The sequence below is a fragment of the Acomys minous genome (assembly GCF_964271855.1).
Source record: "Acomys minous genome assembly, chromosome: 6".
Taxonomy (NCBI): domain Eukaryota; kingdom Metazoa; phylum Chordata; class Mammalia; order Rodentia; family Muridae; genus Acomys; species Acomys minous.
The window spans coordinates 116,389,278-116,532,415 of record NC_140487.1 but is presented as its reverse complement, the minus strand read 5'-3'; the positions used below and the strand labels follow the sequence as shown (position 1 = coordinate 116,532,415).

At 51.8% G+C, this 143,138-nt stretch overlaps 1 protein-coding gene across 3 annotated transcripts; it reads left to right on the top strand.

The window, feature by feature from the left end:
• Window positions 1-25,901: 25,901 nt before the first annotated feature.
• PAX7 (paired box 7) lies at window positions 25,902-123,748 on the top strand. Of its 3 annotated transcripts, none has more exons than XM_084787965.1 (9): window positions 25,902-26,121; window positions 28,599-28,834; window positions 29,357-29,483; window positions 30,219-30,347; window positions 76,186-76,385; window positions 79,854-80,019; window positions 81,026-81,228; window positions 111,878-112,124; window positions 120,111-123,748. In XM_084787965.1, the coding sequence occupies exons 1-9, from the start codon at window positions 26,037-26,039 to the stop codon at window positions 120,224-120,226; spliced, it is 1,509 nt and encodes a 502-aa protein (XP_084644091.1). In that variant the 5' UTR covers window positions 25,902-26,036; the 3' UTR covers window positions 120,227-123,748. The 3 variants fall into 3 exon arrangements, with proteins under 3 accessions (XP_084644091.1, XP_084644090.1, XP_084644089.1); XM_084787964.1 differs by having other exon boundaries at window positions 29,354-29,483; XM_084787963.1 differs by having other exon boundaries at window positions 29,354-29,483; window positions 30,213-30,347.
• The last annotated feature ends 19,390 nt before the right edge of the window (window positions 123,749-143,138 follow it).

Here is a 143,138-nt window from a genome sequence, read left to right as displayed (position 1 = left end):
GTGCTACTATTGCTTCTAGTAAGAAAATGAGAGTGCTGGGGCCTGTGAGATAGTTCTGCAGGTAAAGGCGCTTGCCATGAACCTTGGCAGCCTAAGTAGAACCAGCATGGGGGAGGGAGAGAATTAACTCCAGCAAGTTGGCCTCTGACCTTCACATGCACACCGCAGTACAACACACAAACACAATACATACATATGGACATACATACATACATACATACATACACACATACATGTACAAATAAAACACATTTTAAGGAAGAGAGTGCTGCCATGTCTGCCCCGCACCCTAGACCAGCTCATGCACCAGCAGACCTGCTCTTCAAGTGCTCAACAATCTCCTGGATTCTTAGAACCCCACGCTCTCCCCCACCTGGCCACCAGTGTCAAGAAGAGCCCATTCTGCTCAGTGCCATGTTCTCATCTTCCAGAATATGGCTAGGTAGACAGGGGTGTGTGTGCATACCAGTGAATACATGGATGGATGGATTGGTGGATGGATGGATGAATGGATGATGGATGGATGATGGATAGATGATAGATGGATGATGGATGGATGATGGATAGATGGACTGATAGATGATGGATGGATAGGTGATAGATGGATAGATGGATGGATGGACAGATGCATGATGGATAGATGGATGGATGGATGGATGGATGGATGGATGAGCAAGTGCTCTGACCAGTTCCCATGACCTCTGATTAATCCTCCTGCCTCAGCTCTGCCAAGCCTGGAAGTGGTAATGTAGGATGGTAATCACCTCCCCGGGAAGTGTCCCATCATCTCTGGTTCAGGCAGCCTCTGAAGGTTTTCAAGGGCTTCTCACTCCTGTCTGTGTTGGGTAATAGGATTTCTGCCACACACACACACAGGGACACTGAGGATGCCCAGGGGAGGTCACCTTGCTCTGGGCATCTTTTCTGTTTTCCCCAGTAAGCAAGCCTTGCCAGATAAGACACAGGACAAAGGTTGGGGCACACTTATGCTAAAAACGCATTTGCCATTCACCCAAAATTCACACCTCACTGGGCAATTTGATCTGCTCCATCTGTGATGTGGTTTGCTCGACCTGCATTCTTTTGGTTTATTTTGTTTGCTAAATCTGGCTGTCCTTCTTGAGACATGCCTGTTCTCCCTCCCTCCCTCTTGAGACAGGTCTGCTTCCCCTTCAGTCCCCCTCCCCGTTACCTCCTTCCTTAAGAATCAGAACAGGTGGGACAGGATGGCACACGCCCAGTATCTTTGTCTGTCTCTTCCCAACCTGAGTGGTACTGGCCTGGACCCCTCGGCTCTGCTGTGAACATCTGTGAACATGCAGCACACATTTGAAGAAAAAAGATCTGAGAAACAAGAGCAGGGAGCCCTTGCCCAGTGCAAGGCCCTGGTTTCCCAAGGCCAACACCACAGAAAGAAAAACAGAAGAAAACCTCTCTGAGAAATAATCACCTTTTCACAGAGCTTCCGTGAAGCCCTCTGCAGTGTGTTCCCACCACTCTGAGGCTTGCCAGGAGAGTCCCCGTGTTGGGGCGGTCAGTGGCTCCCAGAGTCCAGTACAGGCTTGGGGTGTGACTTTGAGTAAATCCTGTCATGTCTTTGGGCCTCAGTTTAAACACCTGGAGAGTAGGGACTGCCTTAGTCCGGAAGCAGAGCTGGGGAACACACCCCAAACATGCATGGTTCCCGGGTGGGTCTGTGTGACAGGCAGGTAGGCTCCACCTGGCTCTCTAATAAGCAGATAGGCCTTGATGGTCACTGAGGAAGGCCTTGCATGTCCCAGGCTCTCAGCATGGCATCAGCATGGTAAAATCCCTGCCTATGTGACTGAATTCTGACCCAGGCCAAGCTCTATCTCCCAGGGGATCACTGCAGACACCACACCACACACACACACACAGACACACACACACACACACACACACACACACACACATACATGCATGCACACCATGATTGGCATGTTGAAACCCCTTCTAGAAGTCACAGGACTCCCAAACAGTCAGGTCTTACTGATATGTCCCAAGGGCAGGACAAGGGCTAGTGCATAATAGGTGTTGGACACATTACTGTGCAATGAGTTTAGGGACAGCCCTGTCAGCTCAGACCTCTTACTGTGCCCCTTTCACATAGAGGAAGTTGAGACTCTGAGAAAGTTGTAAGAGGCCACCTGGTTCTCGGGGCTGACCCCAGACAGCCTCACCAGAGCCTACATTACACAATGAGCCAACCCCTACATGGTGGGCCTCAGTTTCTCCCACTTACTCAGAAACATGACCACAGTCAAGACAACCTGACGTCACACAGCATGCCAGAGGCAGGCCACACCTCCTGTCCCGGAAGACACACACACACACACACACACACACACACACACACACACATTGCTCCCCCACCCCACTGTGAGACACACACACACACACACATACACACACACACACACACACACACATTGCTCCCCCACCCCACTGTGAGACACACACACACACACACATACACACACACACACACATTGCTCCCCCACCCCACTGTGAGACACACACACACACACACACACACACACACACACACACACACACACACACACCCCGCATACTGGGAGTGGCACTGGGGTGACATTCATGACTTGCTCCTTCTGCCTGGGTGATTTCAGATGAGTCCCAGTCCTCTCTGAGACACCAGCCTAGGGAAACAAACCTCACCACAGGCACTCAACCTTCAAAAGTGTGTGCGAGCACCGGGCCCTGAAACCATGGCTGAGATCGACCAGGGCAGCCCCTCTCAACGCCTGGGACCTCCATCCGCATTCATCCAGGAGCACAGGGGGACCTGACAACGTGTGGAGCCCTCCTGGCCAGCCCTAGAAGCTAAATCAGAAGAAAAGAATAAGAAGGTTAATTCCTGGTCTGCACAGATACCTCCTGGCTCTCCTCCCAGCAGGCCTGAGGATTTATGAGTTGGTGGTGGCATTGTCATGAAAAGAGTTGGGGATCCTTAGAGAGAAGCTGAGAGGATGAAAAGAGGCTGCGGGTGGCATTCGGTTATACCCAGTCCCCCACCCACCCACACACACACACTCATGCACACACTCATGCAGACACTCACAGACATTCCATCCACCTCTCTACTGTACCCCAAGAGCCAGCCTGGGGCCAAGGGTTCTCTCTACTCAAGACTCAGTCCTTCCAAGTGCTGTGTGGCCTTAGGAGATTCACATGCCTCTCTGGGCATCTGGCCATCATGAGTTGTCAGCTTATTCAAGGGGCTGGACCTCCACCCCAACTTGACCCCACAGTTGTATGCCAAGTGACCAAGGAGAGGGTGAATTTGAATTGGGAGGGGCCAGAGTGCTCAGCCTGGCCAAGTTTCCTCCCCACCTCTCATCTTACCCTACAGGAGTAGGCTGATTGAAGTTCCAGAATTTTCCATAGTAATACATGTAATCCTGGCTAACAATCTATAAAGGCATTGCTGTCTATCTTCACCCTGACCCTGGAAATGAGGAAACTGAGGCAAGTGAAGGCGGCCTCATGGAAGTCCCTGTAAGCAGGAAGGCAGGGCTCAAAGCCAGAGGCCTCACTGCAGACCCTCCTCATCTTGGGAACCCTTCCCAGTGCAGACCCTTGCCAGCTTCTGAGTACCCTGGCTGACAGTAAAGGCTGAGAGGGGCCAGTGTGACCTTTGGCATAGAGTGGTTCCAAACCAAGAACCTCTCCCCTCGGGCGAACAACAATGGCACCCCATCCTGCAGAATAAGAATAGAGGTTGGGCTCTCATGAGGCGGAGGCAGGCAGACCTCTGTGAGTTCGAGGCCAGCCTCGACTACATAGTAAGCTCCAGGACAGGCAGGCCTCCATAGTGAAACCCTGTCTCAAAAAACAAATGAACAAAAAGAATGGAGTTGGGGGTTGAAATTAGCCAAATTCTCGCCGCTGAAACCCAGTCACTGGTTGCCTACTCCCTTTGAGAAAAAGCCCAGGCTGGCCTCGAACTCATGTTCCTCCTATCTTACCTTCTTCTCCCTCTAGTGCCTACCAGCATGCACCACCACAAATGGCAGTCTTCCCTGGAACATTCCTTGCTCTGTGTCCATCTGCTCCTGCCCTGGTGCCTGGGTTAATGAGTGGTTTGCCCTGCCCTGACTCTGCAGATGTATGACCCACCCTCTTCCAAGCTGGGCCCCCAGAGCTTGAAACTAGTGCACAGCTAGTGTGAGTGTGGGTTAGAAACAGTGCATGGCAGGCTTCTGCACAGGAGGCAATGAGGCCAAGATGGCAGGCGTAGAGACTCCAACTTGGGGAATAAACAGAGCCATCAAGCCAAGCCTCCAGGAGCCAGAGTCTTGGAGCCTTCTGCTTGGTGTAGTCAGGACCCAAAAGAACTCAGACACCCTCCTTTGGGCATCTCGGGGTCTCTGAGGTCTTCCCAGCCACTGTGCCCCCTTTTACACACACACACACACACACATACACAAAACACATATACAAAGCATGCACATACACAACACATACACACACCACACACATACATATACACACATCACATACACACACCACACACACATACACTAAACACACACTACACACACACATACACACGCAACACACATACGGCACACGCACACTGCACACATACACATGCAGCACACATACCACAACATACACAAAAAACACCTACACACCACAATACAACACACACATACAATACACACACATACACACCACATACACACACCACACACATACATATATACACATCACATACACACACCATACCACATACATATACACCATACACACACTACACATGCAATACACATATGGGACACACACACTGCACACATACGCATAACACACACTACACACACACGTGCAATACACATATGGCACACACACACTGCACACATACACATAACACACACACTACACACGCACATGCAATACACATATAACACACACACACACACACACACACACATTCGTCCCATCAGAGCTAGGCAGTTGCCAAGGCTCCACTTCTGTCCTCAGAGCCTGAAGATGCACCCCATTTACTCCTGCCCAGGCCCTCCTCCTGCTCCTCTTGCCTCACCCCCCCCCCGCTCCCCGCTCTCTTGCCATGCACCCCCATGCCACCCATCCAAAGTTAATTCCTGAGAAACTTTCCTCATGAGCGATTTCACTTCTTATTATGCCCGCTGCGCCAGCCCTACTCCGTGCTATCTGGCTCCTTCAGCAGGGAAGCTGGTGTGACACTTGCCTGGAACAGCAGAGGTGACTGATGGGGTGGGGGTGGGGGGGGGTGGCTGTCTCCTGGGATTATGATAAGGGCTGGCGGGCTCTTGGTATGCTGGCCAGGCCTCGCCCTCCCCTCCGAACTGGCTGATAGGGGTAATTTTCCATGCTGGCCCTATCTGCTATCGAGGGAGAACATTCAAACTCAGCCCTCTCCTTGCCGATGCCACACCACCCTGCAAGACGTCACCCCCCTCCCTCCCAAGGAAATAGAACCTCATGATTTGAAAGGGAAAAAAATTTAATTGAAGTAGCCGGGTCATTCCTTCCCTATCGACTCCCAGATTTAATGGAAAACTCCAGACGGGGTTTTTTTTTTTTTAAGCCACATGTGAATGTGGGGGTGCTGAAAGACAGGCTGGAGGATGGGGTGGATGGCAGCTCAGGTGGCTGCCGATCCTGGGACTGTTGTGACCTCACACAAACACGGGGAGGTGCCCTAGCCCAAGACTGAGGCTCTGGTGTGGACGTGAAGGTGGGCTGTGGGAAGTCCCGAAGAGCCCTGGGAGTCGGGAGCTGGCTTCATTTCCTATGTGCATAAAATTTTACCAAAGAAGAAAGAGGCGCCCGGGAAAGGTCCCCACTCTTGCATTATTGTCTTTATTGTTATTATTGGAGGGTTGGGGATTGTTTTCTAGGTTCAGCAGAATATTTACTGTATTGCATGGTGCGTTAGTAACTAAATTGTCTCCCGCTCCTCCTCTCACTCCAATCCCTGCCTCCGTTAGGCAGGAGGGGGGTTCCCTTTTTGCCAAAGTCAGCAGCTAGGGCAGAGACGCCTGGCTCCCGGAAACTCCTGGCTGGCTTCGGAGCCATAGCCCCAGGGGCCTCGAGTGGGGAGGGGAGGCTGCCTGGCTGCAAGTTCCATACCCCTGCTCAGCCTGGGGGCACCCCTCGTCTCAGAGGCTCTCTCAACACCCCTTTGGCAGGACACCACACCCAGGACAGCCTTCACTAGCCACAAATGACAGCCTAAACAGCCCTGGGGGGTGGGGGCAGGGGGGGGAATGGCTGGCCACAGGCTAGAACTGGGCCAGGATGGGAGGTGCCATCAACCCCCTCCCACAAGAGCTAGGGGACAAAGGGGCTAAGAGAGGCTGCAGCCAGTCATGGCCCGGCCCACTGCAGCTTCTCATACAGGTTTAGCAGGTCTGTCCCAAGGAAATGTGGCCACAAGCCTTTCATTACAGATTTGTTCAGGGGGGAGAGGGCTTCGGCAGACAAGGCTTCCCGCGCTAGCGCTTGCTTCCGTCTGCTCCTCCTGTGACTAGTGCTAAGTGTCAGCATCCGGCTCTGGGCCTCAGCTTTTACCATCCATCGCGAGGCGAGGCAGACTTGATTTGCCCATCTCTTGGGTCTCCTCACTCTGAATGTAAGAATTGAGCAGTGGGGCTGGGGTCTGGCTGAGCAGGTGGAATGTTTGCCTTAGCAGGCGCAAGACCCTGGGTTCAGTCCCGGATTCCACATGAACCAAGGATGTAATTAATGCCAACAGTCGGAGGCAGGAAGATCGAAAGTTCAAGGTCATCCTCCTGGACAAGTTGATTTAAGGCTAACCTGGGCTACACGAAACCCTGTCTCAAAAGGAAGAGTGACAGGGTCTGGCTCTGTAACACAGAGCATCTCACTGAGTCCTCCCCCACAGCATTCGGGGAGGGAGACACTGTTCCATCCTTACTGCAGACAAGAAGAAAGGTAGGGGATGAGGCAAAACTGCTTAGGGCTGGGAGGGAGGTGTGCCTTGTCCTTCTCTGGGTGCCTGCAGTGCCCGCTCCAAATCCCTCTTGGGGACCAGGCATCAGCACCCACGATGGTTCTGTGAGTCTAGAATTAAACTTTCATCATCCAACTTCCCATCAATCTAAAATAAATACAAATGTGTGCCTCGAATCTTTAAAGCTCCGTGCCGGTTCGCAGCCAGGCAATTGTAAGACTGAGACCTTCTTCAGCAGCAGGCGGTGTGTGCCAGGGCAGATATCCACGAGCTGTGCGGATGTTGCAGGCTGTGACTCTGAGAGCTGGACAGGGAGTGGATAGGGCGACCAAAGCCAGCGTGACACCAGAGACGCCATATCTTGGTCTGCTTTCTGTTGCCGGAACTAGATATCTAGTTTGCAGTGGTGTTTTGTGAAGAGAAGAGGGTTCTTTTTAATTGACATTCTAGAGACTGAAAAAACCAGGGTGCCAGCGCCTGGGGGTGGGGTGGGGCAGGGTTATGGTGGGAGCCAAGAGACAAGGAGAAGGAATCTGGCAAGAGAGGAGGCCTGAGAGATTCAAGGACAAGCTCACTGTTTTCCCAGCAGCCTCTCTGGCAGGAACTAACCAGGGTCCTGAGAAACCCTAGTTAACCTCTGCAGTGGGAGAAGCCCCCTGACCTAACTACCTCCCATTAGGCCCTGCCTCTTAAAGGGCCCACCGCCTCTCCACAGTTGAGGTAGAGAGCCACTTCCAACTGGGGACTCTGACGGACAGCCTTAAATCATACCCAAAGCATAGCTCATTGGTTTCCCAACATCCTCTCAGCTCTTCCACAGGTCTGGTGGTGTGGGGCGCTGCTCTGCTCTCTCTGGACCACTGCCCAGAGCATAGGCTTCCCACTTCTGCATCACTCCTGGGTCAAATGGGATATTTAGCCACCACCCAGAAGGCATCAGCTGAGCCTCGCCCCCCTGCCCCCCCCCTCCAGGTTATGACAGCAAATTAATTTACGTATTTCCTGCTCACCGGAAATTTTTGCTCACGGAGGAGGAAACTGGCCCACCAAGAAACACAGGCTCTAGCGGTTAAAGACACTGGAGTAGCTTTAGGCCCATGGCTTAACCTCTCTGACCCTTAGGCTTTCCCATCTGTGAAATGGGATCATCGGGATTCTAATACATGTTCTGGGGGCTCCTGTGACATTAATGCTTCAGAGACACATTAAAATATTTAGTCCAGCACCCAGGGAATGAGCTCACAAAGAAAATGGAATGGTGCAGGAAAGCTTATGACTGCCTGAATGGGACAGAGTGCCCTGGGGTCATGCTACCCTGCCCTTTATCCTCAGACTGCACATCAAGGGTTACTTCTTGGTCCCCAGTCTCCACTAGAGATGAGGAGAAAATGCGACCACATCATGTGACCACATCATAGCTGCCAAACCTGGCTACCCAAGCCTTATTGTCTAATGGACAATGGACAGATGCCAGGGAAGCTGCTGGCACTTTATTTTATTATTTTATGTGTATGAGTGTTTTGCCTGCGTGCCTCATGCCTGCAGAGGCCAGAAGATGGCATCAGGTCCTCTGGAACTGGAGTTATAGACAGCTGTGAGCCACTGTGTAGGTGCTGGGAATTGAACTTGGGTCCTCTGCAAGAGTTAAGAGTTACAAGCTGGGGGCTGGAGAGATGGCTCAGCAGGTAAGAGCACTGTCTGCTCTTCCAGAGGTCCCGAGTTCAGTTCCTAGCAACCACGTGGCGGCTCACAACCATCTATACTGGAATCGGATGCCCTTTTCTGGCCTGCAGGTGCACAAGAAGATAGAGCACTCATATAGAAAATAAATAAATAAAAATATTTTTTAAAGAAAAGAGTTACGGGTTGTCCAGACATAAGTTTCTAACTTTAACTCTTTGCCTCCAAACTCTCATGTTCAATTACTCTCTCTTTTTCTCCTTCTTTCAATAGAACTTCAGGACTTTTCTTTTTCTTGCACACATATGTATGTTCACATGGTATGTGGTTGTGAACCCAGGACTTGCTGATTCAGCCGGTCCCCTCCCCAGTACTGGGATTAGAGACCTACACACCACACCCAGCGTTTTAGGTGAGTCCTGGGGACAGAGTCCTTATGTGACAAGCACATTATTGACTGAGCCATGTCCCCAACTGAGCCATCCCCCAGCCTCATATCCACTTCCACTTGTGAATTATTTCATCATCTTAAAGGCTGAATCATTCAAGCAGGTGAGGAAACCGAGGCACTTCCAGGCGAGACTTACTGGAGAATTAAAGAGTACTGCGCAGACCAGGGCAGCCAGCCTCACACCAAGGCAATCAGCTTCACACCAAGGCAATCAGCTTCACACCAAGGCAATCCGCTTCACACCACACACCATGAAAAAGAGGTGCAGGGGTCAACAGGGTGAATCTGGAATGTGTGCTGAGTGGAAGAGGTGAGAGTCCCAAGGGCACACACTGCAACGCCACGCCACCCATAGGAAACCCAGACAGATGGATCTCCTGAGACAGGAAGTAAACCAAGGATGTGTTTAGGTGAGATAGCGGAAGGCCTGCACCTTTTAAGGTTTGTCATCCTCCAACCTCCACCCAAAAAGTAACAGCCTGAACAGAAAGCCATGGAAGGGAACTCTTCGAGGTAAGGATGCTGAGGATGTGGAAGTGTGGCTCTCCAGGATTGATGGTTTCTGGTGGGGCTGAGGAAGAACACAGTTCCTTTGAAGGGGCTATCACTGGGAGTTTGACTGTGCTCTAGTGATTATATAGGCAACACAATTTGGACTTGCTTTTTCTTTCTTCTTTTTTTCGGGGGGGGGGCGGTATGGAGGGGAAGTCACAAGGGTAGGGGGTGGACCTGGGAGGACTAGGAAGTAAGTATGCTAAGGGATGATAGGAAACGTCCAAATAATAGAAACATTACAGGAAAAAAAAAAGTTTATCATCATCACTTGATGCAGAGTTTCACTTTGTAGCCCAGGATGGTCTTGTGCGCCAATCCTCCTGCCTCAGCACCCTTAGCTGTTAGAGATGGCTTTAACAAGGGTTATATAGTATTTATGTTCCACCGTAAACACATATATGAACAACTGGCTCATGGCTGTGTTCCTGGGACTCAGGAGGAAGTCAAAGTCACTCTCTGCATAGCAAGTCCCAGATAAGACTTAAAACTATGAGACTCGAGCAGGGGGGAGGGGGTGCTCCAGAGGGGAGAGCACGGGAGGGGAGCATTGAGGTGGGGGAAGTAACCCTTACCTTTCCTTGGCTGTCTGTCTGTCTGAAAAAAGAAAGAAGCTGGGTATGGTGGCTCATGCCTTTAATCCCAGCACTCAGGAGGCAGAGGCAGGCGGATGACTGTGAGTTCGAGGCCAGCCTCGTCTACAAAGCAAGCTCAGGACAACCAGAGCTTCGCAGGGAAACCTTGTCTCGGAAAAAGAAAGAAAGAAAGAAAGAAAGAAAGAAAGAAAGAAAGAAAGAAAGAAAGAAAGAAGAAAGAGAGAAAGAAAGAGAAAAAGGGAGGGAAGGAGAGAGGGAGGGAGGGAGGGAAGGAGGAAAGAAGGAAGGAAGGAAGGAAGGAAGGAAGGAAGGAAGGAAGGAAAACAAATCCAGGATGAGCACCAGAAAGAAAGCCAGCCCGCCAGCCCAGGAGGAACACCAGCAATACAACTGCCAGTTCGGCAGATCCAGACTTGAATCTTCATGAAGCGGCTTCTTCTTGTCCTTTGGGTTCAGTTCATTTCCTTTTTCTAAACACCGTGCTCTAACGCGGCAGTGTTCTGCTAAGTGGATACAGCAGCTCCATTTGCTGCTCCCAGCTGGGACTGGGTGGCCCAGCTCTCCACCCCACCCCACCCCGGGGGTAAGCAGTGACCCAGCACACCTGTTAGGTACCCCTCCCAGGAGGAAAGGCTCCGGACCTCCCTGTTTCGTCATCTCTCCCAGGCTTGGAGTGAGACCAAAACTCACTTTGGCTCTGATTGCCCGCGGGCCAGCTCCTTCAAAGATCAGCCCGACCCCTCTCCTATTAACTGGCCAATTTGGATCCCTGGTCTTGAGTGAAAATATTATTTTTCCCCAGTCAATCTCAAATTGCTCCTTCATGAAGTTAAAGTGGCCAGTCCAAGCGAGGGAAAAGAAAACAAAAATCCGAGCTTTGAACCAGCTGTAGTGCTGTGTAGACAAAATATCCCTTTGACCGGCGTCCCAGGCAGCTGGGGGAACCACCTCATCCTCGCAGCTCCAATGCCTGGCTTCTCACAGGTCTCTGCTCTGGGTGGGCTTGTGATACAAGTGAGAGTCCAATATTCCAGAGATGGGATGAAAAGGAAGCGATGGTCCTCTTCTCGGGCTCCTGGCCCTGCCTGGCTTTGTCACTGAGAACGAATCTACAGCCTCGCAGATGCTAGCCAAGCTGTCCACACGTGCCCAGACCTTCTTTGTATTTTCTCATTCTCTTTTAGGAGATGTAGGCCAAGCTGGCTTTGAACTCGTGGTGAAAACAAGTCAGCATGTTGAGTTCTTGATCCTCATGTTTCCATGTCTCGAATGCTGGGACTGCAAGTATGCTCCGCCATGCATGATGGTTCATGGAGTTGAACACACACACACGCACACACACACATGCACACACACTCATACACACACACACCCGTGTATACACTCAAACGCATGCACGTGTATACACTCACACACATGCACGCACACATGCACGCACGCACACATGCATATCCCTGGGCCTCCAGGCACCTTCCTTCATCCTCTTGACTGCAAAGAATGAGCTTGCTTTACTCTTGAAGATATTTTTTTTCATGTGTATGGGTATTCTGCCTGCATGTATGTATATACGCCATGTGTGCATCATGCCTGAGGAGGCCAGAAGAGAACCTTGGACTCCTAAAACTTGAGATGGTTGTAAGCAGCTATGTAGGTGCTGGGAACACAAACAGGGCCTCTGGGAGAGCAGAGTGCCCTTAACTACTGAGCCATTGTTCCAGCCCAATATTGCATTTTTTATTTAAAAAGACTACCACCACCACCCCCAGAAAATCCCAGGACTACCAAGGAACAACCTCCTTTAGAAAGTGCTGTCAGCTTGCAAATGGCTCTGGCTCTTTCTCGCTGTCTTGTTGGAGCTGTATCCACAGTGGGAAGGGAGCAGCAGCAGGTGGCTTAGGCTTCCCAGCCCTGTGGTTGCTCTCTGCAGAGAAAAATCAAGTACGGCCCAAAGAGGACCAGAAGAGCTCTGGGGCATACACTACACACATCCACACAAACACGCTCACACACTCAGACACCCACTCACAGGAACTATCAAACACGTTCTCCCATATTCACACGCACATCTCCTACTCTCTCACACAACAGAACCCAAACACGTTCACACACACGCTTGCGTGCAAGCGCACGCACATGCATACACATGACACACAGACAGTACATTCAAACACACTCACACACACATTCTCTCTCTGTCTCTGTCTCTGTCTCTCTTTCTCTCTCTCTCTCTCTCTCTCTCTCTCTCTCACACACACACACACACACACACACACACACACACACACTAACCAGTCACTCACACACTCAAGACTCAACTTCCTGCCCCAGAATGAGCCAGCGCAGCAAGCACAGCTCCATAGTCCCTCGCACTCAACAGCACCCAGCTCTGGAAGTTCAAAGCCCAGTTGCAGGTCCAGACTTCAAATCAGGGATTCAAAATAAGCCCCCCCCCCCCCCGTCCACCCCCAACCCTGGAATTAAACCGAGGGAGCAAGGAACTAGGGAAAGAAGTAACCTACTGCTGCTGGGCATGATGGTGAGCACTGTTAGTCCCAGCACTCGGTAGGCAAAGGCACACAAATATCTGTGAGTTCGAGACCAGGCTGGTCTACATAGACTCTGGCAAAGGAGGAAGGGAGCTGGGGGTCAGGTAAAGGAAGGAAGGAAGGAAGGAAGGACGAGGGAGGAAAGAAGGCAAGCAGGCAAACCAGCCCAAGGTCATTTTAGTAATTTATGTTGGCTGAAGTGGGTGCCCAGGCAGTGACCCCAGAGTCAAGACTGTAGGGAGTGAAACAAAGCAATGGGGACATGGGCTGGGGAGATGGCTCAGTGGATAACATACTTGCATGAGGACCTGAGTTCAGATCCTAGAACCCTCTCAAAGGCAGATGAGACAGCAATCCCAGCATGCCTACGGTGAGATGGAGAAGCCTCACGAGCTCCAAGGCCTGCCAGCCAGAGATTGCACCAGAGATTGTCCTCTGACCTTTACACATGGGCCAGGTACACACACACACACACATACACATACACACACACACTCACATACTTACACTTATACAAACACAATTATGAGGAAGAAGAAGAGGAGGAGGAAGAGGAGGAGACTAGAGGGGGCTGGAGAGGTGTCTCAGTGGTTAAGAGCACTGGTTGCTCTTACAGAAGACCTGGAATCAATTGCCCAGCAACCACATTGGTGGATCACAACTGGCATTACAGAACTCCAGATCCAAGGGTCCAAATGCCCTCTTCTGGCCTCCAAGGGCACCAGGCACCCACATATACACAGGCAAAACACTCACACACATAAAATAAAAATAAATAATAACAAAAATGTAAAAAAAATTGAAAACGCTGTCTCAGTTTCAAACAGATGACGCTTCCTTCCCGGAGGAGAGCCACCGAGGGGACTTCAGCAGAGAGCACCGCAGAGAGCTCTCAAAGACTTTCTTGGTTTAATGTATGTTGGGAGATCTTTGGGGAGTTGCTCCCATTAATCAGCTGTCTGTGTGCTGAGAGGATGGCCTGGTGGAGAAACTAACTCATTTACCAGAGCCTGGCTTCCCAATCTCAGAAATGAGTTTAGCAGAGCCAGCCACTCTGGGAGAATGCAAGAAGAGAAAAGTCCATGTCCTCCTTGGACACTCTGGGTCCTGTGTCTACTCGGCTGTCAGCATCAGTGACTCTTACTAGTCACACACCTCAGAATCTTCTAGAAGGCCTGTAAAAGCAGAGATTGCTACCTCCACTGGCCTTGCCACTCTTCAGAACTCTGACTTAGGATCCTTTGGGAACTGGGGATAGGGTGGAGGAGGTGAAGGGGTGAGGGGCGGGGAGGTGGAGGTGTGGTGTGGGGGTCTGCTGGACATAGGGATGGGGTCTGTTGGAGGAAGAGGTGGGGTCTGGTGAGAATGAGGCCTGAGTGGGGGTGGGGTCTGATGGGGTGGATTGGGGTCTGGTGGAAGTAGGGGATGGGGTCTATTGAGGTGGAGGCAGGGTCTGTTGGAGTTATGGGGTGGGGTCTGAGAAGCTTTATTCCTCACAGGCTCCCAGGAGATGTTGAGAGGTTGCTGGTCTGTGGCCCCTCTTGACAAGGTTCCTCAGTAAATGCTGATGGTTCAGACAGAGTAAACCAGCGGCATTCTTCACCTGGAACAGAAGGGTGCGTCACTTTAGGCATGGGACTCGGAACCAAGCAGGCACTGAGGAGAGGGTTCAGCACCTTCCATGAAAGTGTGGGCACCTGAGTTCGGATCCCTAGCACCTAAGTGAAAAGTCAGGTGCATCACCATACGTCTGAAATTCCAGCAGTGGAGGAGTGGAAACAGCAAGCAGATCCCTTGGGGTTCACCAGCTGGCCAACCTAGCCTAATTAATGAGCCCCAAGGTCAGAGGGAGACCCTGTTTCCTCCTCTCCCCCCGCCAAAATAGGGTGAAGTGTGGTTGAGGATGACACCAGACATCAACCTCTGGCCTCCGCATGCACACACACACACACACACACACACACACACACACACACACACACACACACATGTACTTCCCTCTGTGTGTTCTCATGAACACATATGCATGCACAGAGTCATGCAGACACGATGGTCCTGGAGTTCTGCACAGACAGACTCAGGGAGTTCCAGGCCCTGTTGGCATGCGGCAGCAATGATCAAGGGTACCTCTGCCTGTTGCCTTTGTTGGTGAGAGGGACAAAGCACCAAAGGGCCTCTTGTCTCGTTCAGAGGAGAGGAACAGAGGGAAGGCATAGGGTCACAGGTAGGGTCCCGACAGTTGAGTGCTGAGAACAAAGGACTCTCTCCATCAGAGTGGTCTTCACACGCCTGGGTTAGACTTGGTGTTGGCTTTGCTTTGCTGTTTTTCCAGTGCTGGGGTTAGGATGAAGAAGAGGAGGAAGAGGAAAAGGAGGAAAGGAAGAGGGGATGAAGGAGACGTCCCATGAGCCCCCTTCTTCTCCACCACACCTAAGACGCTGTTATACTTACAAGCCTTGAGAACGACGTGAGCTACTTCATGCATAGAGGGTGGCTAGGCTGGAGTGGAGGAAACGCACACTATTGCACATCTTGTGGGTCTGCGAGATGCTTCCAGAACATTCCACGAGATGGCTGTTTCCTGCTGTGTCTGTCAGTATCCTATCATTAGGAATTTTGGTCCCATCCCGCGTCCTCATTGTGGGAACATTGGGATGCTCTTATGTCTCAGCACACATGCGTGACAAACCCCAGACACACGAACGATATGCCAAGGATGGCGCTAAACAAGGCCACAGCTTTTCAGACTTTCCAAAACTGCGCCACAGCAAGCTGGTATCAATTTACTGAAAGTTTCCAGGGCCTCAGCCCCAATAGCACCGTCCCCTCACAGCTGACACTTTTGATGCATGAGCATGGTATCTTGTTGCCTTCGTTCCCTCTTTCCTGGATATTTGGTGAGACTGACAATTTCTTCATACGCTTGAAGCCCTCAGGTATGTCTCTCATAAACTGCCTGTCTGTATCCTTGGCCCAGAACTTATTTATCATTGTTATTGATTTACAAAATCTCTTTATATGGCAAAGATATGAGCCTTCTAAGGTAGCTGGACTTTTATGGACCTGCCAGCTATATAAATAAGGACACGGAAGTTCTTGTGTTTTTTAAAAGCTTAGACTTTTAACTTGGGCTCCCTCCAAGCTCCTCTGACCCAAGTAATCTGCCTACATCCTGCCATGACTTGGTTTACCTCTCTGTGGGTGTTTACCTCTGTCCTATAACCTGAGTCTGATTGCTGAATCCTCCCCCCATTTCTCTTTCCCATTATCCCTTTTTTCTCTCTACCAGGAAGTCCCATCTTCCACTTCCTGCCCAGATATTGACCTTCAGCTTTTTATTAAAGCCAATCAGAGAATGCCTTTTGGTGAGGAAGGACAGAGACACACCTTCACAAATGGTGTGCCCCCAACACTCTAAGGAGGAGACCCTAAAGGAATCATTGCTTTGTTTTAATTTTATTTGGGTGGGAGTGGGTGTGCATGTGTGCACATGTGACATGCACCCAGAGCCATCTATGTGAATCGTTCAGAAGAAGATGCCAGTGATTTCTACCATTGCTTTGGCCTTATTGCTTCCATCCAAGCATCCGCCTGTCCCTGTCCTCCAAGTCTGGGGTTACACACACACACACACACACACACACACACACACACACACACAATTTTACACGAGTGCTAGGGATTCAAACCTGGGTCCTCATGACTGCATTGCTCCCTGGCCTCCCACTTTCTCTGCCTTATTTTCATTGGGTTTCCTTCTTTATGGATTACTACTCTGTTTCTGTGAGATCCACTTGGTCACCAGCCAGGGGCCCCCCTCACCCATCAGCCCTGCCCACCCCACCAGCCCTGGCCCTCTCCAGCTTGCAGCCTGGGGCAGTTTCTTTGATTTGCCACAAAATGAAAAGTCCCGGTTGGAAGTGGCTCCTCTGGTTCTTCCAGGATTCCAAAATGACCCCAACCCACTAGGCTCCTACCCCTGCTGGCTAGGATCACAGGTCACAGGTCATCACGCCCCAGTGACCCCCCAAAGAAGGATGACTCCAGCCCCCTGGTGAGAACAGCTGATGCCAGCCAAGGGGTTGGTTACTACATAGAACTCAAGACAGAGGAAAGAGATGCACAGTTGAGAGGGGAGCCCAACTAGCTGAGAGCTGCTATGGTTTGCCTGGCCAAAGGCTCCTACATGCTGAGGCTGCTGTGGTTGTTCCTTAGGAGAGATGACTTTCCTTGGGGAACTCAGGTCCCAAGACATGAAACCAAGATTACACTTAGCTCGTGAGCTGGGAAGCTCGCTCTGTTCAGTGAGCCGTTCTCTGTGCTTAGCTTGTTCTATGACACCAGAGAGCCACTCTGGCATCATCTCCAGCCTTCCTTCAGCCTTCACTCCACACAGTATGGAAGTGAGGGCTGTTAAGAGAGGAGCAGGATGGGGCCTGGAGATGTGGTGTTAGGAGCACTGGCTGCTCTCTCAAAAGACTCAAGTTCGGTTCCCAGCACCCACATTACACAGTTTGCAACCATCTGTTACACCAGCTCCAGGGGATGGAATGGGATGCCCTCTTCTGGCCTCTGAAGGCAACACACACACACACACACACACACACTTTTTTTTTCTGAGACAGAATTTCTCTGTGTTATCTTGGCCATCCTAGACTAGCTTTGTAGACCAGGCTGGCCTCGAACTCACAGCGATCCACCTGCTTCTGCCTCCAGAGGGCTGGGATTAAAAGTGTGTACCGCCATGCCTGGCTGACACACACACTTTTTAAAAGGAGAGAAGATAAACATAAAATTCAATAAACCATAATGAGTTTAATTAACATTGGCACCTACTTGGGTGAATTCCCAGAATTACCATCTATGATTCATTCAAACCACACACACCCAGGTGCTTACCTAGTAGAACAGGCCACCAGGCTCCACACACACACACACACACACACACACACACACACACACACACATCCATTCATTTAATAGACATCCATACATTGCACTCCAGGCCCAGGCCCTCAAGGGACTTATACTAATGCACACATGTGCATAAGTACCTGTGATCATGTGCCTGCATCAATGCATAACTATTAACATGCACACACATGTAGACAACATGCATCTATGTGTCCATGTAGCCACTGCAAATACAGGCCCACAATCATACACAGACACACACACAAAATATTCTATTTCATTTATTTTTCTTTATGTGGTTGTGTGCATGTCTATGTGTCTGCCACATGAGTGCAAGGCCTACAGAGGCCAGAAGAGATTCTCAAATCCCTGGAGCTGGAGTTACAGATGACTGTGAGCCTCCTGATATGGGTGTTGGGGACCCAACACAGGCCCTTTGCAAGAGCCACACATACCCTTACCTACTGAGCCAACTCTAACCCCCCTCAGCTATTAAAGATGAAAAGAATTAAGCCCAGCTGCCTCCAGCATCCATGCTGTGTGACCCCATGGAATTCACTTCACATCTCCAGGCCTCAGCCTCTTCATCTCCACGGTGAGGCGACTGTTGCCCAGCTCTTTATGAGGACCAGCAGTATAAAATAGGCCTTTCTGTAGGAGGGCCACTTTCTCCAGCACCCACAGCTGTGCCCCGGAAATCCAGCAGGGTCTTGAGCAAGAGAGGAGAGGTCCATTTTCAGGTTTCCAGGCCCTGGTTTCTGAACCTCAGCCTCAGTGGGGGCGGGGTGCTGGGAGCTGACAGCCACCACGCGGTGGAAGGAGAGCCTCTGCCAGGGCACTTTTTGATCTGCTCTAACTGCCACTATAGAAAATTAGATAGAATTCATTTCTGTGATGAAGGAATTAATGGTTATGGAGAGAATCGAGTTCAGGTGGAAGGCTTGAATCCAAGGAAGGGAATAAAGCCTTGAAATTCAAATGAAAAATTACGATATAAGCATAAAGGAACCCTATTTTACACCTGTAAGACCAAATGTATAAATATGAACCAACGGCTCCCTCTGGGAGACAGGGATTGTGCTTCTAATTCACCTAGACAAATAAGCCATGCATCCCTTCCACCCACACATTCCAATGAAGGCCAGGCACCAGGCAGCCCCACAACCCATGCTGGCCACCTCCTTCCTCTCCTGTGCTCCTGCCAATCAGGCCAAAGCCGTTCTGGCATCCCTGGAAGCCTGGAAGCCGGCGCCTCCAGACACCGCAAATGTCTTGGACAAGGTCATTCTTCATCAAGCTTCCTCCTAGTTCTAATGCCTTGGTCTTCAAGTCCCCCTCCCCCACTCCCCCCCCCCACAATCCCCCCAAACCTCCAGGGTATAAAACGTCATCATCATCAAGATGATTCAACTTCATTCATTCACTCACTCACTCATTCATTCACTCACTTCGTGCCTAATATTGGGTATCAACATGAAGGGGAAACTGAGGCCACGGGTTCTGGGAATCAGGGAAGTCAAAGTTAAATTCCTTTCCTACCATTTTCCTACCACTTAGCTTCCTCAGTGTAGAATGCCCAAGGCAGAAGAGGCACACGCAAAGGTCCGGGGCAACTCGCAATCATTGTGCTTGGCTCTCGACTGAGCATCCTTTGTTCTCTACTTCACATAGCCCAAGCATAGAGGTACAGATGGGCCCAACTGCCAGGGGAAGCAGCTAGCAGGAACCAGCATGCACTGAGTTCCAACTGTAGGCAGGGGCATCCGGCTCCATGTTCTAACCCAACCCAGGCACCAGACTCAGGACTGGCAGCCTGTGTCCAGGTTTCACCACACACAGATGGCCACATATCTTTCTGGTGCTCCACCAGGGACCCTGGCCACAGACAAAGACTCAGAGCAAATCACTGATTCCCCAAGATTGGACTCCCCAGCTTTTTCTTGGGCCCAGATAGCCTGCTTATGTGAGAATCATTCATTCATTCATTCATTCACCCAGTGAGAATATGCTGAGCATCTATAAAGACAGCTGGAAGACAGAAATCCATAGAATAATGCTTTCCCTCTGACGGAAGCTTCCAGGAGCTTCCAAGACCTTTGTTTCAGCTGACAGGAGTGGAGAGACACCTCCCTCTCCAGTGAACCTCCTGGAAACAGGAGGAAGCAGGAGCCCCAGAGGCCTAGGGAGCCCAATTCCATCAGCTTTCCCTTGGCAACTGGCCAGTCTAAGGTAAAGAACAGGAAGTGTTTGATCTTTCCATGCCCGTTCTTGCCCTTCCTGATGTTCCCCCAAAAGCCTGGGGGTGCTGAGAGAAAGTTTTCCTGGGCTTGAGGCCTTCTCTGGCACTGACACACAGCCTCTGGCTGCAGGTTGACCTCTGAGCTACAGGCCAGACTGCACTGAGGCTCACTGTCCCCCTCCTCCTTTGACTTGTTTAATGAAAATACTTTGCGGGCGCCATAGATGCTCGGCTGTGATAAGGTAATTGTCCAAGGGCAAGGTCTACAACCCATTAACGCCCAGACTTGGTGCAAATTGAACTTGGAGGAGAGATCTGAAGGGACCAGAGCCAGCAATCCAGTGCTATCTGACTTTTAGTCTTTTGTTCTGGCTGCTGGGAGTCCAGAGGAGGCAGGTGTGCACCAACTCAAGCTGCGCTCACAGACATTTGCACACACGTGCACACACATGCTCCCAGTCCCACACAGTGAACAGGTACATGTCCATAACACATAGTCACCCCCATCCTCACTCAGCTGCATGGGAGCACCCCAGTCTCCCACTTCTGGCAAGGCACCTTCCCACGGCAGGAGTCAAAAGAAAAGAGAAATGAGAAGGCAGAAGAAGAAGAAAAGGCTGTTATAGATTCTAGCACCCACTCTGTGAAGGCAGCCATGGCTGTGTCTCCCGAGGGCAATGGGGAAGCAGAGGGCAGGGTTTCACCTGAACAAGGAGGAAGAAGAGGGAGCCAGCCATCTTCAACATCAAAGACAGCTGGTACCATCCTGGCACCTCCTCGTCTTTGTCTGCCCTGTTCTTTTTTTCTAGAACCTTATGAGGCTCATGCTCCAAGGACCAGCTCAACAAGAAGGCAGAAGAAATACAAGGGATGGGATAACCATTGAGATGTAACAAGAATAAATTAATAAAAAAAAAAAAAAAGAAGAAGACAGAAGAAACAGAGAAGAAAGGACAGAGGATGGGGAGGAGGGAGAGAGGATAGGGAGGAGGGAGAAGAAAGAGGAGGAAGTGATGAGGGAAAAGAAGAGAAGGAAGGGAAGAGATCTAAGCACAGGTGAGGGAGACAGTGGAGAGGAAGAAAGCCGAGGAAGGGTGAGGGTAGAGAGAGGGGGAAGAAGAGGAAGAGGGGGAAAGAAAAAGGAAGTCAGATGAGAGGCCCTCAGATACTACTACCCTGAGGCTCCTGGCTCTCCACCTTGAGAGCAGCCATCTCTATGCAAATTGATTTTATTTTGCTGGGGGAAATTAAAATGTGAGATACGAAAACAATTGGGCTTCTTTCTCCTTCCAGTTCCTTCCTAGGCTGGCACTTCAGTGTCACCCCGTGCCCCCCCAACCCTCCCCCACTCCCACCAAAGGGCATAATCCCAAAAGAGAAGGCAAAGCTGTGACCCCACGGAGGAGCCTTTCTGTCACTCCAGAGTTCCCACCTGGGAGCCTCAGGAGCTTAGGGGGTCCTCTGTTCCAGGCTACTCTGTACCTGTCCCCTCCACACACCGACCTCAAGAAATGTCTAAGGCTCCAAATCAAAAGCTCCATTTTTCAAGGTGTCTTTAGCACCCTCTAAAAAAAGAGGCATTGGGTAATCACTTTCCCAAAAAATATTCACGGCGTCCAAGCTGAAATAAGCAGTATCTACTCCTGGGAGTTGGCTAGGGGCACAGGCCTGGGTTGCCTTAAGTCTCATATTTTTCGAGCTGTCTTGTGCAGACCTGAGCAGCCAGGGCTACCAGCCCCACCCCCACCCCCACCCCAGTTGTCCTCCAGCTCTTTGAATGGTCCAGAGTGCCCCCCTCCTCCTTTAGGGGAGCCTCCTGCTTAGTGCAGTTTGGAGGGCTCCACTAGAAACTTGAAAGAAGACTGTTGGTGCTGCTGCCGCCCCCTTAAAAGAGAGAAAGAGCTTGTATTCAGAGATTCCAGACTAGCCCGGGACTGGTAGACTTAGGAAGCAACTGCCCAAAGGGTGACAGCTCTGGAACGGAAGTGGTTGGGGGAGGGGATGGGGGGGCATGCACTACACCATGAGACCAAAGAGGAGGAGGGATGAAGGAAGGAAGGGGAAGGAAAGACAAGGAGGAGGAAAAGAAGAGGAGGAGAGAAGGAAGAATAAAGGGGAAGGGAAGAGGGAGGTGGAGAGGAGGGAAAAGGAAAAGAATGGAGGAAGAGAGGAAGGGAAAGAGGAGATGAAGAAAGAAGAGAGGAAAAGAGAGGGGAGGTAGAAAGGAGGAGAAAGAAGAGTAAGAAAGGGAAAGAGGAAGAGGACGGGAGAAGGAAAGGGAAGGTAGGAAGGAGCAGAAGAGAAGAGTCCCTTCCCCAAGGTCCAGCCCCACCTGAACCAAAGGATTCTGGTCTGAGTTCCAGTCCACAGAGCAGTGGAGGCCAGTCATACTTCTGGAAACCATGGAGATGCAAGGTGGGAGGACCAGACTACAAAGTCCAGTAGAGGGAATCCGCTGGGGAGGAGTCAGAAAGGCAAGGAGGAAAAGACAGGGGGATCCTACACACAGAGGAGAGAGGAGACAGATGGTGGGGTGCAAAGGGAGACAGGGGCAGAAAAAGTGTGCATTGCCGAGAACTAACGCTGAGGGAGGGAAGGAGAGAGGGTGGAAAGCTGGAGAGAGAGAGAGCTGAGCAGGGCAAGTGCAGGCTGGAGCACACAGCTGGGGCAGGAGTCCTGGGAACCTCTGAGGTGCTGGAAGCTTTGAGAGTTGATTAATGACTTGGGAGGGGGCACATTGGGACAAGGGGCAAGCCAGGGGGGACCGGCCAAGCAGGAGAGTTTCCCCCCCCACCCCAGCTGCAGCCACCCATCCCCAGGTGAACCCCCCTTTCCCCTGCTGGATGTGAAATCGCCATTTCACCCCGCCACACTTCTTAATTGTTGCAAAAATCATTTGTGAAATTGGTCTCCAACAGGCGAGAACGGCCACGCTCATTCTGACAGACAACCCCGCTTCCTCCCCCCTGGTGCTCGCCCTGCCTGGGCTCAAGGGATCCCCAGCTGCAGGAAGGCAGTGTGGCCAGTGCAGGGTAGTGAGCCACTGCCTCTGTGTGTTTTCCTCCCTGGAGGCTAGAGAGTGGAAGATCACCTCAAGGGCAAAGTAGCACCCAACCACAGGTCTGAGGGTTGGGGGGGGCCCCTCCCTGCATGAAAGTGGCCAGCTGGATTTCTGTCTCACTGCAACTGGGCTCTACTTGTTGGGTTGGTACTGAGAGACTGGACCTGACAGCCAGGTGCCAGGCACTCCAAGGAGGAGAGCCAATCAAAATATAGATGACACCTCTTCTACGATGCTAGGACATACGTGGGATCTACAATATAACAGCCCCATTGAGGAACCCACCTTCAATTTACCTAGATTTACCCAAGAGAGGCCTACAAAGACCCCACTTATGAAAAACTCAAAGATGCCAGTGAAAGTCAGTCACACTCACCCATAAGTACACTAAGGCCACACCACCACACAAAGGAGAGTACCTCAAAACTTGCCGTGTCAGAGGGTGGATGGATGGCCAGGCCAATGGAAGATTGAATAAGAATGCATTAAATGTGTGTGCTGTGTGTTTTTTTTTTAATAGGAGGACATATGGATGCTGTGTGCTGTGCGGTGGTGCACTCTGGGTGGAAGAGGCAGGCGGATCTCTGTAAGTTTGAGGCCAGCCTGGTCTACAAAGTGAATCCAGGACAACCAAGGGTACACAGAGAAACTCTGTCTCAAAAAAAAAAAAAAAGAAAAAGAAAAAAAAGAAAAAGAAAAAAGAAAAGAAAAAGAAAAGAAAAAGAAAGAAAGACACATGGACACACAAATGTTTGTATAAAAACAAATATCCACCTCAGGAGGTGAGGCAGGCTAGGCTCCCTGACAAGTTACCCCCCTTTTCCTCTTGGACAAACTACAGGCCAAAGACTCTTTCTCCTGACCTGGCTGGTGAGGGCACCTATGACTCTAAAACTACTTGGCTTCTCTCTTCTCCCCATTTAATCCTGAAAGCATGTATTTAACAAGCTATTCCACAGGGCTTCCATCCCCAGAAAGGCTCACCCCCCCCCCAAAAAAAATCTGATGAGCCCCTCATGCTAGGAGAAAAGGTCAGTAGCATGCTGAGAGGGGCAAAGGTCACAGGTGTGGAGGAGGGGAAGGGAGAGGACACACTGGGGCCAGGCTGCAGAGAGCACCCCCAGGCCAAGACCAGACTGACCCCCCCCCCCCCCCCCCGCCACCAGGAGAGGTGAGGGGGGGGGGTATGGCGGGGGAGGGTGTGTGTGACAAGCTTGAGGGTTGGATTTATTTTATTGTATTTTACCTCCAGGGCTGGGCAAGTGAGGCCTTTTCCCGGATTGGGGCTGGGGACACACAAAAGGTCTGTAGTGGTGGCGTCCTACCCTGCTGGGAGGGCGTTTTCCCCCCTAGGAATCTAAGTCCTGATACTGAGACCACTGGTTACTCTGGCTTCAGAGAGCAGAAATTTTTGGGATCTCTGACCAACCTCCGCCCCTGGCCCCACACACACTCAAGACCATCAAATTGGAACACCAGCCCACAGCTGGAGGAGTTGAGTTTGTACCAAGCTCGGCCCCTAGGGTCTCCCACTCATCTTCCACCTGATAGAAAAGGGTCCTAGGGATGGCCTGGGAGCCGGAAAGAAAGGGAGGTTGTTCCCAAGGGTTTGGCAGACCAGATTGTCAGTTTCAGGCGCCATAGGTCATCCTGGGCTTCTCTGAGCTGCAGGAGGCCAGGGGCGAGCTGAGCAGTAAAACTCTTGAGTTCTTCTCAGAGAAGAAGTAAAAATCCTTCCGTGGACGTCACACAAGTCTCTTCCCCCCAGGGAGGAAAGTTCAGAGCTCAGGAGATAAGTGTGGGGAGCTCTAGTCCAGGTAGCTGGTGACAGCAGGAGAGGACAGAAGCGCCAGCCCATGGCCAGCTCTCCTACACAGGAAAGAGACAGCTGAGACCAGTCCTGGGGACCTAGGCTGGGGAAGCATGGACCCGCCCGCCCGTTCATCTCTGGATCACACTTAGAAGTTGTCCCCGCCCTCTCTCCGTGCACCTCTAGCCCACCCCCACCTCCGTACTCGGGCCCCCTCTATTTTCATCAGAGTTTTAAATTATTACCCTCCCACACCATACCCCCTGGAAGAAAGAAAGAAAGAAAGAAAGAAAAAGAAAAAAAAGAGGTCGAGTTGGAGATTAGAAAGGAAGGAAAAAAATATTCGTTGGCGACTTCTTTTCGTTAGGTCCCCTCTGCCTCCCGAACTGGCCCCCTTCCCTCCTCATGAATAAAAGAAAAGTCCGAACCTATCAGATCTCTCTGGCAGCCTCCAGCTCCCCCGCCCTCCCCTGCGGTTGAGCACTTTTGCACAACTTACCCAGCTGATCGCTCGCGCCCCCTCGCTTTGCCTCTTCTCTTCCCCCAACCCTGTCACTCCGGTCGCCTCCCCTCCAGTCCAAAACTCGAGCAAGCGCTCGTCCGGGCTTCAGTCAGTCCTCGGGGGGACAGGGTGTGAGGGCGAGGAGAAAGAGGCGTGGAGAGGAGGGATCAAGGGGAGGAGGGAGTCCGAGGCAGAGCCAGAGAATAAATATATAAATAAAGACCCAAAGAAATCCACTCCGCAGCCTCTCGGCTCAGGAACTTCGGCCGGGAGCGCCGGAGCAAGTGGCCCCCGCAAGGCGCAGTTGAGGACTAGGAGCCCGGCCTGCTCGACCTACGGCTGCTGGTGTCCTTCGGCTTAACTTCTGGCCCGGCCTGGCCGGTGGAGGCGGACTTGGGGTTGGAGTGTTTGTTTGTTTGAACTTCCTTGTCGCCACCTTCCATTCCCCCCGCCCCCACCTCACCCCGCCACCCCCGCCCCTACCTCAACCCCCCCACCCGCCCTGCTTCTAGAAGGGGCGCGTCGGCAACCGGGTGGGGGGGGAGGGTAGTGTGCAGAAGGGAGGGGGAAGAGACGGGGGGGGGGGGAGAAGAAGACAAGAAGAGGATCGCAGCAGGGGTGAAAGGAAGAGGCGCCGAGGTTTATCCAGCCAACTCGAGATTCCACTCCGGAGTGCGCAGGAATGGCGGCGCTGCCCGGCGCGGTCCCCAGGATGATGAGACCTGGCCCGGGGCAGAACTACCCGCGCACCGGCTTCCCCTTGGAAGGTAAGAGCGTGCAGTAGGCCTTCGCGGGGCACCGCGAGGGCCTTTCGAGGTGGCACTCTTCAGGCGAGCGAGCACCGGGTCTTCCCAAGCTCTGCTGGGTCCAAGTCTCCGCATGCGACTCGGGAAGTTTCTAGAGCCGACACTTGTCGGTTTCTGCATGGGCTCCGTTGACCCGCGGCTCGCGCTCCACGGGTCACTGGCGGCCCGCCTTTCCCCACAGGGTGCGACTCCCCAGAGAGTTCGCATCTGGTCCGTTTTGCGTCCCCGCACTATTCTTTGACACTGTGGAGTTCCTGGGTCTCTGCGCAGCCCCACCGGCTTTCTTCTTCAGTTTTGAATCGGGCCCCTCAACCCTCGGGATTGGAGTCCCAACCCCTTTGATTTCGAAATACTAACAAGCGATACTCTAGTCCTACTTTACAAAACTGTCCGCTTCCTCCAAAGCAACTTACTACCTGGCTTGTTTTTTTCCGTCCCGGAAACAAACTAATTGTAAATAACACATAGTACCATATTTTCCCGCAAAAACAAAAACCTCAAAACACAACTTTTCACTCGGTCTTTCTAAAGTCTGCAAATGTCCCAGGGAGAAAGGGTACAGCAACGTCCAATCCAAGGGACTGTTTTGGTGTTGAACCGTATTCAGGTTCTCGGGGCACTGGGGATAAGGGGATTGTAGAGGAGACCCGCCGGGCGGCTACGCGGCCCGGCCGGGAGAGGAGAAATGGCCCCTTTGCGCCACCAACCCCCCTTCCTATTTAAACTGATGGAAGGCTTTCAGCCAGTCACGGACGGGTCATCTGGCTTCCTCGGGTCAGGCAGCCCAGGGTGTCACAGGAACAGTTACAATGGTGTGCCAATTTTATTTTTTTTAGTTTCCCCTCTTGTCATTGTGTGGGCCCCACTTGCGGATGCGGGAGGATGGGGAGAGAAGGCGAGAAAGGCGGCCTGGCAGCCTGCGATCTGGGGAGGGAGACCCCCCTCGGGCAGCGAGAAGCCGCCGGGTCCCCGAATTAGACAGAGGCGAAGAGAGCGGGCTGCGTGATCAAGTGTGCGCGAGCGGCCACGCAGGCGGCAGAGCGCGGCAGCCGGGGATTTGCCGGAGTCCTCTCCTGGAACGAATGCAAGCAAAACAGGCGGCTGAGGACGCGCGAAGGATTAGGACAATATTTGCCCAACATGACGCAGAATACTGAGGAGAGCCGAGTGCCGGTCGCTAAAGAGCCTCTTGAATATAAAGTTGGGCGTTCGAGAGCTCTCCAGTGCTAATGGCGTATCCCGCCACGGAGACCGAGTGACTCTGGCTTGGCGACGCACGATTTCTGATTAAATCCGAGGGTGGCTTCAGATACCTACTTTTACAAAGAAAAATTGGTGGTGGAAGGGGGGAGCGAGAAAGTAAGGAGGGGGGACGGTAGGAACAGCTCAGCCGCCCGAGCCTCTTCTAGCCTCCTCCTTTCCAATTATTCTGTCTGCTTCCTCCGCTTGTGCCGCTGTGAAATCGTTGTAATCTTCCAGATCTCTGCAGCCGCGAGTCCCCAAATTGGGGGGATCGGGCCGGATTAGAGCACCGGGTGCCCCCCCCAACCTTCTGTGAGAAAATTGTGTAGACTTTGCATTAAGGCTTGCCTAAGTTCTCTTTTTCCCAGAACTCACCAAGTATGCCTACCTTCCTGGTGTACACACACACACACACACACACACACACACACACACACACACAGAGAGAGAGAGAGAGAGAGAAAGAGAGAGGGGGGGGATCTTCATTGCAGCAAAGACTGCTTCCATGGTTATTGCATTTCTGAGACCAAGTTGCGGTATATTGGAGCTTGTGGTCATTGTGGAGTGTGCCCCCAATTTGTCCCCAAACGAAATGATAACTTTAAGAGTGCTTGGAAAGCAAAGGGAACTCACTAAGGGATGGCTTTCTATCACCAATCCTTAAGCTATGCAGACTCAGCTGGCACAATCCTGGCCGCTCAAGCCAACGCTGTAAATGTCGAGAGTTAAGTAGCATCTTAACTAAACTGGTCAAAGAGTCCTGACCCACAAAGGTGTGGGACTGACCTAGTGGGCTACACCTCTCTAACTGTCACTCTTCCAGAGGAGGCAGGCCTGTGTGACCCCAACCTAGGGCCCCAGAACCATTTGCAGCTGGATCTCTATTTTCCGCTAGCCTCCACTCTCTGTCTTTGCAGGCATTCAGAGCACCCAAAAGTGTATCTTCATTTCTTCCAACGAACAGTGACTTTAGGGGGCAATCAAGCCAAGGCTCTGGAGCCACGACTCTTCTCTTTCCACTCTGTAAAAAGCTCCTATGGCTTCATGAAGATTATGGAGATCAGCTGTTAGGAGTCTCGGGTCAGGGGGTGCTGTACTACTCACACACACACACACACACACACACACACACACACACACACACACTAACCATATTCTGTATTGTTCTCATTCACTGCCTTCCCTTCTTCCTCCAGTGTCCACACCTCTTGGCCAAGGCCGGGTCAATCAACTTGGTGGGGTCTTCATCAACGGGCGACCCCTGCCGAACCATATCCGCCACAAGATAGTGGAAATGGCCCACCACGGCATCCGGCCCTGCGTCATCTCCCGTCAGCTCCGTGTTTCCCATGGTTGTGTCTCCAAGATTCTGTGCCGGTACCAGGAGACTGGGTCTATCCGGCCCGGGGCTATCGGTGGCAGTAAGCCCAGAGTGAGTGTCTTTGCCACTGAGGCTGGTAGCAGGCCTTCCCTAGTGTGGAAACCTTGGTTGTTGTCACCTCTCTCGCTACCCCGTGTTACCTAGCAGCCCTGGGTGTCTGGAAGCGTCCCATAGAAATGGTAGTAAGAGCAGTGCCCTTAGCTCTCTGATACTATCCCATTATTTGAACACTTGAAGGATGGGTTAGCTGAGCCCTAGGTAGTCCAAGACTTTGAAGCTGATAATCCCTCACTGGAATGTCCCCACATCTGCCCCCAATCCTGGTGTTGCCTGAGGTGGTGGTGGTGGTGGTGAACAACAGGGTTACGAATTATATTTTATTTCATTACTTGTCCCTGCCCCCCCCAATGCCATTCTGGGAAGGTTGAAACCCTACAAGCCCATCTTAGGAGGAAGGGCAGTGGCCAGCCAGGCTGGGAGCTTTTGGAAGGTTGATACTAAAACTATTTCCCATCCCCGCCCCCTCCACCCCGTCTCTCCGTTCCCACTCTCCCACCTCCACCTATGAAGCAGGTGGCGACTCCAGATGTGGAGAAAAAGATTGAGGAGTACAAGAGGGAAAACCCTGGAATGTTCAGCTGGGAGATCCGGGACCGGCTGCTGAAGGACGGCCACTGTGACCGAAGCACAGTGCCCTCAGGTGAGAAGGCAGCTGAGCCAGGGGCAGAGCTGGCCAGGAGTCCGTCTGGGGAAAGCCATCACGTAGGGCTGAGGGTGGACAGAGGAAAGGGGAGAGGTGAGTGACAGACACCGGGAGAAAAATAGTCAGGTGTAGAAGTGAGGAAAGGCAGGAGTGATGCAAAGAAGTGGAGGGGGGAGGGTCGGGGGGGGGAGAAAGTTAGAAAAAGGAGAGGTTTGAAGAAGGAAGGGAAATAAATGGGAAGGGGAGTGGAAGAGAGATGGGGGTGCTGAAAGGAATTTAAACATGAAGGTGGAAAGCCCTTGAGCTTTGGGGAAAGTGACCTGGAGAAAAAGAGACTTGTCCCTAAAGGGTTGCCCAGAATATGCTGTGACAACGGGGGAAAGCTACCCAATTTGTGTGTCAGACTGTACAACGGTGTGCAGGCATGCAAGACCAGGGCACACTTGCATGGCTGCAGCAAGCATGCGGGGGGGGGGGGGGTACTCTGGGTAGCACTAAGACAGGTAGGGTCAGGTGTCTGATGAGTGTACCCAGGATGTGTAATATGAAGAAGCAGTAGTAAGTGGCTGTCCCTGCAAGCCTACCTGGCCATATTTGCCCCAGGAATGCCGCTGCTGAAGTAATCCAAGCCTTGAAGTGTTTGGGTGCCAGGGAGCTGAGAATGGGGGCTCCAGCTTCTCTGCCCCAACAACTTATACTCTCTCTCTCTTGCCTTTAATTTCTGAGGTTTAGTGAGTTCGATTAGCAGAGTGCTCAGAATCAAGTTCGGGAAGAAAGAGGACGATGAAGAAGGGGACAAGAAGGAGGACGATGGCGAGAAGAAAGCCAAGCACAGCATCGACGGCATCCTGGGCGACAAAGGTAAGACCCTACGGTGGCCCTCGAGACCACGTATTCCCATGCTTGTGCGGATTAACCTCTGCCACCGCTGGGACGGTCTGGAAAAGTCGCTGGTCGCCGGTAGCCAGGGTTTTTGAAGGCTTTATGGTGCGCGAATCTATCCCTCCCCACCACGCCAGCCCTGGGAAGCGCCGCTGCCCGGTAGCACATCCACGCGCCTCAGCTGTCACCACCACCACCACCCCGTCTCCCCCCCCCCCCCTCCGCGCGCATGGTTCCACACAGCCTGTGCATCCTCTAGAGCTGGCGTTTTGGCGTCGATCAATTTATTTATAGAAGACTTGGGCAAGCGTGTAGGGGACAGGGAGGAGGGCGAGGAAGAAGCAGCCCGCCCGGGGCTCCCTAAATGAATTTGTTAACCAGACCCGCACACGCTTTCTAAACGGTCCCTTGAAACCCCGCCTGACAGCTGACTGACCGCTGCAATCAATAAAAATTAGCGAGAGCCGCGCGGGCCTCCTCTCATGCTCGCATGGCCGGGGAAAAGTGGGGGGCACCGGGTGCTTTTCTCTTGGCATGCACTGTTGTGGCGGGGGCTGGAGGCCAAGTTCCCCAGATGCTAAGGGTCGGGGGATTCAAAGAGTCAGGCTCTCCACACCCTCAGTCCAACCTTAGCTAGCCTTCCCAGCACGGACTCCAGAGCTCTGCTTCCTCTCCGGGGCAGCTAAGGCTGAAGTTTATCTTTCAAGCGCCTGCGCCCCCGGCTTGGAGAACCCAGATGTATTTCTGTTTCTGCGTGGGGAAGTCTTCCTTCGTTACCCCTCCCGTGGAAATTCTGTCTCTGTGAAAGTGGGGTCCTAACGGGGAGGGGGCAGGGAATGAAGACTTCAGAGTCACAAAGACTGACCCGGGAAAAGAAGGCGCCAGAAACAGACACGCTAGGGAGGCAGAATGAATCCGAAAGGCCTTTGGGGAGAGTATAGGCCGTTCATTAAGAACCCCTTGTTGTCCAACAATCCTTCCAGAGGTTTCAGCAGATACCCTGCCCAACACCTCCAGCCCAGGTCTCTCTTTGATTCTCAGGAAAGTCTTCCAACCTTGAAGATGAACTTCACAAACAAAAGCCCACTTCTAAAGACAACACCAAGAGCCAGACTCTGCAGCTCAGTCCAAGTGGGGGTGGGGGGAGGATTGGGGAAAAGGCAGCCCCCTTCTCCAGCAGCCTCTTTCAAGGGAGGAGGCAGGTTGTTGACATGGGGGCGGAAGGGGGGGAGTGCTAGAGGAGCTGCTGTCCCTCTAGGGACAAAAGGGTCAGGGAAGAAAGGGAGAGTGCAGTGCTTGGTACCCCCCGCTGTGCCCAGCCTGCCTAAGGGGCCTTGACTGTACTGCAGGAGGCAGTCTCTGCCTTGCCCAGTAAGCCGCTGCCTGGGTCATTCTGCCCGGAGCCCTGGGACTCCTTCCTGGGGACCCAAGGTTTATCTCAGTTTATCAGAAAGACAAATTGGACTCTTAAAAACAAAACAAAACAAAGTACTACTGGAGGATCCTCAATTTGAATAATCTAAGGTACACACCACACACTAAAAACCTCTAAGAGTTACCGCGCGCGCCCCCATCCTGCCGCCACCTCCCCGCCCCCAAGCCGTCGGGATATCTTGAGTTTGTTTAGCGATCTCTTGCGCAGAGTGTATGAAGGGGGAATCTGTCTAGTTCAGTGTGTGGTGAAATGCAAGAGGTCGGTGGCCACCGAGAAAAGGAAGAGAATGAGGAAAGAGAAAGAAAAAGGCTTGTGTCTTGAGGGGTTTCTCTGACTTAGAGAATTCATAGGCAAAAAAAAAAAAAAAAAAAAGGAAAAAAAAAGAAAAAGAAAAGAAAGAAAGAAAGAAAGAAAGAAAGAGAAAACCAGTGAACCAAAGGCTTCGCTGGAGAGAGGTTTTCCCTGCCAGAGACCCAGGATGCTCCCTGTCTCCAGGGGTTTAGAAACCAGGTCTGGCTGTCCAGATGGGGACAGCTGAGGGCACAGGTGCTGACTGTGCAAAGCTGCTATAAGATTGAAATGGCTGGTGTCCTGACAGATTCCCCGGGGTTTGAGTTGCCTAGGGGGTGTGAGTGGCACTCTGGGTCACTGAATGGCCTTGCAAGTGCCTGCATCTTTCAGGTGGCTGTGCGCCTACCAAGGCGCCTTTGGATGAGGGATGCCTCAGGTCTTAGCAGGCATGGGGTCTGCAGCTTGATCATAGGCAATTGTGGAGAGGCACTGGAGGTTCAAATGAGGCAGAATTTTCTTTGAGGGCAGATCTGGTGTCCGGCGTGAACCCTGGCCTGTGGGATGGCAGCCATGTGGAGACCCCCATCTGTCTCTCAGACTCTAGACATCAGTTTCACAGTCAAATTAATGCTGAGAAGCTCCTCCAATCGGCACTCCGAGTCCGTCCGGAGCTGGGGCCCCAGATGCCAACCCCCCCCATGGGGAGAGCAAGGGGAGGGGTACACACTCACAACTTTGTTTTGGCTTCTTGCTTTTTTGACAAACGCTTTCTCCCAGGGTCGCCCCTCTCGTGGCGGGGAGCCACCAAAGAGGGGTTTAAGAGCGCTCCTCTTTAAGCACTAAAGAGAGATCCCTCCCTGAGTCCGTTTCTTCCTATCGTCCGCTTGGCATTTAATAATGTTAAGACTTATTAGAGCTGGTAATGAAAACTGAGGCCGCTGAATAGGAAGCTGTGTAGGAGAGGGGTGTAATAGCTTCCAGGCATGGTAAGAAACTATTTATCCGCAATCAGTCTTCACTCTCAGAGTTTGAAGCACAAACGTTAAGTTGAAGGGTTTTAAAGCAGATTAAATTGAGCTTTTATTTCTCCGCACTTTCATCTCTGAACGGCTCACTCCTGCTTCCCTTGGGCTGATATTCATGAGACTGTGGGCTTTTTTTTCCCTCCCCTTCCTCTTTCCCTCTTATCCTAGTTAAGACTGAGTTATTAGGATGTTGCTTGTGAGAAGTCTCGGGACTGCTGCCGTATAGGGGCTGCAGCCAAGCTCAGCTTACCTGGGGGAAGGAAGGGGACAGTTTGCACCTTCGGTGGGTTGGACCCTCTCCTCTTCACCCCTGTCCTCAAGATTCAGGGGATGGGGTGGAGACGACCTGCAGGAGATGTGAGCAGAAAAGACAGAGGAAGAGATTTCTCCCCAAAGAAATTGATAAGGGCATGCAGAGAAGGGTTGGGCCGTTCTTCTGTAGTCAGCGAAGTAGGTAGGATGGAGAAATATAAGTAACAATAGCTACAGTAACACAATCCGCAGCCAAAGCCTCTGGCATCTGCCTATGCTCAGGGTGACGCCTTGGCTGAACACATCAGACATAGGATTGCTCTCTAGGGTACAAAGCCCAGTGGGGTTATAATTAATATAAAACACACAAAAAGGTTACCAGGAGATGGAAAAGTTGTTTTCGTGTGTGGCCAGGAATACCTATAGGTGTCCAAGTCCAACGGGAGGAGAGTGTTCATGGGTGTGAAGGCCATGGAAGGCTAGGGAGAAGAAAAGAGGTCGACTAAGATTTAATTTTTCTTAGAGAGGAGAGAGCTAGAGTCTCGCACACGCCAGGCAAGCACTGTCTCCCACTGAGCTCCACACAGCTCAGGCCCTAGGTTTGTTTTCTTTGCATTTTCCCCTTAATTTATTTGAAGAAAGGTAAACTTACAGGTGTGGAGTGGGATATGACTGAGGAGGGATCGGAGAGGAGGGGAGAGCCTGAAGTGTCGGTTTTAGACACTTGTAAAAGGAGGTGGGAAACAATTTAATTTGGCAGCGGCGATGGCTGCTAATGCGGTTTTCGGTCGTTTGCCGCACCGGAGGAAGCTGTTTTGATTGTGTGTACAAGGACCTGCCAAATTTAATTAGGCTCCGGGGGAGCGAGTGAATAGAGAAAGGGGGGAGGTAGAGCTCCTCACAGCCCACACTTTTTCTTAGTGTTGCCCCCGCTCCAGAGACTTCACACCTGGAAGGGTAGATGTTTGGGGGGGGGGAATAAGTGAGAAGGGTGGGGCCTTGGAGAAGAAGGCTGGGCTGAGAGAGGACCAAGACGGTCGTTTTATCAGGAGGCGATCTGCATTGATTTAAACCTACAACTTCCCTCCTCTGTAAATGTGTGTTTAGAGAAAGGTAATTGACACTCCACCAAATCAAAGGATTACCCCGGGTTGGCAATCTAATCAAACACAGTCCAGGCGGGATTTGAGTCTGTTCAGAGGAGGATCAGCTTCGCATAATGGGGGCTCCAAGGAAGATAGGGGGTGTCAGGCAATTCCTCGGCTTTAGGCAGCGCTCCGCTATAGATGTGGCGGGGTGGGGGGACAGCGAACGTGGGAGGGGGCCCTGGAAGCATCACAGTCCGGTGGGGGATGGGACGCGGGGGAGAGCTCCTAGCGAGGGGGCGAGCCCACACTGAGCTGACAAGACTCCCTCCCCCCCAATCCCCCAGAACCCGAGAAAGAATGAGGAGGAGGGAGCTGAGACTAAGCGACACTACAATGAGGCGATAACTGTTACAAAGGCGAACACGCGCTCGCACGCTCGCATCCCCCGCATCCCGCGGTAAATAAAGTCTGCAAACTGCGCTTCAGATAAACGGGTGCCTAAATCTAGTGTGACCAGCCAGGAGAGAAGAGACAGAAGCAGATAAGGTTGGGGAGGGGCGATGAAGGAGCCTAATCTAATAGAAGACGTTCAGAAAACAAACTTCATAAACAAGAGAAACAGCGAGTGCTGAGCGCAGGAGCCGCGCGGGGCCGCAGCGGACCGCGGGGCCTGGATAATGGGGCTGCCGAGAGGGCACTGAGAATGCAAGAGTCGGACCCCGGGGGCGTGCAGGGGAGAAGCCCCGGCCTAGAGAAGTTGGAGAGTCTAGCAAGTGGGGTCCCCCGCTGAGCAGACGCGCTCTTTCAGTGTTCACCTCCGGGCACGCACCCGCCGCGCAGTGGCGGTTTCAAGGAGTCTGTACCTAAAAGATTCGCGTGCACCGAGCGGCAGTTAAAGGAATTAGATATTTACCAGTTTGAAATAAGCCTAGCTAAGAAGAAGAGAGAAGAGAGAGGGAGAGAGACAGACACACACACACACATTGAAAAGATGAGGCTGGGGAAAGACTTCAAACGAATTCATCATTTGGAACGGTGAAGGGAGATTTACCAGACAGTATTGGGAAGTTATTTAGATATTAATAACACATTTTCCTCAGGCGCGACCACGGCAGCCGTCTGCGTTGCTCTCCAAGCCATTTGGCTGGGTAAAATATGGGCGTCTCAAATGTTGGGAGGCGATAAGGCAATCGGGCCAACCCTAGTCCTGAGTCTGCAACGCAGGAGCGTTAAACCCGGATTAACCTCCCCCAACCCGCCACCCCTCCCCTTTCACGGCTTTCCAAATTTTTGAGTGGAATTTACATGGAAAGGTTTTAAAGCACACATAACAGTAGCCACCGAGGCAGAGAGGTGATTTGGGGAACTTTTATTTTTATTAAGGAGTCTCCTTCTGAAAACAGTTGTTACACGTTACACTGTATATCAGTATTACATAATGCACAGAGAGGGCCCAGCAAACGATGTCTTTTGTAAAGTTGCGGCCTGCGGTTAGCCCGTGGCCATCAACAAAGCTAAGGCGGCCCCTGGCCTCAGCCCCAGGTGAGGGCATCTAAGGATATAAACCCGTAAACCAACAGCCTCAAGACAATCAGTTTGGGAGGAAGGCTTCTGCTTTGAAACCCCAAAGGGAATGTTCTATTTGGGGCCGTGAAGAAGGCCTGACTAAGGGGGGGGGGGCGTGCATTCCGAGGATTCCTGAAAAATAGCCACGTCCCCTCCCACTCCACTAATGGGGTAATTAGGAAACCCAGTTGGGGACCCAAGGTGATTGGAAGACTGAGATGCCCCCTAAGTTTCTGTTACCCTGGTCCCTCCCTCTCTTTTCCTTTACCCCTAACTCCTGCTGAACACGGGGAGGGGGTGGAAATGGGGTCACCACTTTCTGACCCGCTCTGTTGGGACTGACCCCGCTGGGGTCAGGCCGAGGGAGGGAGGAAACTCGCCTTCCCAAATCTAATCAAGGCAGAACGGCGACCTAAAGGGGGGGGGGGGGAAGCTGCGCCATTCGTACCTAGACTTCTCCATAACTTCAAACAAAGTGGAGCTGCGGAGAGTCAAGACCGGGATGCGAAGGGGGGGAAAGAGCTTAGGGGAGGGAGGGAGTGGCGGGGGCGGGGGGGGGAGCGGCTCAATATGCGCAGGGGAGGGGCCTGCAGGAAGAAGGGAAAGGGTCGAGGGCAAAGGGGAGGTGGGGGCCAAAGGAAAGGGTGAGGGGAGAGAGACGCGAAGGCGGGGTCAACAACTTAAGCCCTGGTGGGGAGGAAAAGAGTCCGACAGACCCTTACACCCTCGGGACGGGTGAGGGGGAATTGTGTGAGCCCCAAATCTAGTTTCGAAGCGCCCCCAGAGCGTGTGGCTGGTCCTTTAGTGATGCAGCTGAGATGAGCTCAGGAGGATTTCTAGGGTCTAGGAGGCAGCTGCAGGTCTCTGGAGGTCCACTGCTCCCATTTAGTGGCCTAGCGGCCCGAGGCCTAGGGTCAGCTTGTTGGCTCTGTTTCCAGGCCTTGGAAGTGCATGAGGTCTGAGTCCAAGGGGAGAATCAGGCAGCGGTGGGGTGGGACGGTGGGGACCGGGAGTGGTAAAGTCGGAGATGGTCTGCCGAAACGGCGCGGTCGTGGAGAAACTGTACAGGAGAGAAGGCTGGGAGTCGAGTGTGGGGACGTTACGCGGCTCCAAAGGGGAGGAGGGGCGCAGGATAGCGGCGGGAAAGACAAAGGGACGCAGTCGCCGAGTAGCTGCCCTGGACCGCGAGCGCGGCAGGCTGCAGAGTGAGCGGGGCCGGGCGACGGGTCGCAGCGCTTTTGATGCTCGGCGTTGGGTGACACCAGTACAAAGGCGGCTCATCGTATTACCCCGCGGCCCGGCGGCTCCTCGGGATCCAGCCGCTTAATTAGAGGCGAGCGCGCCGAGCGGGTGGGGCGAAGACCCGGGCTGCACACTGTGACCCAGCGCTGGGTCTCGGCCAGCGGCACAGCGGTGCGCTATCCTCCCCTCCAGGCGCGTAAGGGGTTCGCGCCTTCCCGCTTAGCTGTCCCACCGCGAAGTGCCCTGGTCCGCGAGAGGCAACTGCTCTCTAGCCATCAGCTCCAGGTTGGCGTTAGAGCCAGGGGATATGGGAGTGAGGAACACTTAAAGGCGAGAGGGGAGACTGCTGGGCGCGAGTAGGCCAAGTGCTGCCTCAGGTCCTGTTCCATCCACCGGTTCTCCGGGGCTGAGTGTTCGTGGCCATCCTCGGGCCTGTGTTCCTGGCCCCAGCAGCTCCGGTGACTGATGCAGGAGGACCAGGGAGGGGGCAGGATGCACCAGTCCTCGAGTTCCCAGCACACTCGCTTTGCAATTTAGGACGCGTCGAGGAGTGTCTCTGCACCTCGACTTCCCATTGACAGAGATTTATATAAAGATTCCTATCCTTTGGCTGGGATTCTGGACCCATTTGAGAGTCGGGTAAAAGCTAAACAAAACCAACAAACAAATGCCCAACTCTTCGCGTAGGGGCAGAATTTTAAAAAACAATGTAAAGAGATGCATCTACTTCCTGAAGTTGCATCCGGCTCAGAATCCCACAGCTGCATTTTTGATAGCCCCAGTATTCTCTTAAGGGCCTCAGCTTCCTCGAGTAGAGCCCAGAATGAAGAGATTTAAATGAAGGGGCCGGATAGGAGGTGAGAGCTATCTGTCTGGCTCCAATGCTCCCTCTTTTTCCAAAACCATCAAAAGACCAGAGACACTAGTCTGACTCCAAAACAGAGGAGGGTTCCCAGCTTTGTGATTGGAAGCTGATTTCAGACATTTAAAAAAAAATGTTTGTTTGTTTGTTGGGATTGAGTAAGCACATGTGGAAGTCAGAGGACAACTTGGAGGGGGCCAATTCTCTTTTTTTCATCATGTGGATCCTGGGATTGAACTCAGGTCATTGGGCTTGAAGGCAAGCACTTTTACTGATCCCTTCGCAGATCAGTGCACAGGTGCTATCCTCTTTTCATCCCATATCACTAAAGGAAAAAAAAAGAAAGAAAGAAAGAAAGAAAAGGAAAGAGAAAATCTGCCCCTGAGAAGTAAATATATGTGAACCTCTTTATCTGTTCTTAGAACTTTTGTTGGACTTAATGGGAGGTACCAAGCACAGTGTCAAGTGATGAAATCATACACCGCATATCAAGATGGTCCCTGCTCTCCTGAAGTTCTGCTCCTTCCCTGAGTGTGTCTGTGTTCACTTGGGTCTCTGAGAGTGAGGTGTGTGTGTGTGTAGGTATTTTTGAGTGGTGTGTGAGTGTGTTTAAGTCTGCCTGGGAGCATCCACACATCCCTAGGGGTGTGCTTGGGGTTGCCAGTGAAAGTGGCAAGCAGCCCCCAACTGACCTTTGGAGTCACAGGCATCCCAAGCCCGGTTTCCCAGCGCTGAGGGTTCCGGGCAGTGGTAGAGGGAGGACAGAGCCTCTCTCCTTCACTGAGCTCTTTGTCTGAGGGGCCAAAAGACCGGGAGATCAAAGAAGGCCCAGCAGGCCAGAAAAGGGGGTGGGAACAAGAGACGTAGCTTAGAAAACTCTAACCTGGACTTTTCTGGGGTCCTTTTTGGGGAAGCCCCAGTAAGCGGGCTGGGGCCTTTCTGGGAATTCCTCCCCAAGAACCCAAGCCTCCGCAAGGCTGACAGGTGATCAGCCACGCCCTCCGGATGCGGGTTTAATTTCAGGCGGCAGGTATTCAGATGACAAGGAGAGTGGAGGCCAGCCTTCCAGAGGTGTTCTGTGAGGAGTGTAGGGGTGTTTGGGGGAGGGTGGTGTGGGGGCTTGGGTGGGGTTCCAAGCTTCCCGAAGGTCAGGAAGTTTGGTTCAAGTCTACCCTGGTTTTATATGCGCAAACTCACTTCCTAGGCAAGTTTTGGGGTTGATAGGGATGAGGAGGAGTTTTCAAGGACAGTTTTGGGTCCTCTACTTTCTAATGGAAGCTTCCAGAAGTACCTCCAGCTTCTGCCTTCTCTGGTGATCACAGAACAGAACCAGGAAAGTGGTAAACTGAGGCACTCTCCCAGGCCTGCAACTCTAAGCCCCTGCCCCTACCCACCCACCCCTCCAATCCTTGTAATTTCCTTCCTCGACAGAACTTCCTGGATTTGCCCTTTCCAGGGCCTAAAAAAATCCTGTAAGAAAGGATTTTCTTTCTTACAGGATGCCTGTAAGAACGGCAGCTGGAAGGCACCTTGGCTTCTGCTTTGGACCTTCCCTTACCTGGGGGGCCAATGCCATTTCTCTCACTTTCCTCCTGTGGGAGGAATGCACACCTTTCTTTCATCGGGGATGGGGGAAGGGTATAAACTATTACAGAATTCTCATATTTCACATCTTTATTAGTAGGGCTCCAGCAGGACCCTAAGAAAAGAGGTTCTAGGGTTTGTTTGTTTGTTTGTTTGTTTGTTTTTAAGTAGGAGGCTCTCAGTCCCAATGTGTTGCAGTTGAGACTTTCCCTCCTATAACCAGTTGGGGCTACACTGAAGTCCCATCAGAGAGTGTCCCCAGCCAGGCTTTTTTTTTTTTTTTTTTTTTTTTTTTTTTTTTTTTTTGCTCTGCTCAGCGCCCCTCTCACTCCCAATCGCCTCACTTTTCCCTCTCAGTTGTTTGGTGGGTACAGATCCAAGAAGTCCAGCTCCTGGCGGGGAGTCTTGCAACCACAGTGATTCCCTACCAGCCACTGCCTCAGTTTCCTCATCTGATCAGGGCCGTGGAGAGGTGGGGAAGGAGGTAAGAGAAGGCCGATAGCGGGGCAAAGCTCCCTGGAGCCTGGCAGGGAGTCCCAGGCTGGGGAGAAGCCCTGGCTCCTCCTCCCCTCAGTCGCAGCCCGCTCTCGCCTCAATGGCCACTTTAGAAATACAAACAACTTTAGAAATAAAGTAACCAAACCCCCAAGGGGCTTTGAAGCAGCGAATGCCTGGTGGCGCTTTGCAGTGGTGTGGGCCAGGCCCTGGCCTAATCTTGCTTTCATTTCTACCGATGGCTGCCGGGGAAGCGCTCCTGGCCTCCCGGCCCCTCAGGAGGCTGATTAGGCTACAAAGAGACCCCATTATCCGGAGAAGAAACTAGGGGGGTGTGTGGAGGCGGCGAGGGGGATGGGGGGAGCGGCCTCTGAGCCAATCTATTGACTTAGTGGATGAAGTCAAGAATCGCGCACGCGGGGGCCTAGAGGGCGGAGGCAGGTCCACAAGCCCACCCCACCCTGCCCCCAAACCCAAAGCCAGGAGCAGCCAGCCCCTGGTACAGGAGTAGCTCTGCTGAGCTGCTTCTGGGTGACTGCCCAGGATGGCCGTGGAGGGCCCAGCACAGGGAGTCCCACCACTCTAGACCTACCTTGGCTTAGGATGGTGGGTGATGTTGGCATCCACTGTTCTTTCTCTGGAATGGCTTTCCTTTGTGAGCAGTGAGTTGGAGAAGGCACCTGAGCAATGCCCTCCTAACCGCCCCCCTGCCCCCCCCCGGCTGTCAGAGACCACCACTCAGATGCTGAGGAGGAGGTGGCTGAAACTGAAGCCTAGGAGGGTGCAGGGAGGGCAAGGGTGGTAGAACCTGAAAGATCCTGGCAACTCAGAGTGAGGTTTTTTTCTGAGACTCCGTGTACTCTTGACAAATGGCAGGTGGCAGGTGGCGTAGGTATCAGAGGATTCTGGGAAAAGGGGAAAAAAGGTGACATTATACAAACCCAGAGCAAAGGCTAGGTAAATATCACCCCAGTTCCTCCTGCAGCCTTTCCTCCTTCCAGGCTTATTTTTAAGGCAGAGGCCCTCCACTATGACCTCGGGCTGAGGGTGTGACTCCACAACCGCCATCCCAAGGTGAGTGGGGTGGAGGCAGGTCCTGTATAGGTGGCCATATCATTCTCATGTACAACCCTGAGCCAGGAAACAGGATAGACTCAAGGGAGCTGCCCAGCCGCAGAGGAGCAAAGGAGAAAGAGCGAGCCAGCTCTTGAGTCCAACAGAGGATGTAGCTCTGTTCCTTTGATCCCTGAACACAGGGGGGGGGGGGGACCAAAAGCAGTAGAGACCCCTCCAGGTAGGTTTGAAGGTGGCTTACCCCAGGCTCCCCTTGAGACAGGGTCCATGTGGCCCCTGCATAGCTGGGGCGTGTCACTCTTCCTCCATTCATCTTATTGTAAGTGGCTAAGCTTGTCATGGTGGACTCTGCTGGGGAGGTGCCTCCTGGGGTCCTGGTTGTAGGCTCCTAAAAAGCTGAGCTAAATTCTTCAATTTAGGGCTTATTCCAAGGGCGCGCGCGTGTGTGTGTGTGTGTGTGTGTGTGTGTGTGTGTGTGAGAGAGAGAGAGAGAGAGAGAGAGAGAGAGAGAGAGAGAGAGAGAGAGAGAGAAGAGAAGAGGAGAGGAGAGGAGAGAGAGAGATGGAGGGATTTCAGCTGGCGACTGATGAACTGAGCAGAGAATGCTGTGGAAGGTGTGGAGGTTGTTGGGAGAAAGGCAGATGGGAGGGGAGATAGACGAGTCTGCTTAAGAGGGACCAACCGCCCTGCTAACTGATGGAGGAAGGAGGCCCCCAATCCCTGAGTCCTCTCTGCACCTGAGACTCCAGGGCATGGAGCCAGCAACTGCCACCTGGGGGTTCTTCTTCAGACTGGGAGGGCACAGACTCCAGACAGGCCCCTGAGCTTACCATTTCACAGGACAAATTCAGGACAAGTGACAGGAATGAGGTAAGGAGGGACAGACAGTCTTGTGGGTAGAAGAGCAAGATAAACAGGTAGGAGACTGGGTGTTTGGAAAGCATGAGCGAAAACCCGGCCCCTTTCTCATCTCTGCAGACTCTCTGCGTTGAGTGTAGCACACGTCAACAGAGGGAGAAACAGAGGCAGAGAGAGGTGGTTACTCCGAGAAGTAGTTGGTAGGGAGGAGAGCTCTCTTCTGAGTCTGCTAGACCCTAATGTCCTTGACATTAATGGCCTGGCGGGGACCCAGCCCTGCTTTTTGGTTGTTTGGGTTAGACAACTGAGGCCCACCATCCTCTGCTGTCTCTCATAAATTCTGGAACCTTCTTCAGGCCCACGCGAGACTCTGGCTCCAACAGGCATCCCTATTAGCCACTTAGGGTGTCTCCATCCCCAAGAATCTAGGACAACTCAGACTGGACAGATGTCTCAAACCTGGCCTCTAAAAAGTCTGTGTCGTCACTCCGAGAAAACCCCAGTAAACGACAGAGGACCGAAGCACAGAGGCCAGGTGGTCACAGGTTGGCAGGAGGGGTCAGGGTAGGTCACTAGTCCTCTTTGTCTAAACCATGATTGGGCTCAGCCCAGCAGGTTTTCAAGTTGTGGTGGACAGACACCAGCAGCTCCTGCAGGGCACGAGGCTGATGGAGGTTGATGGAAGGCATTCCAGTGAGGCTGGGCTTTGTCCCAGGGAAGAGCAGTCTCTCTCAGAGGCTTCTCCGGAGGGGGTGGAGGGGAAGCTGTTTCTATTGGAATCAGAGCCTGGGGCTGTGGTTATTGGTCCTCAGAGATAAGACGATAATGCTTATCTGGTGACAAGTGATTCCTCTGCTTTTCTAGTTCCCTGATTAGGGAACTTTCTCTCCTGCCTGACACCCGTTCAAATAGGCAGGGCTGTTTTTAGGAACACTGGTGTCTGCGTCCCAAATTTGCCCAGCTTGCTGTGTGGCCAGGCCAGGACCAGCAGTCACCTCACCCCACATACATACACACACACACACACACACACACACACACACACACACACACACACACACGCTTCACCGGCCAGGGTGGGGAGGGGTGGGTGTTGGCTATGTGACACAATAGAACAATGTCTTGCCGGGGCGGTGGTGGCACACGCCTTTAATCCCAGCACTCAGGAGGCAGAGGCAGGTGGATCGCTGTGAGTTCAGGGCCAGCCTGGTCTACAATGGGAGTCCAGGACAGCCAAGGCTACACAGAGAAACCCAGTCTCCAAAAACAAAAACAAAAACAGAACAATGTCTCTTGGGAGGTACCAGAGGGAGAATGAGGCTGACTGTGAAGAGTGGAGGTTCCTCAGCCAGCAAAGGCAAACAAGTGTGTCCCAGAGTCTTCAGTCATTTGATGGTAACCAAGATTGAGAGTCACTAGCCTAGAATAAAAAAACAGAGGACCAGAGAGGGGATGGGACTTGGGAATTGTCACAGGGCAAGTCAAGAGCATCCTGAACTCTGGTCCTAGGCCTATGCCAGGTGGTGACACATGCCTTTAATCCCAACACCAGGGAGGCAGAAGCAAGCAGGTCTCTGAGTTCGAGGCCAGCCTAGTCTAAAGAGAGAATACCAGGACAGCCAGGGCTACACAGAGAAGCCCTGCTTCAAATGTTCCTTCAGTGGAACATTCTCCCAGAACTCCCTCATCATTTATGCAGCACTGGTCCGGCTAAGGATCTGCTCTGGCAGGGTTACACACCCGGCAGGAGGGTACCACACCCAGCCCAGTGCCGCTGCTCCCAGCTCTTGTTTGATCCATGGGATGGCCTCTGAAGCAATTGTGTCTCCGTCTGAAGCCTGGGCTCTCCCAGGACTGTGGCTTTCATGCCCTCTGTCTCCACTTTCCCACCCCAGCCTCTGAGGATAAAAGTCTCTCTTTCTCTCTCTCTCTCTCTCTCTCTCTCTCTCTCTCTCTCTCTCTCTCTCTCTCACACACACACACACACACACACACACACACACACACACACGAAGCAAGCTGATGTAGGAGAAGAGGAACCAGGCCTTTAGGAGTGCCTGGTTAAAAATGAGGAAAAATACTGGAGAATGGCCTGTGTGGGATGGAGCAGATGCTGAGGCTGGTTAGATTGGGGGGGGGGGGCGGGGATGCAGGCGGTGTGTGTGTGTGTGTGTCCTGAGCCAGGTATACTGTATTCACCAGGGGCTTTGAAATAAACTCAAATAGAACTTCCCCTCTTGTGAATTTCAAGATTACTGCAAGGGTGATACATGCTTGTGAAATTTATTAAATTATTATTATTATTATTATTATTATTATTATTATTAATATTTTGAGACAGAGGCTCATGTATCTCAGGTTAGCCACAAACTACAAGGATGGCCTTGAACCTCTAGAGGGTCCTCCTGCCTCACCTCCTAAGGGCCGAGATTACAGGATCATACCACACCTGGATCACACAGTACTAGAGACTGAACCCGGGGCCTCGTTCTTGCTAAGCAAGCACTCTTCGAACTGAGCTGCATCCGCAGCCCTTAGGAAGCTTCAAATAATAAAAAGTATTAACTGGGGCTGGAGAGGTGGCTCAGCAGTTAAAAGCACTGGCTGCTCTCGCAGAGGACCCACATAGTGGCTTACAACAACCTAGAACTCCAATTTCAGGGAACCAGATGCTCTCTTCCCACCTCTGCAGCCTCCAGGCACATGTGTGGTTCACACATGCAGCAAAATATGCACACGTGTAAAGCGAAATACATTAATTTGGGTGAAAAAAGCATAGAAATTATCGTCTAAGGAATCACATACATGGGAAACCTTTCAGGGTCAGGACAGAACTTGGCTTTCCTCTGTGTGGCTGTGGCTGTGGCTGTGGCTCTGGCCGTGGCCATGGCTGTGTATCTTAGTGTCCCTCTCAGACCTCAAGGAGCTGGATGAGGGTGTTAGGTGGACCATGTCAACTCACTCTGTGACTATAGAGGTGTCAAAGGAGTGAACATGACCTTGAACCCCAGGTTGAGTTTCCAACTTTTCCTTGTGTGCTGTTCCCCTAGGGAGGATGCTTGGGTTCGGGTTTGTTGTTATTTTGCTTTTGTTGTTGTTGTTGTTGTGTGATTTTTTTGGTTTGTTTTCTTTCCCCCACCCGGGGTGCCTATGATGCTTAGGAAGCTCGCTTTGACACCAAGCTGTACCTTCAGCTCTGTCAGAGCTCAGCATCCCTAACAGGTTAAGCTTCGGAACATATGCAGGTGTTTGTCCTCTCAAAGCACAACCCCCCCACCCCCACCACCTAAATGCCTCCCCTCCCTTCCCCCTCCTGCACCTGCCTCAGCTTCCGGCCCTCCTCCGTTTCAAAGCAGCAGGCTGGGCTTTACCTGCCCACCTCTGAGAAAAGCAACCTGGCCTCAAAGGGGAAGTGGTATTTTTAGGCACTTAATTAGACCCAGGACAGGAATGGAGGCTGGCGCTCTGGTCAGGCCAGAAGAGGTTGTTGGGATTAACACCCAAGTAACCGTATCAAAGTATCAAGGCTTGCTGGCCCCCTGGAAGCAGGCAGCAGGCAGCAGGCAGCAGGCAGCAGGCAGCAGGCAGGAGGAGACTCCTAGGCAGCACAAAGGCTGGGTCCCCTGAGCGAGGGCATCCCAGGAACCATACTGGCAGGGGTTAGGGGTCACTGGGAAGTGTGTTGAGAGAACAGCCCCTGGCCCCCCTCCCCCGCAGCTGTCAATCCGCTATCTTTCTTCCCTTCACTCACTCCTTTTGCCTGAGAAAGTTGAAGTTCAGAGTTGTCTATTTTATCAGGGCTAAAGATGTAGGGAGTACCAACACTGGGTGGCTCAGGGCTGAGAGCAGGACCCCACTGCAGGCTTCTCCACTGGGGTTCACAAACTAGGGGAGACTCTCAGAGGCTAGGATGAACTGAACCCTGCTGGGAAGCAAAGGATGGGGGCATGGGAACTGGTAGGGCAGCAGACATCTACTGAAGCTACCAACCAAGCAAGTAAGATGATGTCTCTGTAATCCTAGCTAGACCTGGCACTGCTGAGTCTGAGGCTGGAGGATCACAGGTTGGGGATGAGCCTGAACTATATAGTAAGATCCTGACTCTTGTCTTTTCTTTTCTTTTTTCTTTTTCTTTTTCTTTTTTCTTTCTTTCTTTCTTTCTTTTTTTTTTTTTTTTGGTTTTTCAAGGCAGGGTTTCTCTATGTAGCCTTGGCTATCCTGAACTCACTTTATAGACCAGGCTGGCCTCGAACTCACAGCTATCTGCCTGCCTCTGCCTCCCAAGTGCTGGGATTAAAGGCGTGCACCACCATGCCTGGCCCTGACCCTGTCTTAAGAAAGCAAAACAGTAAACATATCTACTTACTCTGACTTTACGGGAGTGAATCTTGCAGGTCCTTATCACAAAGCCCATTTATACATAGAAAAAAATGAGACACAGTGGTCACACTGGGGCAGTGCCATTCCAGGGGACATCTGTGTTCAACTGGACCACCTTTATCCAAAGGGAGCGACAGCACTGCATGCATCATAGACTTCATCTCCTTCAGCCAGCCAGCCTGTTATCAGTTGGCTGGTTTAAAAAAAAAACAAAAAACAAAAAAACAAAACAAAACAAAAAGCCTGGTCGTGCCTTTAATCCCAGCACTCAGGAGGCAGACACAGGCAGATTGATGGAGTTCGAGGCCAGCCTGGTCTACAAAACGAATCAGGACAGCCAAGGCTACACAGAGAAACCCTGTCTCAAAAAACCAAACCAAACCAAACAGAAAACAACAACAAATGGCCAAAAGAGGTTTAATCAGTCACCTGCTGTCACACAGCCAGAAAAAGGCAGAGCTAGATCTTTCTATTGTGACATTGGCTTTTCCACAGGCGTGCAACTTTGGAACGTTCTTCGGAAGTTCACTGGGTCCTTAGAGAGTGGCTTTCCCGTCTCCTCCAGAGAAGAGGTTTGCCCTTTTTTAGGAAAGACTCCTGGCGAGCAGTGGCCTTTTCTAATGGAGTTGCAGGTGGTCATGTTGCCAATTTGCTGTTTGTGCTTCTAAATCAAGAAACCTCAGTGGCCTGGTGGGTGGGTAGGAAGGAGGGGTGCTGGGTGGGTAGATGGAGCAAACCTTGTTAAGGGCATTTTTTTCTCTCTCTCTCTCTCTTGTGTGGATTTTGTTGCCGTTGTCTCTACCCTGTGTATGCCTGGCCTTTGCTGAGTTGTGTCTTGGATGATGATAGCACAGCAGGGGTCTCTGGTTGTGTATGTGGTGTGTGTGTGTGTGTGTGTGTGTGTGTGTGTGTGTGTGTGTGACATAGCCTCATGGTAGAGCATGTGCCAGCTGTGTGCTGTATGTACGAAGGTATGTGGCTGCTGTTGCCACGCAGAGGGTTTATCCCCTGTGTAGCTAAAGAGGTGGGTGATCAAGTGACTTTGGAGAACCCACTCTGTTTGGTACAGGCTTGTAGATTTGCCCATGGCCCCATTCATAGATAGGAAAGGGGATCTTGAGGAGCCGAGTCGCTTTTGTGATGGGCATCTAGCTGGGAGTAGCTGAGTGGAGACAAGCAACCAAGGCCAGCTTCAGAGCCCAGCCTCTCTCCTCTGCTCCCCAGGGAAGATTTAAGTGACAACAAAAAGTTGAAAAGGCGATGGCAGCGTGCAGTCGCCCCACTGTCATCAAGAGGTCTGGCGGGCGGACGGGTGTGTGTGTGTGTGTGTGTGTGTGTGTGTGTGTGTGTGTGTGTGTGTGTGTGAGATCACATGCATGGCCCTCCTCACTCTGGCCTCTCAGCTCCTGCCCGTTCCTGGGCCCCTAGCCCAGCCCCGTCACACGAGGGCCTTTTCTTTCTGGGGCTTGCAAACGCGCCAAAGATTAACGCCTGCAGCTGGCTGTAGCCTCAAACAATGGCAAGACCTAGGAAGTGAAGGAATTGCCGGGAGGGGTACAGAGCCCTGTCCAGTGAGGCGGGTGGGTCACGGTCTGCCCGCTTGACTCCAAGTGACCTCCCCCCCCCCCCCCCCCCCGCTGCCTGCCCTTCCCCCAACTCCAGCTCCAACCTCCAGGCTGGAAGTAGAAACAGTCTGCATAGAAATTCTTTCTCGAAAGACCAGATCGCTTTGCCCAAGCAAAGCTTTCTACCAGAGATTTTGGGGGGGGGGGAGGAAGGGGTGGCACAGTTAGAGAAGGAGAGCACCCCTCCAGCTGGGGCCTGATACCAGAATTCTAGCTGGGTGCTGCCGCTCACCTTGTTCTACAACAAGTAGACAAACTGATGTAATCCCAGCACGCGTCAGGCTAAGGTAGGAGACTGGACAGTGTGTTTGAGGCCAGCCTGGGCTACTAGCAAGATCCAGAGGGTAGGAGGAGGGCGCTATAGGAAGAGACACCTACCCAGCCGGGTGTACAGCCTTTCTCCTCCCTATGTCTCCACGCCCTCCCTCCTCTGTCAGCTGAAACAGCCTTGGCTACTTGAGAAAACAAAAACAAAAGCAAACAAACAAAAAAAGTCATCCGGAGCCATCCTTCCGAGCTACCAGAGAGAAAGAAAGGCCAGATGGTCATCTGCACTAATTATCAAGGCACTAAGAATGAGAGTTGGGCCCAGCGTGGTGGCGCACGCCTTTAATCCCGCCAGCCAGAGGCAGGCAGATCGCTGTGAGTTCGAGACCAGCCCGGTTTAACAAAGCGAGTCCAGGACAACCAAGGCTAATTAAGAGAGACCCTGAGAGTTGGGGCTAGGCGATGGAGCTCAGTGCCCCAGCGCCAAAGCAGATGACAGGGGACAGAGCATAAGATAAGCAGAGCCCGCTGGCTTCTGGCTGGCATGAAGTTCTGGGCACACACCTGCAGACCACAGAAGGGCGGCACAAAGATCCCAGTCACTGGGCCCAGATCACAGGGCCAGAGAAAGAGACACAGGAGTCATTGGATCCTAATCTCTCTGGCTTTGGGTTCAAGACTGATATGCCTTCAGGCACGGTGGTACTCATCCCTAGTCCTCGGAGAGGCAGGCAAATGAATCTCTGAGTTTGAGGCCAGCCTGTTTTATAGAGTGATTTCCAGGACAGCCAGGGCTATGCAGAGAAGCCTTGTTTTGAAAACAAAAGCAAACAAACAAACCAAAAAATGAGCAAACAAATAAAAACCCAAAAATTAAAAAAAATTGATATTGCTCGTGTGTGTGTGTGTGTGTGTGTGTGTGTGTGTGTGTGTCTGTCTGTCTGTCTGTCTGTCTGTCTGTCTGTCTGTTTGTCTGTCTGTCAGTGAGCAGGAGCCCATCAACGGGAGAACTGACCTTGCTTGGCTTGCCTGGCTGGCACCTACAGTGCTATGGAGATTTCAGCTCCCCATCCAGAGCCCCTCTGTGTGTTCCTTGAATTTGAGCATTACTGGTAAATTCAGCTCCATTCTTTCTCAGGGCTTCTCAAGTGCCTGTAAGCGCCTTTCTAGTCCTTTCCATAGCACACCAAAAAATAAAAAATAAAGACCCACTGTCCTGGGTGGAAAAACAATGCGCCTCCCTTCTAGTAGCCAGATGTGGGTCTCCTTGGACCAGAAAACAAGGGCTGTGGCAGGTCCCAGCCCGTGACTGCCGAGCTCAGAAATGCAGGTGGCGAGTCCCCTCCGCAGATGAAGCCACTTAATTACCACGCAATCAATATGCAAACAAGTGCCAAACTGGGTTTGAATCAAATTTCTCATTGGGGACTCAGTGGGGGAGGACAGTTAGGCAGACGGGGGACCTACCAGGGTGGACAGAAAGGAAGGGGCGGGCTGAGAGAGAAAAGGGTGTCTGTGAGACCCAGGCACCCCAGGGCCACTTGGACACCCCTGCCGCCAGTCTTCAGAGTCTGGCATGGGGCCCTGCTTCCCGTTAGAGGAGCTGGGGTCTGCGCCTCCAGGCTGCCATCTTCAGGAGGCTTCTGAGGCCTGTCAGCTGAAGTCTGGCGGCCTCTGCTAATTCATTTGACTCGGAAATCTCAACTTGACCAGGTTCCCCCTCCCCTCTTTAAAACAAACTCATTAAACTTGTCAACACTCATTAGGCCTGTAAAACATTGAACTGGAGCCACTGGGGGGACTCGGAGAGGGTTTATGTGTTGGCTGTGTGAGCATCTGGGAGCGTGCACTCCAGAGCTGAGCCAGACCCTGGGAGACTCAGCTCAGGCTTGGCCACAGGACCAGAAGTCACTACGGTTTGTTTTCTTGCATCTGCCAGTTATCAAAGGCAGAACAATGCGGGGAGTAAGACACCCCGCCCCACCTAGGATCTCCAGAGTCAAATTTCAACTGGAGTTTGCATTTGGCTGTCTGGTCTATCATAGTGGGACTTGGCTCACTGGGCAAGCACCCTGAACCTGAGCCTGCTGCATCTTAGAACCTGGCACTGGTGGCTGCTATGATGGCAAAGAGTTTTTACCCAGCACCTGCAGTCTGAACTTCAATTTCCTGCTGTGGGTCGGTCTCTGCGGTATGACACTTTTTCCTGAGCCTTAGTCCTCCCCCAAGTAAAAAGCATAATGAAGAAACAGGGTTGTAGTGAGGGAGTAGATTACACAGGAGCAAGCTTGTGGTCCGGCAGGGATCTCAGGAGGAGACTTTCTTTTTTTGTGTGCCCCAACCCCTTCTACCTGTTCTTGGTCCTCAGCCCCTTGCCACACGCTATGAAAGCCTACGTGTGTGTGTGTGTGTGTGTGTGTGTGTGTGTAGACCCCAGTCCTCTAGTAACAAGTATATGTGTTGGGGAAGTGGAGGTGGGGAAATGGAGGCTTCCAGAAGAGGGTCTGGACCTAAGGATGGGGCTCATCTTAGCATGAGAAAGCACAGCCAGCAAGGGGAAACTGGATTGCGGGGTATAGGGTTATAGTGAGTCACAGAGTTCTTGTCTAGCATGCAGGATACCCAGAATTTGATGACTCTTGATGGGGGGAGGCAGGGAGTCACAGTTACACTCAGGGCAGCTAATTGCTGTGCACACTCCCACACCCCAGTTTTAAACACTGCCTGTTGCGGAGGATCCCAGATCTCTCAGGTCTGCAAATCGCAGCTAGCAGAAGCTTGCTGCCCTGTTCAGAGTCTCCTCCTGGGCCCCAGTCTACAGAGTCCAGAGTCAGCCTCCCTGCCTCCCTAGGCCTACGCCAGGGCCGGGGGGGGGGGGGGGGCCGGGAACAGCATCCAGCCATGAATAGCTGTTTTGTCTGGGTCCCCTTTTAGGACCTATGATGTTTTCTTTTTCCCTTTAAAGTGGGGTGTCTGCAAGTCTCTGGCTCTTTCTCTCTCTCTTCCCCCCCTTCCCCCTCTTATAGAGAATGGCCCCTTAAAAAAAAAAAAAAGACGCCAGCCTTCTGCTATTTTCCCCTCTCCTTGAAAATGAGAACATCAGCCATTGAAGTGGATTGATGAACTCTTCCAAAAAGTTTATTAAGGAAAGGTTAGACAAAAGCCCCCGGGGCCTGCAGGCAACTGAGCAGTCAGTATATATACTGGGCCCTTTTGTCCCCCCAGGGCCGACGCTTGAATACCCCTCAATGGCCCTCTTCAGAGTGACAAGATCAAGCCAGACAACGGCTTGTTAAAAGGAACTGCTAGCCGTTTCTCTCTGGCCGGCCAAAGCTGCGTCCCCCCACTTCACTCCTGCATTAATGTACATCTGCACTCTCGGGAATAATCGGCTGGAATTCTGTTGGTTTTGTGTGGGTTTTTCTTTTCTCTTAAATACACCCTCCTCCTCCTCCTCCTCCTCCTTCTCCTCCTCCTCTTCTGCCCTGCCCCCGCCTGCCCCTCCCCCCCCCCCCCGTGCCTGCCCCTCCCCCTAGCCATCCCCATCCCTCCCCACAGCTGTCCTGGAGGCATATGTTACCCAGCTCTGCTGTCTGTGTCTGAGTGTCCCTGGGTGGGTATTTCTGGAGAGGAAGAAGAGAAGAGAGTTCCAGAGCCTCAGTCTCTTTTGGTCTACCCTCATGGATGCTTTTGTGCCCCAGGGGATGGTAGGTGGGACTTGAGCTATATTATCAGTCCTGTAACCTTGGACATCAAGTTGGGAATCTTCTGTCTCATTTGTGGACGAATGGGAATCCAGGCAGGTGAGCCGAAGTCTGGGGCACTGTGCAGACCCGGCCAATTCAGTGTCTTAGATCTGGTGGGTTTCCCATGGGGGCAAGTGGAAGCTGGTGAGGGCAGGGCAGCCATTCTGAGGGGCAGGGACCGCTGAGTGCCTGACCCTAGGAAACAGTGTGGGCGGGACTGTGGAGGATCCATAGGAGAAAGACAGGAAGGGAGGAGAAGTTGCCTAGAGAGGAACCTTGGATGCTAATAGGGTGAACACTGGACAGAGACACTCAGCAAGGGTTGGATCTGCCCTCTTCACCAGGGCTGGGCGGTGTGCACACATGTGTGTACACGCAGGTGTGTGTCCTTGAGCAGACACGGCGAATTGCCTTTTTAGTGAATTTCATTCTACTGTCATCTGTGTCTTGTACTGTCTGAATTCCCTAGCTCCAGGGTCAGGACGGTATGATAGACAGGTGCTCAATGGATGTTCCTTGATTCTAGAACCTTCCTGTGAACCAGAGGGTCAGCTGCTTCTTGTGGGCACTGAAGTCCTCCCCTCCCAACCTCAGAGACAGCTCCCTTCCCCTTCTGAAGGGTCCCCTCCTGGCAATGCTAGGGAATCAATTCTTCTCATCTGGGGAAGGTTCACCCCTTGAGGATAGGGTTAGCATGAAGGGGAGAAAGGGACCTGGGCCAGGAGCCCTCTGATCCTAATGGCCCTTGCTGATGGGGACCTTCTCTCTCTCACTTTCCCCTTAGTTCTGCAATGGAACCCCCCACCCCACCCCAACCCCAGGTTGTCTTAGGCCTGAAAACAGCCCAGAGGGCTCAGGTGGATTGGCTCATTCTTCTAGGAGGGCAGCCTCGGCCTCACCCCACCTTTGGTGTAGACCAGCACAGGTTCAAATCCCGCCCCTGCTGCTTGCCAACTGAGTCACCATGACCCAAGTCTTTATAGACAGCAAGAAGGAAATGCTACCCGCCCCCTCCCCCCTCCAAAAATCGTTCAGGCACCCAGGCCAGCCCTGTCTTCTCTTGCCCCAGCCTCCTTCATGTCTTCTGCTTTTAAGGATATACTTGAGAGAAAGGAAAACAGGAAATCCAGATGTGTGTGTGTGTGTATGTGTGTGTGTGTACACACCAGGTGGGGGAAGGTGATGGAACAGCCACTGTAATTTAAGAAATTTGCCTCTCACCCCTGTCTACCCACTCCAGCAAAAGATAACTATTTCACGGATGATTCAAGCCAAACTTCCCTGAAGGAAGGGCTCTGACCCATGACCCCCATAACCTGTATTTAGCACCTTCAAAAGCCCCAGAGAGCTGCCCTGAGCAAGACGGAGGGAACAGGGCCATCAGCAAGCCAGGCCCTGAGCTCTGGAATCCTGAGTGAAAAACCAGCAGTGATCTTGAGGTGCTGTCCTAGCCTGTGAGTGGCCACAGGGAACCAGGGCTGGTGGAGGGTGGAAGGATGGGGCTCCCAGAGAGTGAACAGGAGGTAGAGTTGGCTCAGGAGCTCCGTTGGCTCACCTGTAAAATGGACCCTCATTGCCTTCCTTGTGGGGTTTTGCAAGGATGCATGAAGGCTGTGGCAGGCCTAGCTAGGAGTGAGGGCTTGTCTGTGTTGGAATAGACAGACAATGCAAAGGTCTGTTTCCAGGCAGGACAGAGGATGGGACAGATGCAGGTATTAACTCAAGTTAATGCATGACATACATATTTTGACCCATCACTGGCAATGCCAGGCATGTGCAAAAGCCAAGGACAGTGTGGACACATCCCTGTCCCCAGCAACCTCCGTTGTGGTGACAGATAGGCAAGTGTGTTCCTTCTCATTCTGTGTGAGCTGTCTCATGTTGGACAGGTAAGGGTGGGTTTCTCTGTCTCTCTGTTGTCCCCTGTCCCCCATCCCCTCATCTCTGTTTTTATCTCTGTGACTCTGTGTCTGTCTCTGTGTGTCTCTCTCTGTTTCTCTCTCTGTCTTAAGACATGGTCTCATTCTGTAATCAAGGTTGGCACAGAATTCATGATCTTCCTCCCTCAGCCTCCCAAGTGCTGGGATGACAGGCATGAGTCACCACCTGTTGCATTTCCTGAAAAACCTCAGCAAACTTTCAGATCTCTGGGCTGGGAATATAGCTCATCTGTTAAGAGTTGGCTGTGCAAGCATGAGGACCTGAGTTCAAATCTCCAGTGACCATGTAAAAAATCAAATATGACTGTTTGCGCCTGTCACCCCAGTGCTATGTATGAGGAGTGCAGTGGAGGCAGGAGGGTACTGGGGCTTGTTGGCCACTGGTCTAGCTCCAGATTCAGCGAGAGCCTCCATCTCAAGGGAGTAAAGTGGAGATTGACAAAACAAGATACGGTCATCCTGTGGTCCATGCATGTGTGTGCACACATGTATACATCAAACACACACACACACACACACACATGCAGAGAGAGGGGGGGAAGATTCTGATCTCTTCTTGCCCCAGCCTTGCCTCTGTCCTAGCCATATCTCTAAGACATCAGTTTTCTCTCATCTTTCAGGTAGGAAGGCAAGGAAGGAATGGTCTGTCCCTGCTGTCCCTCCAGGTCTCTTTGGATGCTAGCATTGGGCAGGCTCCTGTCTTAGCTCAGCCCTTGGTCTGCTGCCTCAGCCATGGAACCATCTCTGTGAGCTGGGGGTAGGGTCACCATCTCACAGTGGGAGAAAGCCACCTGCTGAGTCCCTGACCTGGCACACAGTGGGTGCTTAGAGCGTAGGTGCTGGTGTTCAAGAGGCCCTGGGGTCCGCACAAGCTTCCTGGCTGTTTGCAGAGCCTGGGCTCTCACAGCCTGGCCAGCCTTTGAAGGTCAGTGCAGCTCTTTATTACCACGATTAATCACCCAGGGACAATGGCCCTGACATGCCCACAGCCTGGCCTTCAAGGAGCAGGGGGGTGGGTGGAGAACACCCAAGGGGGGGGGGTGTCTAAGCAGCTGCCCGTTTGTTTAGAGGTGCAGAATGCACGTTGCTGGCTTGTACCGCAGCGCCATGTTGGAATTAAAAGTGTTCTTGGGGAGTAGCAGTCAGCCTGGATCTAGAGGGAGGTTTGCTTTTTTTTTTGGAACACAGCTTGGTGTCAGATTGTGCCAGGGTCCTTTGAGGTCTGCTCAGGAGCTGGGTGACAGCTGCGAGTGGCCAGTGGTTAGTGATGCCATCTCTCTAGGTTGGCTGGTAAGACAGGGGAGCTTTGGTGTCCCCAGGTCCCAGATGAACACTCCACAGTGCACGTGACTGGAGCTGAGTAGAGCTGCCTGTCCTCCCTGAGCTTTGGACTCCTCTTCCACGGGCAAAAAAAAAAAAAAAAAAAAAAAAAAAAAAAGGCAGCCACTGCCCCAGGGATGTGCTGGGGACACCTACTGGTGGCATCCTATTATAAGCCTTTGTGAAGTTTGGCTGTGCCTCCTTTCTGTTCACTAATTCCTTGGTTTGTTCCTTCTTTGTTTGTTCATTGGTCATCCACTCATTCATCAGCCACTCATCCTTTCCATCTTCATCCATCCGTTCCTTCACTATCTACTCATCCTTCATTCATCATTTGTTCATTATTCATTCATTATTAATGATTCATTGAGCACCACTCACCATTCATTCATTCATTCATTCATTCATTCACTATCCTGCTCTGGGAAACTGGAGCTTCAAGTCAGACTTCTGCCTAGAATTTTCACAGAAGAAATCTGCCTCTTAACCTCTACAAATATTTAATTAACTTTTCTTATTGAAAATTAAAAAAAAAAAATCACTTGCTTACTGTAAGTGGAAATCAGCTGAAGTGCCCAGAAAGTCGGCCTCTCCTGCTTCCTACTGCTAGACTTTGGGTGTGGGTAGTTCAAGAGTCTGATATTCTAGATGTTTCTTGCTGGAGGAGTGTGTTTATCTCCACTATGTGTCCTCTGAGAGTGGGACAGTGAAGTGACACTATTGTACCCCTACCTGGCATGGTGTTGGCTAGGGTCTTGGGACACACACCCTGCCTGTGCCAGGCTTCCTCATTTCCCTTGTCCGCTGTTGGTTTGAGCAGGAGGAAGTGTGTTGCCAGGTCCTAAAGGGCCCCCTTGTTTGTTTTTGGCTAAGCAGGCCTGTGCCATCGCTGTTCCACAGAGAGCTAACCTACAGCCACAGAACTACGTGACCGCTCAAAATAGCGGAATTTGGTGTGTGTGTGTGTGTGTGTGTGTGTGTGTGTGTGTGTGTGTGTATGTGTACTCCCTTGCCCAAACAGGGACCAGAGGTCAACCTTTAATGTTATTACTCAGGATCCATCAACCTTCTTTCTTTTTCTTCTTCTTCTTCTTCTTCTTTTTTTTTTAAAGATTCATGTGTGTATGTGTGTGCTTCTGTGCCTGTGTGTGTGACTGTGGGTGTCTGTGTGTGTGTGTGCAGGCATGTGCTTCTCCGCACACATGACTGCAGATGCCGGAAAAGGCCGGAGGCTTTGGGCTTCCCTGGAGCTGAAGTTACAGAGCGTTGTGAGCAGGCCTGGATGGGTGCTGGGAATTGAATTCTGGTCCTCGGCAAGAGCAGTGCACTCTTAATTGCTGAGTTGTCTTCCCCGTTGCATATAGCCTGTATCTTAACAGAGTCTTTCATTAGCCTGGAACTCACCAAGTGGGCTAGGCTGGCTAGTCAGCAGGTTACAGCACTGAGGTTACCATGGGTACCACAGGGAAGGAAGGGAGGGTGTTCTAGGGATGATGGTAGGGAGGCTGTGTGGATAACAAGGAGTGAAGCTACCGCAATACTAAATGTGGCTTGGAACTTCACAGTTTACAAGTTTCCTCCTAGGCCTCTGTGAAAGACCCTTGTCCCCCCTCTTTTACAATTAGAGAAGCCGAGGCTCCAAGGGTGACAACCACTGCTCAGACCACACAGTAAGTGATGGGATATCAGGTCTGCCTGGGCTGAAGACTTGGGGGGGGCCACACAATCCTTCCCCCATTTTTATATATGGAGGTAAGGCCCTGAAGAGTGAAGGCAAAGAACTTCCTGAGCCCTGAGAAAGGAGAGAGGCTGCCCTTGGTCCCTTCCAGGCTCTGTCAGCTGAACTCAAGTGCCAACCTGAAACCCTTGGCAAAATGGCCCCATTTCTCTGTGTACCTCTCACCCAGGTACTGTGAGGTAACGGTTCACCCAAAAACAGGCTTTGAAAGTCAATTATTTGAAACAAGGAAGCCGAGGCTTCTCAGATCTCTACGGGCTTCGAGTAGCATGCATTTCTTTATAAAGGGAGATAGCCTTTGCATGCAGCCGGCCTGGTCACAGCAGGGACTCAATACACCCCCGATGCTCAAGCCTTGCTGGCAAGAAGGGGTTGGCAGCGTCTCTGCACTCAGCTTTGGGTCCCCCCATAACATACCCATAGCTTGTGTCATTCATGGACGGGATGACCCGAGGTGTTCAAGGTGGGGAGCTGGGCTTGTGCCTGGGGCTGGATAGATGGGGTGTGAATGAGCGCCCCTGTGGGAGTGATGCTGTTCTGAGGAAGAGCAAGGAGCTGCGGGCTTCTCTCCCCAAGGCGCAACAGTCAGACTCAGCTTCAGAGTAGCACCTTGATTACCTCAGATTGTTCTGTAGTCTGCCCTGTGGCTCACCCCTGGCCTCCTAGCACCCATGAGGGGAGGCAAGAGGATGGCTCCTTTCAAATCGGCCTGGGCTGCACAGAGGACCTTGTTTCAAAAACCAAACAACAAGAAAATCTAAAATAAACTAGGCACAGTGGCATGGGATGGTAAGGCCAGGTCTTGGAAGGTGGAAGCAGGGGGGATCGAAGAGTTTAAGGCCAGCCTCGGCTGCCGTGAGACTCTGTTCTCAGTAACCCAAAAGTAAATAAACAAATAATAAGCCCCCTAAACAAAAGCAACTAAGAAGAAATTAGTTGAAAAGATAAAAGAATTCTGCATTCCTGGATGAAAACCAAGCCCAAACAGCACCTGCCCACACGCCTCCACATGCAGTTAGGACAGATGCTGAGCCTGTTCTGGTGGGCAGGGAACCCAAGCCTCCCAAAGAAGTTGATGAGGGAGTGATGTCCCATGCTCTGCCTCAGCCCCAGAATGGCCAGCCCATGGGTGGACATCCCCCCGCCCCCCCCCCAGGTGCCTCAGTTCTCCTTAGATGTGCAATGCCACATGGGTCAAGGGGCCCTGCCTGCTGCTGCTTGTTCAGCCTCCAGTGTGACTTAAGACCCAACTGGCCTGTGACCATGGGAAAGACTTAGGGCAGGAGAGAGGCTAGCAAGGCCACTGCAGAAAGCATCTGGCTGTTTACCAAGCCGGGCACCTCCCTGGTCCCTGGCAAGGTCCTCAGGGTCCCACCTCTCACCCAGGAACTGTGAGGTAATAGTTCACCCAAAAATAGGCTTTGAAAGTCAATTATTTGAAACAAGGCAGCCAAGGCTTCTCAGAGTGCTTGGAGCAAACAGGTTTTTGGCAAGCGCAGACCTTAGGAAACAGGATTGAATTTCCTCTCCCCTCACCTGGGGAAAATCCATACTGCCTATTGGTGAACTTGGCTCAGAGTCTTAAGGGGTAGGGGCCTTTTCTGGTTATTGAGGAAAGACCCAGAGATGCTCTACAGCACCCCCCCCCCTTCCCTCACATCCTGCCCTTGACAGCTGGTTCTAGGGCTTAGGGCTACCAAGGCTGGCTGGTTCTTCCTTTGATGTGACTTCATTTCCTCCTGATTCAGATTAAAAAAAAAAAAAAAGAAAGAAAGACAGTTTATCCGTGGTTGAGAAGCCAAGTTAAGGAAATATATTCAAGCCCTGACCCTTCCACAGAGAGCTGGGTGTACCATCAGGCAAGTCTCTTTCCCTTTCTGTGCTAACTGTGTGACAAAGGAGGGTAGTAACCCCCATGTTAGGAGGCTGTGGTGGTGCATGTCTTTAATTCCAGCTCTCAGGAGGAAGAGGCAGGTAGATCTCTGTGAGTTCAAGGCTATCCTGGTTTATATAGTAAATCCTGGGACAGCCAGGGCTACATAGTTAGACCCTGTCTGGGGAAAAACAAAAACAAAAAACAAAAAAACAAAAGAAAGAAAAAAAGTGTCTGGGCAAAGGTAACAGAAAAGGGGAAGAGCTAGGGAGAAGGGTGCTGGGTGATTGACCTTTGCCTGCGTCCTTCTGAGAGCCTCTGGGGTGTAAGAGTGATTTGCTATGTGACCCCACTCCCATACTCAACTCGCCCCCCCCACCCCACCCCCACCCCCCCCCCCCCCGCCACACACACAGCATCTCTTGTAGCCTAGTCTAGCTACGCAGCCAAGGATGACCTTGAACTTCTGATCTTCTTGAATTCACCTCTACAGTACTAGAGCACAACCCAGTTTAGCAGGGCTAGGGATCCAATTCCCCTTGCCCCCAGTGCTCCGCAATCACACCTACCAGCTGAGCTATGCCCCATAAAGATGCCCTTCCCCCCCCCCCAAGAAGCTGCTCCTGACGAGAGCACAGGAGCCCCAGCTTCAGCAGGTGGGGCAGGGACACAGCTGCAGGATGTGAGACCAGATGTAGGGGTGTGTGCTTTGCTTTGCATCTTCTCCTTGTGCTGCAGTGGGGGAAGGGAGCAATGGAGAGCTGAGGAGTCAGGGAAGCACCGTATACACTTCAGTATAGGCTACTCACTTCCCAGGTCCAGGCATGTCCCCTTCAGCTGGGACCCTGGTGCTATCTGGAATTGCCTCCAGACCAGTGAGGTCAAACAGCCCAGAGTGGACTTGGGTAGCTGTTTAAAAGCTCCTTGGTAAGGCTTAGCCCTATGGAGAGTCCAGTGGCTGTTGCTCTAGCCAAACCCTTCCCGGTGTCACTCTCTTCACCTACAAAACCCCGGCATTATCGGTCATCGCACAGAGGTGACAGATTAGAAGAGATACCAGCCTGAGAGAACTCACCTGTCATTAAAAGCTTGCTAGCCATGATAATGACTTCCGTTTCTGGAGCACCAATAAGATGCCCATCCTTTTCCATGCATTTACATGGGCTTTTCTCTGGGACAAACACACACACACACACACACACACACACACACACACACACACACACACACACACACATCCCCCAGGAGGAGGCTTGCCTTTGTCCTGCTTTGGGGCGCTTGGGTGTGTCTGCAGTTGGAGCCGGCCCTGGGCTCTGGTGCCTGTTGGAACACATCTAGGCAACCTTCAGCAAACAATGACTCAGCCACATGGCTATAGATAAGTCTCTTCCCAGGCTAGTCCCCCGCTTCCTCAGGTTTCTCCCCAACATGTCAGGGCCCAAGAGGATGTGGCAAGCTCTTGTGTCAGTTTTCCCAAGGGGCCCCCAGGGGAGGGGCTGGGGCTGAGAGACTAGGATTCTTTCTCTCCTTACTTAACCCTGTTTCTTCTGTCCCAGATGCCTCTGGCCCCTCAAGGAACAGAGGATCCCGGTTTGGTGGGACAACACGCTGTTCCTGGTACTGGGGGGGGTGGGGGGTGGTATCTCTCCTTTCCCTCCCTTTCTTGTTTCCAGGCCTAGGAAACCCTCACTGCATATAGGGTGGCCCTGCTTCCAAGCTCCCAGGGGAGAGCAGAAGGGGACCACCATGCTTTAGAGCCAGTGATGGGTGACCTTAGGACTTAATGAAAAGTAGCCACAGAGCATATGCCTTCATTGTCTGGTAAGGCGTGCTGCCATTCACCCTGCTCTTCAGTGACCTACTCCAAGGACATCTGGGGTTCTTTAGAAACAAAGAGAGACCACTCCTTACTGCCCCCCCCCAAATCACCTGCTGTGTGACTTCCCGTGAATCCCATCCCCTCTCTTTAATCAGTTGAAAGCTTGCTGAAGAAGCACAGCAGGTTTAGGCTGGCGTTGTCAGTGAGTTTCTTGGTATGGAAGCAGGTCTCAGACAAACAGCTGGAACACCTCTGGGGACAGAGACCCCCCCGGGTCAGCCCCACAGTCAGCACAGACCTTCTGTGACCCAGGATGTAGCTTCATCTCTACCGGATGCTTTATGTGGTGGAGAGAGCCAGCTCTTTGTGAATAGTTAAAAAGAACTATTTGGCAAAGCATCTGGGCCCCGGGAGCTGCCTTCTGCACGCCCTCATGGTGGAGTGGCACTACCATTTGGAACCCGGGTCCCTCACACGGACATGATGGTACCCACCTGCCCAGAGGAGCACCTGCAAGGATTAAATGAGATACTAGGGTACCCCAAGCTTGGTTGGCAAATAGCCCCTCCATCATTGCAAAAATCAATTATCTCCATGGGTGTGGCTGAGTCGGCTTCCCTTTGCCAAACCCTGTCTTAAGAGCAGGACAGGAGAGCTTGGGAGCTAAGGAATGTGACGCATAGAATGGTGTGGCTTTGGTACCTGCTCAGGTGCCCAGGGTCTGTGGCCCACCTGTGAACCACTGGCTGTGGTTGCACCAACCTACGCCTGCTTTACGTCTTTAGCAAGCTCTCCTTCACCCCCAAATTCCTGAAGCCCAGGGACTCAGGGTCCCAATCTGCAGCAATAGCCACCCACCCCCACACCACTGTACCTGCCCCACCCCTTCCTCCTACCCCCACCTCCACTAGGCATCCACTCATCTGTGTATTCTCCTATCATGAAGGAAGCCTTTACTGGCTAGGTTTGGGGAACTAGAGGGTGGTACTGACCAGTGAGGGCCTTGGGCTGTGCAGATGGCCGCCCTGGCCCATGGGGATACTGTCCACCTGGCTCCTGAGCCCATCAGGCCCCACTTATTAAGAGGATGCTCCTCACGTGGAGGGCCCGTCAGGCTGGAGATGCCTTCAGAAATGGAAATGCGGTCCATTTGTTTGTGATTTACTTCCTGACCCTTAACGGGAACCCGATGGGACCAATAAAGGCTCCCAGCGCGCCCAGTGCCCAGCCTCAGGAAGGCTGGAGCCCGGCCAGTTCTCTGTAGGCAAAAAGCATCTCAAAGTGGAGCCGACTGCTCTGCCCCCACCCCAGGCCACCCCACCACTCACTGGGGCTCCCTAAACTTTTGAAAGATCCCTCACTGTTCTCCAGATCAGCCTGGGGCCACCGGCCTTTCCACGCTGGGGGCAGGACACAGAGAATTCTGCTTTGGAGGCAGAGAAAGGCCTCGGAGGGGATGTGGATGACGACAAGACTATTCCAAGCACAGGGTCGGTAGAGAGAGAGAGGGGCCAGGACGGAGAAGAAAAATCCAGTTTTCAATTTTCCTCAAGAGGAAAGTGAATTCGCAAGAGACAGAATAATTTTCCAGCGTGCCGGCCATAAGTACAACCTCCTTGAGACGTGGCGAGTTATTAACGAGGAGAAAGAAAAGCAATTGTAAAAACCTCTTTGCATTTAGCAGAACTGCACAAAACCTTTTATTTCCAGGGGAATCTAATTAGAGAGCAGGGGCACAGCTGGGGAGGGAGACAGGCCTAGGTTAGGCTGGGAGGCCCCAGTTGCTTGTTCAGGAGGACAGTGTGGAGCAACATTGTCGCTCACAGCACCACAGAGGGTTTGGGGATGGGAGCTCTGGATGCGAATTCTGAAGCTTGGCTTTGCCAGCAATACAGTATAGAAAATAGTTGGACTTGCCAGTTCATGCCTACAATCCTAACACTTGGAGGGGGAAAGGGAGGCCAAGAGAGTGAGACCAGACTGGGCTGCACAGTCAGCTAGTCTGTGCTTTGATTTTGTGTATCTGAGGCTGGCTTGAACTACTCGTGCAACCAAAAGTGACCACGAACTTCCAATTCTCCTGTTTCAGTCTGTGAGGTGCTGAGGATCCAACTCAGTACTTCACACATGTTAGGCAGGCACTCTCTCAACTGAGCCACATGCCCAGGCCACAGCATGAGCTTCAGGCTAGTGTGGGTTCAAAGCAGAACTTGCCTCAAAAAGGGAAACCAAGAAGCAGCCCCCCACCCCCTGGAATCCTAAGGAAGATGCACCTGTGCCTGGCCGACCATGTCTGGCAGTGTAAGTGAGATTGTCCCCGTCCGTCCCACCCTGCACAGCACCTACCACCAGACGTGTCCGTGTCCAGAATACTTCATCCACTACCACCACATGCAGCCTCAGTGCTCAGCTAGAGGTCTGGTCCTCGTCAGCCCCTTACAGGCCGTTCACAGGCAGCAGAACGTGGTTCTGGGGCAGGAGAGAAAAAGGAGCTCTAAGGAGAACAGAGGCAGCCGCAGCCCAAGGGTGTTGTAGAGTTTCCATAGCCTTTTCAATGTAATCTCCTCACTTCACAAAGGGTAAATGAAGTAACGGGAGGTCTGGGTTCAAGTCCTGACTCTGCCACCAGTAGCTGTGTGGTCTTGGGTCCTTCTTTTGACTCTCATCCTTAGAATGAGGTTGGCCTCGATGCTCACGGGTGGTGGTTATGAGTGCACAGCTTGGCACCTAATACGGCATCTGAGATGCCCGGTTTCAGGTTGTCATCACACAGTACCCTCCAGCTCTCCAGCCAGTCCTCTGCCCTCAGCTCCTTCAATGAGAATGGTTTGTCCTTGTTCACAGTACCCAGAAGCAAGGATTTTTTGCCTTCTGAGAACCAGTGTGTCTTTGGCATGTATCACCTCCTGGTACCTTAACGCCACTGCCCTACAGTGGTTGGCCGCACTTGGGGGAAATTACATTATTTATTATAACAAGATTCAGCTGATTGAGCTCAAAGCAGTAATTGCTGCTGGTTACAAAGAACAGATTTTTAAAATATATATTTATTTTTATGTATACAGTGCTCTGCCTGCATGTACATTAGCACGCCTGAAGAGAGCATCAGATCATATTATAGATGGCTGTGAGCCACCACGTGGTTGGTGGGAATTGAACTCAGGACCTCTGGAAGAGCAGACACTTCTCTTAACCACTGAGCCAGCTCTCCGGCTCTACAAGTAACAGATTTTATCTATTAATCTATTTGTATACCTATGTATCTATCTAGATATCTATTGTATATATAATCTATCCATCTATCCATCATGTATTTATCTATCAATGTATCTATCTACCCATATTTATCTATCATCTATGTATCTATCATCTATCTATCCATCATCTATCTATCTATCTACCTATCTACCTATTTATCTATCTATAATCTATATTATCAAAAACATATAACTGTAGAAATGGCATAGGTAGCAGGACCAGACTGGGTTTTACCTCCCCTGCAGCCTGTTTACAGAGCTCTTTGAGTCTAGTTAGAGAGGCCCCAGGTAGAGGGAGTTAGTCATGATGAAGACACTGTGTTTTCAGGGAAACAGGAGTGAATTGAACATCTGGATACAGATGGAGGATTGGATGGAGGGTCTGCCTGTCAGTTTTCGGGGCTCAGGTCTTCAGCCGTCTCAGAGCAGTCAGCAGGGACCAGGGAGACGGCGGGTACCACATAAATCCATCCCTAATGAGATTCTTGTGCAAGGAGATGCTACAGACTGGGCAACCATCATGCTGGCTTAGAGAGCGAACTGCTATTGGCATTTGCTGTGGCTTTGCAAGTTAGGGCATCCATCTGAATATGAGAAAAGAGCATTCTTTCTTTGTTCATTTATTCATTTACTCAATCGCTCATTCATTGATTCATTCATTATTGTAAGGCCAGCTTCTCTCCTGGGCGTCAAGAATAAAGCAATGAGCAAAGCATACTGACAACATATACTCATGTGGGCCCTCCAAATCATCCAAGCGCAGAGTTGTTCTGGGACAGGTGCCATCCCAACGTCAGCCTCTTAAGGGCCTCTCTTGATTGGGTCAAACTCTTTGCCCTGAAAATGTCACGGTTTGCTTCTGACTGCAGAGCATAAATGAGAGGAGTGAGGGGTTGAGAGGGGACTTAGGCCAGAGCATAGATACAGAGAAGGGGTGTGTCCAGAAGCACGGGGGCTGGGGGAGGACAGCCTGAAGACTGGGGCCTGTGGGAGGCAGTCAAGAGGGCTGGGGGCTGCCAAGCCCCCTGTGATGCAGTGGTCAGGAGCAGGCTTGGAGAATGGCACTTGTGCACACATGCGCGCGCGCGCATACACACACACACACTCACATACACTCGCTGCAACCACAGCAGGTAGATTCTGTTTCTGTTTCCACCTTCACATTAGGGGAGAAGAGCTGTAGTCTTCATGGCTCTTCCCTCTTGGCGGAGAAGCCCCCACCTTGTGGGGTCCTGAGACCGGTTCTTGCAGAGTGGCCTTGAGTGGCCTTCAAAGCTGGAAGTGACCAGCCCTCATAGGAGATACCTGGGATCTAGGCTGCATACGCACATTCTTAGGCACCCAGAGGCCCACCAGGTGATCCCCGTGTGGGAAGGTTAGGAGGCACTGGTGCTGTACAGCATGCTGACAGGATACAGTCTTAGCACTGAGGCCTTTCCCCGGCTTTGGACCCAGACCTTGCATCTTACCATCGGCTCAGGTCTCCTCAGTTTTCTAAGTGTTTCCTGAGGAGTCCCGGCTGCCCCTTACATAAGGGAACTGAAGGTCCTAGCTGCTTTATGAGCTCACGGGACATCTCAGATCCAAGCTGGTCCTTAATCAACTGCCACCTCCTTCTTCCCTCTGTTGTGCCACTATGGACAGAAGGCAGGCGGCTGTTCAACAGGCTGGTAACTGGTCACTTTTGCAAATCTATTTCCCCAACTCTGAGAATGACAGTCACCCACTCTGAGAGCATGAGAGAGGCCGGATGTTAGAACTCACACAAAGCCAAAGGCGTTAGCACCCAGAGCGACTGTCTAGCCTACCTTCCTTCTTGACAGGATCATGGGCGTATTGCACCTGGTCCAGGTGACACAGAGCCAGCTGCCTACCCCTTCCTGACTACCTTCCCTGGTGTCATCCTTTGTCCTCACAGCTGGGCAGCTTCAAGGAAGCTTAGCCCAAGTTGCAAGTTTATCTTTCTCTTCCAAGCAAGGTGGTATTCCCAAGACAGGGTGGGACAGAGGTGACACAGGCACCTGGTCAAAGGCATAGATGGAAGTTCTGGGTTCCCCCTTTCCCTGATGGCAGCAGGTGATGGCTCCCACTCTCTCGCTGCCCACTAGCACCCCAATGTCAGGACCTGGTTTCAGGCCAGCGTCTGCTCTGGACCAAGCCTTGCAGGGCAGGGGCGTCTTGCCTGCCGTAAGACGTAGCCGTAATTAAGAAATAAGCCGCCTCGCCCAGCGCCTTGGCAATCATTTGGCTAAGTAACTAGCATGGTCCAATGCCTCAGAAATCACCATTAGAGTACGCTCCTTATGGCCATAAAATTTCTCGTTTTCTGCCTCTCGTCAGCCTCCCCCACCATCTTCGCCTTGCTTTATTTACACATTCGTCCTCAAACAATGGCAATAAACTCTTTCCCAGAGTGTTGCAAATCAGAAATTTGTCCACATTTTTCCACCACCTTCCACTGCGGACCTGCTCTGCCTGGGAACAGCCTGGCCAGGCCAGCTGGAGAGGGCTGGGCAGCCTAGATTGATGGAGAGTTGTTCCCCACCCCCCACCGCTGCCTGCCACGGAAGAGGTTGCTGGGGGAGAGGGCAGGAGGGGAGGAGGCAGATGCTCTGGCCAGTGACCAGCCAGGTGCAAGGGGTATTATGAAGGAAGGGGCGGGGGAGAGAAACAGAGAGATAGACAGAGACAGACAGACAGATAGAGACACACGCAGAGACAGAGATACAGAGAGACAGCAAAGAGAGAAGGAAGAGAAAGGAGGAGAGGGGAAGAAAGGGAAGAGAAGAGAGAGCTTCTCTTTTCCCTTCTAAGAGAGGAGGGGGGCTTAGAAGACAGAAGAAACAGAGCTAGCCCCGACAGCTTGTGAGGGAAAAGCACTGCCCTCATGCAAGAAACAAAAATTTTAGGATGTCCTGTGGCCCACACACTGATCCCCCGAACTTGTATTCAGACTCCTTCTGAAACTCCAACCCCTTCTAATCTGTAGTCCTTTCTAGGGTGATGGGCACTTATGACAGCCAGCTGCCCTACTGTGTGCTGAGGACACTGTTAGGAGCTTTGCGGTGGAGCCAGGGCCCTTTCTCAGGTTGATCTGAGACACCTGGGAGAACCCCTGCTTCTTAAAGATGGGGAGCTGGGGCTCAGAGAGGGGGTGAGAGTCAACGAAGGTCACACAGCAGGTTGGTGAAACTTCAAGCTTCCTGTTTGGAGTTTTTATTTTATCTTTCTAATCAGCCCAAAGGCTTTCTGGGAACCTTCCCATGGATGAGGCCATGGTCCTCTTCTCTGGGTGAGTTCTGGGGCTTCTGCAGTGACACACACATACACACTCATGCATATATATGTATTTACATACATATATATTTGAGATACGGTCTTATGTAGCTCAGGCTGGCCTCCAAGTGCTACATTATAGGTGTGTGCTAGTCTTCCTGTGCTGGGGGCAGAATCCAGTTTACTGCACATTAGGCAAGCACTCTACCAACTGAGCTGCATCTTTTCAGGTGCAGCTGTATAAGTGTGTCTTGGGATATATATATATAAATTTATGTGTGTGTTTGTGTGTATATGCTTTGTATGTATGCATGCATGTGTACCACATGTATTCAATGCTTGTGGAAGAGAGCATCAGATCCCCTGGAACTGGAGTTACAGTCAGTTGTTAGCTACTATGTGGGGGCTGGGAACTGAACCCAAGTCCTTTGGAAGAGCAATCAGTGCTCTTAAGTGCCAAGTCACCTCCCTAATCCTTCATCTTAAATTTTTAAGCGAAACAGAGTAGTTGCCCATGTCTGGGGGTGCAGGAGACATTTCAGCGGACACATAGTCACCTGCCCACCCCCTCAAACATGTGCCACTCCTTTGTGCTGGGGACACTTGGGCTTCCTGTGCCCTGGCCACTTAAAAATATTCTGCTATCCATCATTACTGGGGTGGCCCGCTGCACACTAGAACACTAGAAGTGATTTCTCCTCTTCACCGAAGCACCCATGCCCCATATCTGCCAGCCACATTTAGCCAGCACCCATATCTGCCACCTCCCCAGAGCTCCTGGAGGCAGCCCGAGGAATGAACGCAGCAGAATGCTCAGAGGGTTGCCACTTCACGTCACTTCTCTGGTAGGTGGGTGTCCTAGGTAAGGCTCCCTGTCTCTAGGGGAGGAATGTGTGGCCTGCACTGGAGCAATCTGCCCCAGGGATGGGGAGATACCTGCTTTTGCAGTGATCCCCCGAGCTGTCTGCTAAGTTATGGCTGTGGGGTTAGGGGCTGTGTTAGAAGCAGGAAGGGACAGTTGATGTTGGTTCCTGTGGGCCTACGCAGCCTGCAGGAGGGGCTCCGTGACACCTACAGAGACACCCAGAGAGCCATACACTTTCTCTTGCAACAGAACACTAGTTCCAGAATTTTCTGCAAGGCCTCCCTAATAAAACTGAGGAAGCTGGATGGGTGGAAATGGGTTGAGAAAGGAAAGCAGGTGGCAGAGTCCTGGGGAGGAAGCTTCGATTTGGGCATGCTCGAATCCTCTGTCTGCCTGTCTGTCTGTCTCTGCCTGTCTGTCTGTCTGTCTCTCTCTGTCTCTCTGTGTGTATGTGTATAAAGCCCATGTATATGCAAATGTGTGCTCACGTGTGTGGAGACCAGAGGACAACCCCAGCTGTCATTCCTCAGGTCCTCTCCACCTTTGTATTGAGTCAGGGTCTTCTACTGGCCTAGCACCCCGTCCCCATCCCCCCCTAGATAGACTAGGTCGGCTGCCCTGTGAGCTCCGGGGCTTTCTCCTGTCTCCTTCTCTCCATGACTGGGATGACAAGGCTGTGTATGATACCTGGGTCTGCCGTGGGTTCTAGGAGTCAAACGCGGGCCCTCTTGCTCACCAACTGCGCAGGCTTCCGGCCCCTCAGTCAGTGCTTGCGGAGGCTGTGGCTTTTGCATGTAGACAATGGATACACACTCTTATGGTCTTGAGGCAGGGTCACAGAAATTGTAGCTGTGGCTGTCCTGGAACTCACTCTGTAGACCAGGCTAGCCTCAAACTCATAGAACTCACAGAGATCCGACTGCCTCTGCACCTGCCTCCTGAGTGTTGGGATTCAAGGTGTGTGCCACCACTGGCCAGCTCTGGCTTTTCAGTTAGTTAGTTAGTCTTTTAGCCCCAGACTTCTTGGCTGAGTTGGCAGAGGCGTGGGCCAGAGCCTGAGTCCCAACGCTGGTTTCCCCACTGGGCTTCTCCATGACTGTAGCCCTCTGTCAGCACTGAGGAGGATGAGGAGGGGCAGGGAGGAGGAGGGTCCAGGCAGATCTGACTTCACGGCATTGAAGCTCGGAAGGCTCATCTGTAGGAAGGGACAGCTGCCCTCTTTCTCCTGTACTGACTTTGGAACCTCTTCTTAGCTCTCCAGCCCTCCCTCCATGCTGCCCCCCCCCCCCCGCCTTCCCTACCTGGTTCTGTAACATTTGTACTCTTGTTGGGTCACTTCCCTGAGACCTGAGCCCCCACTTGCTCTTCTGCAGGTGCCATTTGATTTTTTTTTGGGGGGGTGACAGGTTCCTCTACAAAGAATAAAATAGAGGTGATTGTATGTGTCAAAAAAAGAGAGGATAAAGGAGTATTTATTTATATGGTTATTTGCTCATTTATTTATTCATCTATTCACACACTTGCTCCTTGCTTTTAGATTTTGTGTCAGACAAATATTTGCCTCTGGGACCCAGGGTAAACTAAGTCCTCTTTGTTAGGGTGCTGGTGGTGACAGCAGCTTGTCATCAGGTACTTAACTAGGTGTCAGGTACTTCATAGCCCTTGTCTTACCATGTCCCCTCCTTCATCCGGCAAGAGGACCCTAAGCAATCAGGACTATCAGCTGCTTCATTTGGCCCAGAGGGATAAAGTCACTTCCCTCCCCACCCCCCACCCCCCACATGCTGTGGGGCTGGGCGCCGCTCTGTGCCTCTTGAGAGTCACTGTGGAGCTACAGTGAGGGAAAGCCATAGCAGCAGATGTCAAGAAGTGGGGGGATCCTGAGAGGACGAGTGACACACGGTGTTCTGTGTGTGTTAGAGCCTGAGGGTGCCCACCTTCTCTGCCAGGTGAAAGAAGAAGAGGGGTCTGGGCAGTGGCTCACCGAGCTGGTCACCTTGGAGCTCTGTCCCACACAGGTCTGGGAGCTCATCCTGGGGTCGCGTGATCTCCTCTCTGCTTAGCATCTCTTGACACCCTCATCACTCATCCTTTTTAGCAATGACCAGCCCAGCACCTGTGGCTGGAAGGAAACCAACAGATGCCCCAGCCTGAGCCATCAGCTCTGGTTCCTCCCTGGAGCCCTTGTCAGCTTTGGTTACTCTGGCCAATGCCCTCTTAGACAGGACTAAAGGCAGGAAATGGTGTCCTGGGCTCCACTCCGCCCAGCACTCTCTGCTAGATGTTAAGTGAGCCAGCGATCAGAACAACCCAAGGAGATGGCTCACTTGGGAAAGTGTTCACCTTGCAAGCAGAAGGGCTTGGGTTCGAGCCTCAGAAACCATTTAAAAAGTCGGCGGTGGGGGGGTGGTGAGGGGGACCACCATGACACAGGCTTGTTATCTCGGTGCTGGGAGGTTGAGCTGGGCAGATCCCGGAAGTTCACTGGCCGGCCAGCCTGGCCTGATTGGTGGAGTTCCAGGCCAATCAAAAGGCTTTGTCTCAAACAAACAAACAAAACAAAACAAAACAAAACAAAAAAAAAAAAAAGGAGAGTGCCTGAGGAATGACACCCAAGACTGTCCTCTGACCACCGTACTTCATCACACCCAGCCCCACCCTTGGCCCACGCACCTCCACGAGTGTGACATACACAGAAATAACTTGAGGAAGAAGAGAATGAAAACTTTGATCTTAAAGCCACAGGAAGAGTAAGGTGTTGGAGTTCTGCTCCAGTTAGGGTAGGCTCGTGCCTGTCTCCAAGGTGCTCAAATAATTCCACACAGCTGCCACCTCTCCCACACCCCACATTAGCCCCATGGGACAAGAGATTAAAGAGAATGAGTTGGAAAGTTCCCCAGGACCCTTAACCTTCCATCTTCAGGCAGATAAACCCGAGATTTGAACTCTGTACCTGCTCAGCGTCCTTGGCCACACCATATACCTGGCTTCTCTCCTACATGTGACATATGCTCAGTTCCCAGTTCAGTGCGGAAGAAAGAACCCTAGATCCACCCTGGAAAACATCACTGAATTCTGATCATACAGTGCTGTTCCAAGCAGTACTACTTCCTTCTTCCTGGATCCGCCCCTTCCTGTTAGGAATGCATAGACAGCGCCCTCTAGTGCCTAAGAAAGGTACTGTGCTCTTAGCACAGGATCATGTTCATAATGCCCCATAGTGACCCTATATTTTCTGACACAAATGACCTCACCAAGGTTCAGAGTTTGCACATACAGCCTGAAGGAAGCAAGGGTTCTGACAGTCAGAGGTCCTTCAGACCTGAGTGGGGTGGGCATCTTACCCTCTGGCAGACCAGAATCCACTCGAGAAGTAGGAGATAGCTCCTGCCGGATTGGTACAGTTCACCCATCTCTCTACATAAGGGGTAGGTATGGCAGAGCTCCCGAGCTGGACTCAGGCTGTGGAAAGCCCCAGAGAAGAGTTGTCCACGCCCCCACCCTGCACTCTTAAGTCTGTGACACAGTCTTGGCCCAGAAGCTGGAGTTAATGGGATCCCTGGAGCCCCAGGATATTTTGGCTCCACCAGTTCCCTCACATAGGGTAGAGAGAGAAGGTGGCAGGGCCTGGGCATTGATGGAGACCCCTCGCTACACAAGAAGACCCTTCAGTTGCTTCTGAGCTCCAAGCTCCCTCCCTTCCCCTCAAACTAGTGGGTGCACAGCCTACATGGGGGAGAGTGTGTGGCTGAGTCCTTGTCACCAGGGCCTGGGAAGATGTGTGGGGGACAGTCGAGGATGGGAGAGAGAGGGCAGACTCAGGCAGGACAGAGGGCTGGGATCTCAGGCCAAGCTGCTTGGTGCTGGGCTGAATGTCCAAGAGGAGCATGGGCAGAAGAGGAGGCCGGGAGTTGGGGTGCTTCCTCTCCTGGCAGGAGTCCCCATGTCTCTGTGAATCATGAGTGGGCCAGTTCCCGCAGACCAGCCTAGCGTGTGCACACCTGGTGAGCCGGTTACAGCTGAGCACTTTGCACAGAGGGGATGGAAAAGATGGGAGGGCTCCTGCCACTACTAGGCTGGCGGCCCCCAGCTGAGCTGTAAATGACTTTTCCATTTGCTGAGGCCTGCGCCCAGGCCTGCTTGGTATTCAGGGACACCGGGCCCATACGCGCCAGCTCTCGGCTCTGCCCGAATTACTTGATTAAAACGCATATCAACTATTATGTGATTCGTTTCTCCACCACAGCTCCTCACCAGGGCCTATGTTAAACCGTAATAACTGGGATGGCAGGTGGAGGGAGAGGGGTGCAGGGAACGGAGCTGGGGTGGCGGCGGGGGGGGGCGCTTCTGTGGTGGGGTGCAGAGTAGAGAGAGAGAGACCCTGTCCCTCTTGGCTGGTGTTGGGTTTCCACTGCCTTGGGAGGTGTGCACCTTCAAAACCCACCACCATCTGCAGGACTGCCCCAGCCAGAAAGAGGAGGAAGGAAAGGCTGGGGAGGGTGGAGGTAGCCCCCATGATTTCGAGATCACAGGTGGGCTTCTCAAAGAGGCCGCCATTGGCAGGGGTCTACCGTCAGGTACGAAGCCAGGGGTCCTTGGCTTTTGTTCCAGCCTCGCTGTTCCATGGCTCCAGTGGACACCTGTCAGAAAGGGCCATCCTCGGCTTCCGGCATTCCAACTGGTGAGATGGTTTTGTGTTAGCAGTGTGAAGGGTCTGCAAGTCCCCTCCTCCTCCCCCGCCCACATGGAAATGGGCGGTGCAGGATGGCAGACTTCAAAAGTCACTTACGATCGATCGCACTGCCAGTCTGTAGGTGAGCACTGGTGGCCTTACCCTAAGTACCTGCTGTGTGCCAGGCACCATCCATATCACAGCCAAGGATCTGCTGGCCACAAGACCGGCAGACCCATCCACAGACCCGGCCATTGTCTCTGGAGACTATAGCTCTGTGTGTATGTGTGCGTTGGAGGATTGGCAGATATGAGTGGGAACCAGAGATCGATCTTGGATGCTCTTGCCCTCAGGAGCTGTCTTTCGAGACAGGGTGTCTCATCAGCACCCAGGGTCCACCAATTAAGCTGGGGTAGCTGGTCAGCGGCCCCAGGGATTCAATTGTTTCTGCATCCCCCTGTGTTGAGATTCCAGGCACACAACCTCCACGGGCTCTTTATGTGGGAGCTGGGGATTGAACTCAGGTCCTCACACTTGTACAGCGAGCACTTTGCCTACTGAGCCATTTCCCAGCCCTTCATCCCTGCTTTCTGATGCTTGAGACTTAACAGCCCCACCCCCCCACCCCTGACCCCCTCAATATGATGCTGAAATGTAGCTGGCCTGGCTGCAGAAGCTTTGCTGCAAGGTCACCCTGCCCCCCCCGCCCCCCACCCCCACCCCCGTGAGGGGCTGTGCTGGATGAGCAGGCTCCATGCCACAGCAAGGACACGGCTAGAGGGAGGGGCCGGGGGAGGTGGCCCTACACATTCTTATAGGAAACGATGAGCTTAAAATTAGGAGCCTCGTGGGTGGACACCTGAATGGCAGGTGGTTCCCAGCCTCACTGGTTTACCGAGACTTCTTGACATAGCTCAGCACTCAAGTGACGGCTCTCTGGGATGGGATAGGACCTAGAAAAAGACCCTGAAGAAGGCAGAAGTAGAGTGACTAGGGGGAGACTATAGAAGGCCCCACCAGAGACTCCTCATTCTCCGCTACCTCCAACCATCAGCCTGGGCTAGACCATCCTGGGCTTTGACAAACCCAGCATCTCTGGTCCCTGAACTGTCTTCCAGCTTCCCTGGCTTTTTACAGGTCATGTAGCAGCCTCAGTGTCTGGCGTCTGTCTGTCCTGTGCACCTGTTCAGTGGGATACAGTACTTCCCACCTTGGACTAGGGAGTCCCAACACACGAGTGATGCCTCCTCCATCAGACTGGCAGCTTCCTAAGATAGACTGTTTCTTTCCATATGATGGGGGGGGGCAACTTAGAGACCATTCTTCCCTGCTCAGCATGGGGTTCCCACTCCTCTAAGTGGAAACAGGAGTCAGGAACCAGAGAGGACTCCTTACTTTCCCTTCTCTTTGGGGGCTGTCTCCAGACCAGCAGTTGGTCCGTGAGACAGTTGCATCTCCCAGCTGCAGTGAAGTAGGAAGGCAGGGGTCACAGCTGACCAGGAGCTGTTCCCTGATGCCCACCCCAAGTCTGCTGTGTGCCTACTTCCCCCCCCCAATCCCCCTCCCTAGGCTCCAGTAAGGCCCCCCCTCCCTGCTTTCTCTGCCCAGAGGGCCACCAGCACACTCAGTCTTGTTGATTAATTTAATTCAGAAGATGAAGAGTTCCTTGGGGATAAGGAAGGGGGTGCTGAGATGCTGGGGTACAACAAACTGAATCACGGGCATTGAGGGGTCTAGAGGATCTTTGTGTCCTTTCTCAGGCCTCTCTGTCCCTCCCCTCTCCCATTTTTCTATCATCTTCAACCATCATTAATAACAATAATATTACCTGTGTGCATTGCATCCTTAATCACTCCCTGTCTACTTGATTCCCCACCCCTTTCCAAAGCCTTCCAGTGGTGTGGGGTGCATGAATACATTTCATCCTCTCTTCCACGGTTGAGAAGACTATGGTCCCCAGAGAGGAAGTGACTTCTCCAGAGACACATGAAGAGGAAGACAGAGACCTGGGCCCAGCTCTCAGGTCCCAGATGCACCAGAGTTGTCCCAAGAGACCTCAAACACCCAAACTGTCTCCCAACTACATCACACTCCACAGGAATGAAGGAAGGGACTTGGGCTTATGGACTGTGTGGCCTCCTTCAAGTGACTTGCTGTCTCTGAACCTTATTTGACCTGTTTTTAAGGGACTCGGCAGGGGGGGGGGTTCAGGTTTCCCAGACTGCCAAGTGATGCTGCCTTCAGAAGGCTGCAGGAATAAAAGGTCTGCTCCCCTGGGGTGGGCGACAGTGGAAACTGAAGTCATCACCTAGGCCTTGGTCTCTTGGATCTTTGTGGGCAGCAGCATAGACCTGTTCTCCTCAGTATCTAGAGGGTTGTTATGGCAACGCTTCACCCCAGAGGACCAGCTCTCTCAAACAACCACACCGGAGACCAAAGCCTTTACCTTGCATGTTTTTCCCAAAGGTGGAGTTGCTCCTTGTTTACTGGCTTATGCTTTCCTACTTTTCTTAGAGATAGGCTTACTGATGTAAAGTAGAAATACAACCACATTCTCCTGCCTTGGAGCTTATCATCCTTTGAGGATTTTTTAAAACTTATTTGTTTTAGGAGAGAAACACATACTTGCATGCATGTACTTGTTGCCAGAGTGAGTTATCTCTTTCCACCATGTGGTTTCCAAGGAATTGAACTAAGGTTGGTGGGTTTGTGTGACCTTCACACCCACACCCACATACACACACACACACACACACACACACACACACACACACACACACGGCCACCTTGATGGACCCTATCCTTTGAGGGTTTTCATTTGTTTGTTTTTTTGGCTTTTTGAGACAAGGTTTCTCTGTGTAGCCTTGGCTGTCCTAGACTCACTCTATAGACCAGGCTGGCCTCGAACTCACAACGATCCGCCTGCCTCTGCCTCCCAGAGTGTGCGCCACCACGTCCGACCTGTCCTTTGAGTTTTGAGAGATGTATTTCATCGAGTCTTAGGTCAGGGGCTTCCATGTCAGTGCAGATAAATGTAAATGCTCATCTGGAGGGGACTGGCTTTAAAAGCAATGGAATACTTCTGGAAGAAGGTGTTCTTTTTTACCCAGTCTCCTGGGCTGGGCATGGAGCGTGTCTCCCATGCTTCATTGCTAAGCCATAGAGTAATAGGCAGCCTTCTTCCTTTGGGAGACAATGGAACCCCGCTGAAGTGTTCAAAGGAGGACACAGCCATAACCTTGTACCTGCCATGTCACCCTGCTGTAGGGAACCGTCTAGACGAGGGCTCAGACGTGGAGTCAGAACCTGACCTCCCTCTGAAGCGTAAGCAGCGTCGAAGTCGGACCACGTTCACTGCTGAGCAGCTGGAGGAGCTGGAGAAAGCCTTCGAGAGGACCCACTACCCAGATATCTACACCCGAGAGGAGCTGGCCCAGAGGACCAAACTCACGGAGGCGCGTGTCCAGGTGAGAACTGGGGTGCTCGCTGGAGTCATGGGGCCAGGGTGGAGGATGGAGGAGATAGTAAGAACAGTGCTCGCCCCAGGTGTGTGCCGTGGTGATCCTGGAACCCGTGCGCACACTAAATGCACGCAGCCTCAGAAGGGGCAACACGTGCTGGTTGATTGATTTGCAAACTGACAGAGAGGTGGAAACCCCAAAGGAGAGGCAGGATGCAGGGAGAAGTGAGAAGAAAGAAGAAGAGGGAGAGAGTGAATGGGAAAGAGAAACAGGCTGGGTAGGAGTCAGAGAGAGGGGCAGGCACGCAATCTCCAAACCTCCCTCGAGGAGGGAGATTTCCCAGCAGGCTTATCTTTCTCAGTCGGTGAATGAGTTTTCTATTGCTAGAAGAATGCAAACCATCCTGGGTTCAAACTGGGCAGGTTCACCCAAGACTCTAAACATCTGAAGTACGCAGTCCCTAATCAATGGGGCTTGTGACAGGAGAGAGAGCCCAAGTTGAGGTTCAGGTCCTCATGAGGGAAGGCAAAGGGGGAGGGGTGGCCCATCCCATCTGTCCCAGCACAGCACAGACTGCATGGATCGCTGCACCTGCCTGGACAGGGCTAAGGCTATGGAGGAGATAAAGGGGGCAGGGTGCCGAAGGCAGGGTGATCTGATGACTGTCTTGCGTGACAACCTTGTTGTGGGTTGTCACCTTTGTGGGCAGAGGAGGTGGGTTTGCAGATGGCCTGCACCAAACCGTGCCACCCCAATCCTCACAGCTGCAAGCCACAAGGTTGAAGGTGATGGATGGGGTCTCAGGCTCAGGTGTCAGGTGGGTGGGGATGGCCACAGATACAGAGGCTAAAGCCTAGAGAAGTGGCCCGTGGGATACAGACAGAACTGTAGTAGCTTGGCCTGGCTGCCACCAAAGCCTACGCACTCTTTCTGTGCCCAAGAGAAGGAAGCTGACTTGGGAGCTGGAAATGAGAAAGCAATAAGGAAAGCCCTAGAAGCAGCTGGCTTAAACCCTCCAGGGACCAGTGCATCTCCTTCCACACTCCTACCCTCAAGGGGAGGAGGGCAGGCCATGGCAGTCGGCTAGCTCCCTCTCCTCTCCTCCTCCCGTCCTTTCCTGCTGACAACGGAGCTGCCAAGTGCCTTCTCTCTCTCTCTCTCTCTCTCTCTCTCTCTCTCTCTCTCTCTCTCTCTCTCTCTCTCTCTCTCTCTCTCTCCTTGATCCTTGCAGCTGTTGTCCTGGGTGCATTGCCCGCTCCCTTACCCCCCACCCCCACTCCCCGAACCCCCCCCACCCCCCCCACCCCCGCCAGCTTTCTCTTTGTCTAGTCTGGCAGCTTCCCGGCTTCCCAGCTTCCCACCACCCGGAGTCTGGAAGGTCCTTAGAAAATGTCCTGGCTGTTTGTGCTTTTGTTGGCCCAGGGGACTGGGAAACAGGTGTTACTCAAGGTCCAAGGAGGAAGGGGTCTGGGAATGGATGAGGCTAAGCCTTGGCAAACCACAGAAAGGCTACAAGCCATAGATTCACTGGGCCCTTCCCTACCCATGGCCTGTGAGTTTCCTGGGTAGGATAGAGCAGAGGAAAGCTCAAATGCCCCTGAGGCCAAACAAGGACTGACAGGGCATCCATCTGCTCAGTGCCAATAGAGAGAGCGGTACAGGAGGCGGCTCCAGGTAGAGACCCTGCAACCCTGCCACTGAGCAGCTAAGTCCCCATCAGCAGCTCAGCTTCCTCTTTCAAAATGAAGTTTGTACCAGGAGCTCAGGGTCGGAACCCAGTGATCACCAAGACTCCTTGGGATTCTGTGGTCCCACTGGCATAGTGGAGGAGACCACTGTCCGTGGAAGTGTTCATATGAAGACATAATGCCCATGGTCTGGGGGCCCTGGTGAGGGGTTCCCATTGGGGAGGGAATCAGGGCAGGGACTCAAGGCCCTGGGTGCAGTTGGGGCTCCCCAACTCTGTGTATCTTGCGACTTAGCCTCCTGCTTTGAAAAGTCTGTGCTTTGAGGGCCTCTGAACCCTGCACTGCTTGGCTCAGGGTGTGTGGATGAGTAGAGAGGTTGCAGAAGAGCATGGGTTCGAATCTGGCCCCAAATTATCCTCCCAGTTCCAACATAGAGATCATGACAGCAATGCCTGCTTTCTTCTACGGCTACACAATGACATGCAATGCAACAAGGTGTTAGGGACTGACTGGTGGTGAGCGTGTAGCTCAGTGGGTAGAGAGCTTGTCTAGGATGCACAAGGCCCTTGGTTTGATCCCCAGCACCACATAAATTGCATGGTACACACCTGTAACCTCAGTACTTAGCCATGGAGGAAGAAAGATCACAAGTTTAATATCAGCTTTGGCTACATGGCAAGTTCAAAGCTAGTCTAGACTACATGAGTTCTTGTCTTTAAAAACAAAACAAAAACAAAAACAAAACAAAACAAAAAAACACCAAAAAGCTAGGAGGTAATGGAACACGCCTTTAATCCTAGCACTCAGGAGGCAGAGGCAGGAGGAGCTAGCTCTGTGAGTGAGTTTAAGGCCAGCCTGGTCAACACAGGAAGTTCCAAGACAGTCACATGGAGAGACCTTGTACCACCTTTGTTCCTTTCTTCATTCATTTATCCAGTGAGCATTTATTGAGCACCTGTGGAATGCTCACCCTGAGCATTTATTAAGCACCTTTTGAATGTTCACCCTGCAGGGTAGGAGGAATAAAGGACCTCCGCCCAGGCTGTCCTAAACATGAGGACATGTATACCAGGAGCAGATAAACAGGATGATGCTCCACAGGAGGAAGGGCCAAGCAGGGCCTCCCTTGAAGGGGCAGGGGCTCACCTGCCCCTTCTTAGATGCAGCTATGGTGGTGATGTTGCAGGGGTACTTTCTGGCCAGAAGTGGAAAGTATTCTCTCGTGTGTGTGTGTGTGTGTGTGTGTGTGTGTGTGTGTGTGTGTATGCATGTGTGCATGCGCAAGCACCTGTGCGTGTCCTATTTTAGCAGGGCTTGGGCTCTGTGAGCAGGGCAGGGTCTCAGCCCCCAGTCGGCACAGCTGAGTGCCAAGGCCCTCCTAACTCAGGATGTTCTGTGTATGCGGTTTTCTCCTGGAGGGCTTCCTGGAGGAGTTGGAGGTTTGGAGCAAGGATAGTAGACCCTGGGCTGGAGCCGTCACCATGGAAAGAACTCTGGGCTGAGTGTCTAGCTGCCTTCTCCAGGCCTTCCCTCACCCTGTCCTGTGGCTGTCACCTACTTCCTCTAGTTCTTTGTTGCTTATCGGTAAAACAGGGACTGTTCTAAAAGACCTCACTGGGTAGTGTATGCGGGGACCTGGCCTCTAAAGTTCCCTGCAGACTTTCCTGGGCCGCACAATGGTGGGCTCTGCTTCTTGGAAGAGGGCACCGATCAGCTGGGAGACCACCCTACCTGTTCCTCAGCTCTCTGCAGGGAGCCAGGCTCAGCATCTTCTTCTCCCCTTCAGGTCTGGTTCAGTAACCGCCGCGCCCGCTGGCGCAAGCAGGCAGGAGCTAACCAGTTGGCTGCCTTCAACCACCTTCTGCCTGGAGGCTTCCCACCCACTGGCATGCCCGCCCTGCCACCCTACCAGCTGCCGGACTCTACCTACCCCACCACCACCATCTCCCAAGGTGAGTGTTTGCTATTAGAAAATGGGCAGTCTTGCTGCTCTGACCTTGAGCCTCCTGATCACTCATGGCTGAGGACCCAAGCCCATCTTTCCCCATGCCCTGGGCTGCAATGGGCCATTGAGACACCCCCCCCCCACCCGGCCCAGGGAAGAAAGATCCTTTGGGCACATTTCTTCCAGTAGCTTCTAAGATGCCACATACCCTGAGCATGGAGAGTGCTGAGGGCAGGAGGTGGCAAGGAGAGAGTCCAGGATACCTAACAGCCTGGGGAAGTAAAGGGTTTTCTTCTCCAGTTCCAGGAACTCTCATCTTGTTCCCCCTCCAGCACACACAAGAAAAACCCCTGGACATCAGCTGCCCGGGGCTGCCTCCTGAAGGGCTCTGAGGCTGGCATTCTGGGGGCCAAGGAGCCAGAGATCCCTACCCATGACTTTCAATAAGAAATCAAGCCAGTACTGAGGACAGCGGAGAACCAGCCCCAGCAGGCTGTGCAGAGGGACTGTAACAGAGCAGAATAGCAACGTAGTGGCTGGGAGGAGAAACAACTGGAGTTCAGTTTGGTTCACTCATTGGCCTCAACTGTACCCCAACCTAGCTGAGCCTCAGTTGCTCCTCCCCTACACTACCCCCTATAAGTTAGGACAAAACACGAATGAATGCACCTGACATGTCATCCACCGGTACCCATAAAATGCTAATAGGGCAAGTCTGGGTGGATTATAGCTCCCATCAGGAACAACTTACAATCCAGTCAGCGTTTATAGAGCACCTACTGCATGCCTAACGCCAAGCACCAAGACCTGGGTGCAAGTTACCTAGAGGGCATCTAGATGTCAAGTGGGTGTCTGTCACGCCCTGCCAGGCTGTAGGGCTGTCTGAGAATCAGTTTGTCTCAACCTAAGTCACTTGAAAAACTGGTTCCTTCCTTCCAGAGAGCACAACTGGGTGGAAGAGTTCCAAGGCTCCTTTTGTCACTTGCTTAGGACCTCTCTGGGTCTCTCCTTAGATGGTGGCAGCACAGTGCACAGGCCCCAGCCACTTCCACCGTCAACCATGCATCAGGGTGGGCTGGCTGCGGCCGCTGCAGCAGCTGACACCAGCTCGGCCTACGGAGCCCGCCACAGCTTCTCCAGTTACTCAGACAGCTTCATGAACCCCGGGGCCCCCTCCAACCACATGAACCCCGTCAGCAATGGCCTGTCTCCTCAGGTAGGTGATGGCCTCTCTCTTTGCTCTCTTTGGGGTCTCATTGCCAGACTACTGCTGGCCCAGCCACAGGGGTTCAGGATAACCCAGACTGACTTCTTTCCCACTGGGGAAAACGGTCACTCAGAACTCAGAGGTCTCAGGAAACTCCCAGCTTTTGGGGACCCTGAGAGAGTTTGAGCAGGAAACAAATGCTGCTTCTTCCTTCCGTTGCCTGTGTCTGTGGCCATGGCTCTGGGCTGACCTTCCACTCACCAAGCTGGATGTGGGGAACAGTTGTCACTCTCCCCAAGTCAGTAGGGAGTAATACAGGACTCGCCCTTGGCCCAACAGCCAAGGAGCATAATAATTGACCGACAGCGTCTAGTCATGTGCACCAGGCTCATCCCTACAGTGAGCAGAGGAAGGCTGGTGTGGGGCTTGAATCTAGAACCAAGAGGGTTTCCTAGGTCCAGTCATGCCTCTGTTTTCGTCAGTAGTGACCAATTACTGGGAGGAAGGGCTCTCTCCTGTTGATGGAGAAAATTACCGCCTAGGTTCTGGGACAGGATCACTGCTTAGATTGGAGCTTGGAAACCCAGGTTCACTCACGTACAAGTGGTGGTTGGCTCAGTCACTCATGGCCCAATGGCTTCGTGCCTCCGAAGAAAGATGGAAAGATAACGCAGAGCTTGTAGTAGTTATTGGCGGGTTTGTTGAGCCGACTGTGTGATTGATGTTTTGGAGTCTGAGTGATTTTGAGGGAGCTGATGGATTTGTTTCTGTGGTTCCCAAGTCCCCCTGAGAAAAGGAGTTCCTTCTGCCTCCCACCTGCTGCTCCCTCTTTCTGTTGCCTGCAGGAAACAGGCGTGGCACAGGAAGCAAACTGACCTGAATAGCCATGTTGAGCAGGAGAAGGAGCAGGCTTTGGAGGAGGATGGAGCCTCCTTTTGCTCCTCCGGGGTCAGTGTGCATCTGGGAACTTCAGCTTTTCCCCTTTACAGGGTCTGTCCCTAATACCTTACCCAGGAATACTTCCTGTGATCTATGTGTGGCACAGCCTGGCTCACAATAGAGCCAGGGACATGTTAGGGTTTTTTGGTTTTTGGTTTTTTTTTCCCCTACTTTTGCTCAGGCAATATACTAATAACTAATATGGCAAACCTGTTATCGGAAGAAAGATGAGCAGAGGTGGGCGCAGGGGAGATGGCTCAATTGGTAGAGGTCTTGCCTTGTAAGCATAAGGACCAAAGTTCTAGTGCTCAGCACCCATGGTAAAAGGCAGTAGTGCACATCTGGAGTCGCAGCACTGGGGAGCCAGAGACAGGAGGATTCCCTGAGCTTTACTGACTAACCAGCCCAGTGGTCGTGGTGAGCTCCAGGCTCAGTGAGAGACATGTCTCAGGGAATAAGGAGGAAAGTAACTGAGGAAGATACTCAGCATCAGCATCTGGCCTCTATACACATGTGTACACACTCATGTGCACACACACCCATATGCACGTGCATACATGCACACACACACACGTGCATGCCCACATACATGAACTCACGAGTGCATGGGCATGAGGCAGATAGACAGACAGACAGACAGACAGACAGACAGACACACACACACACACACACACACACACCACATGCACAGCTCCTGGTAGGGATACTCAGACCTCAGAGGCCCTCAGGTCAAGGGTGATACCATCAACTTGTCCAGACTTGTTAGCTTTGGGCTGGCTTTCACAAGACATCCTAACTGTGTCCCTGGTACCTAGCATCAGGTTAGCCTCTCTGGGGTTTGAAGTCATAATTTCTGTTGCATTGACATCAGTGCTAGCTGGCTAGCCTGGGCTAACATTCCAGAGCTGTCATAGGAGAACAAAGAAAAGGTTTCTTCTCTCCAGGTGGGGCTCAGGGATGGGGTTAAAGGTGAGGAGGGAAGGCCAGAGGGGAACACCAACCTCTTCATGGGAACATAACTCCCACGGTCTGCACGGAGTCTAAGCAGGAAGATATGTTTTCTACCTCTGCCTGGAAGTTTCTGGGTTGGATCTGGGGGTAGCTTCCACCCTGACCGGCAGCCTATCCATCCTGGTCTCCAGGCAGAGAGACTTTGAGAACACGATGGATTGGCTGTCTCTGAGCCCTGCCTTCAGGTTCCCACCAAAGGGGTGGAGACAGATGGAGAATCTTAACAGCAGCAGCAGAAGGGACATGAAGGGGACAGCTTCAGGGGAGAGGCAAGGGCAGACAGGCCAAATTCAGGCTGTGTGTGTGACCCGAGGGCGGCAAGGTTACCCTCTGAACATCCAGGGTTGGGTGGAGTCTGGGTGCTAAGTCAAAAGCTTTGACATCTCAAAGCCTGTTCAACTCAGGGTTCACTTTCATCCTCACAGTTCTGAGGTCTTGCGAGGGATTTGTGTTGGGGGGGAAGGAGATGACTCATAGTACAAGTTGACCTCCCTCGTCCTCTGCATCCAATAAGAAACTTCCCTATGCTTCACGTAAGCCTCCTGGGGATGTGCCACCTCTGCTGAGGTAGGTTGGCACCTTACTACCCAAGATTAGAGCTCTGGTCCCTGTCGCCTGGACAGTGTTAGCCTTGCAATCTAGTAGGTGGTTTTGTGCTTCCAGAAGCTGAAGGGAATTCTGTGTGCAGCTGAAGCTGAGGCATTTAGGGGTGGGACTGGCCTGCGCATCTTGCTGGTAGCCCAAGTTGCCTGTGGGAAAACAGACCTCTTCCCGTGCTTTGATGATGGTCCCTCGTCCTGGAAATGGTTGCTTCTGAACATCAGGGAGTCCCTGGAGAGGCCCAACAGGATTTCATGAGAAATCTCTTTGTTCCTTGAAGTTCTACAAGGTTCCCTTTCTGGAGGTGGCATGTCAGAGGGCCAATGTTCCTAGTGAAGGTCATATAGCTGGTGCTGTCCCTGAACTTAGGACAAATCAGTAAAAAACAAGTGAGAGCCCCTGCCCTGGGGCCCCACCAGAGCATTCAAGCCTGCAGTGACCGCATCACGACAGGATGTTTTCTGCAGAGTCCAGGAATCCTACCTAGATCTTACAAATGTCTCAGCTGCATGGAGGGAAGGTTCCTGCGAGCCATGTTGTGAGTTAAAAAACAGAAGACTGCCAGGCATGGCGGTGCACGCCTTTAATCCCAGTACTCAGGAGGCAGATGGCTGTGAGTTCAAGGCCAGCCTGGTCTACAAAGTGAGTCTAGGACAGCCAAGGCTACACAATGAAACCGTGTCTCAAAAACAAAACAAAACAAAAACAGAAGACCAAGGGCCTCAGGTTGGAGGCTACTAACAGAGAAAAATCAGTCAGAAACTTTTCCTTGAGGCTCAAAACCTTTAATGGCCCCACCCACAGACCCCCTTCTTACAGCACCAGCCATTGAGTGTTCCACATGGACCTGTGCTGAGTCCTTCTGACCAGGTGCAAGGAAAGGGATGTCTGTCCAGGAACTTCACTTCTGGTAGCTCCTTTAGATAAGACTTTGCTCCTGGTTGAGGGCCAGTTAATTGGAAAATGACACAGAAAATAGCTCCTGAGAAGCTAGGCATGGCGATGCACACCTGTAATCTCACCCAGAACTTGGGAGGGAAGACCAGAAATTCAAGGTCATTCTTAGCTACATAATGAGTTCAAGGCTAGCCTGGGACATTGTCTGGAAGAAAAAAAAATTTTTTTAAAAGAAGAAGAAAGGAAGGCAGGTAGGCAGGCAGTCCTCAGTCCTTTGAGTACTCAGCACAGCACCTGGGTCAAATGGATAACTGCTTCCAGTCCATTCCAGAAACAACGTGAAAGACCCACAGGACAAGGAAGACACCAGCCTGATGGGAGGGTCCCAATATGACGGCATAGGAAGACCCCTGGCCTTAGGAGGAGCATGGCAGAATCACAGTTCTTGTCTCACATGCCCCAGTGTGGTGACCAAAGCATGCCCCTCCCTTGTTGAGGTCCAGTGGGATGTAGAGACAGACATCAAGGGACTGTGCTGAGCTGCCAAACTTGCCCATCCCAGAACACAAGCAAGGAGTTGGGAGCAGAGTTCTGCCACTCAGGTGACCTCAAGTTGCAGGCAGGGGACCCATACTGGGCCTCTTCAGGGGCACACTTGTGAGACCTGGGAAGAAGAAGAAGCCATTCCCTGGTGTTTTTTTCCCACCTACCGTTGTTAGACTTGAGAGTGGTCAAGATTCTTTTTTTTTTTTTTTTTTTTTTTTGGTTTTTCGAGATTCGAGACAGGGTTTCTCTGTGTAGCATTGACTGTCCTGTACTAACTTTGTAGACCAGGCTGGCCTCGAACTCACAGCGATCCACCTGCCTCTGCCTCCCCAGTGCTGGGATTAAAGGCATGTGCCACCACCGCCCGGCAAGAGTGGTCAAGATTCTTGAAAAGTCACATTCCAGACCTTGAGTCGAGGGCTTTTGCCGCTGTGTCACAGAGGAGACACGGTCACCACTTATCCTGGCTCTTCCCTTCCTCACCTACCATCATCTTCTTTGCCTTTCTCCATAGTTACAGTTCCCTCCAGAACAGTCTCCAGGTAAGCCGTTAGTAACATGCCCATGATCTCAGCACACTACGCCTTCCTGTCTTTTCCTCTTCTCTGTTCTCCCACCCTTCTCTTCCTGTGCCTATAATAGTTATATGGCCCCCCTGATGGGCTGGGTAGGGAGTGTGACTCACAGGTAAAGTGTTGCTGACCCTGCAATAGGCCCTGGCTTTGACCTCTAGCAGTATAGATGGAAATAAATGAATAAATAGATCATCAGTACAAAGTCAATGCTGAATGGAGGCCAGGTGTAGAAGCTGCAAACTGTGGCACCTGCTTCCATCCCCAGAATCATGGCAGTTGTCTTACGACCTCCATTCCACAGATGGGAAGACCATTTCATCCAGGGCCATCCATCCATCCACCCATCCATCCATCCATCCATCCATCAACCCATTCGCCATTCTCTCCATCCATCTACCTACCTACCAACTCATCTATGTATCCATCCTCCCTCAATCCCATGTATTCATTCACGTCCACTCACCTACCCAGCCAGTCACACACCTACTCATCCTCATATATCCATCTCCATCCAGTTATCCATCTACCCATCCACCAAGTCCATCCATCTATTCATTCGTCTACCAACAAACCCATCCTTCCATCAATTCACTCATACACACATACACACACACATACATACATACACATATCTATATATATCTATCCACCTACGCCCCACTTATTTATCCTCTCAATCATCCATTCATCCTCCTATGCACACACCTGCCCACTCATCCCGTATCTTTCCACCTAACCAATACACACATTTATCCATCCTACAGTTTAGCCATCTATCTATCTATCCACCCATCTACCCTCTCATTCCCCATTCCTCCAATTTATCCATTTGTCATCCTAGCCCATCCATCCATCCATGCATCCATCCATCCATCCATCAATGCATCCATCCATCCACACACCTCTACATCCTCTCATTTATTCATATATCCATCGAACCACCCATTCACTCAATATGCCTTTCCATCCATCCATCCATCTGTCTGTCCATCCATCTGTCTGTTTGTCCATCCATCCATTCGCCCATCTGTTCACCCATCTGATGTCCAGTCTCTGACAGGTTCTAGAAGTCATCAGAGCTGGCATTGGAACAGTCTGCTGCCAGCAGAGCCCACCTTGCTGTTGTGTTGTGTCGGCCCCATGAGGTTGGTATGAATGTCCATATAAGAGAAGTTGGTGAGATGGTCCAAGGAAGTTGAGGTCCAAGGCCACAGAGGCAGGTAAGGGCAGATCTGGATATGGAGGCTGCATCCACAAACAGCAGTATCTGCTTCCCCTTGAGACAGAGCTTCAGATCTGCATGGTGTTTGACAAATGCCATCTCCCAAGTGTTTCTCAGTGGCAGGTGCCCATCTCTGTTCTCATCATAGTCCAAGGCCTCTAGGGCAGACAAACCTGCAAGATCAGGCACTTGGCACCAGAGCCCATGTAAACATCTGGCACATTTGAGGTCATTCAAGGCCCACAACACCACTCCTGTTGGGGAGGCCTTCTCAGAGAGGCTAAGAAACTCACAGAAGGCCACAGAGCCATTGGGTAGGGGAACTAGGGTTCTAACAGATCTGCTTGACCTCTGAACCTCACCACCCCTGACCCTCAATAGAACATGAGCAAGACACACGGGAACTCTCCAGACTGAATTTCACCTGCACAGGAGACTCCCAGCCTTTCTCTCTTCTCACTTCCTCTTTGTCCCCGCCCCTTTATTGGTGACATTGCGTTTCTAATAAGCATTTAAAATGAGTCTTGCTGGACCAGGGACGAGGAAGGAGGAGGGAGTGAGAGACATGTAGGCAGGAAGACGGGGCGGTGTGGGGGGGATCATGGGGTGTTAAATAGCCCAGAATTTTTAAAAACCTGATGCAAATCATTGGTAGGAGAGAAAATTACGCGCAATTATGCCCTGATACTGGAAGGTTTTGCCTAGCCCAGGCAACAAGATCTCATTAACAAGCAGAAAATAAGATTGAAATGGTGTGTAAAAGAGCTGAAAAATGAATTTGAATGCTGCGTTTGTCCACAATTACCCCCTCCTTCACACATATTTTATTGCAATTTTTTTATTATTCTTAATCCCTCCATTCCTCAAAGCAGATTGGGGACATCCTGGCATTACCGGGGCATTGGGAGGAGGTGTGGAGGATCTTCTGCTCCCCTGAAACGAGACCCTTTCTCTCCAGCATCTTCCAAGGTTGGGATTTGGAGGGATTGGGATTCATCTCGCAGGCTTAGCAGGTTGTAGGGACATGGGGCCTTAACCCCAGCCGGAGTCTCCTCTGCACTTCCTCCCGCACAGCCCTTCCTTCGCCTCCCTTCCCAAGTGACTCTCCCGCTTCCCTCTCTTCTGCCTTCTCGGGGGTCTATGCTCTCCTTTTCTTGGGAAGCCTCTCAGGTCCCACAAGTGGAAGGTGGGTCAGAAGAAATGTCAAGGCAGACACCGAGTTCTGATTCTGAGACTTAACTCTGGGGCTGTGTGATCCCCAGGCAGCTTACTTAACCTCTCTGAGCTTTATTTCCCTCAGCCAAAAGGAAGGCTGTTATCCCTGCTTCTCAGAGGCAGCAAAGTACCTGGCACACAGTAGGTGCTTGGTCAATGTGTGCTCTCTGCACCCTTCCACCTAAGCCTTAGCCCCTAAACCCTGACCTTCACACACATGCATGCGAGTTGGCACACACACACACACACACACACACACACACACACACACACCCTGCCCCTTCCTTTCCAGCTTTCTCATCCCTTTTGGTTGGCCAGAAAATGGTTGTGCTGTTTTCTACTTTAGAACAATGTAGTGTGTTTAGCTCACCCAACCTGGATAGAGCTGTTCAGGGGTGCAGGATGCAGGCAGCTCTTGTCTCTGCAGAAAGCATGGGAAGCCATCTCCTGTGCTCCCCAGAAGGTGAGCTGAGAGAGAGTTGGGGGAGGGGGTATGGCTCAGCCCCTGCATGGGAGTCCCCAGTCCCCGGATCAGGGCAGAGTCAATGGAGGCGTTCCCACCTTCCCTTCCCTGTTCTGTTTCTCATCGTGACTGACTGTGCTGGTGTCGGGTCAGGGGTCAGTTTTCAGAGCGGACCAGGAGTCTGTGGCTGGATTTTCTTGGACTCATCACCCAGTACCATTTTTTAAAAAAGCATCCACCCTCCTCAACTGGCTTTCCCCCATACCCAGTGATAGCTCATCTCTTAGAGATGCAGGCCATGCCTCCCACCTCCAGTTAAAGCCAGATGGGACAGCAGCTGGGGGACAGGTCACCATCACTCTGTTCTCCAGGGTTCCCTCATACTTCAGGCAACGTCCCCTGACATTCTCAGTAGAGCCAGTTTTGGCAAGGATTTGGCCCTTGCAGAGGAATGAGCCCATGGTCTTGGTGGCCAGCTTTAGAGCCTTCCTCACTGTGTGTGTGTGTGTGTGTGTGTGTGTGTGTGTGTGTGTGTGTGTGTACGTGCACCCGTGCGCACAGACCCAGCAAGTGTCTGCTACCCAGCCATTCTGCCTTTGTCCCGAGGTCACCCACCTCCGTGGAAAAGCTGAGTTATTTCCCACTGGCTGCTGTTCCTGACATGGCCACCTGCTTTCATCCATCAGGGCAGAGGCTGTGGTCCCCTGGGAGAGACTAGGCAGCAGCCTCAAATGAAAACAGAGCTCTGTTTATGTCTCTGCTTTCACCCTTTATCCTGGGTGGAGGGAACGGGGGGGGGGGGAGGGGGGGGGAGGGTAGGAGCAAGGGTGGGAACTGCCTCCCTAAACAGAATGGGAAACCTCCGGGCAGCTGAGGAGAAAGTACCACTGCCTGGAAGGATCAGGACGAATGGCTTGTGGCCTGGCTCACTGGGTAACACTGGGGACTTTTTAATGATTGAAAGGACAGTAGCAGAGTCTACTGGCTTCTTTCTCAGAATGGGACTCTGAGGCCTGCAGTTCCCCTCACTACATCTAGCTAAGTGTCCTCACCCACTTCTGGAAAAGTGCGGCCAGAGCCACCCTCTTTTCCTGTGGGGGACCAAGGGCATCAGGAGAGGCAGGAGCCTAGGTGTGGCTCACATCTCCAGGAGTTCCATGTTACCCAGCGTACTGTCACACATCATCCTCAGCATCTGGAACGTAGTAGGTCATCAGCAGTCGTTGGTCAGCTCTAGGCCTGCAGGCTTGCTGAGGCCCAGCTGAGATCAGTTCCCTGAGGGAACTGGCAAACAGCTGATCATCTGGTCTGCACTTGAATTCTTCATGATGCCCGAAGAGTTCAGTGGACACAGCACATGGAGAGGCTGGGAAAGAAGGGATTTTGAGGTCACCTGTGCTCTAGACAGTTGCATTTTCGGAAGGACAATACCTCTTCCTCCCCCCTGACTACTGATACCATTTTAGAATTGAGCATGGACAATTTCTGTGAGGATTCTGATTCAGCAGAGGAGATTCAGAAGACAGAGCAAAGACCATGCCAACCAATAACAGAGATGTAGCGTGGGCTCCGTGGCATGGTGTGCAGATCGGGGTTTCGGTTCCAACTCCCCTCTCTCCTTGTATGATCTCAAACAACCTACATGCGTTTCCCGGGCCTCCCTCTCTTATCCACCGCACTCATCTGCAGCCTTAGAATTAAGGGAGGGATGAGGCACGTAGCTCAGTAGGTAGAGTGCTTGCCTAGCATCCAGGAAGCTGGCTTCCATCCCCAGCACCACATAAACAGGGTGTGGCAGTGCACCTGGAATTCTAGTGCTCAGGAGATGGAGGCGGGAGAGTCAGGGGTTCAAGGTCAGCTTAGGCTACACATCAAATTCAAGGCCAACCTAGAATACAGGAGACCCTATCTAAAGAAACAAAAGAAGAAAGAAACAAGGTGTTTCATGGGAAAGAGCCCTTGCGATACCTTGTACAAGGTCGGGATATAGTAACTGGAGTTCTTTCTTCTTCTCTCACCCCAAGCAGACCCTACCGTGGAGAAATCTTGCTAGGCCCAGCCAGCCACCAGCTGGAAAGACTAAAAGATCTGAGTTCTTTCCCAGCTCTATCCCAGACTCACTATGTGTCTGAGGAGATGTGTCCCTGCTGTGGGCCTCAGTTTCCCGCTTTGTGCCATGAAGGAGGTGGGCCAACATCTTCCTGTTTAGAGTGAGTGATTACACCCTTCTAGGACCCCCTCTATGGGCTACAGGGCGTCCCAGAAGGCCAAGGATTTAGCCTTCCAGAGCTGCTTGATTTGGTGGGGAAAAATGCATATGGCTGAATTGTCCTCCTTTCTGGGTAGCACAGGGGGTTCAGGGCAAGTCTGACCCTGAGACAGTCCAAGACAGATGGGGAGAGAGGAAATGAAGGAGGCTCACAGTGAGTATCACAGCCAGACTGGGTGCCTTGAAGTCTGTCCCTGGGCTTCCTGAAGGTAGTGGACACTGCTGGGAGACCACAAGAACCCCAGGGAGGGGAGGAGGAGATCGCACTGAGGGTCTCCAAAAAGGCCCTGCTTTCGGGCCCCTGTACCTGGTACCCCTTTGTCTAGGACCCCCTTCCCCACCACCCCACCATCCCCTGGAAGCAAACCCCATGTACTCTTTTAGACTTCTCTTCCTGGGAAGTGTTCCTTTGCCCCCTCCTACTGGGTTTGAGTGCTTTCTTGGGCTTTTATCAGTTTTTATCAGCATAAGGCAAGTGCTTGCCATTACTTTTAAATAGTAATAATGATGATTACATTTTTTTTTCTGAGTGCTCACCCCAGGCCAGATGTGTGCTGAGCCCAGTATGTGGGTCATTTTATTCCATCTTTAAAACATCCCCTTGGAGGAGGCCCTGGAATCATTTCTGCATCACAAGTGGAGGCATGTAGAGACCCAGAACAGTTTAACCCATTGGTTAAAATGTTAACAGGGGATAGAGCCTGGGCCTGAATCCAGCCTGCCTGGCCCCAGGGCATGCTATAAAGCTGAGACTATATGTGTGTGTGTGTGTGTACATATATGCATACATTTTTGTTTATTGTATGCGTGTGTGCTTGCATGCATGTGTTCACGAGCACCACAGTGTACTTATGTGGTGTATGGAGGGCAGAGGGCAATTGAGGGAGTCAGTTTTCAAACTCATGCTGTCAGGCTTGGTGGGTACAAACGCTTTTACCCTCTGAGCCATCTCTCTGATTCTCTGGAAGAATCTTGTAAAGGCCCCAGTGGGACTCTTTGGCCTCAGATGATCACAGACCCCTCTAGAGGCAGAAGACTAGAAGTCAAAGCCAGAAGAACAGAGGCTGGAGGGCAGAGGGTAACAAAGAGCTAGGGCTGGGAGGGTACCTGCTGCATGGTCACTCCACACCTGTGTGACCCCAGGCAGCCTGTCTCCTGCCTCAGTTTGTCCCCCATGTAAATTGAGCATAAGGATTAATGGGCTTGCAGATACATGGCCGACATTGCAGGTGAGGAGCCTGTGTGGCTGGCTATGGAAAGTAACTGTGTCTTTTTAGAACCCACAATAGGCACAAGGTCACAAGGAGGCAGTGTGGGTCTGGGCCTAACACAGGGTGCTTCCAAATCCCTTTCCAAACACTTCTCAGCACCCTCGAGGTCCCTTATGGTCTCCTTCATCCTCTCTTTATACTTCCTCTTCGATTTAGGTTCCTCTCTAACCAAGGGTCCCCCCCACCCCCACCCACGCACACACACATCGGGCTCTCTCCCCAGCTACAACACTTTTTAAAAGCACCTTTTTCAGTTGGGACAGGTACTTGGCCGCCCACAGAGTTCTGCTAAAGTGAAGACAAGAAGCAGGGGGACACTTGGGATGAGGCATCTGGGAATAGCTAGGTCTGGGCGGTTCCCCAGGGTGTGGTTTGGAGACCCTTGGAAGGGCAGGTCTGACTGTGACCTCCTTCCTGTCTAAGGAACCCCAGGGATCCTCTGCATCTGCACTTTCCAAGGAGGATGGCCAGCCAGCCTTTCCCCTTCCTCTTCCCGTGCTTCCCTCACCCAAAGGTCCCAGCCCTGAATTTTCTCAGGCACGTAGTAGCTTGTGTTCATTCTTCTCCTTGTCTCCATCCTCTCCTCCTTGTCTCCAGCCCCATTGTTCCTCAGCCCGTCGGCTCTACCCCCTGGATAGCCTCTTGGACCCCCAACTCATCTTCCCGCACACCTGCAAGCCGGTGCTGCAGGCCTCTCTCCTCCAGGGTGTCCCCCATGCCTCGGTTCAGAGCCTCTTCCTTTCTCCCTGCCCTCTGGCAGTTCCAGCCCCCACCCCCATTGTCCTCCCCTAATCTCTCTCATTCTCCTCCACACCTCTCCTTTCCTGGGCTCCACAGAAGGCCTCTTCTTCCTCACTCACCTTCAGTCCTCCACCCCTGCCGTGATTCTCCGTCTCTCTTCAACCTACAGTGGGTTGAGGCTGGGCTGGGTGCAGGGTCCCCAGGCCTTGTGTGGGGGTTGGGGAACAAGGGGGACTGGGATGGGGGGCACTGACGGGGGGCGGGGCGGGCAGCTGACGCCCCTCCCGCTCTGCTTCAGCTCTGGCTGCCGCCACCAAGCCGCGCCTTTGATCCATGGCCTGAGGCCGCCTGACAGTGGAAAATGCGGGGAGACAAAACCACTCAGTCAAAGTGATTCCCAACAACTGTCTCCCCGAGATAAGGACTCGCTGGGCTCCGCAGCCTGCTTAATTCCCGCTGCCCGGCCTGGGATCCCCATGCAGCAGCTAGCTGACTGCTAACAGAAGCTGCTCTGAGAACCAGCCCTGGTCCTGGGACCCAGGATGGGATGCAATCCTAGGGGCCCACATCAGTGGGAGAGATCAGGACAAGGGACCATGCATCTGGTGATGTGACAGGCTAGGTCCCTTCTCTTGGCAATTCTGGGGAGTCCTCCTTGTTCCATCCTCACCAAGATGCTTGCATCCTCCCCTGGAATAAATAGTCTCTTCCCTAAGCAAAGGCTGACTTGGTCCTCAACTTTTCTATCCTCCACTTTTCCCAGCCCCTCTTGTTCCTGGGCTTACAGCATTAGCTCTGCACTCCCAACTTTCTGAGTGGTTCTTGTTCCTTCTATAGAGCAAGGCCTAGGGTGTCTTGTGGGCCAGCATCCCCAGCACAAAGCTTTACACATTAGCAGGGACCAGATAAACACTTAGTACTAGGGACAGAAAAAGGACAAGCCTGTATCCAAGAAACAGTAAGAAGCCAGCCCCGAGGCAGAAGCCCCCCGAAGAGGGAGACATGCCTGCAATAAAATCGGGGTGGTCCATGGGTCGTAGTCACCTCCACCAAAGGGCATACCTTCTTGGCAATGATAGACAGGTCTCTGGGAGGCTGGGCTAGGCTCTCTGTCCTTGGCAATAGGGTTAGTAGGGTCTAGAGGAGAAGCCTCCAGGAAGGACCTCTTCCCACACGGCAGTTAGAGCTTTTGTGTTTGCGTGATCACAGAAGTAGAGGTCGCAAGAGCTGAATTTAGCTTAGGGATTCTGAAAGCCTGGCCTGGAAGGGGGAAGTTCTGAGAATCAGTGAGCACCCATGGGTGTTGAGGTGGTTCAAGCAGAGCGGTTCTTTCACAGGGGGAGGGAAATAGGATCCGTGCCAGAGTTTTCCAGAGTTGGGCATCAAGAGGATCTGGAGGGTCTGTTAAAACTCAACTTCCAGGTTGGTCCACAGCTATGACAGGTCTGCAGTGGGCCTGGGGAACTAGGTTCTAAAGATGGGCGTCTGTCATCCGAGGCAGCTCTTTGGCAACATGACACCCCTGAACACTGAAATAACAAATGCTTGCCCCGGCAATCTTTCTCAGTATGGCTGGAGACCCTCAAAAGCCTCCCTGGCTTAAATACGCTTGGGTCTCTCATGCATCCCAACAGCATCAGCATGTCCAGGCCCTTTTCTTTATGACTCTGAAACAAAGAACGGTGGTACATGTGAGCAGTCCCATCACTTGGGAGGCAGAGGCAGGAGAATTGCCATGCGTCTCAGGCAAGCCTTGCTTGTACAGCAAGACCCTCCTTCAGCATGAGGACCAAAGTTCAGTCCCTAGCACCCACCTAAATAACTGGATGAAGTGGTGCACGCTTTAACCATAATGCTGGGAGACAGACACAGAAAGATGGATTCTGTGGGCTGTCTGGACAGCTGATCTACCCAGTACAGCAAGCCCAGGTTCAGTAAGAAAACTTGTCTCAGAACATACAGTGAAAAGTGATTAAAAGAAGACACTTGAGGGGGTTGGAAAGATGGATCAATGGCTAAGAGCACTGGTTGCTTTTCCAGAGGACTCAAGTTCGGTTCCCAGCAACCTTGTGGCAGCCCATAACAGTCTCTAACTCCAGGATCTGATGTCCTCTGGTCTCTATGGGCACTGCATGCATGCTCACACTTAAACACACCCATGCACATTAAGGAAAAAATAAATAAATATTTTCAAGAAGACGACGCTTGATATCCACTTATCTACTTTTGGTCTTCACATGTATATCCAAGCATCATGCAAATACACACCTGCACACATACAAATGCATGTACACACACACACACACACACACACACACACACACACACACACACACACATTACTCCCTCCAAGAAGCGAAAACAAAAGTGAGTCTTGGAAGGTCTGTTGGGAACTGCACTAATACTTTAATAACCAGACATCTCAGAGCTGGGAAACAATCCTAGAATAACCTATAGGAGACACCCCAGAACAGCCTCTGTCTTACCTGGGACCTAAAGAGGCTCTCCAAACCTTGGCAGCCGGACAGACTTAGGGTATTAAGCAACCGCCAAGGCCAGACAATATCTTGACAGAACCAAAATATCCAAAACAGACAGAAGCGGCTTTGTGGGTGAAACAACAATGGCCAAGGGGACAGGAGAGCCACCCTGCCCTCTTTCTGTCCCTCCATCCTACTGTGTCTTAGACCTCAGTGCTCCCCAGGCCCAGAGGACTGCCAAGCCAAGCCAAGCTGGCCGGAGGCCAAATGAATGAGACCCTCTCATCAGATCAGGGCTTTCTGACCAGAGGCGGTGAGGATTAAGGCCCCCATGAGGGCCCTGGCAAGTGTCTTATCATAAAGGGGACATGTCCAGGCTGAAATTGAGACGTGGTGCCCAGGGGCAGAAGTTCCTGATCCCCACCCAAGGGGCTCCCCTTCGCTCTCAGCCACAGACATGTCCTCCAATGCCTGAAACTCCCCAGCATAGTTCCCTGCCCCCTCCCCGACCACACCCCCCACCCCGGGAGCTCACCCCACTCCCATCCAACTTCATCCTGGGGTGAAGCAGCAGCTGCCACTGGGGTTCTGCTCTTGCTTTGAGCCACCGAGAAGCACGCCTGACACCGTTACTTTATATAGCGGTGGAATTCTCTTTGGACTTCACCCACTGGGCATGGAACTCAGTGCCCTGTAGGTGCCAGGCAAGTGTGCTACCACGGGACTACATCCCGAACCTTGTGGTTTTGTTTTTGTTTTGAGATACGCTTTTACCACGTAACATGGGGTGGCCCGGAACTTGCTATGTCGTCGTTCAGGCTGGCCTCAAAATGTCTGGGTTTACAGGTATGTGACTCTACACCCAGCTTGACAAAGCGCCGTTGTCCCTCATGGCTGCCGGTCTGATAGTAGCTGAGCACTGAGGATCTGTAGTTCCGCCTGCATGTTTTGCTGACTCAGATGTGATGTCCAAGGTCAGCATGTTAGAGCAATGTTAGACCCAAAAACCCAGCTCTGCTGTGGGGCAGATGCCTTCCCCTTCCCTCAAAGGGCCACCTCAGTAGGAGGGGTAGGCTTGTTGTCACCCTTGCTGCTTAGAGCTAGGCTGCTTTTTAGAGGATCCTCAGGGATAATGTGCCCAGAAGACGTGAGCTGTGCCCAGCAGTTCCAATTTCAAGTATACCACCCTGGGCAGCAGAGGGTGAAGAAACGAGGGCATGGGAGAGGGAGTCCCCAGACCCCAGGGGACTTCCAAGGGGAAGAGCCAAGGGAGTGAGAGAGCTCGAGAGTGCCATGAGGCCCATGAGAGCTGTGTGGACCATCAGCTGGACCAGGCTCAACCAGGAGGCAAATTTAGGGCAGGAAGTGGGCAAAGGGGAACAACAAAGAAAAAGTACATGTGTATAGATAGATGGGGGGGGGGGGGAGGAAGTGGGGAGGGAGGGAGAGAAGAGAGGACAGAAGACTAAGAGCAGAGGGACTAGGAGAGGCTGATAGGGTGACAGAGTGACAGGGACAGAGGCAGGGAGAGAAACAGAGAGCACAGGGGAGGGCGAGAGTGTGGCGACAAAGGCTGATGAAGGGTCAGAGCCCTCCTTCACGGAAGCAGAGGTCAGGAGCCCAGGAGGGAGGGCCAAGGGCGCAGAGGGCAGGTGTGGGGAGGGGTTGGAGAGCCCCATGAGGAGGCGACCCAGCATTACTCTGTAGCCAGAGGAGCACAAATTGGAATTCCAGCCCTACCAGCACCCAGCTGCATGGCCTTGGGCTGCCCTGCCCACCAGAGCATCAGCCACACAGGTCCATTTTGTTCCCCACCAGGGTGGCCTGCTAGAGCTAATGTCGTCAAGTCTCCCCACAGCACTGCACCGCCCCAAATCATGGAAGGCACCTTTTTCAGAGTTGCCAGACCTGAACCTCACTTGTCCTGGCCTCCCAGCATGGCAGTGCAAGTCCCCAAGCCTCCCGAGGCCGGGGTGAGAAGTCCCACTCTTTTGCCAAGTGTTTCCCTTTAGTTCCAGATGCCACCCTGACAGGTGCTTCCCATGATTAATGTCACCACCCCCTAGCCCTGGGACCTGCTCCTCTTCCCCAAGGCACAGCCAGCTGTGGGTGGGCAGCACAGAATCCTGCCTGGCCTTTTAGAATCTCCTCCTGGTCCCTCCCTTCCCTGGAGCCCGCAGTGAAAATGGGGTACAAAACATCTTGGACTCCCCTGAGTGATTCGGGAGGGAGGAATCTGACCTTCCATCGGTTCACACACAGAACCTTGAGTAACCTGTAGTCTCTGCATAGGAATAGCATTAGAGGGGATCCTGCCTAGCTGAAAGTACAGCCAAGACTTGGGGGGGTGGGGTGGGGGCGGGATCTTGGTCATCTTAGGAGGGACCACAGCTAGAGTGAAAACCGATTGTGTCAAACCAGAGAACAAGAATAGTGCTTACCCAGCTGTGCAGCGATCTCAAGCAGCCAACTTGACCTCTCTGTGCCTCCAACATTGTAGATACTCTGAGGAGTCTATGTGTACCTGGTCCGGGCCAGTAGTCAGAAGACAATAATTTCAATTATGTATGGCTGAATTTGGAAAGTGCAGTTAACTCCAAGATCATGGAGTGAGGGGGGGGGTATTAGTATGGCGTTCTAGTTTCTCCCCCACATCAGCCCTCCCCTTCCTGCATAGCCATACAAGCTGAGCATCCCTCTCCCCAGCCAGTGAGTCCCCCTATCTCTAGCCGCATCTCTTCTGCCCCAGGATGGGAACAGACAACATCTCAGCGAGTCCCCAGCCTCTTGTTTGTTTGCTATGGAGTCCTCCATGCCGTGAGGACTTTTTTGCTAATTTTGTAGCTGCCTTTATCAAACAGGGATTCACAGGCGCCTTAGCCTTGATAAGTGGATTAGTCTCTGCGCTAAACAAGGAGGTGTGGGGCGTGGGGGGCTGCACCACAGACGATGTTTGTTTCTGGAAGAATGGAGCCTGCGTTCTCTGCCCCGCGCAGGGCTTCCGAGGCGCTGGAAGGGCCATCTGCGTGCCTTGTCTCAGAGCTTGGAGCCGCAGCTTAGAACTTGCTGCAAAGCAAACAGGGAGCCGTGGGGAGGGGCTTGGACTCAGCGGGCAGGGAGGGGGACTCTGGATTCTTTCCAGGCACACGATCCACCTGGGCTCACCATGCTGAACGTGGGAGCACCTGCTTGCGCCACCATACTCCTGTGGCTGATCCCCTCCTTTCCTTCCCTGCAGCCGCCACTTTCTCTGGTTTCTCAGCCCTTCCAAGAATGCCTTTGTGACTTGGCTAAGGATGCAGGCTCAGCTTTTGCAGACTTCCCTAGTCCGACAGGCCCTGGAACTCTGGAAGCAAGAGTTTATATCTACTCTGAGACCCTAGAATGTTCCCGGGGCTTCCTTAGTGTTGGTGATCTCTGAGGAATGGTTATCTGGTACCATGGCGCATGCTCCATTTACCGCAGGTTATATATAGTTGAGTGTGCTTCTCCATGAGGCCACAAGCGTTACCTTTAAGATGCATGTGAGCCTTTCTTTGCTGTTGGAGCCATGAGACACAGCATCACGTCAAGTTGACCCTTGGTCTCCAGGGACATCCCACCATGGTTAGCTTAGCTTGTGACTTTATGATTAGTGGCTTGTGATACCCCTACCGGATGTTGAGACTGAGAGAGGGAGTGAAGATGACTGACCAAGACATGTCACAAATATAAACAGGGAATCAGGAGAAGACTCTGGGCCAGTCACAGGCTCTTTAGAGGTCAAGTCAGGAGGCAGCCAGAAAGGTGTGCTGGGAAGAGGTCAGTGTGAGTCCCTGCAGGAGCCAGGAGATGAAATATGATGCATAAAGGAAGAAGCTAAAAGGATGCTTGGCTCAACTAAACCCTGAAGGCTTGTTTAAAAAGTGGGGTGGGGGGACAGACCCCCAATGGTTCCCTTTTCCTTGGCCCTTCTTAGTGTAAGTGACTGGGGTGTTCAGATTTCTACTCTGGGCTGGCTGAGGGGCATGGTGAGCAGAGATGCTGAGAGAGAAGGAACAGTGTAGGAGCAGAGTGCCACAGGCCCTCAGCTGGTCCTTAGCCTCTCAGTCCCCCAAGCCGCCTCCAGCTGAGTGTGATTTTGCTATTTATTTACATGTAATTATTGCTATGAGGTGCAGATATTAACGCTGTCAAGAGCAATTTGCTCTGACATTTTTCACTCCCTCAGTGCCCCCGCCACTCTTGATGGGGCCCAGGGCTCTCCCGGCTCAGGCACTGCGCGCACGCTCGGTGGCCTGGCCCAGAACCACCCAGCCGGCAAGGAGCTGCGTCAGAGAGTTCACCGAGCTTTTCTGCAAGCCCATTAAGGTTTGAAATTGAATTTGGTCTGAGAGAGGGTGGGTGCTCCCCACCCTACCACCGTTCCATCAGCCAACCTGGCTCAGGGCCTCCCAACCCTGCCTTGCACAGACAAAACTGGTGGGCATGGGCCAAGGGCTCAAGGATGTCAGAAGGCAGCATAGAGGACAGTAAAGACCTTAAGGGCCATTGTCAGAGAGCCAGGATACACATGGCCTCGGCCTCACAGATACAGCCCAAGATGCACGTGGCCACTCACTCTCTGTCTCACCATCTGGCCAGCCAAAGAATGGGAGGGGATGGGGTAATAGGCAAGTTGTAAGGTCTACTTGGGGGGGGGGATGCGGAGGAGCTGGCCTGAGGTTCACCTTCCAAGCCCATTACAAAGCCTGGTATGGTGGTGAACACCTGTAATCTTAGTGTCAGGAGGTAGAGGCAGGAGGCCAGCTTAGCTGTAGGCCAGTGAGAGAGTCTGACTCAAAAAACATGGAAGATAGCCACAGATGAGGAATGTGTAAGATTGTCATTTAGCACATCTCCACAGCCATGTGCACCAGCGCGCATGTGTGCACACAGAGAGAAGAAAAAAAGAATACTAAGTGGCCCTGGGGACAGCTGGATCTACCCATGTCACTAGGAGAGATTCCTCTGTGGCCAGTTAGGTATCCTAGTCACTGTGGAGTAGGAACAGGAGCTGGCCTGGCCCCACAGTGACTCCCTCCAGTAGATGCTAGGAAAGGAATTGGCTTTTAGTTTCTGCCTTCTGGGTTCCAGGCCCAGCTCCCTCAGTGACTGAGCGTGTTGATCTGGGTAAAATCTTTGCTTTCTGGAGCCTCTTGTTCCTTGTCTTTAAAATGAAACCTTTGGGTTTGGGGTTTTTTTTGTTTTTTGGTTTTTTGGTTTTGTGTGTTTTTGTTTGTTTGTTTTTGTTTTTGTTTTTTTGAGACAGAGTCTCTCTGTGTTAGCCTTGGCTGTCTTAGATTTGCTTTGTAGACCAGGCTGGCCTCGAACTCACAGCGATCCACCTGCCTCTGCTCCCAAGTGCTGGGATTAAAGGCGTGCACCACCACACCCGGCTAAACCTTTGGCTTTTATTTTTTATTTATTTTTTGTTTTATTTTTGTTTGCTTGCTTTCTTTTTAAAAAGATTAACGTACACATGTAGGTGTGTGAGGTACCCTTGGAAGCCAGAAGAGGGCACCAGATCCCCTGTTTCTGAGCCACCTGACTTAGGTGCTGGAAACTGAACTAGAGTCCCCTCTTTAAGTGCAGCAAGTGCTCTTAACTGTGGAGCTACCCCTCCTACCCCTAAACAGCCATTTTCATTAGGGCCCACACATCACGGGGTCAAGGCTGTGGGTGGATGCTAGCTCATCCTCGATCTGGCCAGGGCTGTCCACAGAAGACTCTATGTAGCATCCCAGCAGCCTGCTTCTTTGGATCCAGTGGATGGAAAGGACAGCCCCATTGCAGACAATTTGAAGTGTGCATCTCTGAGCAGGTATCTTTCTGGTTGGCAGGAAAGAGCGGCTTTCTACACACAGTAGGTGGGAAGGAGTGGCTTCCTACACACAGTAGGTATATAGCAATGTGAGCCTGTCAGTTTCTGGGGCCAAATGGAAGAAAAAACTGAGACCCATAGGTCCTTTTAGTCTGCTATAGGGAACTGGGCCTCTGGGCAAGCAGAGGACCTGAGCCATCATGGCGGTGGGTCCCTAACACTCTGTGATGCGTGCCAGCTTGTCTGCCCAGATACTTAATGAGCCCTCACTGCCACCACTCAGTCCCTGCCACCGCCAATCTACGTTCTTCTCTCTGACAATTATGAAAGGGGCCCCCACAAACACAACAAGGGGAACTGAGCTCCCCCTCCCCTCCCCTCCCCCTCCCCCTCCTCCCCTCTACCTCCTCCTCCCCCTCAGCTTGGCCAATTAGGCCCCTGACACCTGGAGCCGCTGACAAACTGTTTCTGTCACTTGCTCTCTGTCTTTCATTAGGGCAGCGGAGGAGGGGGAGCGGGAGAGGGAGGGGAGAGAGATGGCATCTTTCATGCTTAGTAAGGCCGGCTACATTAATTACAAAACGGCCATTTGCCGCGTGAAACTCTGCTAATTAAATTTATGCAATCATTATCTTTAAATAGTCATATCTTTCCCAGCGATCGGCCGGTCCCTTCCTTCCCCAACCCCTCTGCCACTGCTCCGAGCAGTCACTCTAATCTCCTGGCTGTGTTTATCCAAGCTATCAGAGATGCTCTTCAATCTCATCCTCCTCCCCACCCCCACCCCCGCTCTGCCCGCCCCCACCCAACACGGACACCTCCAACCTCGGCCAGTCTAAGGATCTGCCCAGGGAAGGATGGTTAAAAAAAAAAATTCTGCCATGTTTCCAGATCCGTCCGGATGGTTGTAGATATCTGGAGGGTAGCACTTGGTCGAAGACATATCAGATGTGTATATGTTCTTGAGTTCCAGCAAGAGGTCATTGTGTCCGCACCTCCTGTCCTGCCTCCTCCGGCTGGGGAGGGGGTCTTTTGAAAATCTTCAGGATGGGGAGGGGCATAAGCATGCCGCTGGACCGCTCTTTTTGGTTTTCACTTACCCAAGCCTGGCACATGCCCAGTCTGGGCTGGAGAGAAAAGGATCTAGTCCTTGGTCCTTTCTTGAACTTGCTCATTCAGCGAATGTTTGTTGGACACCTACTGTGTGCCGGGCACCCAGTCTGTCCCACTCAACTCCTGCCCATCCAGGGCGGTTGTGTGTGGCCACGATAGAATGCAGTGTGTAAGTGTCGAGGAGGTGTTTGTGTGCATGGGGATCCGTGGCTGTGTGGTGAGTTGGTCGTGTGAAGGGCAGCACACAGGATCAGCAACAGCCTGAGACAGGGAAGATGTGGGACTGTAGGAAAGCCTGGGCCGCCTCTGTGAGCTGAGACTCCAGCCAATGAGGCCACAGCCTCTCCCTGCTTTCCCTAGGAGGGCCTTCCGAAATCTCACCCGTTTTTTTCTCCTGATGCTACTTCCCAGAGGTCCCTTTCTCGTTCTTCTTCACTCCAAGGGAACTTGTCTGCAGGTAGGCCCAACACACACACACACACACACACACACACACACACACACACACACCAAACTCACTGTATGAGTACATCAATATATCCATGAACACACAAAGTGTTATATGCACAAATATACAGACACAGAAAGATAGTCCTAGGAATGTATAACACTCCCCTGTACACACACAATCTTAATATGATAGACCTTTGTTCACACACATGCACACTCAGTGTTCATGCATGCACACAGTCATAAACACACACCCAGTATATGCACATGTACATGCACATATAGCCCTCACACACACGGCTTTCACATCCATGTCTGTGTGCAGACAAAATTCTCTATATGATAACCCATGGGTAGACATATACATACAGTAATCATGCATATACACGTCTAGCAGCCATGTATGCATACATGGGCTCAGTACTCCCATGCACGCGTGTGATACATATACGTGGAATACACACATACACTGAGTTCTTGAGCTGTCTGGTAAAATATATCTCAGCACAGAGACAGACCAGAGCATAGTGCTGAGAGTCAGGGCTCAAGGTCTGTCTCCCTGCCCCGTAGGTGATTACAGGCAAGGGCCTGAGCCTCAGTTTCCTCATCTGTAGAGTAGGGTAACTGCTTGATAGAGTAGGAGTACCTGGCTTGACAGGGACAGGTTCAGGGGAACTGGGGGGGGGGTCTGCTGTGCTTCAGTAAATGAAGAAGGACGTCACTGGAGGGATGCTAGAGGGATGCAGGCACGGGGGTTGCCATGTGACGTGGGGGATGGGGTGCAGCCCATCCACAGCAGTGGCTGCTGAAGGGCGGGGCAGAGGAGACCTGGAAGAAATCTTGTTTGGAAGTTCCGAGTCAGCACCCCGAAGCCCATTACTGCTGTCCACAGGGGGGCAGGAGGGGGGTGTAGCGTAGATCCTCTTAGTGGAGAATTGAGAGGCAGGCAGTGGAGAGGGAAGCGGTGGTAGCTGGCTGCCTGGGTGGGGGATTTCTTGCTTGCACTAATCCTAGCTGGGGAGAGGCTGGGGGCCAGCGGGGAGGGGTGAGCGACTCTCTCTCTCTCTCTCTCTCTCTCTCTCTCTCTCTCTCTCTCTCTCTCTCTCTCTCTGTGTGTGTGTGTGTGTGTGTGTGTGTGTGTGTGTGTGTGTGTGTGTGTTGGTATTGGAAGAAGGTGATATAGATTCAAAGGTCTGTACAGGGGAGCTGGAGAGTGCACAGGTAAAGAAACTGCGTGTGTGTGTGTGTGTGTGTGTGTGTGTGTGTGTGTGTGTGTGTGGTGTTATGTGAACCCCATGTCTTTGCCCAAGAGTCTGTGGCTGTTTGCGGGGGGAGCTACGTATATAGCAACTGAAATGATGACTTGTAGGCGGTTGGTACCCATCAAAGTCACCTGGAGATATTAAGAATATCCCCAGTACCCAAACAGTTGACACCAGTAGACAGCCAAGCAGAAAGAATGGAGACGGACCTCAATTCTGTTCCTATTCCCTGCTCAGTCTACCCTGAGGGAGTGCACCGGGACCCGGGGCTACCCTAGCTAAGCCAGGCTGAGGATAGTCCCATTTTGGACAGATAGACATTTTTTTTTTGCACAGGTCCAACAAACCCTGCCTTCCATCCCTTGCAGTAGAACAGGCTGTCGCCCATATATCCGTGCTCTGGCTGGCCACTTTCAGATGTCATGGTCATGTGTTGGGGAGGTGGGAAGCCAAGAAGGATGGAGGAGCTGGACCGGAGGCTGGAGGAACTGTATTTTCTGTGCCACATCAGAGTCCTTTATGACAAAACTCAGTTTGAGGATGGGAGTAGGGGGTGGGGGTGGCAGCAAGTCCCTTACCAAAATGTGCATGCAGAGGTAAAGGGTGTCCTTGATAGCGAAAGAGGTCTTTTTTTTTTTTTTTGGTTTTTCAAGACAAGGTTTCTCTGTGTAGCCTTAGCTGTCCTAGACTCACTTTGTAGACCAGGCTGACCTTGAACTCACAGCGATCTGCCTGCCTCTGCCTCCCGAATGCTAAGATTAAAGGTGTGTGCCACTACACCCAGCTGCAAAGGAGGTCTTAAGGTCTGTCTCTGGGCCTCAGAGAGGGTTGTCGGGTGTGGCTACATGTGACTATACCAGAGCGTGAATCTTCAAGCAGCCCAAGACTAGCAGACCTCATAGACTTGCCCCAAGACCTCCCAGGTGACCTCCTCTCTCATGATGAACACCATCATGCCCGAGGGGCTGTGGCTTGCTCCCTTTTAGAGGATGCAACCAAATTCTAGATGCGACAGGCCTATCCCAGAGCACAGCCAGGCTTCTTCCAGAAGCTTGGACAGAGCTGAAAAGGACACACTCGCCCAGGAAGCTGGAGAAGGTTCCCTGTGCCTGCTCTTTTAGGTTCATTTTCATCTGGGGGAGGGTCAGAAAGGGGGGAGAAGGGGTCCCGGGTCCCTCCTCGCTCCTCCCTTTAACTCAGGCTTTAGCAGAAGACATCAGGGAGGGAAGACTGACTGATGGATCTTAGGCACATCCTCGGCATCTTCCTCCTCACCTTTAGCCCTCTAGACAGCTTCACCCTTACTCCCACCACAGCAATGAGAAGACCAAAGCCTGGTAGGTTCAAGAACTTGCAGCATTTGGAGGAGGAGCAGGTGTGAGGGGCAGGGTGGGGGCATAATAGGGTCATGATTCACGACTTGGTCTTAAGTACCTAAAGCAACTATTTCAAAAGCCAGGCTGGGTGAATGCCTGCTTGTAATCCCAGTGTGCATAGAGTTCCTGGGCAGCCTTGGACTACACATCTGGTAGGACAGTTGTGAGTTTGAGGCCAGACCAAGCCAGAGTCAGACACTATCTCAAAAGACTAAATAAATAAATAAATAAATAAATAAATAAATAGCCAGGCTTCCAGAGGACCCCCAGGTTTTCTGCCTCCAGCTAGTCTAGGGCCCTTGGGGCGGGGGGGGGCACAGAAGGTGTTGAATCTCTCAAGGCCTCTGAGAAGGAACAGTCCATCTCTAACCTGAAGCTGGCCACAGGCTTCTTTGACCTAATGGTAATACACCCCCTCCCCCATTACTTTCCCAATCCTGGGCCCCTCTCATCCCTCACTTCGCCACCCTGAGCCTACCACACAGCCCTGGTTTAGCTATGGCACCTCTAATTTTCAGTTTTGCTTCCCAAGCCACGCTGGGTTATCACAGGGTGCAGAGCTCCAAGCTCAGGCGCTTTGGTCCCAGGCCCTCAGGCCAGCTCAGGAACGGAGGGAATTAATTACACTCTACCATCCCCTTTTAAAGTAGGGGAGTGCGTCAGGGCGTCCACGGAGGAGGGGCTGCAGAGCAGAGGCTGTAGAAGGGGGGTGGGGAGACACGTACCCCTGAAAGCAGCAGGCCTCTCCCCAGGGGCAGAAAGGGGTGGGTGAGGCTGGCCCCTTATTGATTTAGCCAGGTTCAGGCTGGGACTGATTTGGGGTAAGAGGTGGGGGTGGAGTGCTGGGGAGATGGGGGGGGGGGTGCTGGTGAAGGGGAAGGGAGGAAGAGAGAGGAAGGTAAGGCTGTCAGTCAGGCTGACAGACAGCCCCGAGATTTGCCTTCAGATAAAACCTTACAGATGTGGAGGTCAGTATTGATTTTGAGTTAGTAACGGTACCTTACCAAGAAGTAATACATTAGTGAAAGCAAGGTCACCAGGAAAAAGCAAACCCCACCCGGGAGAGGCCTCGGCATTCCTGAGGGGGTGTACATTACCGCATCAGACTAGGACTTCCTCAAGTTCAAAAGTGTGCAGGCCCAGACCTCCGCTGGGCCCCACTGTGGGCAAGATGCTTCCTGCCTCTGTGGCACACAGGGACTTCCTGCAGAGGTCCGCAGGGTTCTGTACCATCAGTGGTGGGAAGACCCCGGGGGAGCACCACCCACAGGGAGCACCACCCACAGGGAGCATCACCCGAGAGGCCTAAGACCCAGGCATAGACCCTGGAGTGGCTGCTGACCAACTGTGTCAAATCCAATGGGCCTTTCATTCCTAGGTGCCTCAGTTTCCCCACTTAACAGATTAGGGGTAGAAACCCCATTTGCTTGAGGATCTCCTGCAGTGACCTGATACACAGCCCTGCCTGAGGTCTCTCCTCCTTGGTGGCTGCCTGGCTCTCTTAGGTTATGCCCTGTCTGTTTCCTGCAGATGAAATGGAAACTGCTTGATCCACAGGCCTCCAGGGACTTGGAGGCACCATTCACACCTATCCCAGATGTGGATTTGATTTGATGTTCCAGGCCAAATCCCATTGTGCAAATCCCATTATGGGAAAAAGCTCCCTGGCCCGAGCTGTCTGTTAACTGGCAGAGTCCAAGGCCTTCGGAGACACCAGGCACAACATGAGCTCCTTCTAACAAAGGGGTGCAGGAGGCCTCACAGCTCCCAGGTCTCCTTACTGTGTAGCCCTGGCTGGCCTGGAACTCACTCTGTAGGCCAGGCTGGCCTTGAACTCGCAGAGTTCCCAAGTGCTGAGATTGAGAGCACTCAGAATCATGCTCAGCTTAATTGGTTTTGGTTGGTTGGTTGGTTTTTTTTTTTGAGTCGGGGTTTCTCTGTCCTAGAGCTCACTCTGTAGACCAGGCTGGCCTCCAACTCAGAGATCCAACTGCCTCTGCCTCCCAAATGCTGGGATTAAAGGGGTGCCCCACCACCATCCAGCTTTAAAATATTTTAAAAGAAGAATTCATTACTTTCCACTTTTCTGTGTGTATAAATTCCTACATGAGGCTATGTCCAACAAATGCATGCAGGTACCCGAGAAGACCAGAAGAGGACGTTGATTCTCCTGGCACTATAGTTATGGGAGATCGTGAGGGGCCTGATGTGGGTGCTGGGAACCAAATTTAAGTCCTGTACAAGAGCCGTTGGCCCCGCCTCCCTCAGTGTTGATCTCCTGGCTGTTTCTTAAGCCTGCTAGGTCTGTTCCCACCCCAAGGCCTTTACACTTACAGAATGCCCTCTGCTGAGCACATCTTGCCATCGCTGGTCCTTTTGGATGTGATGGACACTTTGAACAGGTCTTCCCTGAACCTACCCCCATCCCGACCCTACTCCCCTTCCCTGTGGCCTCGTGCCCCCATAGTGGTCTCCACCAGTAGAAACTATGATTTTTATCTGTTTATTTGTTGCCAGCTTTCTTCACTAGACTGACAGCTCCGAGAGGACGTCAGGTCTATTCTTCGGTATGTCCTAGGGTCAGGTGCATAACAGATGCCCAGTAAGTCTTATTAGAGCCCTCAGCAGACCCTTCTGTGCTCACTGTAGGTAGCAGACACAAAGCAGAGCAAATGAGAGCACATGCTTTGTGCCCATAGCAGCATTCTACGACGCCATTTGCTGGGTAGTAAGAGAGCACACGAACATTGTCTGCTTCCAGGAATATAATATTGCCAAGGCCACAAAGCGAGCCGAGGAACTGGACCAGCAGAGAAAGCTTGGACCACAAGAAGCCCTTGCTGGGGCCCTTGATAGGTCTTGAGTGATGCAGTCAGGTCTGGCTGCCATCCTGTGTGGGTGTCTGTCATAGAGAATGTGTGCCTATGGGGCCTCTGGAGTGCCACCTCTTCTCCCTCCCTACCCTTCCCCTTTGTCCCCTCCCACCATCTTTTCTGAGCTGGCCATCTTGGTAAATGGCAATACGAGAGAACCAAGTTGGGCCCCATCCGCTTCCAGGAATCTCTCACCACCCTAATGCAGGCTCTGTCTGTGGCAAACGGGATGAGCATCAGCGTCATCCTTTAGGTGAAAAAAATGGGATCTTGATCAGAAATCAAGCACAGTTGGGGACAGAGTGGAGTCTCCCCAGATCCACATCAGTTTTAGGGTTCACCCTGGAGTCCCTGTCCTGCACCCCAGGCTTGGGGATCTCCACCTTGAAGACCAGAAAGCCACAGACCCAGTTCAGTGCTTGGCTGTGTTCACATCCCCAAAGCCCAGCGCCCTGCTGTTGATCCTGCCCTGACAGAGACGCCAGAAGCAGGCCAAGTCTGTGAGCTAGGCAGACAGCAGTGTTCCAGGTGCACCCCATCCAGCCTCATACCTCCCCTTCACACCTCCCCAAAGACATACAATGTCTTTGCCATCTTGGAGGGGCCACTGGGTTCTACCAGCCTAAAATATCCCACCATCAGAGCCTGTGGATGGTCCATCATGCCCTGCCCCTTGGCTCTGGTTATGGCCATGTGCTCAGTCCACAAAGTCTAGTCTACCCCTCTTCTACTGGCTCCCCAAGAAGCAGACAACTGCTTGACCCTGGGGTAAGACTCCTCCAAAGGGTTTGGATGGGTCAATTTGATCCTTGAGAATCTGTGGCTGATGATCTGGGCCACAAACCCGGCCCTAGCCTGCTGGCTCCCTGACCAGCTAGCTGCGAGGTCTGGTGGAGGCATAGCTCTGTGGTCTCATTGTTCTTATCTGGGAAATGGGCTCTTAGCTCTGCCCCACACATCCCCATAATGCTCTGGATTGGTGATGTCATGTATGTAAAGAGCTAAGAAGATGCTTGAAGGGAGGGCCAACTGCGGAGGCTTGTGAGAGCAGGGTCCTGTTTACCCAGCTCTTGGCCAGGCTCAAGGAAGACCATGTCCCAGGCAGAGCTCCCCTCACCCTCCCACCCACCCTCTGACTCAGCCACCCTCACAGTCCCTGTGCCCGGGACTTCAGAGGCCATGGGATTTCCGGGCTATCCACACCCCCTCAGTCACACAGCTGTCAAGTATGAGAGCCCAGGGTTTGTTTGACGTGCTTGTGTGTCCGCCCTTGACCTGTTCTTCTGCCTCAGAGCTCATGCAGACAAGCCACTGGAGAGACAGACGTCATAAAAAGAGTCTGGCTTCACCTTGTCCTGTGCTGGCAGCTAGTCTTATCCCTGGAGACAGGGAAAGAGGTCACAGCAGAGTCACAGGGTCAGCAGGAGTAGCCATATGTTCTGCCCAGAGCTGGGCAAATGAGTTCAGCTCTGCTCACCTGGCCCAGAGCCTCTTCCCTATAGGGTGGCATTCCTCAGGAGCCTGGGTCCTGCATGGCTCTGCTTAACCTTCGCATCTGACCCCTCTGGGTCACTCTGCTGTCTCACTCTATAGGGGTCATCTGCCTCCACCATCTATCCCTACCGCCCTTAGAGAGCTCTGTGGCAGGCCTCACCTTCTCCAAAGCTTCTTTGGACCTCTGGCAGTCTGGATGCACTCCATGGCCCCCACAGCCAAAAGCTATGAAACGCTTCAGTGCTCTGTGCTTCGAAGGCCTTTGTTCGTTGCCCAGGCCATTTCCCTCCATTCTCCCACAGGACTCTGCTCTGAAGTTCCATGGCCGTCAGCCTGGGGCATGGGGCTAGACTTGTCACCAGTACTTATCGAGTGACTAAGTGATCACCCCAGTGGTCCAACAACCATTCTTCAGGCTGAGTTCCTAGAGATCAGTCTGGGGGGCCCTACTGCTGGGCCAGGCCAAGCAGGGTCATGGGTGAAGGCCAGAGACGGCAGGAGCTGGCAGAGTCACGGAAGGTTCTCGGGGCACTGTTAAAACCGTGGGCCTTGGGCTGGCAAGGTGGCTCAGTGGGGAAAGGCTCTTGCCGCCTAGCCTGAGGACCTGAGTTCGATCCCCAGTACCCATGTGGTGGGGGGAGAGAACTGCATGAGTTGCCTCCTGATTGCCACATGCATGCCATGTGTCCACACACACATACACAAAAATAGGTAAATATTAAAAACGCGGGCTTTGTATTTTGGCATAATAATAGAAGCGGGAGTTCAAAGTCCGGAGAGGTCAAGAATGGTGCACAGTCTTAGCACAACAAATTCGTGGGGGAGTGGGGGTGGGGTGGGGGTGGGGGTCGTGAAACCAGGAAGTCCAGCCTTGCCTCTGTGTGTGTGTGTGTGAAAGTGGGACATCCCAGTCGGACTGGGGGAGGCACAGTCAGCTAGGTAGTGGAGGAAAGCTCTCTGGTTGTAGAACACTTGGGAATGCGTTAGTTCATACATGAACTTACCCCTTTAGCTGACAGACTTGGGGTGCCCATTATCTAGTGAGTGCATTTGTTCACGCATGCACGCATTCATTCGTTCATTTAGTCATCTCTTTAGCTGATAGCCCCATCCTTTAAGCTGATAGTTCCATGGTATCTTTTATCTAGTAGTAAATTTATCTCTCATGCATGTGTGCAATCACTCAGTCAGTCAGTCAGCAAAGCATCCAGCTGATAGCCCAGAGTGCCCCTTAGCTAGTTAATGCCCGTTCACACTCATTCATCCAACTGATAGATCCAGAACCTTCCGTAATTAGTGCATTGGCTAATTCATATATGTATATGCCCATTTATTTCATTCATTCAGCTGATAGGTTCAGGATGACCTTTGTGAAGTTAGCTCGTTTACTCATGCATTCTTCCGTTGGTCCATTTCACTCACTCACTCATTCATTCATTCATCCTGATGATAAGTTCAGGGTGCCTCTTACCTAGTTAGTGTACTCATTCATCCATTCAGCTGATGGGTCTAGGGTCCCTTTATCCAGGTACTAAGTCAGTCATCCAGCCCGCTGATAGGTCCAGCACGTCCCTTGTGTGGTTAGGTCTTTCATTCATGCATTTATCCATTGGTTTATTCATTCAGCTGATAGGTTTAGGGCACCTTTTGTCCCTCATGCATGGGCCCGTCCAATCATTTGTTCACCCATTCAGCCAGTAGGCCCATAGTGCCCCTTATCCACTTAGTGAATTTACCCATGCGTGCATTCATTCCTTCAGCAGGAAGCATAGGGGAACCCCTCAAACAAGGTCATAAGGGACAGATAAGGGACAAAGGGCCTGCCCTGACCCTGGAGCTCTTGGTGGGGAACAGCCCTTTGGGCTCACCCTTGGCCAGGTGAAACACTAGAGGCCAGCAGCCATTTCCTGCACAAGGCTGTGACATTGCCGAGGTCCGCCCTGGGCCTGCAGTCCCGGTGGTCTCGGCGTGCTGGTGCCCTGGGGGTCCAGCCTCTGGCACTGCCTGTCTCTCCTCCAGGTGATGAGCATCCTCAGCAGCCCGAGTGCCGTGCCTCCACAGCCCCAGGCCGACTTCTCCATCTCCCCGCTGCACGGAGGCCTGGACTCAGCTTCTTCCATCTCAGCCAGCTGCAGCCAGCGGGCCGACTCCATCAAGCCAGGAGACAGCTTGCCCACCTCCCAGTCTTACTGCCCACCCACCTACAGCACCACCGGCTACAGTGTGGATCCTGTGGCTGGCTACCAGTACAGCCAGTATGGCCAAAGTGAGTGTCTCCTTCTCTGCCCATCTCCAAGGGCCTGGCATATTCCTGGGTAAAGTGGTGGCCAGGGTGGAGGGTGTCTCTTTCTTCACAAAGATTTTAAGTTGTGTTATTATTTTACGGGTATGGATGTTTACCCTGCCGGTATGTCTGTGCACCGTGTGCAGGCAGTGTCTGCAGAGGTCAGAGGAGGGCATCAGATCCCCTGGAACCGGAGTTGCAGCTGGTTATGAGCCATTCTGTGGGTGCTGAGAACTGAACCTGGGTCCTCAGCAAGAGCTGCCATTGCCCTTAACCACTGAGCCATCTCTTCAGTCCTCTTCTAAAATTCAAAAGTGTGTGTGCGCGTGCGTGCACATGTATGTACGCGCGTGCGTGCGTGCGTGTGTGTGTGTGTGTGTGTGTGTGTGTGTGTGTGTGAGATGTATGTAGTGGAGCATGGGCTTGCACATGAGCGGAGATCAGAGGACAACTTCTGGGATTTGGTTCTCTCCACCTTTACTTTACATGGGTTCTGGAAATCAAACTCAGGGTTATGCGTTTACCCTTTGAGTGATCACGTGGGCCCAGACGTCCCTTTCATGGTAGGAAAACAGAGGTCCATAAGAGAAGCAGAGGTAACCCAAGAGGTTCTGAGCTGGTCATCAGATGCAGCAGCTCATCTCTTGGCGACGACTACACACACACACACATACACACACACACACACACACACACACACACACACACACACACACACCCTGCTTCCACCCCAGGAGCCACAGATGCCCCTGCACTCCCTAAAAGCCACACTTTGAAATGTGAGGAGAAAGGGTCAGGATCACTTTTATTAGCGTATTTTATTTAACCCAATACACCCAGATCACTGCTTCACACAATCCACACGCGGTCACCCAGGAAACAGTGTGTGTGCTTTTGTTCGGCCCTGTCTTTCAAACCCAGTGTCTTTTGTTGCTGTCCGTTGGTGGTTCTGGGGATCGAACCTAGAATCTTAGCCAAGCTAGGGAAGAGCACTCCCACTGAGGTAAATCCCCCCCCTCTACAGATGTCCATCCTGGCCCGAACTCATTCTGTAGCCCTGATGGGACCTGAATTTTCTCTCCGTCGTCAGCATTTAAAGTTCACGAAGGTGCCATAGGGGACACCCAAGTCTTTCCAAATATGAAGCAACTAAATTAAAGATCAGTTTTTAACGCTTGAATTACGTAAAATATCTGAGAGCTCATCACCACTGTACTAGGTGCAGGCCAAGTGTGAGACAGCTGGCTGCATGTGGCTAGTAGCATGAAGGGGGACAGTAGAGTGGGGTATCTGCTCCCCCTCTTCCCCCTATGCATGGGAATAGAGAGACAGGGCTGTGTATAGAGCTCTGTCCCTCCCTCAGGTCCCCCAGGTCTCACATACCCACCCCAGCCTTTGTGCCCTTGGTGTCTTGCCTTGATATAGGGGCAGCAGACCCTCAGACCAACAGCTGGGCAAAATAGGCCTGGCTACAACCTCTGGCCGGCGACGCCTGATGGGGCCAGCAGCAGGGCAGGCACAGAAGGGAAGGGGAGCCAAAGGTCACGCAGCTGCCCTCCTGCCACCCTCCCAGCAAAGGCCTCACCTGCTGGTGTCAAACTAATCAGAAGGGCGTGTGCAGAGAGTGAGGCCTCAGCCGGAGGGCACCCTCTCCTCCAGCTGCCGCCTGGCCCTGCCACACTGACCTCTGCTTCCTGAGGCCCCCAGCCCACTCCAACCGCATGGCCTTGGCCTCCACGGTTAAATGAGGGCCAGCTGTGTGGGCCTCTACCTCCCATGTGCACATGCGCTTGCTTGCGTGCATGTATGCATCACGGGCATGTTGTAGCTCAAGCATCTATGTGTGCAAGAGATGTGGCTTGAATAATCCAGCAGCTGCAAAGTGTCCAGATCTTTGCAGATAAGTGTGTGTATGTGTGTATGCCTGTATGTATGTAAATGTGATGAACATATGTGTGCATGTTTACTTATCACTATACACATATACATACAAATGACCATTTTGTGTATACACCGGCATGTGTCTATGGCTTTGCATGTATGAGCACTCATAGACACATACACATGTGACAGTATGTGATGGTAATATGCACACGCATCTGAATTTTAATAGGTAGGTTCTTATGGGCTGACGTGTCTCTATATGTGTGTGCGTACATTGGCATGTGTATCTTTTGAATGTGTACAGTGAGTATGCTGTGTGCACATGATATTTTGGCACGTTCATGTGCTTAAAGGTGTCTATGGTTAGGCATGCTTAGGTGCTTGCATAGGCATGATGTGTGTACCTGGGTGTGTTCATATGCTGCCAGGCCAATTGTGTATGCGATTGTGTGTGTGACTACGGGTGCACAGGACTACGCATGTGAATGTGTATGCATGGGAAAGAGCTCTACACAACCAGCACCTGTGAGGAGGATGCACCCGTGTGTATGGGAGGCTTTCCCGTGGGTCCCTGGTTGACCCTCTGACCTAGCGCATGTTCCCAGCCCAACACAGGACACACATGCTCTTGATAAAACATTTGAGAGCGGCAGCGGCAGTGAGGCCGGCCCCAGGCAGGCGTTAGTCACACCCGGAGCCTGGAGCCCCTGCCCTGCTCCAGGGCGCCTGCCCAATTCGGAAATAAAATTAACCCCAAAGTCAGCATGGGGGTGGTGGGGGAGGGGGATCAAAAGAGAAGGGGCCCAGGAGGCCAGAAAGGAGAGGCGGTTGCCCTCCCTCTCCTTCCTCGCCCGCTCCCTTCTTTTCCCTGTTCCTCTGATACTGCAGGGTTCCTCTTGAACCATCTTTTTTGGCTCTACTCAGACTCCCACCTGTAGGATGGGGCTGGGGAGGAAAGGCATCTTCTCAGAGGTCTCCTGTGGCACCGTCTTCTTTTCTCTTGCCATTCTGGGGCAGCCCGGGGACATGCCGTGCTCCCCATTAACCACCTGCCAACATCCCTGAGTGCACATGAGGCCAGGTTACCTAATAAGCTTGGAAAGTCACACATCCTGCCCTTCCTCGGGTTGGTACCAATCCACCTGTCACCTGCTGTTTCCTGAGTTTAGCCCCCACGGCACCGTGTGAAATGTGCGCACCATTGCCGATCTTTCACAGTTCCCGGTCCTTGGCTCGTTAGGCTCAGAGAAGCAGAATAGTGTTCCCCAGGTCCCACAGCAGGGGGATTGCGATTCACCTTACTAACTTCCAACCAGTCTTGCCCAAGACACTTGGCATTGATTGGTGCACACTCTCCCATAGGCAGACACATGTATGTGCGTGCCACTGAGAGTATGCACATCGTCAAGGCATGACTAGCCAGGCACATGTACAGGAGTGGAGGAGAAATAATTGTTAGTTGAGCACCTGCTGTGAAGTTGATGCTCCATCTACAACAGAGCTGTGTGTGTGTGTGTGTGTGTGTGTGTGTGTGTGTGTGTGTGTGTTTATTCCCACTGCACACTGCAGAAATGGCTTCTAGAGAACTTACTAGAGAGGTAATAATGGGCAAGGTAGGCACGCCTGCAACCTGGCCTTCAAGTGGCACTTTCAGTTGTGATTGGAACATGCATATGACCCAACCCCTATGCAACAGAATCCTCCCCCGTCTCCTAGGGCCTCTTACCTTCCCGGGGACACCTTCATACCTTCTTTTCTGGCTCTGGCCATGTCCGTCCATCTGCCCATCTCTTGCTGTCCCTGGAGTGGGTGGGGGCAGGGGGCCTGGGATGGGGCACATGGTAGATTAATATGGCCCCGGTGTTCCCAGAGGCCAGGGCCATCCTAATGATGGGGCTGATAGAACGCAGGAGTGTGAAAAGAATTTTAATAGATCTGACAACTCTAATAAGAATTTGTGTCTAGAAGGGTCCTCCTCTGGGGCCGCGAGCTGACGAGGCACTGATGGCTGAGACCTGTTTACTGGTTGGCATTTGCTGGCCCATCTCCTGCCAACTCCTGATTAACGTAATTGGAGACGTTCAGGGCCCAGGCGGGGTGTGAGGCAGGAGAAGGGAGACACGGAGGGACAGAGGGACAGCGAGGGCTGTTGACAGAGTCCCTAATGAGGGATGTCACCTCCCTGTTTTCCTGCCAGCTCCTTGGCTCTACCCTAGGAAGAGGCAAGCATGCCCTACAGTTGGCCCCACGGGTGCTCTGGAAGTTGCTGGGGTCAGCAAGAAAGTTTGGCTTCTGGGTGCTTCTTTGCCTACCTCTGGGGCTGGGAAAGCTCTTACTAGGTACTGAGGGAGGGTAATCAGGGAAGAGGCACAGAGTAGGTAGAGGGGCCAAAGAAAGCAATTCTTTATTTTACTTTATGTGTGTATGTGTTCACGTGTGTGCAGTTGTGCATGTGGAGGTCAAAGGTCAGAGGTGTGGCTCAGGCATCATCTTCAGACACTTTCCACAGCATCTCACCCTGGCCTGGAACTTTTCAAGCAGGCCACCAGACAGGCTGTCCATTGAGCCCAGGGAGCCAGATGCCTCTTTCTCCCCAGTACCAGGGAACAGACGCCATCATGTCTGGCTTTTTTTTTTTACATGACTCTAAAGGATCTGGTTTTCACGTACGCACAATTTTGTCAAGAGATCCAGCTCAATGGGTGTCGGCGTAAGCTCCATTTGAAGTGTAACTCAGGACTAGCAACTGTGCTGTGCCTTGGCTTTCATATTTACGGAGGGGGAACTGTCCTGCCCAAGGTACAGAGCTCATGCTTTCCCTGGTACTCAGTTAAGTGCCAACCAAGTCTGGACTCCTCCTTTGCTGACATCATTTCTCAGTGACAGACCTCACAGCCCACTGCAGGAATAGCTATAGTGCTAGGTGTCAGGCCCGGCATGGTGTAGACTGAGGCTAGGTAGGTCACAGCCTCCTGTGACAAAAGAAAGGTCACCTGAAGTGATATATGCTCTTGGTAAGTCTATGACATTGCCTGGAGTGGAAATGGGACAATGTGGGCATGGGCAGTGGTGGTGGTGGTGGTGGTGGGGATGGAAAAGTGTGAGTCTTGAGGGCTGTATGCACACCAGGGGCCATTGTCAGGGATGCTCCCAGGGGCAGCTGGTGAGGCCTGAGGCTAAGGAGTTGTCACCAGGCTGCCTGGGTTTGAAAGCATAGGAGGAGCCCCCTGATTTTCTTTTGTCACAGAGATAAGGGACAGTCACACTACTTGACTTGAAGAACTAAAATGAGACCTAAAAGTACCCCCAAGTACAGGGCTGGGAGCAGGAGAGCACAGGGCCAGCTATCTGCGGCTTCTGCTTCTATTCTGTGCCTGTCACAGGGTAGCTTATTGGTCCATGCATCCTGGCACCCAAGGAGAAATGACAGTGTGGCCAGACCTTCAGGCTCTTCTCAAAGCTAGAGCTGGGAATTACACACTCCCTCCTCACACCACCAGGCAAGGCTGGCCACAGCTGTGTCACTCTACCAACTGGAAGCCTGAGACTGAGTGAGTGATGTCACAGACTCCCAAGCCCAGGGACCCAGCAGCACAGGATTTCCCAACACCTGCCCATCTTGAGCCTGGCTGGCTGAGGCACACACGAGATTCAAAGACACCCCAGGACATTTGCACATACTTTAGGAGTGAGGGGAGGCAGGCTTTCCTGAGCTCTCTCTCTGTGACAGCATGTTTAAAAATGTCCCCACTGCATTTTGTAGATGGAGAGAAAGACCTAAAAGGGAATATCAAAAGCCACATGACTAGCAATGTGGCTACTCTCTTGGCTACCCTCTCCTCCATGCCACCATTAAAGGTCACTCATATTCTGGCCCTGAGCTCACAAGTGTCACACACTACCCTCAGAGACTATATGTGTTAAGTCTATTTCTTTGGTCTGGGTGTTTTATATCCCATGATAAAAACAAGGAAACTGAGGCTTGAGGTGGTGTGCCCCGGATCACACTCAAGATTGTCAAGCATGGAATTTAAATCCAGGTCTTTTTAGCCCCCAGGTGATGTAGCTCAGCCACTGAGATTGTCCCCCTGGCCTCCCTGGCCTAGCCATCAGGCCGAATCCGTCGCCTCCTGGCCCTACCTCCCCCCAACCCTGCTTTAAGCAGAAGGTGCGAAGCCTGGGAGAGCCCAGAGACTGTCTACAGGGAGCTGTGGAAGGCATGTGGCAAACGGAGCCTTGGGATTCTTCATGCCCAGCTTTCTCTCTTTCCCTAAGCCCTCGGCATCATGGGAGTCCTGTGGGGGTACACTGACTATAGTCACAGGGCCCTACCTAGAAGGTCGCATCTTGCACCCCAGAGTGCCTTGGCCACATGTCTGTTCAGTGCCTTGGTCAGGACAGAGTTCTGCTAGCACGTCAGTCAAGACAGAGCCACATGTTGGCAGGCCAGCAGCTATAGCTAGCATGTGTGTGTGTTTGCTTGTATGTGTATGTGCATGTATGCATGTATGTCTCACAAATGAGCTATATAAACATTCACGCTATGTTTAGCATTACCATGTTTCCACAGATTTCAAAGCACGCACACACACACACACACACACACACACACACACACACACACACACACCACTCACATTCACACCCATCCCCACCAGTGCTAACCTGTCTTCTCTGGATCTGACGGGCTGAGTCTCAGCTCTCACTCTTGCTCCCGATACCCTCTTAGCTCACTTGCAAAAGTCACTTTGGCCCTTAAGCAAGCGCCCTGCTGTGCCTCCAGCATGTGTGCACATAGGGTGCAGCAAAGGCAGAGAACCTTCATCTTCAGAGTTACCTGGACTCACTCAGGGTCTTCACTAGCCAGGATCTGAAGAGGGCTTGAGGGGAGGGAGATTAATTCTCCACTGAAAACAGAGATGTGTGACTGTACTTCCCTGAAGAGCTAGCAAGGTGCCTGGATAAATAATAAATAGTGAGTAAATATTTGGTGAGTGGCTGGGAAAGAGATTCATAGAGAGATGAAGGAAAGAGGGACGGAAGAAGAATGGAGCGTGGCTTAGTTTTATTTGTTGCTGACAAATACCCTGACCCAAAAGCAATTTAGGGAAGGAAAGGGGATCATTTTACTTACAATAATATGTTATAGTTCCTGATAACAGGGAAGTCAAGGCAGGAACTTAAAGCAGGTCACAGAGAGCAGAGAGAAACAAATGCACCCACGCCAACCACTTACCAGCCTTTGGCTGGCTTTCTTTATTCTCATACAGCATTGGGTTCCCTGCCTAGGGAATGGTCTCACCCACAGTGGGCTGGGCCGATTAATAATTAATTAGCAGTCAAGCCAGTTCCCCCACAGACACACGCACAAGCTAACCTGATCTAGACAGTTCTTCAGCTGATGCTCACTTCTCGGGTAATTCTAGGCTGCATCAAGTTGACAATAAAAACTAACCAGCAGAAGAAAGGGAAGATGGCTAGACAGTCAGAAGGATGAAAGGATGGACAAGATGGACAGGAGGGTGAACGAATAGAACAATGGATAGATGAACAGCATGGGTGGAAGATGAATGGACTGGCAGATGTATAGATGGAAGAATATGTGGATGGATGAATAGAGTATGGGTGGGTAGATCATTAAGGTTGATAGGTAATCAGACAGAGAGTAGATGGATGGATGGCTAGATGGATGGATGGCTAGATGGATGGATGCTAGATGGTTGGGAGAAGGGATGGAGTGGTGGATAGATGAATAGGTATGTAAATGAGCAGAAGAATGTGTGAGTAGAATAATGAGTGGATAGATTGGTAAGATGGATGGGTAAATAGAGGAATGGACGGACAGACAATGGATGGATAGACAGACGGTGGATGGGTAGACAGACGGTGGATGGGTAGACAGACGGTGGATGGGTAGACAGACGGTGGATGGGTAGACAGACAGTGGATGGGTAGACAGACGGTGGATGGGTAGAAGAATGGATGGAATGGTGGTTGGATGGACTGATGGACAGAAGGATGATGGTTAAATGAAAGAAAATATGAAAAGAACCTCAATTTCTAGAAACTTCTTTCTCTTTCCAGCTGCTGTTGATTACCTGGCCAAAAACGTGAGCCTGTCCACACAGCGCCGCATGAAGCTGGGGGAACACTCTGCCGTGCTGGGACTTCTCCCTGTGGAAACAGGCCAGGCTTATTAGGGCCCTTGGGGTGACTCGCCTCAGCCAATGGCCCAGCCTAACCCTGAGCCTCCCTCATCTCAATCCCCTCATGCCCCTGGGGTTGCAGGAGGCCAGGGAAGGAACCTTTCCCCTTCCTACAGGCAGCCCTCTGGAGACTGACAACCAATGTGTCATTCACCCATGGTTAACGACTCAGAGTGGCCCCTCGGGTCTTCCTGTCTCCCGAGGGATTCCTAGCCATCCTGCAGTGATCTCGAGCTCACCTCCATCTTCCAGCATCATGGCCTTGGTCCATTCTCAGCACAGAGACTGAGGCTCAACCTGCACGGAGCACCTAGTCATCAGAGGAAAATGGTGCCAAAGACAAGGCCCTGGAGTCCTTGACCTCTGAGTCCTAGGTGCACAAATGCAGATGGAGCTCACGGGTGTCCTCTGCCACAGAGCTAGGAGTTGTCTTGCTTGGGCATCAGGACTGCAGCCTCTTTCACTGGACACTGAGATGAGCTCCCAGGGTGTCCCCAGGGGAGAAAGCAGGTAACATCTCAGCTTTGCTTAGGAATCCAGGGGACTTTGGGACTGTCCCCACATACCCTGCATCAGGAACGAGGAAGAGATTCTAGATGGGGGTGGTGGAGGGAGCACATGGAGGCAGAACATGTCAGCCATAGACTATCCCTAGGTCCAGCAGCAGGAGGTGCAAAATTCCTAGGCTATAGTGTGATAAAGGCCTGTCTACTGCATCAGGGCCTGGGGAGCCCACAGAATCTGTCAGTCTCCTCAACTTGTAGGAGAAGAGAAGGTCTTGAGATGACAGGAGGCACAAATCAGGCTCAAGGGGTCTGAGCTCACCTTCAAGTCCACACCCCTGGAGTTCTGCACACTGTCTTGCTGGCAGCTGGGAACTAGCCTTGGACATGCTGGCCTTCTGAAAAGGCACCTCCACCTTCCAGCATGTAAGGTCCGTGATGCCACTGGATGCAGAGAGCCTTCTCAGACCAGGCAAAACAGCTGGTCCACCCCAGAGAAGACGCTCCAGTCTCCTTGGCATCTCAGCGGAAAGCCATGCCCCTGTCCTTTTTGGAGTGGCATTTTTTTTTTCTCAGTGTTGGCTGCTCTCAGTCAAAAGGCTTCTGTCACCTCACCAGGCATGCTGTGCCTGGGGGCACTGTTTTTAAGCCACCACCCCTGGGGCAGAGGAAGATGCCAAGAGTCCCAGCAAGGAAGACAAGGCACCTTCCTCAAGCACTCCGGGGGGCTTTCTTTTAGATCTGGGTCGTTGGGGAAATGGGTTGCTCAGGCTCACCAACTCTCCCCTCCCTGAAGCTCTCCATCACCCTCTATTTATCAAAACAGCATCCATCTTTACCCTCTCCCTCACTATAATCTACACTCTACCCACTTTCATCCAGTGCTGGTATGCCATAGCATCATATCCAGGAACACTGGGCCTGATTGCTTGTCCCCACCTGTATACATAAGGCCACCTGCCCTCAGCCAATAAGACATTCCTAGAGAGACGGGATGCCACTCAAAAGCACCCCGACTGACTTTCCTTCTGCCTGGAAGCTGGACTGGCCAGACCCTGGAACACTTGTCTACATGAACACATGGCGGATAGCACACCTGTTTCTCGCCTGTAGACCCATCATCTGAAGCCTGCCCTGGGCCATGACTAGGATGGCTTGTATCTGTGGTTTGGAGAAACCCACTAATAACCGGGGAGAAACTGGCTCTCTGGTAGCGCCAAACACCAGACAGATGGGGCTCTTCCGCTCACTCCAGGTTTCGAGAGAGAAGAGTGTGGCCACATCGTCCCCTCTGAAACCCGGTCTCCCCTTTTGTAGTTCTCACAGCTGCAAGAACCCCTTTCAGAAGACCAAATGCATTTTCCTCCACATTCCTAGCCCTCTGGAAAGCCTGGCTCTGGATGCACCCGAGTCTCCTTTCACTCAGTATGATTCAGGAGCAGGGATCTCAAGCAGGTGACATCCCCAGGGCCCAGCCCCAGCCCAGGGAGCAACATTCCAATGCTTGGACCAATCGCAGTGATCTACCCACTGGGGTAAATGCAACCGAGACCTACTTGGGAGAAAACAAAATGACTTACCATTCCATCCATCGTTTCTGAACATTCCCCAGGCTGCCATCTTGGTAAAGGGACTTGTGTGCTGAGGGGCCCTTGACCTCAGCAGGTTTCCCCAACCATCTCATGTTTTTGTGAACCTGTCCACCTCGGTCTGTAAAAACTCAGCCTTGTTTGGGCAGCTTGCAACTTCACCAGAGAGGTGATGTCAGTTAGATGAGAGGCATCAGGCCTCCATCCCTTTGGGCTTGAACAAAGCCTAAAAGAAGGGTCTGGCTTCCGGTGGCCAGGCTGGACATGAAACACCCCCATCCCTGTAAATAGAGTCAATAGCAAGAGAAGAGGGGTGCCCTCCATGACACCTCAAGTAGCTACTGGTTCTTCTGTGGAGACCCCTCTGAACTCATTGTATGTTAGTTGAAAATGTGGTGTTGTGCTGGTTGTTTATAGAACATTGGCTTTTTATATATAAATCTATATACTTAAAAGGGAGAAAAAAAGGAAAGGAAGAAAACCCCCACAGTGTGTGTCGTGCTAGCACCAGGGACCATCTATAGGGATCTGCTCGTTGTGTGTTCGGATTTTGTATTCCAGCCTTTTTTGGGTTCCTTTTTTTTTTTCCTTCAAATCCCCTACCCCTAATTTGGTATTTCTCTCTTGCTGTGAAACTGAAAGAAATGGTGTTAGGAGCTAAGCTTCTATTCTCTTCTTTGGTACTCAGTTTACCTGTGACATTTTAGGGAACCAGGAAGAAAGCTAAAGAGGCAGAAGCCAGGAAGCAAGAGGGTAGGAGAGAAGAGCGAGAGGAGGGGCTGGCTGGGAGGACAGGAGAGATGATGGGTGTGGTCCAGGACAGAGCCTGGATTGGCATCCTCCCCCAGAGTCTGGCATTGCTTTGTACGGAACTGATAGAACATTCTCAGAGGTGGCGCTGAGCCTTGCTGAGGGAATCCACATTTGCCAACTAAGAAGACATCGTGTAGGTCCTCTGTGAGGCTGGCATTCTTCCCAGGCTCCTAGACATGTCTCTCCCAGTCGGATGCTTTTGGGGGCACACGAGCATCCTCATCTTCTATAGAAGCACCAAGCCAAGACCAAACGGGGGTACTCAGGCTGCCATGTTGAAATGCTTCAAGAACACCTTTGCGTTTGATGTTTCTTCTGTCTACACTGACACGGGCAACCTGCTACTGGGGAAAATACCCCACACTGTGCTGGAGAACATTCCTTTTCCCCCAGTAACTGCAACGTTGTTGCTTCAGCGTTTGACTCAGCCATTTTTCCTCCAAGGGAAGTGAATGTGTGTGCATGAGGGGTGTGAGTGGGATGTTCGCGTGTGGTCGGGTGTCTAAATATAATCGCACCATAATTTATTCAGCTATATGGAGTAGTAGACTAGGAAGACAAACTGGTATTTGCTTTAACTACCTGCTGCTTGTAAGCGCTGCCTCTGTAACTCAGGCGTAACTGTCATACATTAAAAGAAATTAAAAAACATCGTGAAGGTTCTGCATCCTCAGTTGACTACCATCCTGTGTCTGGGGACCCACACAATGAGAATGATTCCTTTGTACCCTGTATTGGTCTAGAGAAACAGATAAAATCATAAGATGAATATACGAATGCACACACACATTATATATTAGACTGGCTTACAGGTTGTAGCCCAACTATTCCGACAATGGCTGTCTCCCAATGCAAAGTCCAAGAACCCTGTAGTTCTGCAGCCCACAAGGCTGGAAGTCTCAGCTGGTCTTCAGTAGATGCTGGCATTCTGAAGGCTATTATTATTTACTGGGTTTTCGAGACAGGGTTTCTCTGTATAGCGCTGGCTGTCCTAGACTTGCTTTGTAGACCAGGCTGGCCTCGAACTCACAGTGATCTGCCTGCCTCTGGCTCCCAAGTTCTGGGATTAAAGCCATTTCCTTTATCTAGGCTTCCACCAGGTGCATGGTCCAGATTAATGACCCAGATTTGCAGTAGGTCTTCCCACTTCAAATAAATCAACCAAGAAAGACCCCTCAGAGGAGCACCCAGACACTTGGGTTTTAGTTAATTCCAGATATAGTCAAGTTGGCAACCAAGAAGAGCCACCACAAGTCTACTCCTTGTCAACTTGACACACGATCATTATCTCCTTTGGTACCAGGAGGAGCAGCACCAGAGGTAGCAGGTGATTTAAAGGACATTAGGGATCAGAAGAGCCCAGGAGAGGTCCAGCAGAGGGGAGGATTCGCTGCGGTCCAGCTTTAAACAGTTTTGACCAGGAGTGCTGGATACGCAGGCTGGCTTTCTGTCCCATGTCAGTCATTAGCTGAGGGAGGAGGAACGGAGAGGGCTTACCTGCTCTGCGTCTCTAACTGAAATGGCCCTTGTGTGCTACAGATCCAGCTATGAGCTCTGTCTTAGTTTGGGTTTACTAGTGCTGTGAAGAGACACCATGGCCAAAGCAACTCTTATAAAGGAAAACACTTCCGTGGGGCTGGCTTACACAGTTTCAGAGGTTTAGTCCATAATCATCAGGGCAGGAAGCACGGCAGCACGCAGGCAGACATGGTGCTGGAGAAGGAGCTGAGAGGTCTACAGGAAATGAACTGGCTTGAGCTTCTGAGACCCCCAAAGCCCAGCTCCCACTAGTGACACACCTCCTCCAACAAGGCCACACCCACTCCAACAAAACCACACCTACTAATAGTGCCACTCCCTATGAGCCTATGGGGGCACTGGTCTGTCATGGGGGACCTGAGCAGAGACAGGCAGCATCCATTCCAACTGTGCTCGGTGGCCCTAATGGCCGGGAAGTTCCTGCCATGTCAAGGTGCTGCTTTCCTTGGATGAAGTTCTGAATAGGAAGAAATTGGTATAGAAAGAGTAGGAGGAGGGGCCGCACTGGTCAGTCATTCCTGATGACCCCGTTTGATCTAGGCAAGGTCAAGCAGACCCTTGACTGAGGAGGCTGAGGATGACCCGGGCCTGAGGCCAGTTGGAAGTTGCTCTAGTACCTTCTCCACAGCATCCTTGTATGTGCCGCGCCCCATAAACACCCTTGATGTTAAGTAACCGCAGATCTCAACCACAGCCAGTCAGCGTCCTTAACCCTCAGTTCAGAAGATCTGGGGACAGTCAAGGCCTCCCCAAGTTCCACCCTCAGCTCTGCATCAGACTGCCTGTGGGCCTGAGGCTATTGTCTTTCCTCCCTTGGACTAGATCTCCATGTTTTAGAAAGAAGGCTGGATAACTTCTAAGGACCTTCCATTTGGGCTTGAAGGCAGCCCCACAGCATGCTGATAGAGCTCAGAATTGTCCATCTTCAGGTCTGGGAAAAGGAACCAAAGCGTAAGATACCAAGATGTAGGCTTTGCTCTCAGGGACCCAGAGAGCCCCTGACCCTAAAGCATTCTTAGTAATCGTCCTTTTTTCTGACCACCTTTGGCTATGTCCCATGGAAAACGGTCTTCAAGAGGATGTGCTACCACCTGGTATGAAGTCAGATTTCTGTGTATGAAATAAAAAAAGAGGTAGAGCCGGTGGGGTGGTGCACACCTTTAATCCCAGCACTTGGGAGGCAGAGGCAGGAGAATCGCTGTGAGTTCGAGGCCAGCCTAGTCTACAAAGAGAGTCCAGGACAGCCAAGGGTACACAGAGATACCCTGTCTCAAAAAAACCAAAAAGAAGAAGAAGAAGAAGAAGAAGAAGAAGAAGAAGAAGAAGAAGAAGAAGAAGAAGAAGAAGAAGAAGTAGACCTTGGTTTCATCCGCTATTTTGGTGATAATGCCACATAATACAGTCTGGGTGGTTTCACTGGCAACGCTCATCGTAAGGTGGCTCATTCCCAAGACTTCCCATAGATGAAACTGAGTAATGGGGGAGAAAAGGCTGCTTAGACACCAGATATGTGGAGCCTCTGCAGTGGGAGAGACACCCTCACAGACCAGCATAATCCTGACTGTTACATATCTGGTCTTTCTAAGAGCATCTGGCACTAAATTCTCTCCCCTCCTCAAGCTGCCTGACTTATTCTGAGCAGAGACTTAAGTTCATAACCCCAGCCGTGAGAACAGATGCTGGTGGGAGTTGGGCTACTTTCCTGTAGGCTTTAGGGCATGGGTTCAAATCTCCAGCCACCTCTGCTACATATGTTCCCTCTGGTCAGACCTCACCCTAGGGCCCAGGTCAATTTTGTGTGGCCAGAGGCAAGTCACTTTTCCTTTACTGTCCCACCCTTCAAATAGAAATAAACGGTGAGAACTATAGGCAGCTACCCCATGGCTTGCTGGCTTCAAATACTAACAGTTTGGGGGACAGGGGATGTCCCTTGTCACTGTTTACACCCGCTACTTCGGATCTTAGTCCTATTTCTGTTCCTTTGACAAAATACTCAAGATGTGGAGCTCTTAGAGTGGGCATGGCTAACACCATAGCTTATCAAGTAAAGATGGATTGCTGGTCACACCTAGAGACCTGAGTCTGACCCCAGAGTCTAGGAAGGCATGAACTAGCTCCACAAAGATGTCCTCTGACTTCCACATTCATGCTGTGGCATGCACACCCACACATACATCATACACACAAGCAATAACAAAAAATTAATTTAAAAAAGCTGGACATTGATTTGTCTCATGGTTCTGGAGGCTGGAGTGCTCAAAGGTATAGGCTCCATCTGCTCAGGACCTGGTAAGGGCTTCCAGCCACACAACACAATGGCGAGATAGGCTATGTAGCAAGATGGGCTTAAAAAGATAAGTGGGGGTGGAGCTGGAAGGGGGCTGGAGAGATGGCTCAGCGGTTAAGAGCACTGGCTGCTCTTCCAGAGGTGCTGAGTTCAATTCCCAGCAACCGTGATCTGATGCCCTCTTCTGGCCTGCAGGTGTATATTCAGGCAGAGCACTGTATACATAATAATAAATAACTTAAAAAAAAAAAGATAAGTGGGCTGGGTATAGCCAATGACAGAGCATTTACCTAGCATGTGTCACGCCCTGGGTCCAGTCCCCAGAACCACAAAGAAGATATCAATGTGCTTCTAGTTGCTTTTGTGGTCACTGTGACCCAAAACCTACCCAAAAAAAAAGCAACATAAGCAATGATCTGCTTTGGCTCACAGTTCACAGGGCAACAGTCCTCCAGAACAAAACCTTTCCTCCCTAACTTGCTTCTTGCTGGCCATTTTAACACAGCAACAGAAAAGTAATTAATACACATCTGGTGAGCCCCAGGTCCCTAGAATGACACTGTATAGGCTTTGGGACTTTTTCAAACCTACTTTACTTGGGATTCTTTAATGCTTATGTCTCCCTTCCAACCCACCTACCCTAGACTGGAGAGAGAAGAAGTTATGGGAACAGGACTCATAGACCTTTTCAGAATTAGTTCCTTGGAACAATTCCACTGGCGTAGTCAGCAGGATCGCAGTAGACCTGTTAAGCAGCAAAACAGCAATTCAGCAAAGGTGATTGTAACTGCAGCCACTGGAGCCCTGAGCAGCAGCTGGAACCTCAAACTAGTCGCTGGAGCGGTTCTCTCTAGGAGCGACTCAAAGGGGAGCGATGAACAGCCAAACAATAGGAAATTACGCAAAAACCAAAAAGCCCAGCCTCTTGTTTTGGGCATTATATATATATATCTTCTCAGGATGTTTATCAGTTGGCAAAGACCATGCCCCTGCAAAAGCAGCTCCTCTTCAAGTGGACAAACATCACCTGTTCTCTCACAAGTCTGTTTCACATCCAACACTTGGGACCAAAACAAAAACATATTTACATCCATTACAACACTCAGAAGCAGTGGATGGTGTCTGTAGTATGACACCAAAGGTGGTCGTCTGCCCTCCACATGTGCACTCACCTGCACATGTATGTACACTCAATTACAAGAACATGCACACACCTGAACACACACACACACACACACACACACACACACACCAAAAGTCACTCTCAAGATCCCATGAGTCTCCATCATGGTAGTCTGGAGAGGCTGCTCTGCCAGCTATAAAGAAGTACTAGTGAGAGGCCACATGGATAGAAATGGCTAGCTCTACAAATTGAGAGTCACCTTGTCCAAAAGTAAGGAGGCAGGGAGCTCCCTCCTACTGTGACAACAACAGAAGCCCTCTGACCCCCAAGTGGAATGTTCATAGGAGACCATGCATGCCCATGTTTGATCACCACTGTCCAAATCTGCTCTGCTGGGCTCAGACCCTATGAGATGCTCAGTGAGTGTTGTCTGATCTCCTGACTTGTGTTAACAATGGACATTCCCACAGAAGGACAGGGGATGGTCAGAAGTTGCAGGTCTGACCGTTATTTTTTTCTAGTTAGCATTTCTGTTACTGTGGTAAAACGTCATGACCAAAAGCAACTTGAGGAGGAGGAGGAAAGGGTTTACTTCATCTTACAGCTTGTAGTTGATTGGCTAGGGGAGTCATAACAGAAGCTCAAAGCCAAATTCTGGAGGCAGGAACTGGTACAGAGGAGCCATGGAGGAGTGCTGCTTACTGGATTGCTCTGCCTGCTTTCTTATACAACTCAAGACTTCCTGCCTAAGGGTAGCACCACCCATTGTAGGATAGATCCTCCCAAGTCAATCATTAAGGCAATACCTATAGGCCAATTTATGGAGGCATTTTTCTCAACTGCAGTTCCCTCTTCTCTGATTCTGACAGCTTGAGTCAAATTGACAAGAAACTAGGCAGCACACCGAAGATCCAGTGGAGCTGTGGGTACACTTAGTTCAATTTATTTCCCATTCCTCACTCCCAGTCCCCTGACATCTTCATGGCCAAAGCAAGTGTCAAGGCCAATCTGGAAGACAAGGGGCGGGGAATGTTCTTCCTGCCCATCTTCGAGGCATGGAGAAGGATGGAGTACTAATTTCACCACGGAGGAGTAAAGAACAGATACACATTGTTCAGAAAATATAGCAAAAATGTGCCATGTCTGATCAGACCTCCTCCGATCCCATGGGCAAAGAGTTAATCAACAGCAGTTACTTCTCAAGGGGTCGAAGCCTTTGGTGCCCCTTTCCTCTGTCAAACTGACTCATGACAGACATCTAGGCCTCCAAGAGAGGACACCAAAACCATGGAGGAATGAGGACCAAAGGCCAGAGCATCTAAGTTATTGGGTCACCAGTAGCAGCCTGGGACACGAGTGTGCCACCAGGAATGTCCCAGGTACCGGGCTTAGGTAAGGCTCAGGGTAGAAGAGAGTGGTTTCCCCAGGACCTTGCACCGGGCCACGCCCTCCTTACCTTTAGACTCTCCCTTCTTTGGGAAGCTAGGCTGAGGTCCCTTGTTAGCTGCCTGCACGGTGAAGAACAGCAGCAGTTTTCTGTGCCAGACACCTCTTAAATACTATTTACCTATTTAGTCTTCAGAAAGGCTCTCTGAAGCCAGCCTACATCCCAACCTAGGACCACTACCAACTAGTCTCATGCACGGTGTCCAGCATTCTCTGCGGACTCGACTCATCGCCACACAGCATGATTCATGATGGCATCAACCTCCAAGGTAGTTGGGGGGGGGCATCCAACAAGGTCATAGAATTCCCTTATGGCTATCAAACTTATTGATCACATGACCTCTTTCTGTAGAATGCTCACTGACCTTATTCGGATGAGCCAGGGACTTCCTAACAGCCAGTTTAAAAAAAATGATAGACTTCATGAGTAACACAAGGATTGATATCAAGGAGAAGAGAAGAGATGTGCTAAGGAAAGGTTCAATATATTATAAGTATTTTCTCCCTGGTATCTTCCAAAGAAGGTACTAGATGATGATAAATGACCACTCAAAATTAAGCCTTTGACGTATGTAAGGATATGTTGTGAGGATGTGTTTATTATAAAGGTCTTCCAGGTAAAAGGTGAGGAGGAGAGAGAACAAAACAAGACGTAGACATGTCACCCGAGTTTGAAAGTAATGCCACCAAGAAAGTCACACAGAACAAATATTTTTAAAAACTGGGTCAGCCAGGCTAGAGAGTCAGCTTGGTGCTTAAGAGCAGTGGCTGCTCTTTCAAAGGATCAAGGTTCATTTCTAGCATCTACGTGACAGCTCACAACTGCCCCTATGCCAATTCTAGAAGGTCTGGTGCCCTCTTCTGGCCTCTGTGGGCACTACATGCACATGGTGTACATACACACAGGCAAATAGTCTTACAATAAAATAAAAATAAATAAACTTTTTTTTAAAAAGCTAGATCAACCAGACATGGTGGTGCACGTCTTTAATCCCAGCACTTGGGAGGCAGAGGCAGGCGGATCGCTGTGAGTTCAAGGCCAGCCTGGTCTACAAAGCAAGTCTAGGATAGCCAAGGCTACACAGAGAAACCTTGTCTTGAAAACAAACAAACAAACAAAAAAGCTAGATCAATATTATATGGCAAAGAACTGGACAATATACACTCTAGGAAACTTTCTAGAGTGTAAGTAGCTACTACACACACACACACACACACACACACACACACACACACACACACACCAGTTTTGTCAGGGTCTGGCAATCTCTGCCTTTTAAGGTCTGTTTAGGCCTTTTACATTTAATATAATAACTAGCAGGATTGGATTTAGGTCTATCAGTATACCACATTCTATTTGAAGCTTACTTTTGTTTGTTTCATTGTTTTCTCACTTTGGGTTCTTCTAATGTTTTCTGCGTTTTGTGGGGCTTTTGCTTCGTTAGGTGTTAGGGACCCAATGCAGAGTCTCATGCCTCTTAGGCAAGAGCCACTAGCCCTCAGGTAATTTCAACACATTTTAACTCATTTATTGCTTCATCTTATTCCTTAAAATATTTCTAAATTTTATTATTATTTTTTTTACTATTATTGTGGGGACATGTATGCCATTGTACTCATCTGGAGGTCAGAGGACAACTTTGTGGATGAGATTCTTTCCTTCTACCTTTATGTTGTTTCTGGGGATTGAACTCAGGTCTCCAGATTTGCACAGTAAGTTCCTTTAACCATGAACCATTCTCACTGTACCCTTGGGTTTTTTTTAAAAACATACTTTTATTATTAATAGGTTTGTTATGAAAGTTTTATGCATGGATCTCATACTTTTCTCAGCATCATTTATTACCTTTCAAAATTATTTTTTTTACAATGAATGTAAGTAAAATTACATTTGTATAATGCACATGTGGAGATGTAACTTTTTACCTAGAATTAATATTTTGCTTACCAAAAATAAAAAATAAAAAATAAAACAAAGTAGGCCAGTAGAAGCCAGGGGATGAGCCCAAGGCTGAGACTGTGTTTTGAGGGAGGTCAGGAAGGAGTTGGCGTCATCACACGGAGGCTGTGTGCCTGTGAGCTCATCAGCCATGGGTCAATCAAGATTCATCAATGCAGTAGAATTTCTCCACCTGACCAGTGTTAGTCAGGTTCATTCCAGAGACAGCTGGGTGTGGCAGGATACCAATTTTTCAGTCAGGCACATTCTGTCTTACACTGTGGCCTCTTCCAGTCTGGACAGGCAGCCTGGAAGTAGGCATGGGAGATGGTTCTTCAAAATGAGGGCCCGACTGTGTGACAGACACAGGGCATCAGGTGGGCTATGTCCCAGCAAGTGATTGTACTATGGGCCCAACCTGGGGGACAAGGAAGAGCTCTGGGGTTGGGGATAGGAACAGCAAGAAGAGTGACTTTGAAGCCAGGTAGGGTCACTGTTGGCCCTGGCTATCTCATTTCCTACTGGGTCGCCTACATCACAGGACACCATGAGGGTCATCAATAGATATTTAGTTCAAATGCCTCATCAGCACAAGAGGCTCACTCAGGGTCTCAGAGTAGGGAGGAATAAAGGCAGGTGTCCTAATTCTGAGACTAGACCCCTGTCCTGCACACCCACTCACCCCAGCCATAGTCACCCACTTATGGTAAAAGACTAGAAGGGTGACACAGGGGTTGAAAGACCGTGGATTTTATTCTAAGGACGTGGGACAGTCCCAGGGGCCTTCAGAGGTGGGTGCGATGCCATTTAGGTTAGGAAAGAGTGATTGTCACGCGGAGGCAAGCCTGCTGGAAAACAGCAGGGCATGTGAGGAATTTCGTTGGTATTTCACGTTCACTTGAGAGGAAAAGTGGTCTAATATCTGGGCCATTTCAGGTTTAAAACAAAGAAGGATCCGGCAAAGGGGCCTGCAGAGTCACAGTTGAGGGGAATGGCTCTAGTGGAAAAGGCAGCAACACACCAAGCACTTGGTAGCCCTTCTAAGAAATATCCCAAGCAAAGAATCTAGAACCCAGCAGCCCTCAGCTATGGGTAAAGGCCGCCACAGGCCCACTATGCTTGAAGACTGCCGGAAAATGTTGTCCACACATGGCTCACTGCTACACACCAGTTAGAGTTAGCAAGAGTCATCTTCTTGTGGACTGGATTCTCTCTACCTGGGTGGGGTGAGCAAGACCTGTTCCAAGCCTCCAGCTCTCATAGGCCAGGAGTCATATTTTATCTATGTTTAGCACAGCATCACAATCAAGCCTGTGGAGTTCTGACACTTCTCAGAGCAGGGGAAGCTAATGGGTCACTAGACAGGGCCACCAGATGCCCTATTCACAGTGCCTTCTACACAGGGCCCTGCTTCAAGCACGTTGATGGTGTAGGCTCAGGCTCTTGCTGCCCAGATTGAAGCAGAGCAAGAAGTTATGGCCTAGCCCTTTCTAGGCGCTGTCTTGCCTCATTATTCAGAACCTCTGAGATGGAGCGCAGGAAGCATCACCATCATCATTATCATCATCACCATCATCACCAACATCCTCATCATTATGAGCATCACCGTCCCTACCATCACCACCACCACCACCTTTTCTGATGTGTAGAAAGAGAATGGCCCCATAGGCTCATATACTTGAATGAACTGGTCCCCAGTTGATGGAACTGTTTAGGAAGGATTAGAAGGAGGTGTGTCAGTGGGGAGTGGGCTTTGAGATTTCAAAACCCACACCAGTCTCTCTCTCTCTCTCTCTCTCTCTCTCTCTCTCTCTCTCTCTCTCTCTCTCTCTCTCTCTCTCTCTCTCTCTGTCCTTCCTGCCTGAGGCCAGGACATAAGCTCTCTGCTACTGCTCCAGCACCATGTTTGCCTGCATGCTGCCAAGCTTCCCACTATGATGATGATGATGGACTCTCTAACTGTAAGCAAGTCTACAGTTAAATGCTTTCTTTTTTTTTTTTTTTTTTTGTAAGTAGCGTTGGTCATGGTGTCTCTTCACAGCAACAGAACAGTAACTAAGACACAATCACTACCACCACCACCCTCACCACCACCACCACCCTCACCACCACCACCACTACCACCCTCACCACCACCCTCAACACCACCACCACCACCACCACCACCACCACTACCACCCTCACCACCACTACCACCACCACCACCACCACCACCACCACCACCACCCTCACCACCACCCTCACCACCACCACCACTACCGCCCTCACCACCACTACCACCACCACCACCACCACCACCACCACCACCACCACCCTCACCACCACCACCACCCTCACCACCACCACCACCACCCTCACCACCACCACCACTACCACCCTCACCACCACTACCACCACCACCACCACCACCACCACCACCACCACCCTCACCACCACCCTCAACACCACCACCACCACCACCACCACCACTACCACCCTCACCACCACTACCACCAGCACCACCACCACCCTCACCACCACCACCACCCTCACCACCACCACCACCACCACCACCACCACCACCACCCCCCTCACCACCACTACCACCCTCACCACCACCACCACCACCACCACCACCACCACCCTCACCACCACCACCACCCTCACCACCACCCTCAACACCACCACCACCCTCAACACCACCACCACTACCACCCTCACCACCACCCTCAACACCACCACCACCACCACTACCACCCTCAACACCACTACCACCACCACCACCACCACCACCACCACCACCACCACCCTCACCACCACCACCACCCTCACCACCACCACCACCACCCTCACCACCACCACCACTACCACCCTCACCACCACCACCACTACCACCCTCACCACCACTACCACCACCACCACCACCACCACCACCCTCACCACCACCCTCAACACCACCACCACCACCACCACCACCACCACCACTACCACCCTCACCACCACTACCACCACCACCACCACCACCCTCACCACCACCACCACCACCACCACCACCACCACCCTCACCACCACCACCACCCTCACCACCACCACCACCACCCTCACCACCACCACCACTACCACCCTCACCACCACCACCACTACCACCCTCACCACCACTACCACCACCACCACCACCACCACCACCACCCTCACCACCACCCTCAACACCACCACCACCACCACCACCACCACCACCACTACCACCCTCACCACCACTACCACCAGCACCACCACCACCCTCACCACCACCACCACCACCACCACCACCACCCTCACCACCACTACCACCCTCACCACCACCACCACCACCACCACCACCACCACCACCCTCAACACCACCACCACCACCACCACCACCACCACCACCACCCTCAACACCACCACCACCACCATCACCATCACCACCACCACCACCACCATCACCACCACTACCACCCTCACCACCACCCTCACCACCACCACCACCACCACCACCACCCTCACCACCACCACCACCACCACCACCACCCTCACCACCACCACCATCACTAAGAACGTGCTCATTTCCCTGGGGCTTTTTTGGTCACTTTTGCTGGAAGGGACCCGTTTCGCAGGTGAGAGCTGAAACCCAAAGTGGATGAGTGTAGCTCTTGGTCCAGAGTACCTTCTGACATCCCTGAATAAACAAATGTCAGAGAAATTTCCAGAAAATTCTGAGTGGAGTTCTTCTGCAGAGGGAAGGAATCCTGATTCCAGCTTTAACCTCAAATAAATTTTCTGCACCTTTGATGAGTTAACTGATGAACAACTCTGAATGAGCTGGACATGTGGCACCCGTCACAACCCCCTGCAGAGCTGGCTTTCTTTCCTATACCCCCCCTTTTTTCCTTTCCTTTTCTTTTCTTCTTTTTTTGTTTTTTTGTTTTGTTTTGTTTTGTTTTTTTGTTTTTGTTTTTGTTTTGGTTTTGGTTTTTCAAGACAGGGTTTCTCTGTGTAGCCTTGGCTGTCCTGGACTCACTTTGTAGACCAGGCTAGCCTCGAACTCACAGCGATCCACCTGCCTCTGCCTCCTGAGTGCTGGGCTTAAAGGCATGTACCACCATGCCCGGCCACTCCAACTCTTTTACACAAAGAGCTGGCACTGGGCTAAGGCCTTTGCTTGCGTTATTTTAAGGGATGGCAAAATTCTTCCTGAGGACCTGGGTAATAAGTATTGTAGGTTTCGTGGGCCAGACTGTCTTGTTTTTACTGTTCAACTTCACCGTTCTAGAAAAGCAACCACTGGAGGCCCAGGAGTAAGCTGTGTGCCAGCAATGTTTCCTTTTTCTTTTATTCTGTGTGTATGAGTGTTTCATCTGCATGTATGTGTGCCGCAAGGATGCAGTGCCTGTGGAAACCAGAAGAGGGCGTTGGATCCCCTCGGCCTAGAGTTACTGACCACCGTGAGGCACTACATCGGTGTGGCTCACTTTCCAACAGTTAAGAAATGCTCCCTGGAAAGCCTGATGATGGCACACACCTTTAGTCCCAGCACTCAGGGAGGCAGAAGCAGGTAGATCTCTGAGTTTGAGGCCAGCCTGGTCTACAGAATGAGTCCCAAGACAGCCAGGGCTACACAGAGAAACCCCTGTCTTGAAAAAAAAAAAGAAAGGAAGGAAGGAAGGAAGGAAGGAAGGAAGGAAGACAGAAAGAAAATCAGTAAGGAAGAAATGCTTCCTGGCTATATAGAGGTGACAGGTGGATGTGTGTATATAAATTTTATTGTTACCTCATTTTTAAAGAAGAGAGTGAAGAAGGCTGGGGAGGTGGCTCAGCCTGGAAAGTGCTGCTCAAGCCTAAGGGCCTGAGCTCAGACTCCCAGCAGCTGTGTAAAAGCTGGGTGTGGTGTGTGCATCTGGGATCCCCACCCTTGGGGGAGCAGAGGCAAAGGGATCCCTGAGTTCACTAGCCAAACTGGTGAACCACAGATTCCACGAGAGACTGTGTCTCCAAAAAAATCAGGTGAGCTGGTGAGGCTCAGCAGGTGGACACTCATGGACAGGCCTAACGAGCTGGATTCAGTTCCCAGATCCCACAAGGCAGCAGAAGAGAAAACACATCTAAGAGTCCGCCTGTGAGCATGGGCACACTTATACACATCTGTACACACTTACACATGTCTGTGCATACATGTGCCTGTGCACATATACCTCCTGCACATGCACACACACCTGTACACACACACATCTGCTCTAACACACACACATGCTTGCACACACAATTAATTAAAATCTATAGTAGAATCCAGAGGCCTGCCCACTGCCGTTTGGTGAAGCAGGCAGGTGCCACCACAATGAGCAAGAATGTGATGGAAAGAAAGAGAAGCTGAGTGATCTGTGCCCTGTGAGGAGAGGCTGAACTGGTAAAGCTCAGCCTGACGTGAGCAGCCTGCACTGCCACCTGAGGCCATGTCAATGTCCTGGCCTGTGCTACCACTGAGGGCCATGTCTGAGTCTGTGGCCCTGCAGAAGCAGGGGTCTGTGTCAATATCCAAGGTCCATGATACCACCAAAGGCCACGCAGATGTCCCTGGTCTAGGCTGCCATCTGGACCCATGTGATTTCTGAGGGCCCTCCCCCTCACCAGCTGCAGCGCTAAGGAGAGACAGCCCCACCCCTTGCCTGGAAGAGCTGGCCCCAAGAGTATGGTTGCAAGTGAGATGGCACCCCCCCTCACGCCCTCATTGCTACCCCCAGCCCCAGAGCTGGCTGAGGCAGTGTGGGTATGGGAGTGCATCCCCTGAGGGCAGATAAGAGCACTGGAGAGCCAGTCTTGCTCCTTACTGGCTTCTGCAGGCAGGAGAGCTGGCCCTGCTCCTCACCTGGGCAAACCAGGAGAGCTGACCCTGGTGGTGTGGGTGCAGGAGAACTGGCAGGCTGACCAACTCACCTGCCCCCCCCCTCCCAAGCCCAGATTCAGGCCTTTGAGTTGGCTCACCCCAACATCTATGAACTACTGGAGCATGTGAAGAGGCTGGTCCTGCAAAACCAAAGCTGCAGCATCTCCATGACATAGGACAACAACAGGATATCCAAGAGGGGTCTTGGTGAGGATCCAGTGTTGCTGGTGTAGCAGAAGCCAGAGGCCTCAGACCAGACGTTGCAATGAACGTTTACAAGTAAAGCTGTCAGGGCAAAAGGGTGTACTGTATGACTCACAGAGACACAGCTTCCATAGTGGGAGTTTTGTTTGGCTGGTTTTTGTTTTCTTTTGTGGGGGAGGATGCAAGGGCAGAGGGTGGGTGTGGTGGGATCAGGGTACATGTTGTGAGGTTCACAAAGAATCAGTAAAAAGATGTTTTTCTTAAATTACAGTAGAGAGTGACTAAGGAAGACAATGTATGTCTACATCTTTTTTTCCACAAACGTGCACGCACACACACACACACACAGAGAGAGAGAGAGAGAGAGAGAGAGAGAGAGAGAGAGAGAGAACACATACACAGAATAAAGGCATTGTTTGGGATTGCACAGCTAGCCAGTGGCAAGGGAAATCCTTTTGAAGCACTAGGGTAGGACCCTGGAGCCAGGCTCTTTACCATACATGCCAAGGAAATGAGGTACAGAAAGATCGCAGCTGAGCACACAGTGGGGTCTAGAGTCAGAAACTTGCCAGGCCCACTCACTGGGTCCACATACGAGGAAGGGCTTTATCCTTTATGACAACTAGTTGTCATCCATTCAGCACCTCTCCAGATGTGCAAGGTGGATGTGGGAGCAGGGTGGAGACAGGAGCAGGAGAGGAGAGAGAGAGAGAGAGAGAGAGAGAGAGAGGGCCACAGTGTACATACACTTCCACATGCACACACACATACAGGGCTTCCATTTCCCCGAGATGTCCACCTGCTTTTTATGAATATAAGTGGATTTGTGACAAGCATTGCAGCTGCATAGGCGCCATTCATACATGGGGACAATTTTACTAGATAATAGACCATCGCGCAGGATACAATTTAAATTAAAAAATGCAATTTTCACCTTGAAATGAACAAATGATTACAATTTCTATACAAATTAAGGCATTCAGCCTCTCTTTCAGTAGTGGCACCAGCCCATGAAATATGACATAATTACCATGAAATACATTTTCAAATATTTTGATTTTTTTGTCCGCCGCTTTTTAAAAAACATAGGCCGCCTTCTAGCTCTCCGGGTGTGTGCTGGCATTTTCCCACCTTCTGGGAAAAACACATTAAAAAGAAAAGCCGAGTCTCCCCGTGCCCCACCGCAAGATGAAGTTGGCCCCCTCCCTGCCCTCCCCTCCTCCTGTCGCCTCACCCCTCTGAGTCCCCCTGCCCTCCCCTCCCCCCTCCCTTGGCTCAGAGATAAAATTGAAAAAAAAAAAAAAAGGCAGACAGGAGGAGAAGAGCAGCAGACGACCAGTTCCAAAGCCCGAGATCTATCTAAGTTGCTACGCTTATCTGCAGGATCGCATCTGTTGGTTAATCTCCAGCCAACCACTCCAAGCCACATCCCGCTCCCCTCTGGTAATCTCTCCCCCCTGGCCCCATGCATCTCCTCCTCCGCCCCACCCCCCACCCCCCTCCCCCCACTCTTATTTTCTAATTATTTCCCTGTTCCCGTTGTCTCTTTGTGGCTGGAGAGGAAAGGATTGAGCACACATAGCCTGTGGCTTGTGCCGATCTGATGGAACTTTAGGGCTCAAAAGAGATGGGGAAAGGCAGTCAGTGTTTTCGGCTCCTTGTCCCTGAGTGGAGTTCTTGTGACATTGATGAAGGTCGTTCCTGTCCTACTCTGCCTCGGCCCTGTGTCTGTAAGGCTGCCATCTTGAATGCTCCATTCTCTTGGGCTGAGCTTGGCCTAGGTTTCTTGGCCCAGGGACCTAAAGGACAGACCTTGGGCCTCTCCTCTGTACCTTGCTTGCTTCTTGTTCTGAGCCTCCCCCAGTACCTCACCTTTGTGAAGGACGTCAGGACTCCCAGCTCCCCAGGACCTGTCCAAGGGACTTGCCTTCCACCTGCTGCTGCTTCCATGGCCTCCCAAGCCTGGCCCCCTGCAGAGTGCCTCTGGCTCTTCCTTGAGCTGCTGTTCCGCTGGGGCAGCCAGGCCAGAGTTTCTTCTTCCCCACCTTCCCTGGGAGATGGAGACACAGTTCCACCAGAGCCCCTTTACGCTGCTGTGTCGGCCCTGCCTTCCAACTGCTGTCATCTGCTTTTAGGGCAGTTGCACCTTTCAGGTGTCCCAAAGGGAAGGCTTCCCTCATGGGACGCATCTAATAACCTTTGGGGGGGGGCGGGTGGAAGCAAACAGGAGCCGGGCAGTGGTGGCGCACACCTTTAATGCCAGCACTTAGGAGGCAGAGGCAGGTAGATTGCTGTGAGTTCGAGGCCAGCCTGGTCTACAAAATGAGTCCAGGACAGTCAAGGCTACACAGAGAAACCCTGTCTTGAAAATAAAATTAAAAAAAAAAAAAAAAAGCAAACAGGTATTCTAGACCAATTGTCAAAGCAGTCACGCCTCCCAGCGACTTATTTAGAAGGTTCTTTGTAGGCGCTTAGACCACCCTTTTACTCTGACCCAAACTTCCCTGCACCCCGCCCTGCCCGGGTGACAGCAGGATCAAACTCAGAGAGCAAGACAGGACATCTTAGTGGAACAAGAACAGATTTCAAGACCAAAGTGTTAGGTCCTGCTGCTCTGTATATTTCATCGGTCACAAAGACCCAGGGTTTTTTAGAGTTGAGCCTCCATTGCTTTCCCTGTCTGTGACCTTGGTCAGATCTCCGGTCCTCTGTGCCTCAGTTTCCCCACTGTAAGATGGGGTCTGCTCAGAGGCTGGAGAAAGGCCTTCAGCAATGCCAGCCAGGTGGGTCGTCAGCAGCGTACACTGCTCTTCTCCGACCCCAGCTTGCTAAGGGATTCAGAGGTGGTTAACCAATCCAGGCGCAGCCAGATGGCTCAGCAGGCAGAAATGCTGCCGAGCGAGCACACCTGATAGCCCGAGTTCAATCCCTAAAACCCACAGCAAAAGACAAGAGCCGAGCTGAAGGCCAAGAGTTTTCCTCTGGCCTCCATGTCTGTGTTGTGGCACACACGTGCCCATATTTACACACACACACCATAGTCATAGCCATGAAAACATGATAGCCATAATAAAATACTCCTTAAGAAATCAGGAAATGGGGCATGGATTAGCTGGTAAGGTGTCTGTGAACTCGAACTCTAGCATACCGGGTGTGGTGGGGGGGTGAGGCGAGGGGGGGTACCATGGAGGTGGGGGGATGAGGCGAGGGGGGGGTACCATGAAGCTCTGCTGTGATTCTAGCACGATAGGGGTAGAAACAAGAAGATCCCTATGGGCTAGACATGGTGGCTCTGGCCTTTATTCCCAGCACTTGGGAGGCAGAGGCAAGCCTGGTCTACAGAGTGAGTTCCAGGACAGCTAGAGCTATGTAGAGAGATACTGTCTCAAAAGGGAGAAAAAAGAAAAAGAAGGAAGGGAAGAGGAGGAGGACAGGAGGGGGAGGGAAGAGGGAGAAGAGGGGGAAGGGGAAAAGGGAGGAGAGGAGGGGAAGATCCCTGTGACTTGCTGAGCAGACAGTGTGTCTGAAATGAGCTTCAGGTTCTATGAAGGAGTGAAAGAGGCAGGCACCCAATGTTGACCTCTGGCCTTCACAAGCACACACACACACACACACACACACACACACACACACACACACACATACATGTGCATGTGCAGCTATATACACATGATCGTGCACACACTCACACATACACACACTGGCACACAGACCCAGGCACAAACACTCACACCCATACTGACATACTCACACTCACACATACCACACTCTGGCCAGACTTGAACCCCGAGTTCAGCCAAGGCAGTGGAGGTGGGGAGAGAGCAGGGGCCAGGCTCCATCCTGCGTCTGCAGAGCTCTTGCCTGACTTGGTCACTTAGTGTTGCGGGCTTCTACACCCCCAGCAGAAGGATGCATGGGTTGACTCAGTGAGATCAAAGCTCACACCTGCTCCCATGAGTGTCACGGGGATAGGAGAGAGAAGCAGGATGGGTACCCACACCCAAGGTACCAAAGACGGGCAAGTGATCCCCAACACTACTTATATGGCCAGTTGTTTGCTTTGGCTACTGGGGGTGGACTCCAAAGTCAAACGCTACCATTGCAGCCAAAATGGTCCCTTAAAAAAATGTTTGCATTTATTTGTCTATTTGTGGGGGAGGGGCATGCATGGGCCACGGTGGGCATTTGGAGGCAAGAGAAGAGGACAACTCTCAGGTGTTGTCTCCTTCCTGTCACCATACAGGTCCCAGGAACTGAACTCAGGACATCAGGTTTTGCAGCAAGTGTCTTATCCGCTGAGCCATGAGATCTGGGTTCAGGGAGAGACCCAGCCTCACATGTGGACCTGCACGTGCGCGCGCACACACACACACACACACACACACACACACACACACACATACACACCACATGTGCACCCCCACACAAGGGACCACACATACACACAGGTTCACACACATATGCACACAGCTGTAAATTGTACATTATTCCCAAATGCATATTCAGTGCAATTGAGTCATAAATAAAGTCACTGCCAGCCCTCAAAAAGTCTACAGCATTTTTTTTTCTTCTATTCCTACCCCACCTCCTGTATATAGCTGCAACAACAGGCAAGGTTCTCTCTGCTCACCCCACTGCTCTTCTCTTCAGCACAGTCCCCTCAGATGCTGGCATAGCTCTCACCCTTGGGTACAGCCTCCTTTAGGAGCACTGAACTCTTCCCCACCCACCCACCCACCCACGCCCGCCAGGCCACCTATTTTCAGTGCCTGGTTGAGGCACAGACAGGAAGGCACTTCCACCCCGCTGTCATCCCCTTGCCCGGGCACCTGGAGAGCCTTTCTGCAGGCCCCAACACACCCTAACCTCTCACTGGACTCTCCAGCTGTGTTACTTAAATGCAGTTAAGCAGTTTGGTCATCCTGAAATTTAGACACAATGAGAGCGCAGAAGTCCGAGGCCCTCTGATGCACCTGGACACAGCTGGATAATAGTGATGGTTGCTGGTATTTGAACAGCTGGGGCAAGGCCTCACGGTGTCTTTACAGGCTATTATCATTGTTCTCGAAGCACAGACAGGGAAATGGAGCCCCGGGGAGGTTCAGTGGCTGGCCTGAGTCCCACAGTTAGTTAACCTTTGACTGCTGGGTCCCAGCTCTGTCATCTGTTGAACCTGTGAGATCGAGAACATGAACCCAGATGGGACTCAGGGAGGTCAAGAAGCCGCCTGAAGCCTTTGCTGGAACCATTAGCTGAGTGAGCAGTAGGCACCAGCCTGCCTTCTTCCAGGAGAAGGGTTGCCAGGGCTGGAGAGATGGCTCAGAGGTTAGGAGCACTGATTGTTCTTCCAGAGGTCCTGAGTTCAATTCCCAACAACCACATGGTGGCTCACACCATTTTTAATGTGATCTAATGCCCTCTTCTGACATGCAGGCAGAGCACTGTATACATAAAGTAAATAAATAAATAAATAATTTTTTTTTAAAAAAAGATAACTGCTGCTCAGAGGCTCAAGACCACAGGTAAAGGTATGGGGCAGCAGTGGGAATGGCTGGAACTCAGGCTTGCTGCTTGTGGCACAATTC

What these genes read in the sequence shown, in the direction of transcription:
- PAX7 (XM_084787963.1), top strand. Translation starts at nt 26,037, where the DNA reads ATGGCGGCGCTGCCCGGCGCGGTCCCCAGGATGATGAGACCTGGCCCG. An exon ending in CGGCATCCTGGGCGACAAAG is followed by an intron (nt 30,348 to 76,185) that starts GTAAGACCCTAC and finishes ACCCTGCTGTAG; the next exon opens with GGAACCGTCTAGACGAGGGC. An exon ending in TCACGGAGGCGCGTGTCCAG is followed by an intron (nt 76,386 to 79,853) that starts GTGAGAACTGGG and finishes TCTCCCCTTCAG; the next exon opens with GTCTGGTTCAGTAACCGCCG.